The sequence below is a fragment of the Sciurus carolinensis genome, chromosome 16, assembly GCF_902686445.1.
Source record: "Sciurus carolinensis chromosome 16, mSciCar1.2, whole genome shotgun sequence".
Classification (NCBI taxonomy): domain Eukaryota; kingdom Metazoa; phylum Chordata; class Mammalia; order Rodentia; family Sciuridae; genus Sciurus; species Sciurus carolinensis.
The window spans coordinates 39,867,557-40,011,735 of NC_062228.1; the positions used below are offsets into that span (position 1 = coordinate 39,867,557).

A 144,179-nucleotide genomic window follows, 5' to 3' on the forward strand; every position below is an offset into this window, starting at 1 on the left:
CCTGGCAGTCAGGAGGACAGCGCTGAACTCTCCACTCCTATTTTGCAACATTCCCCTGTTGTTCCCTGGGAAGTGTTCAACAGAGCTTGTTTCCCTCGCGTTCATCTGAGCCTGGCTTCTGTCAGTTTATGTATTTTTCAAAAATGCTGTCAATTCTCCACTTCTTGAATCGGTTAATTATCTACTTGACTGTCTGTTTAAGCAGAGGAAAACCCAAATTGCGTAGGATCTCGCCCACCTCCCTGCGAGTCGATTCAGTAAACATTCACCACAGCCCTGCTGGTTGGTCCAACCTGTCGCCAAACACAGGAGAGGCATGGAAGAGGTGGCTGGCTGGGTCTTGCCTTTGGGAGGCAGGTGTGTGTCCACTCTTGGCGGCCAAGCAGAGAGTGGCATGTCATGGTCAGCTCTGTCCTGACATGGTCCAAGGGTGAAGGAAGGGGGTGCTACAGAGGCTCACAGAACTCTGCCTGCAGAACAGCTGTCCAGTGTTCCAGCAAGGAGACCAGATGTCTCTCCCGTCCCCAGTGCAGCTGGGCGCTCCACGTGTGCCCCTTCATGGGTCTGGACACATACGTAAATAGAAGGATTTGTTGGGAGAATCAAGCAATGGCTGGAAACCAAAAGGAACGGGGACTCGAGGTTCAAGTGACAGATTAACAGGCAGCTGCTTCAGAGAAACCCTGCTGGCCTGAGATGAAGGCCAAGAGTTGTCCTTCCCTGTGTCCTTCCCTGTGCCTGTCAAGATTCAAAAGAGAAAGAGGGAACCACAGGGAGTGGGGAGAAGGAGAGACAAAAGGGAAGAAGAAGATGCCCTGCCCTTGGGTAGGGAAGGGCAGGTCCCTTTGGCTGGTCGATCCCTAAGATGGACTGCAGTGCCTGGGAGGACTTCTCCAATCCCAGGGGCTTTCCCCAAGGCCATTCTGGGGCTTTCTCACACAACGGGGATGTCATGTCGGATGGGTAAAGCTACGAGACCTTGTCCCTGGATGTGTCAAGGGTGCTCCTGTCTGAGGGAGAATGTGCGTGAAGGGCCTAAATTTTCCCTGATAGACATGAGGACCAACTGAGTAAGCGCTGGGTTCCTTCCAGGGTCCAAGGCTTCAGAAGCCTTCTCCTCAGACAGTTGGACTGGAGTCCATTCTGAGAAGGCTGCCAGAGCTTCTCTGTTAAGATGAAGAAGGGATTGAAGTTAGTTTATTGCTGTGGAAATATAGAGTCCAAAGAGGGATGAGCGTGGCGAGTCCTCCCCAGGCTACCCGTAGAATCACTGTACCATATAGCGATTTCACAGAACCGAGAGCAGGAACAGGAAATGATATTCTGTTAGGACACCCAGGTTCATGGCGGCACTATTCACCATAGCTAAGAGATGGAAATAAGCCCAAAGACGGATGGATGGATGGACTAGCACAACGTGGTATGTATACACAATGCAATGTTAGTTAGCCTTAGAAAGCAAGGAAATTCTGATATGAGCTATAATATGAATGAACCTTAAGACTTACTCTAAGTGAAATAACCCAGCCATGGGAGAATGAATTTGTGTGTCCTTTAATACGAGTACTGAGAGCAGTCAATGCACACGGACAGGAGAAAGGTGCTGGCCTGGGATTTGGGGAAAGAAAACACGAGATTTTTGGTGGTACTGGGGTTTGAAACCAGGGCCTTACACATGCGAGGCAAGCACTCTACTAACCGAGCTATATCCCCAGCCCAAAGCAGGAGGTTTTTACTTGATATGTATGGAGATTGTTTGGGATTATGAGAAGTTGTGGTTGCACAGCAGCAGTGTGAGTGTATTTAATGCAGCTTAACTGTGCACTTAGAAAAGTTAAGGTGGTGAATTTTATACTGTGCATACTTTACCATAATTAGGAAGGAAGAAAAGAGAAAGGAAGGAAGGAAGAAAGGAAGGGAAGAGGAAAGGAAGAATGGAAGGAAGGAAGGAAGGAAGACAGGTAGGCAGGCAGGCAGAAAAGGAAGGAAGGAAGAAGCCAGGTTTGGTGGCATATGCCTGTAATTCCAGCAACTCAGGAGGCTGAGGCAGGAGGATTAGAAATTCGAGGCCAGCCTCAGGAAACTAGGCACAAAGCAACTTAGTGAGATCCTGACTTGAAATAAAAAATAAAAAGGGATGGGATGTGGCTCAGTGGCTAAGTGTCCCTGCATTTAATTCCTGGTACCAAAAAAGAAAGAAAACAAGGGAAAAAAAAGGAAGAGAGCAGGCAAGGAAGAAGGAAGAAAGGAAAGGGGGGAGTGGGAAGGAAAGGAAAGGAAGAGGGATAGACTTCTTGGACTCTGTCACCTGACACGTTCAAGCAGAAGCCACCTGACTCTGGACCTGGGTGCTGCCATGGGACTCAGGAATCAGACAAAGCCTGTCCCCTTGAAGAGTTCAGGTGGCATAGGGAAAGAGCATGTGGTCAGACAAAAATGGATGAATATCCCAGCCTTGCGGCCTAATCAGCCAAACGATTTGGACAAGCTGCCCAAGCTTCCTAAAGATGTCCTTCATTACCTGTGAAATGGATGTTTCAGTGACCACCGTGCAAGTTACTTGTGAGACAGTGTGCCAGGAAATAAAATCCACGTGAAGTCAAATAAAAAACATACCAGGAGCAATAGATATTCACTGACCACAGAAAAAGAAAAAGAATTACAGATGACCACGAACTCATGAGAAGATGCTCAGATTAACACAAAAGAGAAATGCAAATCACAACTACTATGAAATGTTGATTTTAATCTATCAGATCGGAAACTGTAATGGCTTAGGAACACGTGCTGCTGGAGAGATTATGGTGAAAGAGCTGTGGGTATTGCTGGTTCAAGGCAAAGTAATGCCACCCTATGGAGGGCAATTTGGTAATACTTATAAATATGAGAAACCAACATTTCTCAGTGATTTAGCAATTTTGCTTCTAGAAAATTCTTCTATAGATATATTCTGAACATACGCAAATTGAAAGACATGAAAGTTTTTTGCATTAGAAAAAAATTGAAATAGAAAATATTTAAAACAATTTGATATCCACTAATAAGAAATTGTTTAAGTAAACCATGCCATATTTACACAAAAGGAATAGTATGCAGCTGGGAAAAGGAATGAGGAAGCTGTGCTGACATTGTTAAATGATAAAAAGCTAAAGTATAAGTTACACAGAGTGTATTGGTCAGCATTATGTTACTGTGACCAAAACACTGGACAAGGAGAAAAAATTTATTTGGGGCTATGGTTTCAGAGGCTCAGTCTATGGTCTGCCAACTCCATTGTTCTGGGCCAGAGGTGATTCAGAACATCATGGAGGAAATGCTGCTCAACTGTTGGTGTCAAGGAAGCAGAGAGAAAAGGAGCAGGACCACAGGAATATATGCCCTTCCAGGGCACACTTCCAATGACCCACTTCTTCCAGTTATGCCTCATTCACTGACTATTCATTCAAACTAGAACAGGCCAGTTAGGTTACAGCTCTCATAATATAATCATTTCATACCTGAATATTCCTGCGTTAACACAGGAGCTTTTGGAGGACACCTCATATCCAAACAGTAACATCAAGTTAACAGTTTTTTTGGTAAAAGACACAAGGGGGTAAAAAAAAAAAATCTTTGGTGCTTTTTGCCTAGAGAAACAATTTGTAGATAAACAAAACCAAATAAAAGTAGTTTCCTGAAGGAGTAGGGAAGGGAATAAGGAAACTTTGGTGTCATTTTTCTTCTTCTTCTCCTCCTCTTCCTCTTCCTTCTTCTTCTCCACAATGTGTTAGTTACCTTTTCATTGCTTTGACAACAGACTATCCAATTAGAATAACTCAAGAGAAAGAAAGTTTATTTGGGGCTCGTGGTTTCAGAGGTCTCAATTCAGCTCCAGGTCCAAGGTGAGATAGCACATCATGGAGGAAGGGACCAGAAAAGGAAGGTTACTTAGCTCATGGCAGGGTCAGGAAGCAGGGAAGGCAGAAGGCATTGAAGGAAAAATGCACCCTTCCAGGGAACCCCTCCAATGACATTTAGCCATGCCCCACCTTCTACAGTTACCACCCAGCTAGGATGGACCAATTAGATTACTGATCTGGTGACTTAACCATTTTACCTCTGAATATTCTTGCATTGACAGGAGATTTGGGGGTACAATTCATATACAAACCATAACATTTTGCCCCTGGTGACTAAAAGTTCATGTCCACCTCACAATGCAAAATACATTTAGTCTGTCTCCAAGAATCCCATAGTCTTAACAATTTTAGCATGGTCCAAAAGTCCAAGTCCAAAGTCTCATCTGAGATGCAAGGTAAATCCCTGGTAGTGAGCCCCTGTGGAAGTCAAAAGTAAATTACAGATGTCCAATATACAGTGGCTTGGAGTAAATATTCCATGTCCAAAAAAAGAGAGACAGGTGAGAAAAAAAGGTGCAGAAAGAAGGAATGGGCCAAAATAAGACCAAAACCCAGGAGCAAACAGGTCCCCTCACTTGGCCTACAGAGTCTAGGACACACTGATGTGAGATGTGTTATCCAAAGGGCTTGGGCAGCCCCACCCTTTTGACCTTGCTAACTGTGCACATGGTCTCTCTTTTAGCTGGACTTTCTCTGCAGTCAGCAGTTTTTTTGACAATCCACCTTACTGGCATTTTTTAATTCCTGGGGTATCCATTTCAGCTTCAGCTTTACCTTCACAGCTTCATGCATCACCTCAGAGGCAGCCTGCAGGGACTCTGAACATTTTGATTGGCCTCTCAGGCTTCCTTGGAAATCTCAGTGGTTACCTCTGTGACCCCTCCATGATGCATGACTTCAACATCATGCAGAGCCAGCACCACATGGATGATACCAAGGTCTGCTGCCAGCTCATGCAATACCTGGGTCACCTGAAATCATGGCTGCAGTGGGCTCTGCATGGTGAAACAACTTCCTAGACCCTCCCTGTGTGAGCAGGTACACCATGACCTCTTCTCAAAGGAATTTTCCTTTTAGAGCATTGAACCCACAATGGGTGTGGTCATGAAAATTCCTGGGATGCCTGCAAGCCATCCTTCCTATTGTCTTTGTGCAAAGTACTTAGCATTTCTTTAGGAGCTATAATCTTGTCAATAAGCCAACCTTCCTGGGCTCCAGCTTTCTATGCACTTTTCTGGTCAGATTGCAAGTTTTAAAAATTCTTTGGCTCAATATTCTGCTCTCTCAGTAAGCCTGGATAAAAGCAGCCAACCCAGCCATATCCATGCAACTGACTGAATGGTGTGCTGCCTTGAAAGTTCCTCCATCAGATTAATTCATCATCTTTAAAAAATTCAGCCTCACAAACACTCTCAGGAACTGGGCACAAGGTAGCCAAGTTCTTTGTGAATATATAATACAAGTGACCTCTAGTCCAATTCCCCACAGAATCCTCATTTCCCTCTGAAAGCTCATGAGCATAGTCCACATTCCTATCTTCAGTCTAGTCTTTGAAGCTCCCACCAGAATTACCCATTAAGCTCTATTTACAACATTCTAAAACTTTTCCAGACAGTATTTTCAAACTTTTCAAAATTTCTCCTGCAAAGCAGCTTCAAAGAGTTCTGGACCATATAGTCAGGTTAGTCATAGCAATGATCCAACTTCTTGGTACCAATTTCTATTTTGTGTCTCTATGACCAAAATACCTGGTAAGAACAATTCAGAAGGAAAAGTTTATTTGGGGCTCATAGTTTCAGAGGTCTCCATCTATATATGGCTGACTCCAAGGCTCTGACTCAAGATGATAAAATACATCTTAGGGGGAGGGATCAGCAGAAGAAAGATGCTGAGTTCATTGCAGGGCCAGAAAGCAGAGGCAGGAGAAGGGGACACAGGGAAGGTGTACCTTTCCAGCGCGTGTCCCCAGTGACCCACCACCTCTAGTCAAGTCCCACCTGCCTGGAGATATTACCTAGTTGGCCCATTCAAGTTAGGATGAGCAGATTAGATCATTGCTCTCATAATCATTTTACTCCTGAATATTCCTGTATTAACAGGAGCTTTGGGGAGATACCTCCTATGCAAACCATAACACAAAATTTTAATATTTATAGCATGTTAGCAATTACTTTCTTAATGCTTAATTTACAAAGTGAAATTTGATTTAAAAACTTTAAAAAATTATGAAATTTACTGAAGACATAAATGATGTCTAAATGAATGAATTGGCACCTTATTGTCCTATAGGGAAAGGCTCGATACTATAATTATATCAATTCTTTCTCAATTAATTCATATAATTCAATATATTTGAAACCAACAGCTCAACATATAGAATCTGACAAGTTATTCTAATGCTCATAAGGAAAATAAAATGTTCTGGAATTGTTGGAAAAGTTTTGGAGGAAAAAAAAAGGAGGGGCTTAGGTTACCAAGATATACCATTAAAATCAAGTAATTAAAGTGCATTTAAAATATGTTAATTGTATTTTATTATTACATCAGGAAAGACAGTTGCACCTGGAACAGAATGGAGAATCTGAAAACAGACCCACATGTGTTTAAAAATTTACCGAGTTCTAAAAATAAATAAAAACCCTCATTTTACAAGATCAATGCAACTAAGTACAAGTCGGTTTGAAATCTACACATTTAAAAACAAAATTTTAGGAGTATAAGAATAAAATGCAGAAGTTTTTATGGTATTGGATAATAAATTCTCTGGAAAGTAGGAGAGAAAAACCAAGAAATGACAAAGAAAAAGAATAATCAGATTTTACTACCCTATAATTTTAAAAACACCAGAAATATAGTGATTTCAAGATGCCAATGACAAACATGAGCTAAAAACAGAAGAAAAGGGCTGAGTGTAGCTTAGTGGTAGAGCACTTGCTTAGGATGCATAGGGCTGTGGTTTCCATCCCTAGCCCTGCATAAAAAAATAAAAAGAAAGAAAAATTTTAAAACATAATTACGTTTTTACATCCTAGAAATAAATCCAATAAAAGGTGTATAAAGTTTCTATACCAGAAAAATGTAAAATATTATTATTAATCATCATCATTATATTATATATTATTTTAAGTAAATTAAGATTTAGATAAATTGATTTCTGTGCTATATTCTTGGGTTGGAGATTAGCTATATCAATTCTCCCCAAATGATTTATTTATTTATCCAATGAAAACATCAGGAATTTTTTTTTTTTTGGCAAACATTGACATAATGATTTAAATTTTAATGAAACTCTGAAGGCCTAAGAATAGTTGAGATAATCTGTGAGAAGAAGGTGAAGGACTTATTGTATTGGTTATTCAAACTTTTAAAGCTTCATAAACCTCTTTTTTTAGGTACCAGGGATTGAACCCAGAGGTGCTCAACCACTGAGTCACATCCCAGGTCCCTTTTATATTTTATTTTGAGACAGGGCCTTGCTAAGTTGCTCAGGGCCTTGCTGAGTTGACAATGCTGGCTTTGAACCCGCCATCCTCCTGCCTCAACCTCCCAAGTCACTGGGATTACAGGCCCATAAATTTTTGATCCATGAAAAAAAGTCTCACTGTGCTCGGGAAATCAGAAGTCATGTCCTTTTGATAAATAGACAGCTGCATCAATTGTTGAGCCATAGAAGGAAATCTGTAAGTTGACTCCTTACCTCGCACTATCCTACCCATACACAAAAATTCATCCTAGGCCGTAAATGTGAAAAGAAAACAATAAAGCTTCCAAGGAAAACATCACAGAATATTCTTATAACCTTAGGGTAGAAAAGACTTCTTAAATCAGATATCAAAAGTACTGCCATCAAAGAAGATTGATAAATTGAGCTACATTAAAATGAAAACGTTTGTTCATTAAAAGACATCGTAAAGAGGCAAGGATAAATCAGAGAGAGGGAGAATATATTTATAACACAAATAACCAATAAACAACTTGTTCCCAGAATATATAAAGAACTGCAAATCAATACAAAATGACGCATAACTGTGCCAGTTATTAATTTATTGCCTCTTGGCTCCAAATTTACCCTATTTATTCCTGCTTTGTAATACTGGCGGTGGACTCTGACACCGAATTTCTGCTTTTCCAGACGACTCTATGCCAGGCTCCGTCAACAGGGGGCACTGAAGGAAATTGCAGAGATGGAGAAGGAACAAGCTTTGCTTTCTGTACCTGATTCTTACCATGTGTATTAAGCACCACAGCTCAGGGGGGTTTCCAAAGCACTTCTGGGACAGTCCGAGGTCCTTATAGTTCTGGGACAGCCCCAGTCATTTCAAGACAGAGGCAGGTAGTAGGTTCCTGCAGCATCTTCATTATCTCAAAGTTCAGAATCTCACTGAATCTCAGCCTTGAAGGACTGCTCTTCTAAGCTGCCATGGGTGTTCCTCTTCCCTTTCTCCTCAGCCCTGGGGTTGGTCAGTAGTCACTTTCTGCAGTTGCCACCCACATGTATCTTTCAATCCTGTTTTCCCTCTTTCAGTTGTTAGTCACCTCTTAACTACTTAAGAAATAGCTATAATAATTTTTCTTTGTTCAAATTACTGGGTGTGGGGTCTTTCTCCTAAATGGACCCTGGTCAATACCAGAACCCAATGGAAAAATGACAGAGACTCCACTCATAACAGAAATGTATTTCCAAAGGCAAAGCAATCTATGAAAAAGGACTCAGCTTCATCACTCATCTGAGAAACGTCAAGTTTAACTATATGCAGTACCACCCACACCCACTAGAATGGTTAGACTTAAAAAGACTCACAATACCCAGTGCTGGGGAAGATGGAGAGTAGCCAAAACTGACATGAATAATAGGTCCAAAAATGGATAAACTACTTTCAAAACCTGACATTATCTGCACTCGTTGACCCAGAATTCCATTCTTTGACCCATACTCAACTAAAATGTATTACTTAGCACAGATGCACACACATACACACACACACACACACACTCACACACACACACACAGATATATATAAGCATGTCCATAGCAGTGTTATTTATGAAACTGAAAAAAAAAACCAAAAAACATGTAGAAGTCCATCAAGACCAGAATGGGCAAATCAAGTATGACATACTCAGCGGTGGAAATGAACATACTACAGATCAAGGGCATGACAAAGGATGAATTTCAAAGATGATATTGACCCACAGCAACAGGAAATCAGCCCCAGAAAAACAGAAGGTGTATGATTCTTGTATATAAATTTTTAAAATCCCAAACTCAACGTCTTGATAGTTGTTGTTGCTTTTCAATTACCTGTGGCTGGGGGAAGGGGAGGTGGTTGGGAGGGTGTGAGAGGGGACTGCTCGTCTGTGCACAGTGTTCTGTTTCTTGACCTGGGTTCTAGTTTGATGGACTTGTCATTTTGTGATAACTGATTGAACATTACATATTTTATTTAGTATTTTGGGGGTATGTGTTATTTTTCAACTAAAAAACTAACAAAGGAAAAGAAAAAGTGATAGATTGAGGTAGAATACTTCCTATATTCATATTACTAAAATATTTGAATATCCAAAATATATAAAAGAATGAAAATACAACACTATGTATTTTAAAAAAAAGAATGTCTGTAAAAAAAGAAGAAAGACAAACAACCTTCAAGAAAAATGGATAAAGATTGCAATAGACCATTTATATAGTTCATCATATTGGTCAATACACAGTGATAGGACCTCTTGGTTTCACTAGAATCTGGGAAATAGGTTCCTAAATCCACATGGCTTTTACCAACTGTAATGGTTAATTTGAATTGTCAACTTGATTGCATTAAGAGATGCCGATGATTAAGAGGCCTCTGGGTGTGTCCATGTGGGCGTGTCTAGGAATGACTGGACTGTGGGATAGTGAACTGAAGTGGAGACCCTCCCTAAGCGTGGGCAGCATCGCCCAGTAGGATGGTGGCTTGGTCGAATAAGAGTTGGAAGAACAAGGAAGCAGATGCAGATGCAGCTCGGCTCTTCTTGAACAGGTTCTTGATCACTGCTTCCATTGTCTGAGGATATGGGACTCTCGCTTCTTCACTCTTCCAAAGTGGACTCGGCCAGTGATTCTCGAGGAGTTTCCAGAAGCCTTGGTCTTGGACTAGGGTAGCACTGTGATCCTCTTGTTCTGGGCCTTCCGCTTCTTGGACTGCAGTTATGGGTTCTTACAGCTCTCCCACCTGCAGACTATCCAGCTTCTGGTCATGTAAGCCAAAGTAATAAATCCCCTTTTTATAATCATACTTCCTGTTGATTCTGTTCCTCTAGAGAACCCTGATTAATACACACCACCCACTTGAATAGTAAAAGAGGATAATGGTAGAATGTTGGAGAGAAAGAGGGGAAATGGGTACTTTTCTCAGATATAAATTGATAAAATGTTTTTGTAAGGAAATTTGGTAGTATCTATCAAAATAAAAACATAAACGATTGGACCACCAAATCACTTTAAGGAATACTAAAATCACATTCACACAGTTTTAAAAAGATGCAATATGAAAAGGAAATGGAAAATTAAAAATGTATGAATCAGAAGAAAATCAAGTCTGTCTTCACAATGGAATACTATGTGGTTGATAAAATGGAATTCACTGTGATCTGACTTGATAAAATCTTTTCAAATACTAACTCAAAAAGCAACACTAAGGTCAGAACATTAAAAGTCATAGCATTAAAGTGGAAGAATGAAGGACATAAAGTGTAAAGAATGTAAAGAACGTCTTTCAAATTTTACTCTATAGATTTACATGCTACTTTGGTATGGTTCTAGAATTCTATTGACATGATACAAGTATTAAAAAACAAAAATCTGTACTTAAAAGTCCCCCTCATGAGGTCCAATGGGAATCAGGAACACCTAGATGTCAATTATTATTTCTTGGTGCCCCGAGGGCTGATGCTCTCTGCTGAAGGTGATCAACCCCCTCTACACTTGCATTTGAAATCTACAGGATTGATTTAGGGAGGAGAGGAGGGAAGGAGCAGGAATTCCTGTCCAGGAGAGAAATTCCTTTGAATGTCTTTGAGTTTGTTCTTGCTAAAATCCATAGCCTAAAATACCTGCATCTGCTTAGGGATGGTGGAACGTCCTCTGTAAGACAAAAGCTGACACTGACCAGTAGAAACAAAATACAAACCTTATCTGTGATTTTGAGTGTTCCAATTGTCCCATTAGGAAGAAATGAAAAGAACCTGGTAAAATTTAACAATATACAATATAAATATAAAATTTAACAATAACAATATAAATGTAAAAATATTTATAATATTTTTAATCCAGGATATCAAAACTATCATTATCTCAATATGAAATTAATATAAAAGTATGAATGAGATAAGTCAATGCTATGGTTTGGATGTGGTTTGTATCCCCAAAGGTGGGTGTGCTGCACGTTTGGTCACCGTATGGTGCTGTTGATCAGGGTTGGGTGTTAAAGAGGTAGGACCCAGGAGAAGGTCTGGGGAGCAACCCCCCTGGAAGAGATCAATGCCCTCTTGCAGGAGTGGATCAGGTTTTGTGACATTAGATTAATTCCTTTGCGAATGGGTTGTTTTAAAGTGAGTGTGGCTTTCTTGATGGTCTCTTTCTCTTGCCATGCAATGTATCTCTTCCACACATGCCACTTGCCTCTTGCAGCCATAATGTCATCTGCCATGTTTTTTATGTGCCCCAGTATGGGGCACATATTGGGGTTTGAACCCGGGGTTGCTTTAGTACTGAGCTACATCTCCAGTCCTTTTAATTCTTTATTTTGAGACAGGGTCTCACTAAGTTGCTTAGACCTTCACTAAGTTGCTGAGGCTGGCTGAGAATTTGCAATCCTCCTGCCTCAGCCTCCTGAGTTGCTAGGGTTGCAGGGTTGACGCCATGCTCAGCTTCTATGTTTTTGGTGTTGTTTATGTTTGACACAGTCATACACCCTCACCAGAGGCCAGCAGATGTGTCCTTCAAACTGTGAGCTAAATAAACCTCGTTTATTTAAAGTCATTGCTATGGTTTGGATCTGGAATGTCTCCCTCAAGCTCCTCTGTTGAAACAATGACCTCCAAAGTGACAAGATGGGGCTTTGAGGCAGAGATGAGGGCTCTGATCTCATCAGAGGACTAATCCACTTGCTGGATTAATCCATGGTTAGCCGATTCGACCCCTTGATGGTAACTGAAGGCAAGTGAGGTGTGGCTGGAGGAAATAGGTCACTGGGGAGTGTGTCCTTGAGGACTCTACCTGTCTTTGGCCCCTGCCTGTCTCTTTCTCTCTCTCTGCTTCCTGGTTTCTGTGAGCTGAGCAGTTTTCCTCCATGATGCCTTTTCTCCATGACATTCTGCGCCTTGGAGCCTGCTGACCACAGGCTGAACCTCTGAAACTGTGGGCCGAGATAAACTCTGCCTCCTCCTGGTTGGTCTTGTCAGGTGCTTCATTCACAGCGATTAACGCAATCACCCAGCCTCAGGTATTTTGTTTAAGAAACATGAAACAAATTAGGACAGCTATATTCTATTTTTTGGTAAGTTCTTCAAACTCTGGTATGTACTTCACACCTGTAGCCCATCTCAGTTTGGATGCTAGCGTTTTTCTTGACTTAATCTGTATTTTGATTTTATCAAATTCCCAGTCGAAACCATGGATCTAAGTACCTAAGTTGTTGCAGACATATCTAAACATACTTTAATGCTTTCCAAGGACTGAATGAAGTATCAGATTTATTTGAACACCACTAAACAAAATGAAGCAAAGTTAAAAATCCAGTTTCTCAGCCATACTAGCCATACTGGACATGCTCAGTAGCCACAGGAGACCAGTGTCTTGGTCTGGGATGAAACAGATGGAGGGCAGCCCCTTCCTGTGGTGTGGGAGGTGGGTCTGGACACCCTCAGGACAGGCGTTTCTGGCTGAGCCCCCTTGGTCTCTCTTGGGCACGGGTGGGATCTCAGCTCTTCTCTGCATTGCAAGCACGTGTGAGCCCAGGCACTGGGACAGCCAGCCAGGTGAAGACTGGCGCTCAGCCAGCTGCCAACACAGGCAGCAGGTTTCACTGGCCTCAGACACCTGGCTGCCTGACATTTACCCAGCAGCCTCCTTGCCCCGGAGTGGAGTGGGTAAGGATGAATGAGGGGCCCTGCAGGACATAAAGGGCTTCCTCCGAGGGACTGCATTCCTGAGGGATGAGCCTGACCTTGGGACGAAACCCAATAGGATGAGCTAAGCTGGGATTTCACAACCTGGCATCAGCGGGGAGCAGGTGGTGGCAGCAGCTGGGAGCCCTCCTGCCGTGGACTGGGGTGACCTCAGCCCCTGCTGAGGGCATGGTAGGGGAGACTAAGCAAGCCCACAGCCCTACCCTGTACCAGGAACCCTCAGCTGAGATAATCCCAGGGCCTCCGCATTCACACCCACCCTGCACCCACCTAATCAGTGGTGAAAAGTATTCCTCTCCAACTGGAGGCCTGCTTGGCACATCTTGAGAACTTATTCTTTTTCCTTCTTTCTTAAGTCAGTGTGGAAGCTTCTGTTCCAAATCTATTCTTGAGAACTTTGCAGTAGCCTCTTTCTCTCTGAGCTCTGGGCTACAAAGACCACATGCTCCCACCGATATTCCGAGTTCCCATTTTGGTGAGATTGACACTTCATGGATTCATTCATCATTACTGCCAGGCCAAACACGTGTCACGGGTGCAGCCAAATAAAAGATAAGCTCCCTCCCTCCTGGATCTCGCAGCTTCCCCGGGGAAACTGGGAGCATCTTCATTTTATGACACACAGTGGTTCACAAACTTGACCACACAGTGGCGTCTCCTGGAGAGATTTAAAAAGTCCTGGTGCCTGGGACCCATTCCAGAGGTTCTGATTTAATTGACCTGGGGTGCACTGGGCTTGGCAATGGAATTTTACAAAAAAGTGATCCTCATACCAGGTGATTCTCATGTGCAGCCTGGGTGAGAACCACTGTTTTAAATCAAGTCAACAATCTTAGCGGCTCTTGACTGGGTCTAGGGAATACTAATTGCATCCCAGGACTTCTGTGTTTTCGTATAGCAACCAAAGTGATCCTTTGAAGTGTAAATTAAGTCATAGATTTCCTCTCTCCAAAACTCTCCCCATTTCTCTTTAAGTAACAACCAAAGGCCTGGTTACCTCTCAGACCTGTCTTCTGCTCTGTCTGCACCAGCTGACCCCTGCTCCCCTGTTGTGCCTTGGCCCTCCCAACTCAGGCCTGACCAGCAGCTTCTGTTTGTTTCCTCTTTCTGCTTCGGATCACCATCCCTCAGAGATCCGCGTGGCCGAAGCTCTCATCTCCTTGATTCCACTGCTCTTCAATTTTCTTCTCAGTGAGGTTTTTCTCTGATTCCCTCCTACCCTGTTGCCTTTTATTCTCCTCTCCATTTTCTGTGACCCTGCCTTCAAACACCATACAATTTACTCATTATCGATGTCTACTAGATTACGACTGTCTCCTCTGCTAGTGACATCTGTCAGTTTTGTTCCCCGATGTGTCTGGTGCCTAGGACAGACATGACAGTGCTGCTATGGTTTGAGATCCATCCCAGCAAAGTTCATGTGTTGGAACCTTAATTCCTCCATGTGACAGTGTTGGAAGATGCGGCTTAGTGGGAGGGGTTTAAAGTTCTGGGGATGAAGTCCCTTACAATAGATTAATGCCTTTCTCACGTGAACTTCTGCTCTGTGGGACTGGATTAGTTATGGGAGACTGAATTATAAAGTTATCCCTCATGATCTGTCTCTTTCATGTAGCCCTGCCTGTCCTTGTTTCCACTAGGAGTTGAAGAGAGCAGTGTAAGACCCTCACCAGATATAGCCACTGGATCTTAGACTTCTCAGCCTCTTGAGCTACAAGCCAAAACAAATTTTTTCTTGTAAATTACCCAGTCCCAGGTATTTTGCTATAGCAACAGAAAACAGATTAAGACAGATACCATGTAAGTATTTATTAACTACATAAAAATCGGCAAAGTACTAATTAAGACAGCTTCCTAGGTAAATGAAAGTGATGAGCTTAGATATTTAACATCCATTTGTCCAGACACTTCTGGAATGACAAAGGACCGTGGTATGAATGGTGAGCCGATATTTTTACACTGGAAAGTAGGGGATATGTGTACGACGAATAGGTCAGAAACAACAACAACATATGACTGCTAAACGCGCTAGAAAAACGATAGGTCAAAAATGAAGAAAATGACCCCAAAGAAATGCACATCTACTTTTCTGAAAAAGCAGTAGGTGTCGTGGGAATAGAGGAGATCCAGAGAATCCGTATAAATGTCTGCATTTTAGATCGTGAGAAGGGAGCTGTGGGCTGGTCGTGGGTCTGCTGTCAGCTCCTTGTTCTGGGCTACTGTGAATCAACACTCTGGGAGGGAGTTTCTCTGGGAGGCCTGAGGGTTAGTATGGCAGCAGTAAAGGCAGAAACCCCGGGGACACAGGCACTCCATGGGGACAGCCTTTCCCTAGAAGGGAACTGTTGGGTCAGGAAGCAGGCCCGTGCCACCCTGGAAGCAGAGGCAGATCTAAAGGGAAAACTCCACATGGAAAGCTGATCGTTGGTGTTTGTCTTGAGCAAACACAGAAAAGGAACTGGAGCAAATTGAAATTTCCCTGCTATGATTGTCTCCCAGCGTCTCTGTACCCCGCTCCAGTTGCCTTATGACTAAACAGGTTTGTAAACTCATGCCAAGTCATCTTCCAGTTTCAGAACTGAATGTAGCCAGGTGGATGGGGTGGGGGCGGGGGACCAGGGGAGAGCCAGCCCACACTGTTTGGAGCATTTACCTAGTTTGGTAGACTTCTCCTTGTTTTAGCTTGAATAATGTGGCCAAAAAAAGGTACCTATGAAAAGACTCTGCATTATTTAAGCAGAAGAATATGGCAGTTATAACATACTTAAAATATACTGCATTATTTACCATGTGCTTTCAGTTAAATTCAGAGAAAAATGAACTCTGTAAAATGAGGTGAAGGATGCGAGAGTGAGCAAACAGACCCAAGTGAAACAGGAGGTTCCTGAGTGACTGTTAAGTCAGTAAAGAGACAAACAGAATCAGGGTGCAGGTGACAATGGCATTTCAGACATTAAGTTGCAAAAATAACAACAAAGAAAACCAAACCAGTGATACAGAGGACAAACACAATTCTAACAGGGCAGGATTTCCTGTTCACCCTAGGAAGATAGGTATTCCGAGAGTCAGGATCACAGACGTGAAGGAGATCAAGCAAGTATCCAAATATTCTTTTAAATATCAATTATGTTCACATCTATTCTTCATGATCCTAGAAAAATGATCCGAGATAGAGGAAGAAATGGTGAACAAAGGTAAATATCTATATCTATATGTAGGCATAGATATGTATAGACGTATCTATGTTTATGTGTATATCTATATCTGTATCTATATTGATATCACCAAAGAAGAGACCAGAACCATATAACTGAATCAATTATTAAGGATATAACGGAATAATTCTCTCGTGGGTGAATAAAGGCATTAATCTGAAGATTCATGTGGCTTCACATTCACAAGGTCATTTTCAAGGTCAATGGAAAAGATTGATTCCTGTACATAACTCCGGTGAAGTACTTTTTATTTCAAGGGGAAAGAAAAACACCAGAAAAAAGAGAAACATCAGCTCTATCTTGGGCTCTGCAGATAAGGAGTAAATAAAGAATGAAACCAGACCCACCCTTGATGGTGGTATGTTAGACTTGATATACAGTAAAAACAAACAAACAAACAAACAAACAAACTTTTGCAACAGAAGACTTAACAATGTGGCACACAGTAGAAGCCAGGTAGCAGAGCAGAAGATAAACTCTTGGTATGCTCAAGGTAGCTGGTCAGATTAGAGGCTGCTCTGTGTGGTCAGCAACCCTAGAAAGTGTTGTAGGGAAAAAAACATACCCCATCAAGAAAATGAGAGATGTTCTATTTTGTGTTTTGCTTTAGATAGAGGGAATTTTAAAAAAGAAAGATTCTTCAAGAATTTCTAATTTCAATCATTTCATGAGTTTGGGACTGGAATTTACACTACCAATGTGGCCTGAAAATATCCATGGCATCATTCAGACGTGCCTAACAGAATTAACTAAATCTTTGGAGGGACCACTTGAAATTCATATTTTGAAAACTCCAATAGATAAAATTCCAAAGGACATGTACGCTTCATCAAAAATTATAAGTTACAAGAGGAAACAAGCCACCTTAGTAAGAATTAGCAGAATAAACAAGCTAAAGGATAATTTGACATGCAAAACCTATAGCTAGTACAATGATAAAATTCAAAACATTTAAAATATGCTTATTATGTTTAAATAAAAGAGAGTTGCAAAAGTGTCATGATGGTACTAGAAACTGCAAAAAATGAACAGGAAACTTTGAAAAAAGAATCAATAGAATTTCTAGGAATTAAAAAAAAAAACCCTCAGTGCACAGGTTAAACAGACATAGAAAATACAGTGTGAGAGTCTGTGTGTCTTTTCAGAGTTCCAGAACCAACAAATTGAAAGAATTGGAGGAAAAGCAATTAGTCAAAGAGATAGTGGCTCAAATGTTTTTGAAATCGATTGAAAAAAAAAACACCAATCAACAAATTCAGAAAGTTCAATTACTCCCACACTGAAGAAATATGATCAATCTACCCCAACATAACCCTTAAGACAAAAAGAAAAACTTTCAGGTGGATATGATACATAGTAATAATAACCACTGTGGAACCATAATGATCAACAGGAATGCCAGAAGCAAGAAGATGGAAAAGTATCCTCAAAAGTTTTGAGAAAAGTCATTTTCAACTCAGGGTTACTGGGTATAAATTTTATCTTGGAAGAATGAATATTAAATATATATTTCAATAAAAAAAACTTGTAGCATTAAAGAAGACTCTTAGGAAAAGATCTTCTAAAGAATATTCTTCCTAATCCAGAAAACTGTTCCCAGACTCAGGAAAGGAGAACAAACAAAAAAAGTGACATATACATTGGTAAATATAATTAAACAATCCATATAAAAGATGGTGATTTCTAAAAGGTACAGAACAAATTGAGTAGAAATAAAATATTGGGAAAAGCATAAATCAGTGGCAGATGTTAAATATTCTGGGATGGTTGTATTATTTTGGAAAAAGTAAAATATATTGATTAGAAGATAGAAAAAAAGAAGCCTAATTATTTACATTTAGAAAGACACGGAAGGTTAGAAAAATAGAGAAAAAGTACAAAAAGAATACACGAAATTTGTCCATTGTGGTGGCACACAACTATAATCCCAGGGGTCTAAAGGCTGAGGTAGAAAGATCTTGAGTTCAAAGCTAGCCTAAGCCACTTAGCAAGGCCAAGAAACTCCGTGAGACCCTGTCTCTAGATTAAAAAAAAAAAAAAAAAAAAAAGAAATGGCTAGAGATGTTGCTCAGTGGTTAAATACCCTGGGTTCAATCCCTAGTACCAAAAACAAACCAAAACAAAACAAAAACCCTGAAATTAAATGGTAGAAAATTGTAGAAATAGAGCCAATTATAATAATTTTGCAATAAATATAAATGTATTAAACTTTTGGGGTGAAGAACAAAGATTATGAAACTGTAATTTAAGGAAAAATACATTGTTTATAGAAAGAACACCTAAAACATTCAGACAGAAAATTTGAAAGCACAAGAATGAATACAAGTATATAAGGTAAGCACTAACCAACCAAAAGGAAGCTGGTGGAGCAATAACATTAGAAAAATATAAACTTTAAGTCAAAATGCACTCTTGATTATGCAGTATATCATCCCTTATTAAGTTCCACACTTCTGTGAATTCAATAACATGGCTTTATAATATGCAAATAAAAACAGGCATTACTAAAGGGAGAACCAAGCAACATTATAACAATGGCAGAGGGCTTTAATACATCTTTTCCAACCAATGGTATATCAGGTAGGAAAAAAGTGATCAAAGAAAACATTTAAACCATATGACTGACAAGCCTGAATTAATGGATAAATATTGCTATGGTTTGGACAGGGTTTCTCCCTACCACAACTCTCATTGGAATTCATTGCCAGTATAATAGTACCTCAAGATATGGTGGGTTCTTTAAGGGGAAATTAGGTCATGGGGAATCCACCCTCGTGAATGGATTGATGTGGTCTCGTGAGAGTTCTTGTTCTTGGGGGTCTGGATTGGTTACTGTGAAAGAAGGTTTATATAAGGTGAGCCCAGCACCTTCCCTCACTCCCTCTTCTGGAGGGACTCCCTCTTCTGGATGCACATGCTTGTCTTTCCACTTTTTTTTTTTTCCCATGAGTCTAAACTGCCAAGCAGATCACGGAACCATGTTCTTGGACTTGCCAGTCTCCAGAACCACAAGTCAGAATTAACTTTATTTATCATTAAGTTACCCAGTATCAGGTATTCTGTGATAGCAGCAGAAGATAGACTAAGATAAATATAGAATAGCACTCTTAGGTAGAGAGAAAACCCATTTCATGAATGCATGGAATATCTGTAAAAATGAAATACATGTAGTAAGGCTCAATTTCAAATAATTCATTTCATACTGAACACAACAATTTAGATATTAAAAGATTTTTAAAATCTCAAATATAGAACTTTAAAAATACATCTCTAGATATAAAGCTCATTATGTCTAATAATGAGAAATCAATACTAGTTATGTATTATCTATTATATAATTATTATTTTACCTAATTATTTTTATTATAATATAATTATTTATTATTAATAAATTGTGCTCTCTCTCTTCATATATATAATGTAATTTATATGTATGTACATGCTCTTGAAAAGCCAGGTAAGTTGTATCTAAAGAGACATTTATATCATTTACATTAGAAAGAGGTAAATATTAAAGACAAAATAGAAATTAATAAAGTTAAAACAGAGTAGAGAAATTTAACAAAGTTAGTATTTAGCTGTTTTAAAAGACCAACTGGCAAAGAAAAACCATAAATAGAAAGCACAAATAAAACAATTTTAGAAATGAACAAGAAAATGTAAAACTACAGATTCAGCAGAGATTTTAAAAAATTACTTTTTCATCTTTATGGCAATATATCGAACATTTTATTGAAGCAGATATATGTCAAGAAAACAATCTGGCTTAAGAAGAAATACTAAATTTCAATCATTGTATCATCATTAAATAATTTGTATCAACAGTTAAAAATATCTGCTCACAAAGAAAACAATGGGAACAGATAATTTTAAAGAAAATCTCCACTAAACAATCAAGAGGTAATCCTAAACTTTCACAAAAACAAGGTACAATTATTTTATAGAACTAGTACAACAGACATATCAAAACGAGACAAGGAAATGTATAAAAGAACAGTTAAGGTTGATTTTACTATATGGAGTTAAACGTGGATATGGAGTTAAAATATAAATCTCTCTAAATAATGCCAGGTGAAGAAGAATATGTGAGGACCAGGCTAGTTTCACTGTAAGAAGGCAAAGTGTTGTGTTTGGATCTGGAAAGCCCCCAGATTCTCCTGTGTTGAAGGCTTGGTCCCCAGGGCAGCAATGTCCAGAGGGGGGCCTTTGGGAAAGTGATTACATCATAAGGGCTCTGACCTCATGGGGGATTAATCTGTGGGTAGCTGAATAGACGGAGGACCAGGAGGTGGTGGGAAATGTAGGTAGGGCATGATTGGAGAAGGAAGGTCCCTGGGAACCTCCCCTGGATGGGAATTTCCTGTCCTAGGGGACTTTCTCTCTCTCTCACTCTCTCTCTCTCTCTCTCTTGTGCTGTCTTATGGTTTGGATTTGTGGTGTCCCCAAAAGTTAATGTCTGAGACAATGCAAGAAATTTTAGAGGTGAAACGATCAGGGTTATGAGAGCCTTAACATAATCAGTGAATGAATCCACTTGCATGGATTAACTAGGTGGTGACAGGGCATGTAGGGTGTGGCTAGAGGAGGTAGGTCGCTGGGGGTGTGCCTTTGGGGTATATATTTTGTCTCTAGTGATCAGAGCTCTCTCTCTGCTTCCTGGCGCCACATCCTGAGCTGCTTTCCTTAGCTACACCCTTCTTCCATGTTGTTCTGCCTCACCCTAGGGTCGGAGCAACAGAGTCAGCCATCTGTGGGCTGAGATCTCTGAAACTGTGAGCCCCAAATACATTTTTCCTTCTCTACATTGTTCTGGTCAGGTCTTTTGGTCAAAGTGTCAAAAAAGCTGACTCAAAACACTCCCCCTCTTTCTCCTTCTAGGCCCTCATGAGCTGAGCAGCTTTCCTCTGCTATTCCCTTCCACCATAATATTCTATCTCATTGCAGGCCCAAAACAATGGAGTCAGCCAACTGCATACCGGGACCTCTGTAACCATGGGTCAAATAAATGTTCCCTCTCTTAAATTGTTCATGTCAGGTATTTTAGTCACAGTTTCAAAAAGCTAACTAACACACAAAGTAAGTACAACATTGTAAAATTTATCAAGGTTATTCATCACATTAAGTTCGGTTTACACCCAAAGGACTTAAAAATCAGCATATTATAGTGATGTAGCCAAATCAATGTTTATAGCAGCTCAACTCACAATAGCCAAACTATGGAACCAACCTAGATGTCCTTCAACAGATGAATGGAGAAAGAACTTGTGGTGTATGTACACAATGGAATATTACTCAGCCCTAAAGAAGAATGAAATTATGGCATTTGCTTGTAAATGAATGGAGTTGGAGAATATCATGCTGAGTGAAATAAATCATACTCAAAAAACCAAAGGTCAAATATTTTCTCTGACATATGGATGCTAAGTCACATTAAGAGGGGGACGCTAGGGAAGAAGAGAGTTACTTTAGATTAGGTAGAGGCGAGTGTAGGGAAGGGAAGGGGTATGGGGGTAGGAAGGACAATAGAGTGAAACACACGTTATTAATTTATGTACATGAATGACTGCATGATCTATGTGATCCTATAACATGTATAATCAGAAAAATGAGAAATTAGACCCCATTTATGTGTGATCTATCAAAATGCATAAATGCATTCTACTGTCATGTACAACTAATTAGAACAAATAAAAAAAATTTTTAAAAAGAACATACTAAAGTCTTTCACTCTGATTATTGATGCTGCTTCTGATTTTAATTCTCTTAATGATGTTTGCCTTTTATGAATTCGGAAATTAGGTTTTTGTGTACTTTCACTTTTAGAACTGTGATAACTTGCCCTGGATTGATCTTTTTTTATAATGAAATATATCTTTTTATTTATAATAATGTTTCATGTTTTAAAATCTGCTCTTTCTGGCATTAGTTTGGCTATTCTAGCTTTTCTGGTTAAGGTTTCCGAGATGTTTTGTTCCCATCCGTTGGCTTTTAGCAATTGTGTCTTCTTATGCTTATAAGCAGGATGCAGTTAGGTCTTTGCCTCCATGTCCAATCTGACAGCCTTTGTTATTTGGAGTGTTGACCCATTAATATTTAGTGTAATTCGGTCTTCATTGTGTCTCTTTCTCCATGTGGCTTTTTGTTTTCTCATTGACACGTTTGTTCCACGTTGTTTTGCCCCTCCTTTCTTTACTTCTTTGAAATAATCAAAGACTTTTCACTATTCCATTTCTTCTCTTTATTAACTTATTTATTGTTTATTATTTTATTAGTCTTTTAGTAGTTACCCTGGAGATTACAACATAATTCCTTGATGTATCGAGATCTGGTACAAATAACTGGTATACTTTGGAGCTGTTGCCTGCTTAGTTCCAGTCCACCACAGTGAAATGAACAATGAAGTCACATAAATTCTTTGGTTTTCTAGTGCAGAGAAAAGGTTTCCACTATAACATAGTTAGGTTTCCACTATAACATAGTCTATTAAGTGTACAATAGTCTAAAAAAACATGTACAGACCTGAATTGAGAATGCTTTATTACTAAAATAAATATGCTGTTGATTGATTTGAGCTTTTAGTAAGTTGTGATATTTTTGCTGGAACTTCCATTGATATTAATGGCTACAGACTGATTAGGGTACTGGCTACTGAAGACTGGGGGGAGACCATGACAGTTTCTTAAAATACGACACAATGATGTTCAGTGTATTGATTGACTTTTTCTCTAATGGAAGATTTCTCTATAGCATGAAATGCTGTTTGAGAGCATTTTACCTGCCTTGGAACTTTCAAATTGAGAGTCAATCATCTCCAAACTTACCTCTGCTTCAGCAACTAAGTTATGCACCTGGAGTAGATTTCATCTCAAGAGATCACTTTCTTTGCTCATCTCTAAGAAGCAACTCCCCATCCATAAGATTTTCTAAGATTGCAGCAACTTGGTCACATCTTCAGGCCATGCTTCTAATTTCTAGTCTCCTTGTGATTTCCACCACTTCTGAAATTGCTTCCTCTACTGAAGTCATGAATTTCTCAAAGGGATGTTGGTGAACGATGGAATCGATTTCTTCCAAGTTCCTGTTGATATTTGGATCTCCTTCCATAATGTTCATGGCATCTGAAATGGTGAATCCCTTCCAGAAGGTTTTCAACTTACTTTTCCCAGGTCCATCTGAAGAATCACTACCTATAGCAGCTATAGTTCTATGAAATGTATTTCTTAAAGAAGACTGGAAAGTCAAAATTACTCCAGAAGTTGTAAGTAAACAATAGATGTTTGCTAACAGACATGAAAATGATATTAATCTCAATGAACATCTCCAACAGAGCCCTTGAGTGATAGGTGCTTTGACAATGAGTAGTAACACACACACACACACACACACACACACACATATATATATGTATCGTATATATCATGCCATAGATTATATGATATGTATTATATGTATATATTACATATAAAATATATCACGTGATAAAATATATATGTATACGTATATACACACATACACACACTTTCTGAGCATTAGGTCTCAACAGTTGACTTAAAATATTCAGTGAACTATGTTGTAAATAGTCATTCTGTCATTCAGGACTTGTCATGCACTTACAGAGCATAGGCAGAGTATATATAGTGTCATTTTTAAGTGTCTTAGGATTTTTGGAATGGTTAATGAGCACTGGTTTCAACTCAAAGTCACCAGTTGTATTAGCCACTAACAAGGAAATCAGTCAATCCTTGGAAGCTCTGAAGCCAGTCATTGACTTCTCTCTAGCTATGGAAGTCCCAGATGGTGTCTTTTCCAATAGAAGCCTTCTTCTACACCAAAATTCTGTTGCCTGGTGCATCTGCCTTTATTAGTTATCTTTGCTAGATCTTCTGGATCACTTGCTGCCACTTCTATGTCAACACCTGTGGCTTCACCTGCACTTTTATGTTGTGGAGAGGTCTTCGTTCCCTAAACCTCACATTCCAAGTTCTGCTACCTTCAAAATTCCCTCTGCAGCTTCCTCGCCTCTCTTAGCCTTCATCGAATCAAAGAGGGGTGTTTTAGTCAATTTTTTTTTTCTGCTGTGACTAAATGTCCCCACCAGCACAACTGTAGAGGAGGAACAGTTTATTTGAGGGCTCACAGTTTCAGCGGTCCTACTCCATAGAAGGCTGGCTCCATCCCTCAGGGCTCTGGGTGAGGCTGAACACTGAACATCACAGTGGAAGAGTGTGGCAGAAGGAAGCAGCCCACACCATCAGGAAGCAGAGAGAGAGTCCACTCTCCACATACAAAATATACACCCCATAGCCACGCCCCCAATGAACCACTTCCTCCAGCCACACCCACCTGCCTCCAGTCACCACTCAGTTAATCCCTGTCAGGGGATGAAATCACTGATTGACTCTCATAACCCAATGATTTCTCCTCTGAATCTTCTTGCATTGTTTCACATGTGAGCTTCTGGGGGACACCTCACATCCAAACCATAACAAGGGGGATTGCTCTGGATTAGGCTCTGGCCTAAGGGAAAGTTTTGTCTGGTTTGACGCATTCAGACCACTTGAACTTTCTTCCTATCAGTAATTAAGCTGTCTTGCTTTCTGATCATTCACATGTTCACTGGAGTGGCCCTTTTAATTTTCTTATAGAACTTGCTCTTTGCCTTAACATCTTAGCGCACTCATGCCAAGTGGCCTAGCTCTCAGTCTATGTTGGTTTTGGACATGTCCTCCTCACTCCGTTTAATCACGTCTAGATTTCAACTTGAAGTGAGATGTGACTCTCTCACTTGAACTTAGAGGCCATTGTAGGATTATTAATTGGTCCAATTTCACTACTGTTGGGCCTCAGGGAATGGGAAGTTCAGAGGAGAGGGAGAGAGCTGGGAACAACGGAAGTCAGTGGAGAAGTCAGAATGCACGTGACATTTAACAGGCTCGTCATTTTGTATGGATGTAGTGGCATCCAAAACAGTTACAACAATATCATCAAAGATCACAACGTAGATCATGGATCACGACAGAGAGAGTCGTGATGCGGAAGTTTGAAATATCTTGAGAATTACCAAAATGTGACATAAAGAACCAAAGTGAGCACATTGTCTTGAACAAATGGTGTCAGTAGACTTACTTGATTCAATGTTGCCACACACCTTCCATTTGTAAAACCACCTGTGAAGCGTAATAAATGCAGTAAAATGAGAAATGCATGCATTACCTTTGCATACAAAGTGCACAAAGTGTGGAACAATTTAACACCCTTGACCCTCTGTTGCATGTTGCAATTTTGTTGTTATATATTTTAATTCCCCATGATTAAATTCCCACAAAGTATTACTATTACTGTTTTATACAATTAACATCAATCAATGTGAATTTATATTTATCTCCATATTCACTGTTCGTGTTTTGCTTTCTGTCCCTTCTTTCAGTTCTGTGGTTCCCTATAGGATCTTTTTTTTTTTCTGCTAAAAGAGCTCCTTTTAGTATTTTAGTATTTCTTTTAGTGCACATTTGCTAGAAATTAAATCCTTTTTTAAACCAAAATTATCTTCATTTCACCTTCATCCTTGAAGGGTATTTTGGCTAGGTATAAAATTTTAAGATTGGAAATTATTTTATCTTAGCACATCCGTGATGTCCATGCTCTTATCTTTTCAGCTGTTATTCTGTCCAGAAGACAACTGGCAATCTTATTTTTCTCATTTTAATATAATTTATTTTCTCCCACTTCTGACTCTTTCTAAACTTTTCTCTTATTATTTGATCTTTAGAGGTCATAATATGATGTACCTATGTGTAATTTTCTTTATATTTATTCCTCTTGAGGTCTGCAAAACACTTTGAACCTGTCTTTTATCAGTTCTAGAAACTTCTTGATCATTATTACCTTGTACTTTGGCCCTTTCTCCACTACTCTAATTCTGGGATTCTGATCACTTATATTTTAAGTCCTTTGAGTATGACTCACATATGTATCCAATAATCTTCATTCTTTTAAACATAGTCAGTTTAAATATTGTGCATTAGCCTGTCTTCAATAAAAGTAATCCTGCAGCCTGCAGTTTCTAATATTTATTATGCCCACCTAATAAGTTCTAACAGCGTATTTTACATTTTATAATTTCTGCTGTAGTTCACATCTTGAATGCTCCCCGAAGGGGAGATAGTGGAACCTAAAAGGTGGGATATGGAAGGAATTTAAGTCCTTAAGGGTATGACCTTGATGTTAATATTGGGACCCTGGCCACTTCCTTTCTTTCTGTTTGTTTCCCGGTACCTATAGGTGAACAGCTTTGCTCCATATCATTGTAGACCCAAAGCAACAGAGTCAACTGACCGTGGATTGAAACCTCTAAACTTCAAGTCAAAACAACCCTCTCCTCACTTAAGCTTATTTATCTCAGGTATTTTGTTACTGTGATAGAATGATGAGTAATACATTTTCCATTTAACTATATAGTTATAATAATCACATTGAATTTTTCTTTTTTATTTTTCCTTTTTATTTTATGGATAACTAATTCTCTGGTAATATTCTCCATTCTCCAACTTTTAATCTCTTCACTTGAAATTTCTTCTGTTTTCTTGATCATACTAATCTCACTAGTCTAAACTATATAATATTAATATTTCGTCAGTTTTCATCAACAAAAATGTTGCTTTCCTATGTTTCAAGCTAATACATGTTTGAGTAATATGTGAGATTCCATTCTGTTTTCCTTTTGACTTTTGGTTGTGTGGTCCTGAATTTTGATGTGAGTGATCTTATTTTTAATTGAGGCTTAATTGCATAGAGGAGAGCACACAAATCCTAATGTGTAACTTGGTGCATTTTTATGTATGTCCATGCCCATGTGATTTCCACCTAGATGAAGGTGTACAGCAATTTTAGCAATTCAATAGGTTCCTTCCTAGCTTTTCCCAATCATGATCTCCTCAAGAATAGCTGGGGAGGTTAGGCCTGTTTTGAAATTCTTATAAAATGAAATCCTAGAGTATACACACTTTCATGCTCACGGTTTCTCCTTAACTCTGTTTTCATCCATGTTGTAGACCTCTGGTTCCTTTCCCTTGTTAAGTAGTATTTCATTGAATAAATATATCAAAAATTATTTATCCATTCTATTACTTATGGATACTGTCGCTTTCATAAATAATTCAGGTCTACAGAACACAAATACTACATAAATAGATAGCTATTTACAGTTGCTAGGTCATAAGATACATATGCATTTTGCTTTAGCAGGTATTGCCAAATAGTTTCATAAAATGATTATACCAATTTACATTCTCCTCAGCAATATGAGAGAATTCTAAGGGGGTCTACATTTTACATTCTCTTAAATGCCTGGTAATGCGAGTGCTTTTAATTTTAGCCTTTCTGATAGGTGTGTAGAGTATCTTTTTGAGTTTTAATTTGTATTTTTCTGATGACTGATGACATTTAACACTCTTTAATATATTTATTGGTTATTTTAAAAGCCTCCATTTGCAAAGTACCCTTTCAAGTTTCTGATTTTTCTACTGGATGATCTGAATTTTTAAAATTGTTTAATAGGAACTTTTTTAAATGCCCTGATTTGAGTTTACTGGTGGATATGTGTGTTGGAAATATCTCTTCTGGATCTGTGGCTTTCATTCCCTTATTGGTGTCTTAATGAACAGGGATACTTAATTTTAATATAGGCTAGGACATTAATCTTTTCTTTTATAGTTAGCACTTTTTTGTCTTGTTAAATAAATGGTTCCAGGTGCAAAGAAAGTCTTTTCCTATTTTTTTTTTTTTTAAATTCTAGAAACCTGGCTTCTTTTAATGATCAATTTAGTTCAAGGATCCATCTTGAATTAAGTTTTTTTTGTGTTGTGTGAGTTACAAGTTGTGTGAGTCAGGCTTCTCCAGAGAAGGCCAACAGGATAGCTAGATAGGTACCCATGTACACACCTACATAAATAAATTTATTGTAAGGAATTATCTCATTTGATTATAGAGACTAAGAAGTAACGAGATCTGCATTCAGCAGTCTGCAGACCTAGTGGAGTTGATGGTATAGTTTTGTCTATAGTCCAAAGGTCTGAGGACCAGGAGAGTCATGGTATAAGTACTAGTATGGAAGCCAGCAGCCTTGAGAGTTAAGAAAAGCCAGTACTTCAGTTGGAGTCTATAACAAGAAAGGACTGATGTCCCAGTTTGAGGTAGTCAGTCAGGCAAGAGGAGTTCACTCCTACTCAGAGAAGAGTCAGTCTTTTTGTTCTATCCAGGTCTTCAACTGATTGGATGAGGCTCACCCACATTAAAGAAGGCAACCAGCTTTCCACAGTTCACCAATTCCAATGTTAATCACAGAAACACCCTCACAGCCACAGCTCCCAGAATAAGGTTTGAACAAATACTGGGACACCCTGTGGCCCAGTCAAGTTCACACAAAAAATTAATCAACATAGAGGTCAAGGTTCATTTTGACCCATACACATGCACACATACACACACACAATTTGACCCATCACCGACTTATGAGACAACCATCCTATTCCCGATGAATGTATTAATCATGTATTAATCATGTATCCAAAGAAGGGTGGTTGATAAACACAATTGGTGAAGCTTACTATAAATATAGTTACATATATATATATATGTTCTTAACTATTTTAAATATTTTCTATTTTTACTAAAGTAATAAATACATATAGTTAAAAAAAATGAAATAGTATTAAAGGGCCCTGTTATACTCCTTCTTCCTCCCCTCGTCCTGCTTTCCATAGCAAGAGCTCGTCATGATTTTACTTATGTATAATTAATGCTAATAGTGCCCTTTCTTGATTTATGAATGTTACATATTATCTACTGATTTCTCATTTTTATTAGTTGCTTTGTTGTTTTTTTTTTTTTTTTTTTTTTTTGCTTTCACATATCTACCCTCTGTTTCCCTCCTCCATCTAATCAATACATTTACATCACAATTTCTGGTTAAATCTGTAATTAATGTTTATATTAATATGACCCTATTGTTTTCTGCCTAACCAAGCAGTATACAATACTTATTTTTTACAGGCTGTTGTTGTTTTGGCATTGATGAGCTTTGTTCCTAATTTGCTTAGGTTCTATGCACAGAGAGAGATTTCTCCCTAAATGCTCCAAAAGACCTGTCAAATACCTGTCAGTGATCTTCCAAATGTTCAGACATATTTCTAAGCACGTCATATGCTCCCCACCCCTAGAGACATCTCTCCTACAACCTTTCCTGAGCTTGCTCACCTCGCTTACAGTATCACAGTGGAGAAGCAGCACTTTTATCATCTATTCCTTTGCATGGAGTCAATCTTTCTTTTGTTTGTTTGTTTTGTTTTTCCCCCATCCTTGGAAGCTCTGAGGTCTTTTTTTTTTTTTTTTTTTTTTTTAAATCACCTGTTCTGAAGTTTGGGGATGCTGTGATTAGTATGGAGGGTTTTTTTTGTTTTGTATTGTTTTGTTTACCGTTCTAGTTCATTCTGCTGTATGCTTTAGAAGTGCAGCCAATCTGGCGATTAGTGTGTTAGTCTTCCATCACTGTCAGAAATGATGGAAATAATCAACTTGTAAGGAGAAAAAAACTTTATTTTCGCTTATAGCTTTGGAGGTTCTAGTTCATGATTGATTGTCCCCATTGCTTTAGAACCCATGGTGTCACATCATGATGGGGAGCATATAGGGGAGCAAATCTGCTCTCCTCAAGGCTGGGAGGAGAAAGAGAAAGTGGAAAGGCTGCCAGCCCCGCCCACTGTCCCCGCCCACTATTGAGGGGGCACGCCCCCAATGACCAGTCCACGCCCTACCTCTTAAAAGTTCCACTACCTCCCAATGGCACAACGTTGGGGACCAAATCTTTACCACATGGACCTTTAAGGGACTATTAAGATCCAAATAATAGCACTCAGCTTTGTTTCTGTGATGATCTTATAATTTTCAGTCTCTGCTCAGATACAGGAGCCTGTGGCTGCATCTAGCACATTTCTCAGTTTCTCTCTTCTGTCACTCATCTCTTTCTTTTGTTCTACTCTATTTTTTTCTCTTTCATCTGCTATCTGTTCCTGTAAGATTTTTTTTTTCTAATTGCTTCTTTACTTTTATTTTTGTAACCTCCTCGCCTTGTTCTATGTCTGTCACGTTGAGTCTTTTCTCTCACGTATTTTCCATTCATATTTAAGAGCAAAACTTTTAAATTTCCTGCAAGTTCTGTGTCCACAGCAGCCTCCACTGTGGACCTCCACCACAGAACCGGCAAGCTGCCGGGTTTGCATCTCTCCATTGGACATCTGTCCTCTTAAGGGATTGTGCAAGCCTTTTTATTGGTGGACATTTGGTTTCTCCAGGAAAGAACCTTCCAATCTCAAACGTGGTAGTGGGGTGTTTGCCACACTACTGGCTCCTTAGACTAGGACAGGGCTGGATGAGTGTGACCATTCCTGGTTTGGATTTACTTATTCCTTTTGTTTTCAGTTTAGCACCTTCTCTCCCTACTGCATCTCCTCTTCCCAACATCTGGAGCCTCTCCATTCTAAAGATAATAAAGCCCCCATTCCCCGCAGAGACGGGAATGGGATATTTCCTTGGCCACACATGGAAGACAAAGAGATTGGAAAAGGCATGGGGGGTGGCATCTAACGGCTCAGGACAGATGTGCGACCTCAGCAATGACTGCCTGTGAGTCCCCAAACTTCCTCGAGTCCTGTGGGGAAAATTAATTTGATTTTCACTGTTATCCCCTCTGTGGCACAAAGACATCAGTTTCGTTGCCCCTCCTGACTCATGAACCCCTATTCCATTTTTTGTATTTGAAGTTTCACTTACCTCTATGAACATTGTTAATTCATCTCCTATTCTCTTTATCTTCATGAGTAGTTATTATTTTAGTTTTTTAATTATGGCAACAATAGAGTTTTCAGAAAGAAAAAATGTGCATGAGAAATTTAATCTACATGCATTCATAGATATTTCTGTATATCTAAATTTTTTTCTTTTATATACCCATCCACAAACAAAATTATGCCCAAAATAAGCAGAAAATACTTATTTTAAGACAAATCTTATGCTTTCACAGAGACTGACACCAAGAAAATCTCTACAAATTACAAAATGTAAAAATACAGGTCCATATTCTTTCCCTAAAATGCTACAATAAAGTGCAGGGCAAAATAATAAAAGCTTTGTTTACCTGTTAATAACTGCAACTGTTACTAAACTCTCTATCATTATTAATATCATGAATATTATTTCTAATATTATTATTACCACTAGTATTAAATTAGTCCTGGAAAAGAGAAAGGATAAACTCTTTACAAATGAATGCCGCCAATGAAATACTATCTAAAGACCTATGAAGACTCACATGAGTATGTATAATATAAGATACATATTAAAAAATAAAGAAGATAGAAAAGCAAAATAAGTAAACCTAAAATTCCAGGATCCAGACAACTGATGCAAATAAATCCAAATTCTCTAAGAGTGTTTGATAAAGATAATGGAAACAATTACTAAGAAGTTTAAACAAATGAGCATAAACAGCCAAATTTTGCTTAATAGGACTAATAAATGTCAAAAAATTTTGAAGCCTAATCAAGAAGAAGAAAGAGGGAAAAATAAACAAGATTGGAAAAAATAAAATAGATACACAGAGCCAGAATATTATGGAAATTTAGGAGTAATCGTATATACATCATGATGCTAATAAATGTAAACTTTCAATTCAACTTTTTAATGATAGCATAAGTGGCAAAAATCAGCTCAAGATTGGATAGTCCTTCTAAATGTACTAACAGTCATGGAATAAAATGAAAGGAAGGTACATAGCCTAAAACTGTGACTGTTGAATGGCTTTATGAGTAAGTTCTACCAAATCCTTACTGAGAAGAGAAGATATATCCGATGAACTATTTCAGACAATAAAAATGACAACTTAAAGTTTCAGAATTGATTCTACGATACTAGTTTAACTTCACAATGAAGCCAAATAGTCTTTTTGAAACAATCAACAAACCAACAGAAAGAAAAATGATCAGCCAAGCTTCCTTCTGATCAAAAATACAAAGATCCTCAAAGGGAAAAAATTTTGACCTTCTGGCAAAACTATAAAGGAAATAGTGACCTTTGGCCAACTATGGTTTACTCAGGAGGGTAAAACTGATTTAACATTAAGGAATCGATCTTTTAATTAACAAACTTGAAAGAACAAACAGAAAAACACGACCATCACAAAAGATGGTAGGTTTTAATATACATTCTTATTAAATTTATTGGCAAGCTAGTTATCTGAGGGGACTATACCTGTTAGAGTAACAAGAGCCACAACATTTTTTTTTTAAATAGTAAAATATTGGAAGCATTATTATGTAAGTCAGAGACAAGAATGCTGGCGCTCAGGATTATTCTTCTTATCCTTCCCAAGGTTCTAACCAGACAACAGGAAGTAAGGTATAAAACTGAAAATTAGTAAACTTAACACACGAGTTCAGTATGGATCAAAAGAAAATGTTCATACCAATAGCTGACCTCAGCACCAGTCATCAGGAAACAGGAAAGACAAAGAGAAAAAAATAGATACTACTCTCAAAATAATAATTTGCACAATTCCTAGAGAAAATACCTTTCTTTTAAAAATTTTCTTGACTGGTCTTATCTGAATATCAGGCTAATATAGGAATATTTATTTGCATGTGTCTGTGTGTGTGTCTCCCATTTTTTTCCTTGCACCTCTCATGAAAGTAGGCCCTTTTCTACACTATTTCCAAGAGTGTAGTTAGGTAGCACCAGACCAGAGGAAGCTGTCTTCAGTCCTCAGCCCTTTTCTCCGCTCTCCCATGAACTCACGGAATACATGATGCTGTGTTAGTGGCAAGAGCAAAGTAGAGACAGAGGACCTCTGAAGACAACTGAAAGATAGGATGATGTACCCCTGCCACTGCAAAGAAGGCCAGAGTTAAAAGAGCGAAAATACAGGAGTGCATCCTGTGCTGGGAGTGGTGAGGACTCTGAAGGACGGCTCATGCCACACCTATGAAGACCGGGTCCTGGGTTTCCAGACTCCGCAACAGTGGGCATGGAAGCCGCAGTCTCCTAACTGCAAGGCGGTTACTGCTTTTGGAATGAGCTTTGTCGGAGCAACATGGATGTCCTTTATCTCTTTCCCTGTTAGACACTAAAAGAAGCAGGACTGCCCATGGCTAAGTAAGTAATCTGAATTTGGTCAGGTCTACCTTTAGATCATTGGATAATAAAACACAGAGGAGAGACCACACCCTTGAGGACAATGGAAGTCACCATAACATCAGCTCTGGTGACAAGGGAATAGAGTGAACTTCCCCCTGGTTTTAGCTTTTCTTTTCTTTTCTTTTTTTTCCCCATCCCATGTGGCCTGATCCAACCTCAGCTGATGCCCTCTGGCTCAGTGTCCTCTTCTGTAAACTGCAGGCACTTCATGTAGTGTCACTGTAACCAATGAAAAGATAAGGCATTCAATGTGCTTGGCATTTTTGTTGGCACAGCATCGGCACCGCCTCCTGGTCAGTTATTATTATTGTTGTGGTTGTTGTCATGAATAATATTGAATTACAAATTATACTGAAAAACTGTGAGAAATATAAAGATAAATGGAGAAGCACAATATTCATGGCAAGTTATAATTATATATTTTTTTCTGATTTGGTACCCTGATTTATTCTTAGCTTACTTAATATATCAAAGTCAGAGAAGTCTATTGGTAAAGTTGATTTAATAGTATATATCAAATTGTGCAGAGATAATGCTTGTTTTTTTATTCTTAGTCCCCATGGAATATTTATGACGATAATTACATTAGACCTCTAAAATACCTGAATAAATTCTTTAAAATGTTGTAATGGCTGTATTATCTGATTGCAATGCAAACAAACCATATATAAGTAATACAATTTTAAATGAGAAACTACTTGAAATTTAATAAACACATTTCTATGTAACTCAGTAAAACACAGAATACAACTATAAATATAGACTATTTGAAAACTAATGAGACAACAACACAGGAAAATTTATGGGCTGCGGCCAAAGCTGTACTTATTATTACAATAATAATCTTAGACAATTTTCTTATTAAGCTAGACAAAAATAAAAACAAATTCCCTGACCATTAAACTCAACAAATCAGCAAAAAAATAAAAAAATAAAAAACATGAGGAAAGTAGGAAAAAGGAATTAACAGAAATAACAAGCATAAATATGCAGTCAGCAGAATTGCTAAATAAATCAGATTGGGTTTCCTGAAATGACGAATAAAATATTCAAAATGAAGAAATCTAATCAAGGAAAAATGAGACCAAAATAGGATTTGAGAATAAAGATATAATCACAAATATGAAGGCGATTTATAGACTTCTCAGAGATTTCTATGAACAACTCTGCTAAAAATGGAAACTACATAACATTGATAATGTTCAGGGAAGACACATTTAAACTGATGTAAGAAAATCTAGAAAATACAAATAAACCAAAGACTCTTAAAAATAAAGGTATTATCAAGGAAGTAGTTTATAAAGATGCTGAGAACAGAGGGTTTTCAGGCAGGATTTATCAATCCTATAAGGAAGAGATAATTTCACCATAATTCACTCTAGAGAATAGAAGTGTCTAAGTCTCTCTCTCACACACACACACACACACACACACACACTCACACACATACACACATGCACACACATGAATTTAAAAAGAAGAAAATACATTCTGGAAAATATATTGATTTTTTTTCTATTTTGCTTATACTATAAATATGTACAATTATTATACTATAATTATATACTATATATATACATATACAATATATATATACATATATATAGTATAATTATACAATTATACTATAATTATGTACAATTCTGGAAAATACAACAGAATTCACTAGGAAGCTACCAAAATAGATAAAAGAAATGAGTAAAGTCATGAATTATGTAATAAAATGTAAAAATAATCACTATTTTATCAGAAATACCCAGTTGATAAACGTAATAAAAATGATTCCCACTTATTATCACCTTCCCAAATGCAGAATGTTTGGACAGAAATTTAACAAGACATATGCAGGACCTATGGGGGGGGGAATCTAATGAAACTTTCTGAAGGGCCAGGAAAGCCCACCTGCATAGGTATACACCTGGGGAGGCAGGGTCAAGTCCCAAGCTAAAGGGTAGAGACCGACACCAGAGCAGTGTGCTGTCCTTTGGAGAGTCTCAATTAACAGTATGGAGGTTTCCCCCCAATTTAAAAATAGAACTGCCATATGATTCAGCAATCTCCCAAGGAAATGAAATCACTATGTCAATCTGCTGTCCCATATTTGCTGAAGCACTATTCACAATAACCAAGCTGTGGAACCAACCTAAGCATCGGACGGACAGGTGGATGGATAAGGAAAATGTGGTACACATACACAATGGAATATTTTTACACCATAAAAAAGGATGGATTTCTGTCATTTCTGAAAGCCTTTTTTTTTTTTTTTTTGTGGGGGGAGGTACTGGGGATTGAATCCAGGGGCACTTAACCACCGAGCCACATCCCCAACCCTTTTTTGTATTTTATTTAGAGAAAGGGTTTTGCTGAGTTGCTTAGGGCTTCTCACTAAGTTGCTGAGGTTGGCTTTGAAGGCATAATTCTCCTGCCTCAGCCTCCTAAATTGCTGGGATTATGGGTGTGCTGAAAGATTTTTAATGTAAAGATGTCTTTCTCTACACACTGGACTCCTGGAGACATGCAAATGAAGTGGAAGTAGAGGAGGGTGACCTACTGGGAAAAGCCTGGGTCACCACCAAACCTTTGTTGATAAAGATATAAAAAAATCCCAGGACAGCTGAACAAGCAGGGTGTTTCCTCCTGGTGAAGTTAGAAGAGGAGGCAAGTCCTCTTTCCAAAGGGAGCAATATGCCCATGCATGCCTTCGTTTCCATCAGATCTCTCCCCTAAGAACCCATTCCAGTCCTTCTGCATAGACATCTTCCTCCCTGCAGAGCTCACTGCCATCACCCAGATGCCCAGGGCAGAGCCAGCAAGAGCCTCATTCCAGGTCTGAGACTCTGGAGTTACCTTCCAGGACAAGAGTACTTACGGGTTTCATGTGGGGACACTGCTTTGTGGTGTAGGATGGTACCCTGAGCATCTGTCCTCCTGCCATCAGCTTGTCCCCCAGTCTTGAAGTTAAAGGGACAAGGAGGTATCTCTTCTATTCTGAAATGCAAAAGATATTTCGGAGACAGCGCAGCTGGATCGACTGTAGTTGTCCACACTAAGTGATTCACTGGGTAATTTCTAAGTCCTCACTACGCTTTTCTTACAGGCAAACTTTTCTGTGGTCCTACCATGGTGGACATAGGTAGCTGTAGTCTTCACATCCATCAACTTTTTCTTTTTTCCCCCGTGGTGCTGGGGATCGAACCAGGGCCTTGTGCTTGCAAGGCAAGCACTCTACCGACTGAGCTATCTCCCCAGCCCCATCAACTTCTTTTGACACCACCCCTTAGCCACCCCAAATAAAGGCAAGATTTAAGTAAAAGTGGTTCACCTGATGTGAATGTCCAGCTTCGACAGAAGTCCTCTAGCTCCTCTTCCAGCCAGGCTCTTGTCCTCAGTGTCTCCGACAGAGGAATCCCAGACCTTCCCAGGCTTGTTTCCCGAGCAGACAGAGGCTTCCTCCACTTATGCCCCTCCCCTTTTGCGGAATGGCATTTCCTGCTCCTCGTGACTGGTGGAATTGTACCCCTATCCTCCACGTGCAAACACACCTTCCATTGGTGCACGATTTTAACCCCGTTCCATAGCTGGGAGGGGGACAAAAGCGAACACTCAGATTTTTTTCCCAGCTGTCAATTAACCAGCTAAACTAGTTATTTAATTTTATACCCTAGCTCAAAGTCACCACTGGTGTCTGAAGGGCCCGAGGGGTTTCCTGCGTTTCCTCATTTTGCATGACCAGTTCCTGGCTTTCCTCTGCACCAAGGTGGGCAGTCAAGATGAATGAGTGAGCAGAAATACGACACAGGGAGGCCCTGAATAGACCCAGTGGTCAGGAGACATTAATCTTGACGGGTGCGATCTACTTTCTCCGCGGAGCCATCGTCACTGTTTCTGACCACCACACTTCATTTGTCTGGTTAATCTCCCAGAACTTCCGCCTCATGATTAACCCTGTAAGTAGGCTCTGCTCTGGTAGCTCGTGGCCCCCTCGAGTTGCCAGGATGGCACAGAATACTAAAATCTCTCCTCCAACCTGTGCATGGATACCAGCCTTTCCCTAACCCATCTGACCCTCCCGAACTATCTGGGCCCACCTCTCCTCTTTGTGACCTTGACCTGAAGGTCAAAGCTAGGTCTAAAATGCGTGATCTGGCATGCATTCCCGGAGCACCCATTTGGGCCAGCCTCTGGGTAATGTGCTGTTGCAAACGTGAGGAAGGACTTAACTCTTTAACCTGGCCTTTAACATACTCTTTAATCAGAGTATGTTCTGATATTGTTCTGAGAAAGGGAGGTAGCTTCTAGATCTTGGAGGGGGTTGTGTTTGGGCAGCATCGTACAGTGGATAGACATTTGTCAGGCTGGAGGAAGAAGAGTGGATGGAAAGAAGAGAGAGTGTAAGGGAAGCAGAAGTCCGATGTGGCAAAAGCTTTAGATAGGAGGGGAAGAGAAGCCGAGAGCCTGATTCAGGATGTTAAAATGGGTTTTTCCTCTCTCAGAGTTGGATAAGGCATCAGATTGTTGGTGTTATATTTTCTATCATGCAAACAATTCAGAAGAAGTGTCTGACCACATTGAGGATTTTAAAAGGGTTAGGAGGGTGGACAGAGGGAGAGAATCTCTAAGGTGGATTTCTTTGGAAAAACTGAACTCAGCACCTCTCCTCCAACCTCACCCCAAGATAGGAGAGAAATTCTTCAACCGGGTTGTGAGAAGAGGTTGCTTGTGTATCTTATAGCCAGGTGCACACTGGTGCTGAAGCAGCTTTCACCTGGGAAACCCAAATCAACGTACCTGTCGGATTTGGCCACAGAGCAAGGGAGAGAGGCACTGGGCAGGCCTGCAGCTAGATCAATGGGAGTGCTTTCCCTGGGTCATCCAGGAAAGAACAGCTGCCTGTGGATCACAGTCAACCCTACAGAGAGACTCCATGGAGATGGAGGCCCAGAAACTCCAGGTTGAGGCAGAGTATGGCCAGCTGGGGTAAACAAATGGCTTGCTTTGTGGAAAAGTTCTTCGGTGAGGAGATTTCAGAACAGCCCTCAACAGACACGTTCGGCTTGAACCATCTGCCAGGCAGGTGAGACCTTCCTCGAACCCTCTCCTGTGCTGTCACTGCTCTAGACCAAGAAACATCAACTTGGAAGTGGGAAAGGGGGTGAGTAGGACTGCAGGCTTCCCTGGCGGTCCTCCTGCCCAGGAAGGGTCCCATAGTGACAGGGAGGGGGTTGCTGGTTTGTGGAACCAGTTGGAGACCGATGATAGCTTAGGACTGGCTTATTTCAGTGACTAAGTTAAGACTGTGAGATGAGGCTACTGTAAGATTTTTTTATTTGCAAAGCTGGCTTATAAAACCGTGGGGACAGGACCAAGGCTGGGGAAGGAGTAGCCCAATCACCAGGTGAACAAGAACAGAAAAATGTAGAACTATAGGTAAAGGGTATACCCTGTACTTCCAGAGTACTTAGGTATGCAGTACTTAGGCTTCGATGTCAGCAGAACCTGGGCACCGTTTCCAGGGATCCCCTAAATTTACTGTTTGTGAAACCTAGAGCACACAAAGATGCTAAGGACACATTCCATCCTATTCATAGAAAATGGGATAAGTAAACATCACATCCGAACCTCCTTCTGCACTTTAGTGGAAGCAATGGTAGAAACTCGTGGAAACGGAGAACTCATTTTTCAATGTTGTTATGCAGTTTTCTAAATTCTAATGACTGCATAATAGTCTACTTAACCAATCCCTGGCGGATGGACATTAGGTTATTTCCAATTTTTCACCATTATAAATAATGCCATGATGAATATCCCCGTGCATAAATCTCTGTGGTTTCCTCTGATTACATCCTATGGTAAAACAGTAGACATGAAATTATTGAACTAAAGCAATGAAAAGTTTTACAGCTTTTAATACCTAATTCCAGTTTCCTCAATACCTTGTACCAATTTATTTTCCTATACTTTGGTCTTAACCCTATGTTTCCAAGAAATGGACATGAAACATTTGAAATTCTTTTCTAAACCAATGAAAGATAAGTGGCATGTTGAGGTTTTCATTTGTATTCCTTTAAAATCTGCTGAAAATAAATATATTTTCTGTGTTGATTAAATGATTTTCTTCTCTTACTTCTTCCCATGTACTGCCTTCAGTTTACCTACAGTTTTGTTTATATTTTCCATATGTTTGGATGTACTTCACACAATAAAAATATTACCTACTCTTACTGGATATAAATTTCACCTACAGTTAGTTATTTACTTTTTAGTAGTAATTTTTGATCCTTAAATGTTTTAAATACTATGTGAAAAAAATCTGTTTTTCATAAGATTCATTCTGTAGAGTCTTTATAACAACAGAGAAAAACACCTATTTAATGTTATATGAAAAGACAATGTATAATATTGCGTTTACAGTGTGATTAAAACTATATAATACACACATGCACACACACCAAACTAAAAACAAAATCCTAATAGCAAAAACAAGAAGTTCCTACAAATTAAAACATTATTGGGGTGGACAACTGAGTGTGTGGGTAACTTTTATTTTCATTTCTATATTTCTATATATGTCATCTTTTGTATAATGAGACAGTTAAATACTATATGTAAATCTTATTCTATAAATTCAAGTGTGCAAGAATTGTTATTATTCTCATTATCTGGTCATTAAGACAAAATAAATCCCATTTGAGTTTTCAAGCCTGCAGGACTATTGGGAAATTTTATCCCAACTCTTTTGTCTCTTGAATCCCTTTGGACCTACTAAAGTTCCCCAAAGCTCCTGAAATTGCTACAAAACAGAAGCCTGTTGTCTTCAGCTGAACCCGGTCTCAGCTCTTCTGATCACCACTGGATAGTTCCAAGCTTTCGGGGCCCTGAAGAAGAAGCACTCTTCAAATGCTGATGGGCCAACATATGGAGTCAACCTGGTTGTTCATTAGAAAATTAATGAATGGATAGAGAAAATTTTTTTCTCTTTCTCTCTCTCTCTTTCTTTCTCTCTCGCACACGTACTCTATACCACAACTACTTAATTCCACCACTGTAGCATGAAAGCATTCACCAACAGTATATGAACAAATGAGTGTGACTGTTTACAATAAAACTTTATTTACCAAAATAGGCAACAGGCCATATTTGGCCCACAGACCATCATTTACTGATGTCTGCTTTAGAATAGAATAGAGCTGCCTAGATTAGACTAGACCAGACTAAACTAGACTAGACTAGACTAGACTAGGAGATGTCTACTCTTTCCAATTTAAAGTTTAATCACAGTCTTAAAATTGCATGCCTATATACATATTTACTAACAAAATGATTTGAGGTTCATTTGAAAAACAAAATAAGAATATTTAAATATTTTTAGGAGTTAGAAGGAGAAGAGAGTGATAGAGGAACAATATAGAAATGCATTCTAGAGACATAGCACTAAAACAATATGGTATTGACAAAAACTAAAAGATCAATGGATAAGAAAAAGATCAATGGATAACAGTTGAGAGCCCAGAGAAGTTCCTGAGTGTATACAAACATTTAATTTATGATAGAAGCAGCAGCTCAGCACAAGGAAAAGGTGAATTATTCAATGAGTGATGTTGAGAATTACTGGCTATTTAGAAAAAATTAAAGTCATATCCATACATCTTATACTATAGCAAAACCAATTTTAAATGAATTAGCTAAATTTCAAAAATTCATTAAAAATGTAACAGCTATTAGGCTGGGAAGAAAATTTTTAAACACAAAATTAGCGTAAGATATGAAAAGGGGAAAAATGGTCAAACTAGCTTTGTGAACATCATTGGCATTTCACGTAAGAAACCACCATCATAAGCACAGAAACAAATAGACAAGTGTTTAAAAAAAAGTATAGATAAGAAATTAATTTCCTTCATGTTTTAAAAACTACTCAGAAATCAATGAAAGAAGAAAAAACTAGTTACCTACCAGGAAGCAAAATCAATGCGTGATCCTTTCTGTGTTGTGGAAATGCTAGCAATCTTCATTTTTATGCTTTTCTGTATTTTCTTATATTTTACAGTAGGCACATATTATTTTTTAAAGCAAAACAAAGACCAACAATACATTAAAGCACATGTGTACCCCAACAGGAGTGGGATAGAGGAAAAGAGTTGTAAAATATATGAGATTTTACAAAATATTCAAATAAATAGGTGTTAAAGAATTAAAAATGGTCAGACTCAAGGGATTACATACAACAAGTACAATTTTAATTCATAAAAGTGGCAGAAGTGTTTTCTCTGATATGTGGATGCTCATTCACAACAAGGGGGGGGTATATAGGGAAGAGCAGAGTTACTTAAGGTAGAGAGGAGTGGAGGGAGGGGAAGGGGTCAGGGGGTAGGAAGGACAGTAGAGTGAGACAGACATTATACCTCGTGTACACACATAACTGCATGACCCATGTGATCCCACAATATGTACAATCAGAAAAATGAGAAATTACCCTCCATTTATGTATGAAGTATCAAAATGTATAAATGCATTCTACTGTCATGTACAACTAATTAGAACAAATAAAGAAATTTTTAAAAAGTGGTAGAAGTTTTAAAACAGCACACCTATGTGGTGAATATATGGAGACACTGTAATATCACACATGCATACCTTATATTATCATCACATACAGGATTAAAATCCTTCTGGAAGGAAGTTTGACAAAATATTTAAAGAACCTTAAATACATGCATACCCTTTAATTTAGTCTCATTTCGAAGGTTTAATCCTTAAAAGTGAAGAAGGCAGATAATCATCTGTGTATGAGGCAGGGTAACACGGGACTGTGGGCTGGACTTTGGTGACGTCCCCTCTCCTGCCATCAGTGGGAAGTTGCTCCTTGCTTCTGAATCTGGATGACTCCTTTACCATCTGTGACAACCAGCCTGGACCCTGACACCAAGGATGTTGTCAACCCTCAACCTGTACCTTGATAAGGACCTGAGATTCTGGGAAAGCCACTACTCACTCAACTAGTCACACTTCTGCCTGATTGCTCATGGCAGGTCCTGTTCTCCACACTTCCTTCCTAAATGGGCCAGGTCGAATGCCACAGGGACAATGGTTTGTGTCAGAAGATCTGCAGGAAATCCTTAATGTACATTCTATACTGTGTGATCTGGGGCAGGCCACTTCTTCCTTAACTCAACATGCATGTATTAACCACCTGCAATGTGGTGGGCCTGGTGCCAGGGTCTAGCACATATGGTTCCTTTTTCTTTACACAGTGATGAGAATGTGCTTATCCTGCACCCTCAATGCGCTTAACCCTCCCATCCTCCTTTGTGGTGAAGCATGTCGAAAATTGTAGATGTGAACTCATATACATCCTATAAAGAGTTATAATCCTGCAGAACATTTTCTTTAGGATCTCTCAGTGCTATGAACACTGCAGATATCAAGGCCATGAAATCTCTTTCCTTCTCCCTGTTTGTCTTGACAAAGAACAGCAAAGTATCCGGGAAAGTCTTAGTGACACAGGCCTGGGCTGGGTGTAAGTCATACCCAGGTCCTTAATGAGGGCTCTGCTGTTGAAGCAAGTGCCAAGCGCAATGACAAAGGTCCAAAAGTCATTCTACAAAACTCCTTCTTGACCACTCCTTTCCCCTCACCATATCCAAACTGCTTCTAATCCCAGTTGACTTTTATCTGCTTTCTTCCCCGTACCCTTTCAGAATTACTGTGTAAAATTCTGTCAAGTTCTTCCTTTGCTTTGTAGGATAAAAACTCATAATCTATGAGTAGGAATGAGACCCCCCACCCACCTTAATACTTCATCTCCCAATACTTCTCCAGGTTTTCTAAACTTAAAGGTACCCCTCCCTCCTGCCCCAGGGTCTTTGCACAGCATGCTTCTCTGGTTCCATCCCTTTTCACCTTATTCCTTTTTTTATATAATCCTTTTGTCTTCTACTGTTTTAGTCAACTTTTTCTGCTGCTATGACTAAATGACCTGACCAGCACAATTATAGAGGAGGAAAGGTCTATTTGAGGTCTCGCAGTTTCAGAGGTCTTAGTCCTCTGAAGGCCGGCCCCATTCCTTGGGGCTCCAGGTGAGGCAGAACATCATGGCGGAAGAGTATGGCAGAGGGGAGCAGCTAGCATCATCAGGAAGGGGAGAGAGAAAGAGGCGGGGGAGAGAGGGAGGAGGAAGGGGGATAGAGAGAGAGAAAGTCCCCTCTCCAGATGTGAGATACATACCCCAAAGCCACGCCCCAGTTCCAATCTCCTCCAGCCACACCCTATCGCTTCAATTAATCCCATTAAGGATTGATTCATTGATTGAGTTAAGGCTCTTACAATCCAATCATTTCTCCTCTGAAACTTCTTACACTGTCTCACATGTGAGTTTTTGGGGAACACCTCACATCCAAACCATAACACCTAACAATCTTATATGTGGTCTCTGAAATATCAGTTCCTTAGAGAAATCATCCCTAAGCCCTAAAAGAGTTCCCCACGATGCCCTGTGCACACACTTTCTTATCGTAAGCTAAGTAGGAGATACTGGATTTTAGGCTTTTATGTCTGTTTCTTCTTCAGAAGGTAAGCTCCGTGAGGAAAGATGAATAAATGAATGAATGAATGAATGAATGAATGAATGAATGAAAGAACAAACGAACCAGTAAAGAACTTGACCTTCCTTACTGGAGACCAGCTCTGGAGTTTGGAATATCTGATGAACGACCAAACTGAGATGAGATGGTGGCCTTCCCACGGCCAGTGGAGAGTGCCTGCTCTCACTCCCTCCTCTTGAGTACATGGCCCTAAAGCAGAGGACACTGGGCATCAGGAGGGAGATTTTTTAGGAGGAAATAGAAACTAAAAAGAAGCCCAGTTCCCACACCTATGCAGTGTAAGTGGGACATTGTCCTGTTGCGTCTGGTTTTCGCTTCCCTCCTCTGCCTTCCCTGTGTCCTGCGATTTCCCTTCTCTCCTGAAGCGCTCTGTATTCCAAACGTTATAATGAACCCAGTGGCCTTGTCTGCTCTCATCTTTAACCAGAAACATAATCGCCTCATTAACCTTTGGGGGAAGGTTTGGCTCTCCCCTCCAAGGGTTGGAGGTCGGAATTTCTGGGCGTGCCGGTGGCCTCAGCTCTGTTGGTCAGCCAGAATTAATGGGAGATCAGCGGGTTGGGGCAGACTCTCATTTGCTGGGTGTAGGAGCAGACATTATTGATTCCTATAGCAAAATACTCTGGCTTCATTGCCTTTGGGGCTATTATTGAAGTTTGTGCACGTTCTTCTCTGACTGTTGGGAAATTCCAGGGACCCAGGATATTTTTGATGAGGAAAAGATGATAACGTGTGTTATTTCTTTGGGTAATACCCAATGGCGGAGAACTAAAATAAAAGGAAAAATCAGAGAATCAGTCACCATTTGGGCAATAAAACATGAGAGATTTTTATGCAGAATCCACAGCAAACACAGCTGAACTTATTCCCTCTCTCTCTTTTTTTTTTCCCCTCTGAGGGGCTGGGGATTCGAACCATGGCCCTTGAGCAATGCTAGGCGAGTGCTCTCCAGAATGAGCTATTTCCTCATTTCACTTATCCTCTCTAAGGTCCCTTAAACTTGAGCAGAGAATCCATTGGCCAAACTCATGAGGTAAGCTGGTTCAATGCAAGAAAAAGTTCCTGGGTGATATGACAGTTCTTAGAGGTCTGGGATGGGGGCAGAACCTCCAGTTGGACCTTTGAGATGCCTGAGTCTCTCTGGAATGATCCACGTGTATTATCTCATTTAATCTTCACAACAGATACAATGAATCAATGAGGCTCAGAGAGATAAAAAAATTCACCCAAGGTAGGGCAGCTAGTAAGAGGAAGTCACAGGCATTGAATAACCATGCTTATTTGAAAGATCTGATACTGGCTGTGTTCATTTGCTCTCATCACTGTGGCTAAAAAGACCTGACAAGAACAACTTAGAGGACGGAAGATTTATTTCAGCTCAATTTCAGAGAGTTCAGTTCATGGTCATGATTGGTTGGCTCCATTGCTCTGGGTCTAAGGAAAGACAGAACATCATGGTGGAAGGGCATAGCCAGGAAGGGGAGAAAGACAGAGATAGGGAGAGAGAGGAAGGGCAGGGAAAAGATAAACCCTTCTAGGGCATATCCCCAGTGACACACTTCCTCCAGCTGGGCCCACTTCCCAGTTGTCCATACAGCTCTTAGCAGATTAATCCTCAATGGATTAATGGATCAATCCACTCATAAGGACAGGTTCTTCATGATTCAAACATTGCCTCATGATCATACCTCTGAATCTTGTTGTTCTGGTGACCATGGTTTAACAGTGACATTAAATGGAGGACATTCTAGATTCAAACCATAACACTCACTGTCAAAACATGCCATGACTGAGTCTTCCCAATCACAAAATGGACACACAGAGACCTCCAAGATGGCAGAGTTTCCTGGAGTTCCACCTACTATCTGTTTGATGACTCTTAGAAAAGACTGAGTATAATGAGAAAGTATGTTTGATAGGAGAAGGTCAAATGAAGAAATCTAGATGGCATTAGAGAGATGTATAAGCCCTCCTGACTTCTGTTCTAAGGCCTTCTTCCTGGTGCTCAGACCAACAATCCACCTTGGCCCTGTGGCCTCATTGTTGAGGAGACATTTATTCTATAAGCATTTCCCCAAACACCTCAATGATGGAAACATTGGAGATTCAGCCACCATCTCTGCCCTTAAGTTGCTCTTTGGTTTGTGCCTTAGTCTATTCAGGTTTTATAAATAACAGCATAAACTAGGTGACTTTAAACAGCAGAAATGTACTTCTTACAGTACTGGAGAATGCAAGTCCAAGATTAAGGTCTTGGAATGTTATAGTTTGGATGTGAGGTGTCCCCCAAAAGCTCATGTATGAAACAATGCAAGAAAGTTTAGCGGAGCAATGATTGGGTTGTGAGAGACTTAAATCATTTGTCAAATGAATCCCCGATGGGATTAACCAAGTGGCAACTGAAGGTAGGTAGAGTGTGGCTGGAGGAGGTGGGTCATTGGAGGTGTGCCTTTGGGGTATATATATGGTATCTGGTGAGTGGAGACTCTCTCTGCTTTCTGATATCATGTGAACTTCTTGCCTCTGCCATTTTCTTCCACCATGGTATTCTTCCTCACCTTGAGCCCCGAAGAATGGAGCCAGCCATCTATGGCTTGAGACCTCTAAAACCGTGAGCCCCCAAATAAACTTTTCCTCCACTAAGATTGTTGGTGTTGGGTCTATTAGTTCACAGCAATGAACGAGCTGCCTAAAACATGGAAGGTTCAGGGACATGTGAGTGCCCACTTCTTGGCTCACAGAAGGTGTCTTTTGCTTCATCCTCATATGGTAGGAGAGAACTCTGGTCTTACAGGGACACTAATTCCATTCATGAGGACTCTCCCCCAGGACCTAATTGCTTTTCCAAAGCTCACCTCCTAGTTCATCACGTTGGAGATTAAGTTTCAACATATGAGATTAAGGGGAATGCAGACATTAACCCAGGGCAGCTTGTAAATGTGCCTTTCCAAAACCCTTGCAAGTTGCTTGACGACCTGGTGACCAGAAGCTCTGGGAACCCAGAAAGGGAGGCCCGACCTTTCTCAGTGCCCCTGTCGCTTTCCTGAGAAGACTGTAAATGGGGTTCCCCTGTGTGCACCCTGGGAAATGGAACCTGGTGAACAAGGTTCAAGCCCTGTCTGTAGTGCCGGCCGTGACTCTTGGCATGACCATGGGAATCTTCGTGTCACAGAAGTCCTCTCTAACATCAGGAGACCCATGATTGTCACTGCCAAGTAACTGGTAGGTCCACTCAATACATATGATTTTTAGGTTTTAATTTGTTTTGGACCTTAGAGGAAAGTGCATCATACTCTGATTCGAGACACTGTATCTTGGTTAGCCAGTCTGAGGTTTCTTGTTCTTATTTCCACCTTTCCCCCCAACACTTTACACAGCAACTTTGAAAGACATTTATACCTATGTAGTTTCTTTATAATCATTTATCAATCCCTTGATCCAACCTTCCACCCACTGATGAAACTACTTTGACAGTAATGTCCACCATAGGCCCAGCAGATGACAGAGGAGTGATTCCAAGAAGGAGGAACTCCATCTGCCGCCTTCATTGTCCTGAACACTTCAAAGCAATCTTCAAATAACACTGTCTCACATTTTTGTATGTTGCTTGCAGTTTAAAAAATATGTGCATATATATGAGTTTATTTAATCACAAAGCCAACCCTGGAAGAGAGCTGTTACCACTCTCCCCACTCATTTTTATTGCTTTGTAAACACAGGCTCGGCTAGCTGAAGTGACCTATCCAAGGTCATAAGCTAGTATTAACCATCAGGGAAGATTTAGGCTCCCTTCTGGGAATTCAACAGAAAGACAGAGCTAAAGGCAGAGAAAGGATTTCCATGGAGTTAGGTCATGATTGGCACCCTAGGAGAAGAGGAGGCTTTGAAATGGGTCAAAGTGACTGACTTGGCCTGGATGCTAGGAATTGGGAGGCAAGCCCTTCCTTGATCCCCAGCCCTATGCCTTAGGGAAGTGATTTATCCTGCCTAAGCCTCTATTTTCCTCATCTATGAAATGGTCTTAATCCTAATGATGATGATGACCTCTCCAATGAATCATAAGGTGAAAAGAGATAATATAAACTATGAAATATTTTTATCCTAAATGTCTATTATCCTCAAAGACCCTGGGTAGAGTAGGTATGTCAGGACTTTGGTTCACATTCTAAAAGGTTGTGTGACCTGAGGAAAATCCCTTTACCTCTCTGGACCTCAAGTTACTCATTGGTAAAACAGAGTCTGAAAGATGATGTCTAAGGGCCCATCCAGCCTAGGGACTCAAGACAAACCAGGGATAGGACCAGAAGATATTCCCAGCACAAGGGGAGGTATGTGTATATCTGTTAACATGTTTAGGTACATGTGAGCATAGATACATCTGTGTATGAGTGCTTCCATGTGCAAGTCTGTGAACACATTTACATGCAGGTGAGTGTGTGCACTGAGTGAAAATGTGCCTCCAAACATGCATAAATGTGTGTTTGTGTCTGTGAATATGCATATTTATGGACATATGTGTGAATATGTATGGAGACGGTGTTACTTGTGTGGAGAAATATTAATTCTGAGAATTAGCAGGGTGAATCCTTCTCCCAAATTTCTCTGCTATGACCCCAGGGCTCTTTCCTCCTAGCCCAGACAATTGGAAACTTGTAGTTTGCTCTATGGGCCCCGTGGTGCTGGTATCAGAGGGCAGCTGGCAGGGTCATTGTAACAGAAGAGGCCACATTGGTCTATGTTCTCACATCCCTCTGGTTTCACACCCTCAGTACTATATGAAAACTCCCAGCTAGGCCCTGTGGAGGGGAAGGAAGCAGGAGGACAGGAGCAAGCAGGGCCGAGAACGGGAACGTCCCAGGGCAGGGAGCCAATCTGGAGGACGTGGCCTTCCTGGCCTGTGGCCCTCCGGTGAGGACCATCCCCCATGGCATCCTGGGGAGCACAGGGGCTGTGAGTGGGGGTGCTGGGGTTCCTGCTGACTGGCACGTGGGATGACAGGCCTGCTTCCCATGTACCGGAAAGGAGCACTGTGAGGGGCAGGCCCAGCTGGGTCTAGCTCTGCGGACATGGCGGCCACTGCTCCCTCTCCCCCAGCCCCCAGGGCTCTGCCCTTGGCCTGTTCCTGCTGCAACACAACTTCCAGAGCCACCTGGGCCTGGCAGTTTGTCACCACTAAAAGCCTCATATCCTGGCTCCCCCTGCACTATTAATCTCAGAAAAACGCGTTGTCAAGCCTAATGAAAAAGGGGAAGCCACCAAGGAGAAGGTGTCCACACCTCGGGCTGACAGTTGTCAGGCAGGCAGGCAGCAGCGTCCTGCTGGGGACAGCGCGGCAAGAGCAGAAACAGTGGGAAGCGCCTGGGGAGATGGGCAGGGGGACTCCGGGCCTGGGGTGCGGGGTGAGCCCAGTGCCTGCCAAGAGCAGGTGGCCCCGTTGTGGGGCAGGACAAAGGACCAAGGGCAGGGGCCCAGAGGGGACACTTCAAGGGACGTGGGGCAGCACTCCCAGAGAGAAGGGCCCCTGCCCAGGGCTTCTCCCTGTTGTTGAAACATTGCTGAGAAGGAAGTCTGTGACAGCTGGCAGCTGAGTCTCCAGTCCTGCCTCCTCCCTCTGACACCCAGCCAGAGGGAAAGACGGCTCCACTCAGAGACCTCAGGCCTACCTTGGCCCATTAAAAGGTTTCAATTAGTCTCTAGAAGGTTTTTCTTGAGTTGGATATAAACTAAAATTGGGATCTCTTACATGAGTTATATTTGCCATTTCTTTTGAAAAATTAAAAAAAAAATCAGACCATTTGAGGCAGATTCTCACCTGGTGGCAATCAGCGACAGATGCAGGGTGGTGACGGGTGGATATGAGGTTGCCAAGTCACCCCTAATGGCTGGCCACATCCTTGTTCCTTACTGGCATTTCTGGCAGCCCAAGGAGGTCTTGATTACTCGTAGGCCCTGAGAAACCTCCGCTGATCTGCAGGCTCTTGTTTCCGCGTTTATTCTCACTGTTGCGTTGATATTGGGGACAAACTGGGGTTTTGCTAACATGAAAATCTAATGGAATATCGTTCAACCTTCCTATCTGTGGATTTTACATCGCTGTGACCAATAGGCTCAGCAAGAACAACTCAGAGGAGGAAAAATTTGTTTTGGCTCGTGGTTTCAGAGGTTCAGTCCACTGCTCTGGGCCTGAGGTGAGGAAGACCAACATGGAGGAAGGATGTGGCAGAGGCAAGGGCCAGGATGTGGCAACAAGGAAGCAGAGAGAGATGCCAAGGACAAATATAAGCCTCAACGTCATGCCCTCTACATGCCTACAGTAACCACCCAGTTAATCCATCAGTGGATTAATCCACTGATTAGGTTACAACCCTCATAATCTAATCTTTTCACCTTTGAACATTCTTGTGCTGTCTCGCACCTGAGTTTTTGGGGGTCACCTTGTATCCAAACCATAATACTATCACAGATTCTTCTGCGTCCTTCTCTTCTCGGGCTGGTTCTCTCTCTTCAGTCAACACGGCTGTTTGCAGATCTCTCTCCAAGGCCTCTATGAACTCAAGTTAATCTTTCACTATAACCCTTGTAAAACTGTCCAGGCAGGAGACTAAGGACTTGGAGCACTTCCAACAGTCAATCTATTGGGTTAGCCAGTGAGTCCTGAGCATCCCCTGCCCTAAGTGACCGGGTGTGGCCATGCGAAAAAGGGAGAGTTGAGCCTCATCAGCCAGGCAGACCCAAGGTTGCCAGAGAGGGATGGAGCCCAGGAAGATAATGTGTGCAACTGCGAAGTACAGAGCAACCTGGAGTCTGTCGGGAGGGCTTCCTGCAGCAGGAAGAGCTGGCCTGGTACCATGGTTAGGAGAAGAGGTGTTGGAGGGGGATGGCCTGCCTTGGTGGACTTCATCTTTCATTGTAGCTGTGTGACTTTGGACATGTCCTTTAGAATCCCTAGACCTCAGCTTCCACATCCAAAATTAGGATGATTTTGGTGTCCACACTTTTTCTAACAATTAACCAGCCCCACCTATGGCTCACAGCCTCTCTGTCTTTCCTGATTTGTCATGATTTTCTGGAACAAATACTTCCTGGTCTTCCCTTAGAGCTGGTGCCTCCTGCTCTGTGGGTCAAGAGTTTTCAGCCTTCAGGACTCAGTGCAAGCCACACGGGAGATGGCAGAAGATGGGGGAGGCATTATAGGTACTAGTGGGAAGCTAAGGTCCCCTACAAGTAAATGAGGTGGAGGAATGAATCAACATAGCATTAGCTCCATATCAAAATGTGAATATCCCTCCGACCTCTCTATTTTCTCAAACCGCTACTCTTACATTTGGGAAGAAGGACTGTAGTGATTGGGAAACAAAAACTAGAGAAATCTATGAGCTATCAGGCAGTGGAAAGTGAACTAAGGGTCATAGTGGTCCTCAAGTTGAACAAGAAACAGCAAAGTTGCATTATAATTTAAAAAGGACATATAAGGTATGAAAATGAATGTTGGTCTCACCTCACTGTTGGCCTCTAGGAAGAATGGTGTCCTCCATTCTGTCCCTGTTTCCCCTTCTTTACCTGGAGGAAGATGTATATTGAGCAGTGGGAATGATATTCCCTAGAGGCTGTGGGGCCATGGGAGGGGGCCTTGTTGAATCTTCCAGGAAGGGGCCCTTAGTCCTAGCAGGAGTGAGGGCGAGGGCAAGAAAGAGACACCATGTTGACTGGATTCTCGGGCAGCATCCACAGTACAGGGTCCTCTGAGGTCCGGGCAGCCCTCCGGCACAGGCACACACATTTGGCCATCAGAGGTGACCTCACTGGTGTCATTTTCACAGCTTCTCCAAGTGCCCTTTCCACCAGCACAGAGGAATTTTCCATTCCAGTGACCTTCTCTACCTGTACTTCAGGACTCGTGAGAAGTCCTCTCCTAGGAGTTTTGGGCTGTGGCCACATCACCACTCCCACGTCCCACAGTGCCTCTACTCTGAACTCTTTCCACTTGTCAGGTGAGACCAGAATGGTCGAGAGAAGAGGCTGTGACATGATGAATCACTTTCTCCAGATCCTCCCCTGAGGATGCCCCAGGAAGACCCTGACCCAGAGTCCTGCGCTGTGAGAGTTTCTCTACAAGGTCAATTTTCCCCAAGGGCCAGGGAGCGCCAACACTTCCTTTCCACCCTGGAAGGTGGTATTCCTTAGGAGAAGCCTGGTGGCTTCATTCTTGGTGCTGATCCTGGTGGAGGCACAGGTCAGGTCTTATCCATGAATACGCCACCTGCCCAGAGTTCCAGGTCCCAGATGGCACAGAGGAAGAACTCAAGGGTTGCTTACAAAGGGAATGTGTGATTTGCAGAGATACCCCAGACCCATGCTGTTCCCATGTCTGGAAAATGGGTCTTTGTGGAGAGGTGGTGTCGGGTGGAGAGCGGGGGTGACACAGAGACTCATCAGTACCTTAGCATCCTTGGGGCACCACATTAGGCCCAGGGGGGCTGTCATTTACCTGTTCAGGTATCTCATCAGTCTACCAGGACTGGGAGGCAGGAAGAGGAAAAATAGGAGGAGAAGACGGAAGGAAGAAAAAGAAGGAAGAAAGCAGGGGAGGAGAAATAAAAATTTTTATACACATATATGTATATACACAACCACACACACACATATTTAAAAACACAAAAAGGAAAAACTAATAGTACTGAAGCAGATTTTCTGCCCCATCCAAGCCCTGTCCCTAACGTCCTTGACTGACCCTGAAGTGGAACTGGGAGTGGCCTTCAGGAACCCATCCTGTGCTGGTTTCTCATGGCCTCAGCAAAGTGCACGGCCAAAGCCATCCTTGCAAGTCCTGCTTTCAGCAGCAGAGAAATTTGAACATCCCTGGCCAACCCTGGGATGCCAATCATGTGGTCCACGTCTCGTCTTTTCTCTCTGTCTCTCCTCCTCATCCATGTTGCCTCCTGGAATTAAACATCTCTCCCAGACAGCGTCACCAAGGTGGGACATGAACATTTGTCATTTGTACAGGTTTCCCACGTTGTTGTCCTCAGCTACCCTGGCACCAGATGAGGCCCACTACTTGTGACCTGAGTAGACAAAGATGCTTGGTAGTTTTCTTAGTAACCTGAGCTTCAAGAGGGAGGCCACACACCTTTGGTCTCCATCAGTGCAGAGGAAGACAACCCATTGATCTGGTTACTTGTCATTATTTAAAAAGCTCAACTCCAGTCCCTTCCTCCCTCACTATCACAGAGCAAGGCTACATTTACAGGATGGCATTTGAGGGCAGTGGTTCTCACATCTTGGAGCATCCAAAGTTCAGGGATCTCCTAAACTTTGGATCTAGGAGGTCCCTGGTGAACAGTCTGGGACCTGAGGATCTGTCTGCATTTCTAACAAAGTTCAGGAAGATATTGATGCTGTTGGTCTGGTATTTCAGTCACCATCATTTGGGGTAAGTCCAGGGGAAGTCTCAAATTCTGGGTCAGACCAGGATTCTCCATGTCTTTGCTTCTCTACATGTTTCTTTTTCTCTTCCAGAGTCAGACAAGGAGACATGAGGACAGATAGGATGGGAGTCTTTTGTGAGAAAAAGTATTGCCTGTGCTTTCCTTGAATCTGTTCTTCCATGGTTGCATAGCTGCCCTTTTGCCACTGGTATTTCTTGCTCATTCTTTGGAAGCGTGTCTATTTGGGTTGTGGCATAGACATTCCACAGACTTCTGGTGACCACCTTGATGTGAGAGATCCTAAGGGGAATGACTGTAGGAGGTTTGAATGATTTCAAATAAGGAGATCTGGAGAATCATTCCAGTTGTTTGAAGGACAGCAACAAGGTAGGGTGGGGAGGAGAGGTTTGAGTGGCAGGTGAGAGCCTCAGGTCCAGCCATGGCAAGGTGGCCATGAAAGAAGGATGGAGAGAGTTGAGTTCAAAGCTATGCATCAGGGGAAAATCACCAAGGACATCATCAATCTCTTAGGACCTACCAAGTTGAGCTTTGTGGAAGCCTCAGAGTGACAACCCCTGTCTTAGGTCCACTTCAAGACATAGATTCTTGCAGCCAATTTGAGAGCTAGCAGAATTCTCCACTGTACTTACTTGCAATGGTGAGTGTTTGCTTTTTATCTTATTTATTTTTTGAGGGGGGGTACCAGGGATTGAACTGGGGCACTCGGCCACTGAGTCATCTCCCCAGCCCTATTTTCTATTTTATTTAGAGACAGGGTCTCACTGAGTTGCTTAGTGCTTCCCTTTTTGCTGAGACTGGCTTTGAACTCCTGATCCTCCTTCCTCAACCTCCTGAACCACTGGAATGACAGGCATGTACCACAGTGCCTGGCTGCTTTTTATTTTTAAAGCATTTTCTTTTATGTAAATTGGGCAAGTAGTTGAAGTCTCTGAATTTCTTCTTGCATAAGCTACAGTTTCACTAAATTCACCTGGGGGGAGGTGATCTGCAAATCACACACTTTGAGAGCAAAAGGGAGTGGAGTTATTATGGGACAACAGGAGAAATTGGATCTATTCTAGGTAAAGCAAGATTTTGGTTATTCCACCACTAGGAGATAGTAGTGGAAAAAAGCAGAGGAAAATACCATTCCAGCCTCCTGTGATGCAGAGGGCAGGAACAGAGAAGCTCAGCACTGCTGAGGAACCTTCATGGGCAGATCACATGATACAAAGTGAGACCCTGAGATCTTTAACCACCAGATGGAGAGAAGACTGGGGCTCATCCCGTGAAGCTGATTCAGCAGCTCAGCCAACAAGCACTGCCAGAAAGGCAGAGTGCTGCTGGTTTTCTTGCCATCTCTGCTAGAAGCCTGCACTATGACTTTGGAAACTCACTTCTGCACATTACAACAACATCGAGTAGCTGTAACAGAGACCCGAAAGCTCAGAAAGCCTAAAATATTTATTCTCTGATCTTTTGCATGAAATATTCACCACTCTTAATTTAAAAGGCATATAGACAATGATAAATCAGAGAGTAAAGGATTTAAGAAGGTCCGTGTTGGAATATGATGCAGACCCAGTCCTGATTCCCAATAATGCTATTGGAAATTTCTAGAAAGTTTTCTTTTGATAATTAGGAAAATAAAAGTGTCAATAGTTTACCACCTGAAGACTTCCAGTAGCAACAATTTGATACACTTTCTTCCCGTCTTCATGCTATGCATTTTCAAAATAAAGTCAAGTTCACAAAATTTTGTAGTTCACTTTTTACATGTTCTATACTATAGCTGTTTCTTTGGATTGAAGTATTAATCAGGAAGATCGATGCTTATATACTATTCCTTTTTGTGGATGTCTCATGATTCATTTAATCATTCCCATGTTCTTGAATATCTAATCTTCTGCCTCTTGTTATTGCTGGTTCCATATATGGAGAACGCCTTTGTGGTCACTACGGGTCATTTCCTTCGTAGAGATTCCTGAAAAGATATCACAAAGTAAATGAAATGAGCCGCTTTTAACTCCAAATAGGTTCATGTTACCTCAGTCTTGAACTCACTGAAGAGGAAAAGCCAAGCATCCTTTAAGACTAGGACCTGCTGACTTCTCATTCTGGGGGCCTCTAGCAAGAACACAGTAATGCCCCAAGGAAGAGGCAGAAGGTCCTACTTCACCTTCACCCTGACAGTCTTCTCCATGGGAACTACAAAATAAAATACCATTGTCACTGGCACTCAGGCCTCCAAAACAAAACCAAAAGATTGACCAGAAAAAAACTAGATCGCATTTCCAAAGACATAGGCAGCCACTAAGCCTAGGTGCTGGGAGGTGAGAAAATTAGAAGCCCAGGATTCCCCCATGCTGATACTCATGCCCAGCCTTGGGGAATGAGGGTCTCTCGCCTGCCTCCTCCCTCTCTGCTGGCCCTTGAGTTGGAAGGTTGCACGTCCTTAAACCTAATGGGGTAAATGCTTATTATACTACAGGCTCATTTGTAGCATAAGGCACCTACTACAATCCCACTCCTCATGCAAAATTGCCAATTTATGGCAATATTCCTTGTTTAGAAAACAAGGCTATCCAAACACTATAATTACAACGTGCACCAGCAGCTGAGAGTTCCCTACATTAATGCACAGACTCCAGATATATTCGTCAAATAGAGTTTTTTTTTTTTTTTTTTTTTTTTTCTCTCTTTGCCTTCTTCTCTGGGTACTTTTAAGTTCAGGGACAGAGAACATGTCTTCATTAGAAACATTAACATTCACAGGCTGTAGTAAATTTTGACAGTGAAAAGGTCTCTGTAACCTTTAGTTGTGCAGAAATTTACTTCCCAAGAAAATTACATCTGGCACTGTCTTAATTAATGCTAGCTTTCTTTTCTGAAAATTGTGGGCTTGTCAGTAAAAAAGGCAGAAAAACCTGAATTTAAAAGGCTGGACACAAAAGACGCCGAGAAATAAAGCTCTGCGAGATTTCATAATATTGCTCTGTTTTTGTTCTACAGTAAGGAGATGAAAAGATCTCATTTGATTTTGCCAAATGCAGCAACATACATGTAATGTAGAATTGATTTGCATTTTCTCTCTTTTGTCTCTGAATTTTATCATGTAAAGTGTGCCCGGGTAGGTATTCTATTTTAAAAGCAATAGGTCAAATAAAATCTATACCTGCAAGGAAAAAAAAAAATAATGTATGACTTCATTTTTTTAGCCTCTCTCTAACTGCTCGTATTAATCGCAGCCAGCAGTGAGGATGGGGGTTGTGTTTCCTCACGTGCATTTTGACTCTCTGACATTCCCTCATCCTGGCTTGGAAGGGGTTCTAGGTAGGATGGAAGAACTTGGCTTATGTTTGGATATTCCTGTTTTATGGGGCTTGGACTTCTATTTTGACGATGTTTTTGCTTTCTGTGGGGGTTACAGATTCCTTTAGGTTCTTTTCTTTTCTTTCTTTCTTTCTTTCTTTTTTTTTTTTTTTCCTTACTTGGCTTTGCTTTTTGATTATCCAGCATTACCTTTCCATAGTTTGAAGAAGGAATCTCACACATGCAGTTTTGGTTAGCTTTTTCCAGCACGTAGTCTGTGTCACGTGACATGAAACATACTTTTAAAATGTCTTAGTTTTGCTGCATGCATAGGGGGTTAAACAAGTGGGAGAAGGGTCTTAGAGCTCTGGATTCTGATGATGAAAGAGAGAAGGTGACCTGCCCGAAGTCCCACAGTAGTACTGGTACTGGACAATACTCTCTGCGACAACAGCTCCCCCCTGTATTGTGATGCCTACGAGCAGAGTGATGTCATCATTGCTCTTGATTTGGGGCCAGCACCTCCCAAAATGTCCAGAATCATTGTGGACACTTGAGGTGATGTTAATGGCTTCTAGCCAGGATTGGAACACAAGAATCTCGCACTCAGGCAGGGACTCTCTGGGCGTGCGTTTTTCTGAGGTTAGGGAGGAAGGCTCTTTGGGTCTGCAACACACTTGGAAGCCTTTGTGGCACTGGCTGGCCGCCCCTTTTAACAGAGAGAGAGGGTTCAGGCTTCACCAAGCCTTCATATTCAGCTGGAATTTAATTACATGGTTTTGTTTCCATTATAAGTTTTTTTTAATGGTTATTTCATATTTATGGTAAGTGCTATTAGTTTTTTTTTTTTATTCATGGTAATGATATAAAGCTTCTTTTTAAAATTAAATCTATTTAAGTAAAAAAGGATGACTATAAATTAAATAAAAGTATTAAGTAAAACAGAGTAGCAGTGGTCCCTGGGTGTGGCTGACATTGGTGAGGGTGGTGGCTGAGAGCCTCAAGTTCAAGTTGGGCAGAAGTGGATCTAAGAGACAGAGAGGCACCAGAGAGCAAGGTTTGGAGAAGTTCTGTTCTAAGGCCTTGGATTGGACATGTTTTCCTCAGCTTTCCAGGAGTGCTTTACATGAAGGTGCCCGTTATACATAATTCACATGTGCTTATCCATCAATGAGTTGGTGCTGCTGCTTCATTTAATAATTTACCACCACATCCATTGGATAGATGCCTCTCCTTACATCACTCAACAGGTGCTTCTGCAGCTCCATGCCAGTCTGGTAGAAAGCTCTAAGAGGAAAGAATGATGAAAGTAGTGCCCGAGCTGGGGTAACACTCCTGGGTCCCCATCTATCTGGGTTATTGTTGAGGGTAATATCCCTTAATAAATTGTGATGTATTTATAAATAACACACCAGATTCATGTCCTCACACATTATCCACGACTTAGCATTCCACACTGAATGAGTGGGCAAGTCTGGGGAGAAGGGATTGGAGGTGCAAACAGAAAATGGGAGGGTTCACTAGAACTGGGAGAAAGGGAGGGTTCCCTCAAAAAGACTGCAGCTTGTTCAAAGCTATCCATGTACAGTGAAGGGTAGAGGGGCTTAGAGGGTTCCCTGGCGGGGGGCATGGGAGCTGTAGAAACTGTAGGCTATGGGGCTTTGGAAGGGGGAGTGAGAAGAGATTCATCGTGATTAATGAGGATCCATGTGGAGCCCTAGAGGTCCTGGCACCTGGGGAGCAGTTGGAAGTTGTCAGGGGCTACAGAGATGGGAGGGAGTAGTGGGGCTCCATGCAGATCCAGGGGGGTCCATGGCTTTAGGAAGAGAGAGACTGAAGGGCCTTGGGAGGACAGTGTCCAGTCTGCTGGCAAGTGATCATCTACCTCTTCATATTCCACCTGCCTGCTTGTAACTGCTTAGAAAATTAAACACTGTCAATGTGAAAAATTAGAGATAAAAGCAGAAGAGAGAAAATCCAAAGATCTGAGATGAGCTAATTACTAATAAGAGACTTGCCTCTAAGCATCCTGAAAATGAAGCGTAAAGGGGAATTTGAGACTAGGGCTCCCAAACTTCAGTGGTCAACTGGGGTTCTTGGAGAAATGCAGATTGTGCTTCTAGAGGAGTGGTCGGGGGCCAGAGGTTCTGCATTTGCAGAAATCTTCCCGGTACCATACTTTGAGAAATGAAATTAGACAAAGTGGTGTTTATAGCTTGCAAAAGGGAACCCAGGAAATCCAGAGGCAGAGACCAGCTTTGTGCTGAGAATAAAACAGCCCAGGCTCAGGTCATGGACCATCAGACAAAAGTACTGATTCTCACACAAGGTTGGGACCAGCAGGTGCAAGATCAAATAGATGCTGCACAGGAGAGATCAGAGCCAAGTTCTAGACTCTGCCCTCTCACCCTGGGGCCTCAGTTTCCCCAAAACAGGATGAAGAAAGACATTCTTAGAGCTGTTCTAGAGTTCTAGTTTCTTAGACAGAAACTTTAGCAGTGGATTTAATATGTTTAAGTGCCTCTGACTTGGTTTGAATTGAGGGAACTTCTGTCTCCAAACACCTTTCTCACTTGCAGTCAAGTTACCTGAAATGCCACCATTCCTATGGCATTCCTTTGGGGATAAAGAGGCTCACGAAGTATAACCATGTGGAGAGAGGCGGCAGGCCGAGAGCTTCTCTGGTCAGCCAGTCCTCCCTGTCAGTGGGGCAGGGCCACAGTAGGGTTCCCCAGGGAGAGAGGACAGGCCCCTGAGGCATTGCCTTCTCTCCCAGGCCATCTCCAAGAGCAAGCCCTGCTGTGCAAAGATAAAGGTCTCTAAGGCCTCCTCCCCACCAGGTCCAGACATATTGCTGCTGCTTGAGGCAAAGAAAGCCCTGTGTAGCCTTGAACTCTGTGGCCTTTGCTTTTGGAGCCAGAGAGGAAGATGCCAAGCCTGAGCAGGGTGGTCACAACTGCAACAACCAGGAGGCCCAGGGACTGAAAGCAGATTTTCCCTAGCAGTACTTTCTGCCCTCTCTTTGTGGTAGCACTGTCCTTGGATGCAGAGAGGGCCCTGAGAATTGTGGGGGCCACGGGTCCTTGGGTCATGAGATCTCTCTCTGTTTCCCTAAGGGCTGTTGAGCAGAGACTTCTGTGGGTGCTCCTGGGAATGAGAGAGTCCTGAAAAACAGAAGCTGCCAAGTCCCCTTTGGATCTCAGGGAGAAAGTTTTTGATTCTGGGTTCTGTGGGTCTTGAGGGGTCTGGAGAATGGATTTGAAGGGGCATAGTGCCCCCATGACACTGACATGAAATACTGTGTGCATCTGTCTATTTCCACTTTTGTGACATTCTTGAAAGGGTTTTTGATGATAAAACAAAATAAAATAAAACAGAACCAAAAGCCTTTACTTTGCAGAGACATAAATTCCAACTGAAGAGACGGAGAGACTTGGCTCACATGGATAGTCTCCTCTGAACATTATTCTCTGCACCAAATTCACCCCAAGCTTCTTTTCTGATAACACTATCGTTAAACAGGGAGAGCCAAGCCATCTCTTCTTTGGAAACTGTGACTTCTGAGTGATACCCACCATCCTGACACACAGACCCTGTGTAGTCCCTAAGAAAGAGGGGACCTAGGACCCTTCCCTGCATCCAGGCCTGGTCTGGTTTTCCAAGAGCCAGCCTGACCTCCGACTGCCTTCCTCCATTGCTGCTTCATCTATTCCAGCTGTCCCTTTGTGTCACCAGTCCTGGGGTGGCCTTCTGCCCCCCACAGGCTGCACCAGTGCATTCCGGCTGATCGCACACACTGTGAACATCATTTCTGCCCTGCGTGGAGCTGTGCAGAAGGCCGGAGGGGAGCAATATATTACCACGTTCTTTGCCTAACAATTGGTAACACATGACACTTGTATTTGCCCCAAGATAATGTACAAATATGTTTTACAGGGTTTCCTAATGATAATCATGTATCGCATTCTTCTTGCCCTTCTAATAACGATAACAGTCTAGCATTATTATTTTTTTTTAACTGTTCTCGGCAAGTGTGACATTCAGTTCGGAGAATCGAATGTCAGCAAGAAATCCATATGCACTCCCTGAAGCTGGGAGAAGTCCCTTCCATTTATTTTGAGGCTGCAGGGAGAATGAAGTGATCTCACCTCATTATTTTTCCCCCCTCAGAAAGGTGCGTGGCATGCAGCACACCTCAGATGGTTTATGTAATCTGTCCCAAGGTTTGGTCCATCGGGTCCTCTTTGCAAGCTGTCCTAATCAGAGGGTACAGGCTTGATAGATGCTGGCTGCTTTCATCTCTGGGTGGGACTCTGGAGGGATTCCTCCCCCAATCAAGGACTCCTTTGTTTATAAAGATTATTTTTAGTTGTAGGTGGACATAATACCTTTATTTTCGTGTGGTGCTGAGGAGCAAACCCAGGGCCTTGCGCATGTTAGACAAGCCCACTACCACTGAGCCACAACCCCAGCCCCATGGAGTCCTTTTAAAGCAGGCTTTAAGTGCTGAGTGATGGCTGGCCTGGGCACCTCAGCCAAACACCCAACTACTTAGTAGTACAGCATTAAGTTTCCTCTAGGACCCTAGGAAGAAACGCCTGTTCTGTTTTGTTCTTTCTGGCCCCTCCACTATCTGGAGGGATATGTCTGACTTGCCAATGTGTGTGTTCATCCCTGTCCTTAGGGAGGCTTGTCTTAAGGGATAACTACTCAACAAGCAGTGTGTATGTGTGTGTGTTGCATGTACTGATATTAGAAAATAGTCATTCTGGGAAAGCTTAGTACTGCACACGTGTGAGCGGTTCACCAGAACCACGCACAAGAAATGAGGAGTAACTGAAAACCCAGAAAGGACTGGGAGCAGAGCTCAGTGGCAGGGTGCTTGCCTAGCATGCACAAGGCCCTGGGTTTATTTCCCAGCACTGCAAAAACACAAACGAAACAAAAAACAGAACAGGAAAAGAGACACCTCTAAGATAAAATTAGATATAAGGGCAGCATTTTTCATCTCCTTAAATTTCTTAAAATGATACAAAATTGTTCAAGTGATCTAAATTTTTTCTTTTTCTTTCTTTCTTCTTCTTCTTCTTCTTTTTTTTTTTTTTTTTTTTTTTTTTTTTTTTTTTTGTAGCAGGGATTAGAGGAATCTTAATGCTTTACAGCTAAGTAATTGGGTGTTTTACTGAGGGTCCCAAGCCATTCATCACTCGGCACACAAAGCCTGCTTTGGAAGGAGTACTCAGTCACAACCCCAGCCCTTTTTTAATTTTTATTTTGAGACAGGATCTTGCTAAGTTGCTTAGGTCTCGCTAAGTTGCTGAGGCTGACTTTGAACTTGAAATCCTCCTGCCTCAGCCTCTCGAGGAGCTGAGATTACAGGTAGGCACCACCTGGCCTGGTTTCTTTTCTTTTCTTTTTTTTTTTTTTTTGCTTTTGTTTTTGTTTTGAGTGAGAAAGCTTGAGGAAAAGTGTCCTCCTTTGGGTCAACAAATGACAAGATTCCAGCACGTGCTGGGGCTCCCTGCGGCAGTCTGGGTGCAGTGGGTGCAGCTATAATGGCACCTCACTGAACTGGGATCTGATCATTTAGGGAACCAAGTATTTTTGTTGATGAGCCAAATGAAATCCTCTGAGAGCAAAATCAATCTTTTGCAGAGACCCCAGAGCATTGATTCTGGTGCACATTGACGGGCTCAGGCTGTTTAGCTATTTGGAATGACCGCACAAAATGAGCAAGTTGTTACAGTTTGAGAGTTTTGGTATTTATTGGCAATCCCTACACTCATATGATTAATCACACATTCGAAATGTGCGCGCTGTGGAAATTGACTGCAACGCAGCAGAAACAAAGTTTTCAGTTATCCTCGTATAATAAATTGAAGCTATATCCCTAAGCAGAATTGTCTTCAAGATTCCAATTTGCCTTGTTAAAAGTGTTGTTTATACAGTAGTTAGCAAAAACGCAAGTAATTACGTACAGAATTCATTCTAAGCAATTCTTTATCCCCCCGCCCCAATTCTTCATTGGTTTTCCATCTTCATTACCCAATATTTTGGTCGATCTCAGCAGAAACCTGATTGGTAAGATGTGGCCAGGACAGGAGCCTGGGTGACTTTTGAGATTTGGAGGGCACATCTGGTCAAGGCCACGAGGACTGGTGTGCGGGACTGAATAGGTCAGCTGGAGGCCTCCCCGCAGCTGCAGGGTGCGGTTGACACTGGAAATACTTCTGCGTTATATTTCATTTCCTAAAACAATATTTACCTCTAGAGAAGACTCCTATTTATTTATTAATTTTCAAGTAGGAGCAGTTTTGTATACACGTAGTACAGTCGTGAGTCACATCTGCTTTGGTTCCTGCAACCAGCAGGACTTTATTTCATAAATCTGAGTGCAGGATACAGCTTTCAGAATGCAAATTATGTTTAAGGGAGTAAACATTTTAGTGGCCTGAGCATGGGAGGGGAGAAGGGCATCAGGCAGTGGCTGCAGCCCCCTCTGCAGAGACACTAGTCTGGGTCCTGGTGGAGGGTGGACTGTTCCAGAAGGTTCTTACTGGAGAGGGCACAGGATGAGAGCAGTGCCCACCGCCAAGGGGAAGCCCTCCTGCAAACTCAGGCTTCCCAGAGACTCCTGCTCACTCTGCCCGGAACAGAGACCTCATCCATATCTATCAGGAGAGGCCTAATTATAGAGCTCGGAGATTTTAATGGCACAGGGAAATTTAAATGCGGTGGAAAATATGAATATTCCTAAGCCAGCAGTCAAAATATGAAATGATTGGCTTCCAAATCAATGAATTATAATTTCCAAGCGCATCTCCCTTCCCAGGATGAGTTTTGTGCAGGCGGCATATTTTAATGAACCCCACTTCTGGATTTTTGTTGGGCAGAGCCTGGCTGCCCCCCGATGCTGCCACCTGAGTTGGAGCCCAGTCCCTCCAAGCAGATTGTAGAGCATAATAGAAACAGTTGGAGAATCCTGGGAGCCGAGCGAGGCCGGTACCCAGCAGGAGCACTTGGGTTGTAGCCCTGATTTTTGTTACCTGATGGGGGTGGAGCAAGGTTTCAAAAGTGGGGGAACAGGCTATGGGGTTGCACCCCCCTTCAAAAGGCAGCCTCTGCTTCGTGCCCCTGAATCTCCCATCTTATAGTTGATAGTTCCGACTCCAGGCTTTCCCAGCAGGCGCCTCCACCCCGTCTTATGGGGGATTTGCCCTTCCCAGCCTTAGACACCCATTTTGGACCCCTTTCCACTAAGCTTCCTTCGCTCCCAAAGGGCATCCCTATATCTTTACCTGTGGAGGAGATAAGGATGCGCCCCAGCTGCTGTCCATGCAGCCCTCAAACTGGAGAGTCATACCATAAATCCTGTTTTATTTTATGGACAAATAAATGCTGAGGTAAAATATTCCAGGATCGTCGCTTGAATACTTGCCATAGCAGCGGTACTGTAATAACCACTGTGACATTAATTTACTGCATTGTGCCGTGGGAAGAAGGAAGAGGAGGGAGAGGGACATTAAAAGAGAAAAATGACTTTCCTTCGAATTTATTGGGATTGGCCTCCCTCATTTTCAGCCATCATTAGTTGATTAGGCCCTGGTGACAGTGTGGACGATTGTGCTGGAAGAGTTGGCGGAGAAACGCCCTGAAGGTACCCTGTTAATTGAGATGATGTTCATCTTGTAGTTACTGAACATAACTGCAGACACTGAAATCGGTGGTTAGTGTGGTGGAACAGAGTGGGGGCTGGTCTGTGGCCAGAGGCTGTGGGATGTGGGAGTGTCTGGTTTCCACCTCTTAGTGTGACACCACAGCATCCAGAGTCCCAGTCACTCCATCCCTATTCTGCACATGCCAAGGAGTCTGTCCAGAGAGGATAAAGCAAGGTTCTCTCTTATCCCAGGAGTGCTCCCCAGATGCCACAGAGCAGCCACTACTAAGAAGGTCCCTCCCTAATCTTGGGCATTCGCAATTGCATGAAATTTGAAGGGTGTTATTCTGGAAGACTCCAGAGTGCATCCCAAACCAGAGTTGAGAGTAGGATCTCCAGGTTTCCCAAGCAGCTAGATCTTATTATCCTTGATGCAATAAAAGTTACTCCTTATGTGGATGCAGAAAAAGATTGATCAGCACCAGTGACTATGGCTTGTTGTCTTAAGAACTTTCTGTGGCTATAACAGAATACTTGAGAGTTAGTGATTAATAAAGAAAAGAGGTTTATTTAACTCAGAATTCTGGAGGCCCAAGAGCATGACATTGGCATCTTCATACTTTCTGGGGATGGCCAAGTGCTGCTATATGCATGGTGGAAAAGTAGAAGAAATAAGCACATGCAGAAGAGATGGCCCCACGTGCAGTGGTGCATGCCTGTAATCCTAGTGACTGGGGAGGCTGAGATAGGAGGATCACAAGTTCAAGATCAGCCTCAGCAATTTAGCAAGACCCTAAGAAACTTAATGAGACCCTATATCAAAATAAAATGCAAAGGGCTGGGGATGTAGCTCAGTGGTAAAACATCCCTGAGTTCAACCCCCCTACCATAAATAAATAAGCAGTAAATAAATAAATAAGATGAAGAAACTGATCCCACTTTCTCCCTGAGAACTAATAAATTCCTGGGAGAACTGCTTTCATCCATTTACAAGACTGAATCCATCATATCCATCATGCCTCTTAAGTTTTCCATTGGGTACCAAGCCTCAACATGTGTTTTGGTGGGGACAAACCATATTCAACCATTACCATTTGTCCACATAGAGATCCCAGCCTAGACAGAGAGAGGACCTTAGTCCCCTGGTGGCGGCTTAGTTTCATGTTTGCAAGCTCTACTTACAATGGTCTTAGTCATGTCTACCCAGCAAGAAGAATATTTCCAGCTATGTGACCTCCAGTTCAGCATGTTCAGAGACTCACACCCCTGGTCTGTCCCCAGAGCTAGAGCCTGCCAAAGGTGTTTAGGTAAAGGAGAGGAACCTGACCTTTTTTAATTTTTTAAGTGATTAAGTAAGGGTCACAAACTTTCTTAGGTGCTTGGTATTCATTATCACACAATCTCTTTTCCCCCTATTTATGTTCAATTAGGTTAAAGAAAATGAATTCCAGAGAAATGAACCTGCAGGGGGCCCCACACCCTGTAGGATACTGGAAGAGAGACCAGAAAAGGGGTATTCTTCCTATGCTTGTGGTTGGGGGTTGCAGAAACTCCAGGGTCAGACTCCCTGGGTTGGAATCTGGCTATGCCTCTTATTTGCCCAAGATCTTGCCTGGAAACTTAGCCTTGAATAATCTTTCTTTCTTTCTTTTTTTTTTTTTTTTCTTGTACCAGAGATTGAACCAGGGGTCCTTTGCTACTGAGTCACATACCCAGTCCTTTTTAGATTTTATTTTGAGATAGAGTTTTGCTAAGTTGCTTAGGCCCTCACTAAGTTGCTGAGGTTGGCCTCAAACTTGCAATCCTCCTGTCTTAGCCTCCCCAGTCGCTGGGATTACAGGCATAGCAGAGACCATGATGTGGGTTCAGTATTTGATTGGCAGTTATTGCTGTAGTATTTGGGTGGTTAAAGGGCCATCGGCAGCTATCTTTCCGAAGGTTCAAGTCAAGCAGAAGGAGAGCAAGCCTTCCCTGTTTGCAGTCATGCTGAAAGGAAGTGCTTCCTCACCACCCCACCCCCAGCCATCATCCCTGTCATGTCTGGACAACCAGAGAGATGCTCAGGTCTGTAGGGTGACAAATCCACTCACAAGATACAGCTTGTTAAGTGGCAGTGGCCTTTTATTCCCCGATGTCTTTCCAGACCCTTGAAGGGATTAGAACTGGATTAGTTTGAGATGAGCCTGGCTCTGCCCTTATCACCTGTTTATAGGATAATGACATTATCTAGTTTGGCCCATAAGGGCCTCCATACATTGGAGCTTTGTTCTCTTTCATCTGGAGGGTTGCAGACAACATATCTTTAAATCTAAACAAACCCTCCAAAGCCTCAAGATAAGTGGTCAAAATATCCAGTGGGAAGAAGAGAGGCTGTTTTTTTTTTCCCTCCCTGCTCAACGTGAACAAGTTTTAAATCGTGTACATTCACTTAGAACCTAAAAATTCCTCTTGCCATTTTCGACACTGGCCTCCTCGCTGCTTCCCTTTTCACATGTGGGCAGCGCTTTGAAGTTTGCAGAGTCTTTTTTTTTTTTTTTTTTTTCCTTCTCAACTCGTGATTGGCACGACAGTCTGTGATTTGGGCAGGGTAGATTCAACACCCATTATACAGGCAAGGATACAAAACTCAAGGCCCAGGAAAGCCAAAGAGCTTGCCAACACTTGCGTTATTTTTAAGAGAAGAGCCAAGATCAAACCCAGTTCATCTGGAAAATACCAACTTTCACTGCGCTGGGTGAAACCAACTACAACCCGCACTCCGCCCAAGTGGCTTTCCTTAAGTCGGTCCTGGTACTCCGCACCAAGCATATCTGTTCAGACAGATGTTCCAGGAGGTCCTTGGCTGAAGTCCCCTGATTCCAAGGCTCCTCCAGCACTCATCATACTGGAAAAAAAATGAGATGTAACTTGCATACAGCATAAGTAACCTGTTTTAAGTGTACCAACCATTTGCTGAGTTTTGACAAATATACACAGTTTGTAACCACCAGGATTTAGAACATTTCATCACCTCAAAAGTCCCTTCATGCCCATCTTATTTGCAGTCTCTTACAACCCCTGACAATCACCGATCTTTCTGTCACCAGAGTTTTGGCCTTTTCCAGAAATTAAAATTAGGAGAATTATACAGTGTGTCCTCTTGTGTGTCTGACTGCCTTTGCTTAGCACAATGTTTTTGAGATGTAGGCATTTGGTTGGGTGTTTGGTTAGTTTTTTAATTACAGAGTAGTATTCTACTATATGGATATACCATAAAATAGTGTATCTATCTCCCCGTTGTAGATATTGAAGCAGTTTCTAGTTTGGGGCCATTCTAAATGAAGCTGCTATGATCATTTAGGTACAGGTGTTTGCATTAAAGTGTGTTTCATTTGTCTTGGATAAATACTTAGGAGTGTGATTATCGGCTCACATGGTAAATGTAATTAACCTTATTAGAAAGTGCCTGTTGTCCAAACTGGTCGTATTCCCACAGTAATATACAAGAGTTGTTCTATGACCTTGCCAACATTTGGTATTGTCAGTCTTTCTAATTTCACCCTTCTTGTGTGCAGGTAAGCAGTGTCTCCTTTTGGTTGGATTTGCATTTCTTTGAAGGCTAATGCTGTTGAACATCTGTTCATGTCCTTACTTAACATTCATATCTATCTTCTTTGAAGAAGGACCTGTTCAAATCTTTTTTAAAAAATTTTTTATTACTTTTTTTATTTTTACAGATTGAATTTTGATTCATTGTACACAAATGGGGTACAAATTTTCATTTCTATGTGTACAATGTAGATTCATACCATTCATGTAACTAGACATGTACATAGGATAATGATGTCTGTCTCACTTTTTTGTCTATTTAGATGGCTTGTCTCCTTATATTCAAGTTTCACCAGCTCTTTGTGTATTATGTCTACATGTCCCTTTTCAAATAGACTTAACAAATATTTCCCCCTAGTATTATGGTTTAGAGGTGAGGTGTCCCCCAAAAGTTCCTATGTGAGACAATGAAAGAATCTTCAGAGGTGGAAATGATTGAATTATGAAAACTACTCAGTGGATTAATCCACTGATATGGGTTTAACTGGGTGTTAGCTCTAGGAAAGTAGGGTGTGACTGGAGGAAGTAGGTCACAGGAGGTGTGCCTTTGTGGTTGATATTTTGTCCTAATGAGCAGAGCTCTCTTTGCTTCCTGGTTGTCCAGTCCTGAACTGCTTTCCCCTGCCATGCCCCTTTGCCATGATATTCTTGGGCCCAGAGCAACGGAGTCAGCCATTTATGGTGACCTCTGAAACCATTAGCCAAAAGAAAATTTTCATTCTCTTTATTATACTTATCGAGTCTTTTTGTCACAGCAGTGGAAAAGCTGACTAAAACACCTGGTCTGTGTCTTGTCTTTTCATTTTCTTAACCACATCTTTCAAGGAATGAAAGTCTTTAATTTTGGTAAGAGCAATTTGTCAGGGTTTTCATTTTTTAAATCGTTTGTACTGTTTGTGTTCTAAGAAATGTTTACCTAGTCCACACTCATAAGATTTTCTTTTCTTTTTTCCTCCAGAAGAACTAATTTTTGTGTGTAGTGTAAGGTAAGAGGTGAGGTTTTATATTGTCCATATGGACATATAATTATTTCGGCAAGAGTTGTTGTAAAAAATTCTTTTCCTCTTGAAAAACGTTGGCATCTTTGTCAAAACTAAATCCTCTGTGTGTGGGTGGTACCATTTCTGGACTCTGTACTCTGTTCAATTGATCTGAACATTTACATGAATACTACATTATCTTGATTACTGTGGCTTTACAGTCATTCTTAACATGAAGTACCGTAAGTTCTTCAAATTTTGTCATTATTACTTTTACTTTTGTAGCACTTTGGCACTTCCATATCAATTTTTGACTCAGCTTGTCAATGTTTACATTAACCCTGAGATATTTTGATTGAAATTTCATTGAATTGGGAGATTCATTTCAGGGGAAATTAGATATTAAGATTGTTGAGTTTTTGTCCTTACTTACAGTATAGATCTCAACGTATATAGTTTTTTTCTATAGCAATAATTTTTAGTTTGGGGTGTATAAGTCTTACATATTGTTCATTTTATCCTTGACTATCTCATATTTTCCATTATACAATTTGTGATACTGTTTTTAAAACTTTGTGTGCGTTGCCTATTTTTACATTTAGACCTTATATCCTGCTACATTGCTAAGTCCACTTCCTGAGTCCATCTTATTTTGTAGATTCTTTGTTTTTTCTTCATAAATTGCCATATTACCTGTAGGTCTTTTATTTATTTTTCTTGACTTATTGTGCTGGACCTCCATAAAAATTTTTAATTAAGATTGTGGAAGCTGATGTCCTCGTATTTTTCTCAATCATAAGAAAAGCAATTCATCCCCCATTACTCAATATGATGTTAACCCTAGGTTTTTCATAGATGTCTTCAATCATATACAGAGGTTCCTTGATTTATAATGGAGTTATCTAAATGCATTTAATCCAACTAACCTACTCAATATCCAAGTCTGACTTTGCAGGACACTATAAAGTACTATTTGTTTCCCCCTGTGATGACCTGACTATCTAGGAGTGAAGACTTACTGCCATTGCCTAGCATCATCAAAGAGTATTATATAGCATGTCTCTAACCTGGGAAAAGATCAAAATTCTAAATTTGAAGTATAGTTTCTACTGGTTGCATATTGCTTTCACAGAATTGTGAAGGTGAAAAATTTTAAGTTGAGCCGTAGTGAGTCTGCATTCCTCATTTGCTAAGAGTTCCTTTTTTTTTTTTTAATCATGAATTGGTGCTGAATTTTGTCCAAGGCTTTTTCTGTATCTATTAAGATGATTGCAATTAGTTCTGCTGTAACACGATGCTTGTTCCTAAAAAGCACCATGCTATTTAAAATCTTACAGAAGAAAAGCCACAGTGAAAAAAATTGCAGAGAGACAGCACGACACTCAAAAACTTTATTAGTGACACACACAAACATGAGAATGGCAGCACTGTTTTACATGTATTATAAGGTGAGGAAATGCACAGATACTACAATAAATATGGACATGTATTATAATGCACAGATACTACAATAAATGGTACTTCATATATTTTCTTTGTATATTTTCTTCTTTGGGTGGATGAGGATGGGTGTTGTTCATAACACAGGTGGTTAACTGAAGTAGTTGGTAGGTGTTTGAGATGTGTGGCTGTGTGCTTTTTGTGTATGACTACATGACTCATTTCAGCTGGGTGCAGCTTTCTGCATTCACCTAGTGGTTTGCACAGACAAAATTGTGCACAAGAAAACACAAAATTCAAATTGTCACCTCATGTATCAATTGTGATGCAACAAATTCACATTTCCAAATGAGTGTTGCAGCAGAACCGGTTTGTGGCTATTTCCTCTTCCTTTAGTTTAATAAGGTGAATTGCATTAATTGATCTTTGAATGTTAAAATAGTCTACCACGACTTGAATAAGCCCATTTAGTTATGATATATCTGTATTTTGCTAGACTGAATTGACTAAAATTTTGTTAAGGATTTTAACATGCATATTTATGATGTACATTAATGTGTAGTTTTCTTTTATTGTAATATGTTTGTCTGGTTTGATAGCAGGTTAATACTGGCCACATAAAATAAATGGGGATGTTTTTCTTCTGAATTTTTTGGAGTGTTTGTATAGAATCAATATGGTTTATATGTAGATGAATGGTAGAATTAATCAATCAATTGTTTTTTTTTTGTCAAAAACTTTTAAATTATGAATTCAATTTCTTCAATAAAGGGCTATTTGTTATCTATTTCTTTTTGAGTATGCATTAGTGGTTTGTATCTTTCAATAAATTTATCAAGTTCACATAGGATGTTGAATATATGGATACAAAGTGTTTCCTAATACTACCCTGTTCTTTTATTATCTGTAGGATATGTAGTGATGACTCTTCTTTAAGTCCTTCTATTGATTATTTTTATGTCCTTCCTTCCTTTTTTTTTAAAAAACTGATTAGTCTGAATAGAGTTCTCTCAATTTTATCGATCCTTTTAAAGAACCAAATTTTGATTACTTGGATTTCTTCAATTGTTTATCTGCTTTTTCTTTCATTAATGTCTGGTTAATTTTATTTCCTTTATTTCTGCTCATTTTGGATTTCAGTTACTTTTTTTTATAATTTCTTCAAGTAAAAGTAAATTAAATGATTTTAGTCTTTTCTTTTTCTTTATTTTCCCTTGCAGGATTGGGGAGTGGACCCAGAGTCTCACAGTACACAAGGCAACAGCTCTGCCACTGAGCTACATCCTCAGTCCAAGTCTTTTTTTCCCCTGATACAAACAGCAATATCATAAATTTTCCCTGGTCCTTTTGAGTTATAACCCACACATTCTGATGTTTTCCCTTTTTTAATTCATAATGTTTCCATGCCATAATGCTTTATTTTTCCTCCTGTGAGTTCTTCTTTGATACATGAGTTATTTGAAAGTGTGTCATTTGATTTCCAGATGTTTGTGGATTTTTTTAGATATCTTATAGTTTATTTCCACATTAGTTCCATGGTGGTCAAATAATATATTTCCCTTGATTTCAATTATTTGTAGCTTATTAAAACTCATTTTATGTCAAAGAATATAGGTTATTTTGGTGAATGACCCATACAGAGCTACTGTTTTAGGGTACTCTAATTGTTACTAAATAGCATACCATTTAGTATTGATTGAAAAATACTACTGTATTTTTGTAAATATTTAACTGGATGTCAGGAGAGAAAAAGCATTTGTAGCATTTAATGATTTTGGTAGTAGAAATATTCTTGTCATACTGATTTTAAGCTACCAGTGTGATGTCACTGAGTGTGGAGTTGAGAAGAGAGGAATACAACTTGCTATCACAGATCACTGCAAGTTGGTTTTAGCACACTACTGTGAATCCAATCCCCAATCCTGCAAGGGAAAATAAGGAAAAAGAAAAGACTAAAATCAATTAATTTACTTTTACTTGAATAAATTAGAAAAAAAAAGAGTAACTGAAATCCAAAATGAGCAGAGATAAAGGAAGTAAAATTGACCAGACAAATCTATATCTTTACTGAATTTTTTATTCATGTTATTACAATTACTGAGAGAATTGTTGATTTCTCATTTGTTGATTTTTCATTTCTCTTTTCTTGTTCTTTAATTTTTGTTTCACTGTACTTTAAGATGTTACCATTATTATTTGTGTTTTGGTAATCAAACCCAGAGCCTCGCACTTGATTAACAAGCACTGTATCACTAAGCCATACCTCCAGTCCAAAACTTTATTATAAGACATATATGCTTATGACTTTAGGAATGCCTTGTGGCCTTGGCAAATTGATTCCTTTATCGCTATGAAATGTACATCTTTATCACTAGTGATGTTCCTTACTAGAGATAATTTTTAAACCCTAAAGGCATACCCCCAGAGACCCATCTCCTCCAGCTATATCCTACCTGCCTACAGTTACTCCCCAGTTAATCCACATCATTGGATAAATCCACTGATTAGGTTAAGGTTCTCATACCCCAATCATCTCACCTCTAAACCTTCTTGCATTGTCCCATGCATGAGTTTTTGAGGAATACCTCACATCTAAGTCATAACATTACCGAATGTTAAAATTTTATACAACTATTGCACATTTGTTAAAATTAAGAAGTTAACAATGGCACATTATTAGTAACTACACTATAGATGTATTTGGATTTTCCCAGTTTCCACTAATGCTATTTTCTGTTCTAAGAGTTGATATTTGTATTAGTTGTCATGTCTCCTTAGTCTCCTTTGATCAGTGATACTGTTTCAGTATTTTTTATTTGTTTGTCATCACCTTTGTACTTTTAAAGAGTACTAACTAGGGTATTTTGTGGACTGCTCCTCACTATGGATTTGTCTGACATATTCTCATAATTATATTGAGATTATAGAAAGTGTAGTGCACATCATCAAAGGGGACAAATGATAAAAAGTGACATTCCTAGTCATGTTAACTTTGATTACGAGTTTAGTTTTCCCTGGTTCCTCCACTGTAAAGTTATTGTCTTCCTCCTTTCCAAATTCTGTTCATTAGAAGCAGCTCACTAAATTCTTACTTCAAGGGAGGAAATTAATTTCCACTTCATGGATGACTGAGGAAGTATTTATCTACTATAATTATTATGTAAAACTATATATAAAATTACTGTAACATTTGACTCTTCTTCCCACCCTCTTGCCTTTTTGTAACTTCTTTCTCTAACAGAAATTTGACTTTCAATATCTGCAAATTACTGCTTAATTTGTTCAACTATTATATATGTGAAATACTTTTAGGCTATTAACCTGTTCTATGAGAAAGAGTTTATCACCTAGGATAATGTATTTATGTACAATTGTTTCTGTTTTTACTTAGGTCAGCCCTTTCTCTTTACCAATGGTGACATGCCATACATTTGTAATAGGGTTAGAATAATTTGTCATCGCTTGCATTACAGCTTGAGTACTTTCAATATCCAGTTGACTTTAAAAATGCAAACTGTAAGTGTGTTATTTGTAGAATAAAGTTTTCTGGATTTCCAAAAAAAATCTAAATCATGTATTCACCACCCTAGTACCATACTGAACAATTTCATCTTTCACTTTGGGGTTGAATCTCCCCCACTTTCTAATTCCTAGCAATTGCTGATCTGTTCAGCAGAGTTTTAACTGTCATCTAATATCATATAAACAGAATCATATAATATGCAGCCATTGGTTCTAGTTTCTTTCACTTTGTAAAATGCATTTAAGATCTTTCCATGTTGTGTATATAAATAGGTCACTCCTTTTTATTGCTAGCAGGATTATTTCATTTTATAGCCATACCATAGTTTGTTTATCTACTCATTTCTGAAGAACACTTTGATATCTCATTTTTATTCTCTTTATTCTCAATTTTTAAAGTACACATTTTTCAGACAATCTATAGATGGATTTTGTTTTTATATCCAATGTGACATTCTTTTTCTTTTAGTAAGAATGTTTAGACCATTTACATTTAGTGCAATTTTCAATATGATTAAGCTTATTATCTTGTTACTTTAAAAGTTTGTCTCACCTGATTTTTGTTCTTTTCTCCTATCTTCTTTTGGAATGACTTTATTTTTTATACTTCCATTTTACCTCCACTTCCTTTTTTCTTTTTTAACTGGTTATTCTATGGTTTTCAATATACATCTTTAACTCCACCTTTGAATAATATTATGCCACTTCCCATATTTTATAAGAATCTTATAGCAGTACATTTACATTTATTCCCTTCCTTTTGACTATTGTTCCCATATATTTTATTCCTTCCATTATTAAATTTTGATGTGACTGTTCTGAATCAAGAGATCTACTCAGATAGCCCAGAATCAAATCCTGGCTCTATTACTTTTTTACTGTGTCGCCTTAGTAGGTCTCTTTACATATCTGTTCTTCATTGTGATTGTCTGTGAAAGTATCTGTAACAAGTCATTGTCTACAAAAAAACAGGTGTAATAGAAGCAATAAGTGAAATAAAACATGATGTACATGACCCACCAGAACCAGCACACATCGTGTCGGGGTAAAGAGTCTCCCTTGTATGCCAAACACCAAAAAGGGTTCTCAGGAATGTTAAGCTGAAAGTGAACAGTTTCTGAGTATGCCCTGATGCTTGCTCCTCGTGATCTGACCCTCGTGATAGTAGGCAACAACCCTGAAGGCCAAAGTGAACCATGGTGCCAAGCAGAGGGAGCTGATCTGTGCCAACTTCAACAGGACCGACCGATTATCTTCCAAGAAGGAAACTAAATTGAAAATGCTTCTACTTTATGTGAACTCTCTAAATCACAAGGACTAGATTACTAAGAAAACTTGCTTCTGTAAGCCCCAAGGGTTGAGTTTTTGTCTGCAGACCTGACCTAGGATGCCTGCTGGAAAATAGCAGCTTTGGTGCTACCTGACTTTCCTACCACCTGGCCCTGCTAGCTGTCCCTTCCTTTCAGTTGTTAACCTTCTTCATGAGGAATGGATGGGGCTAGTGCAAGTGTGGGAAGGTGAGGCATGGGGTCAGACATCCCTGGGTGTGACTCATGACTGTGATTCTGAGGAGCTCACTGACCCCATTTGCCCTCCTTTTCCTAATCCATAAAATGGGAGCAAAAATGAAACTACCTTAAGGTATTGCTTTGAACAACTAGATTACAGGTAGTCATCTCTTGGAATCCAGGGGGACTTGGACCCCCAGTAGATATAAAAATCTGCAGATGCTCAAATTACTTCCATAAGACAGGGTAGTGTTTGCATATTACCATCATCCTCCCCTATACTTTAAATCACCTCTGGGTTACTCATCTCATACAATGTCAATGCTATGTAAATAGGTGTTACACTCTATTGTTGAAGGCATAATGACAAGAAAAAAATATCTATATGTGTTCAGTACAGACAGCTTTTCAAAAAATATCAATTTGGTTAAATCTGTGGCTGCAGAAGTTATAGATATGGAGTTTGATTCTAATATCGAAGGGAGTCATGAGAAAATACTGTAAAATATTAACCAATGTCTTTTCCCCTCTCCCTCTCCCGCATTTATCCCTCCACCCACCCCACTTTCATTGTTCAGGCCCAGAGAGTCTTCTCCTGACTTTAGACTCCCAGAAGCCTAGGCTCCAGGGGAGGGTGAGATTCAAAAGTACAGATTTGTGAGAGATCAGGGTAAAGAAGAGCAAGAGCGTGGGTGGCCCCGGTGGAAAACACTCTGGGGCAGGAGGGAAAGGGAGTCAGAAGTGAGGGCCCATAGGGTTCTTAAGACAGGGCCCTGTTTCCAGCCTAAGACCCAGAGAGGCTGCACAGCCCTCAGATAATTTCCTGGGATCCACCAATGAATGAGGATGGAGAGGAAGGAGACACACGGCCTGCGGCCAGCCTCAGGCTTACCCTGGATGGATGGCGTCTCCAAGAAGTAGGCCCAGCTGCCTCTGAGAGGTGCCCATGATGAGGCAGGACCAACAGAAGAAGAGTGGACTCTGCTTCCTGACTGTTCAGAGTGCCAAAGCTGGTGGGACTTGGGACAGGAAAAGAGCTGCCCTGGTGGTGACCTGCAGGGAGAGTCCTCTGGGGACTAGACGGGGGTTTCCAGCAAGAGCAGGAGGGTGGGATCTAAAGTGGCTCTCTGCCTTCTCCCTCTGCAGCCGCCTTTTGCCGAATGTGTGCGGGTTAAACAAGCTGTTAATTTCACAACACGCCCCACTGTAATAAGAACACAGTGACACGTTCCTGAGGCCCAGGTTTGTGCAGTGAGTCAAACTGTCCAGAGCGCTGTTGTGCTCAGGGCTGCATTTAATCCTCCCACCAACCCTCCAGATGCATGGGACTGCCTGTCAGAAAGGGAATATGTGGAAATCAGAGCCCCTTTCCTCTGCCCAGCATCCTCAGAAGACCGAGTGGAAAGAAGAAATTGATAAAAGAGCAGCATCCAGGCACCAGCATTTACAGAGCCCATTCTGTGTAGCAGGGCTTGGCGAATGAGTCAGAGCGGGGTCCTGCCCTCATGCAGCCCGCACCACGTGAGCTGTACATGAGTAGCTGGAGGCAGGAGCATCTGCAGAATCACAGATTCTAGAAGGTGAGTAGAGACATAGGCTCTGGACTTACGTGCCGAAGGCTGGCTTCTCCCAGCTCTGGTGACTGTTTAGGATCAGTCAATTCAGAGCTGTTCACTGAGCACAGTGCAGTTACTCTGGCCAAAGTGCTCCCTGTGGGAGACACAGATGCATGGGCCCCATCGGGTGCCGTAATGGGTATGAGGGCAGGTGGCAGAAGAGAGGCTGCCATCAGGCATGGTGACTTCTGCTATTATGACTGCTGCTATTGCAGAGCATCATTAATTCAGGCAACCCCTGCCTCCGAGGAGGCTGCAGCCTGATTGGAAAACAGGACCTGCAGGGATTTTGGGTGTCTGTACCCAGCAGCAGCTCCTGCCTGCACAGACTTCCAGAATCTCCTTGGCATCATTTACTGTTACGGTTTGGATTTGAGGTGTCCCCAAAAAGCTCGCATGTGAAACAATACAGGAAGGTTCAGAGGAGAAACAATTGAGTTGAAAGAGTCTTCACCCTATCAGTGAATTAATCCCTGATGGGATTAATTGAAGTGGTAGTGGGCGGCTGGGGGAGGTGGGAATGAGACGTGGCTATGGGGTGGTATATATTTGTATCTGGAGAGTGGAAACTCGCTGTCTGCTTTCTTGATGATGTGAGCTGCTTCCCTCTGTCACACTCTTCCGCCATGATGTTCTGCCTTACCTCAAGCCCTAAGGAATGGAGCCAGCCTTCTATGGACTAAGACCTCTGATACTGTGAACCCTCAAAAAAACCTTTCCTCCTCTATAATTGTGCTGGGTCAGATCATTTAGTCACAGCAACGAAAAAGCTGACTAAATCATTCACCAAGACTCTCCTGGGCCATCTCCTGCACCATTCCTTAACATTTTCATTGGGTCCACTCACCTCTTCTACATGAACGAGTCTAGCTCTAAGGGAAACATTCTACAATATCATAAACAGGAAACCCTGTCGTTGAACAAGTAGAGGAGACCACAGTCAAATAATACAAGGACAAAATGGTATTTGGAAAAAAACATAGCTAGGTTCAGCTGTCTGCCCAAGCTCTGAGCCTGAGGGCTGTCTCACCTGACACGGAGCCTGAGGACTGAACGGGGAATGTAAAGGAAGCATGCTTTATGAGGGAAGCTTGAAGTTTCTGGACTTTCTCGCACCTACACCTCGTGTCTCTGGCCTGCCTTTTGCTCTTGTGCACAGACTGGTCCACCAACCCCACTAGACTGCATCCCATCCCCTGCTTCCTGCCCCTGTGTTCCTCTGCTGAGTTCTTAGGTCAGCTCTCCCCCATTCCCATCCCCCTTCCCAGCCCCTGGGTGGCCTCCTTGGGAGATCACCTGCACCCAAGCCCTTCCTTAGGCTCTGCTGTCAGCAAAAGCTCATCATGATGCCTCTGCAGCACCTTCAGCCGCCGGTGCGCCCCCAAAGGCATGTGTCCCATCACTCTGGCCTCATTATCTATTAACTGTGCAACCTCGAGCCGGCCAAGGAGCCTCTCTGAGACTGTTTCCGCATGTGAAGTGGCAAAACTGGGCCTACCTTATGGGGTTGGTAGGAAGACTAAATGAGCCATTGGTACGCAGTCACCAGGTTCAGGGGGATTTGCTCCCACCGAGCCAACTGGGCAGCCTGGAGACCAGTCTTTGGCCTGCAGGCTGTGGTGGGGCAGTGCAGGGGCGATGGTGGTTGACAGGCGGGAGCCCACTGCATTTGCCAAGGAATACAGGCCGCTGTCGGCCCTCGGCCAGGGCTCACCTGACTATCTCAGGACGCTGGCCCAGGTGTGTGTTCTGTTAGATGTTCCAGCTTCCGAGTGGAAGGCCTAGGCCCAGGAAGTCTCCAGCCAGCTGTCTCTATCTGGCTGCTCCCTGGGGCTCCCTGCCTGGCCATTCCTGCAACCACTGGCATTGGTAGCTACTTCCTCCTGGCCACTCTCAGGCCTCCATGTGCCTCCAGCTGATGACCTAGCCACACCCACAGCTTTTCTGGCTCCCCAACCTTTCAAGACTGTACAGGGACATGCAGTTCCCACCCTCCTGTTCCTCTGCAAATGCTTCCTTTTCCTTCAAGAGCTTGTTAAGAAACTTCTGTAACTGAGGGTTTCCCTAATGCCTTGTAGGGCGTGTTTTTCCTGTAGAGACCTCACACCACATGCTGATAGCCCATGTGTTCACCTCCTTCTTGAAGGCCGTAGATTCCTATAGGACTGAACCCAGTCTTTGCCAACTCCAGGTCCAGGGGTGTGTGTTGGCTATGTGTGTGATTACCTCTCTTGCTCCCCTGCTACCCGCTACAACACTCTGTTCTAGGGTGGCTTGAGGGGCATGAAGTTTGGCCTCATGTGAGTAAAGTTTGTGTACCTCTGAATACACTTCTATTCCAAAGTCATGTTGGACTCATGCTGCCTCAGGACCTTTGCACTTGCTGCTCACTCTGCTGGGAATGCCCTTCTCTTGGGTCTTCAGTTAGCAATCAGTTCATGACTCATTTCTTTACAGATGACCACCCCAAACACCCACTCCAATGTCCCGTCCTTCCATCTGCAATTGCCTAAGATATTTTTTTTTCCCCTTAATAGTGCATCCCTTACCTCCATTCCAAATGTGAGCTTCGTGGGGACAAAGACCATGCCCACCCTGCTTCCCCTTACCCTCAGGTGCTGGCACAGAGGCCTGAACCATCAGCGGTATCTATATGAATGTGCTGAATGAGTAAGTGAAAGCATGAATGAATGGGCTTTCAGTGAGGAGCCCAAGCAACTGTCTCCCATATCCTGCAGCAGCTTCAAGACAGGGTGGGCATGTTGACCTCTAGTATCAGATGAAGCCCGCAGAGGGAGTGACAGCCTCAGAGCTGAGGACACTGGCTTCCCCACCGTGGGCTGCTTTCCCGGCACTTCATACCCAACCCTGGCCTGCCAAAGCATATCTCCACTGGGCGTCTGGAAGGGGCATCTCCTCCCCGTCCCTGCCATCACTCCTGCAGGGACTGTGCTGGCCTCCTTCTTTGGTTCATAATTCAGCATCCGTTGATCTCTTATCCAGTCGCCCCCACAGACCTCCTTTCCGTTGGAGGTACCAGCTCTCCTACTGCACAGGCCTAGAGCGCAGCACAAGCCAGGCACAAGGGTGAGCGAGCCACGGTCTCCAACATGCACGGTCCAGACTGCCACGTGTTTGAGCATTCCGTCAGAGTGCTGGAATTTACCAGGAAGAAAACAGGCCATTCTTTCTTTCTTTCTTTTTTTTTTTTTTCATATTTCTCCTTTTTCCAAGATGTGGCAGTGAGGTGCTTCTGGGAAAATGACAAGGTGTGGGGGGTAGACTTTACTGCAAACTAAATCCGGTATGAAAATGCCAAATGAACTAAGATGAATCTTCAGAGAGATTATTTTTATGAAGGAATTTATTCAAGGATTGATCAAACTTTCTAGTTTATGATTATAAGAGTTTTATTTATTTTTTTGGGGGAAGAGTTATTGTAAATTGCTTTTTATTTATTTGAAAATAGTACTGAAGATCATCTTGTAATTAAAGAGCAATTTGAAGTTTTATTCAAGTATAGTCTATGTACTAGGAAGTGTACATATTTATTACGTTCAATTTGATGAGCTCAGACATATACAAACACCTTGTGATACCATCACCACAATTCAGGTAATAGACTGTGTTCGTCAGTTTTCCATCACTGTAACAAAATACCTGAGATAATCAACTTACAAAGAGGAAAGATTGATTTCAGTACTTGGTTTCAGAGGTTTCAGTCCATGGTTGCTTGGCACTGTCATGGCAAGTTGGATCCTGCTGGGAATGTGTGGTAGAAGTCACCTTATAGCAGTCAGGAGACAAAAAGAGAGAGAGGAAGGGGAGGGCACCAATATCTCCTTCAAGGGCACCCTCTTCCCATCACCTAACTTCCTTTTACTAGGCCCCAATATCCTGAAGGCTCTAGCACCTTCCAATACGCCAAGTAACCAAGTCTTCAGTAACCAAGTCTTAGCACATGAGCCTTTGGGGACATTCAAGGTCCCACCCATAATGCAGATATTTCCAACACCTTGCAGAGGGTCTTTGGTTCTCCACTCTCCTGCACTTTTTAAAAGTAAGGACATTTGACATAAGATCCATCCCCTTAACAAATTCCACGTATGTGGAACCTCACTGTTAACTCTAGAAACTATGTTATAGAGAAGACCTCTAGAACTATTCATCTAGCACAACTGATTTTTTTTTTTTAATTCAATGAGTAGACAACTATTTCCCCTTATTCTCTACCCAGAGCTTCTAATTTGGAATTCTTAGCTTTGACCTTGAACCTGATCTACCATCCGTGCTGGGATGCACCAAAGATTTCTTTCTATTGTTGCCAAAGGTAAGAAAATCACTTCCAAGATGTTCCAGGTTTTCTCAGCAAGCTCCTTTCCTGAAGGTGGCATGAGGATTACCTCTTGAGGGAGGGAGACCAGGTTTGGCCAGACAACACAGGCAGGTTGCACCAGTCAGCAACTGGAACTCTAGCTCTGGCATTCAGTTAGAGATAAACTGTGTTCTTTCCATTATTTGGACCCTGAAAAATATATATGACTTAGATAAATCGATTTTGTACCTATCTTGAAAAATTAGGAAGCAGGGCCACGCTGGGTCCATCATTCTCCAACTGGACCTGAGTATTTCTCCCTGGCAGATGGGCTCCTGGTTCTGCTTTCTTTGATCCCCACTTGCCCTCTTCACCCCATAGGAATCTGCATCTGTGACTCTGGTCAAAAAAAAAATCCATGCTTCCCACATTTTCTTCTTGGAGTTCATCTGACCAGAGGTCTTACCTCCATAATCAAGCAACTTTGGGACACTGTTCCCGCAGAAGCAGGCTTATATTTTATCTTTAAAAACGTGTTTTTCATTTTACTATATAACCTAGTCCTATGGTTTCAGTGTTTCCAACAAAACTCATGCTGAAATTGAGTCCGCACTGTGAGATGTTAAGAGGTGGTCCTTCAAGGTGCGCCCTTTAAGGTGATTAGGTGGTGAGTGCGCTGCCCTCGTGAATGGATTCATCCCTTCGTGGGTTAATGATTACCTTGACAGTGAGTCTGTTATAAAAGTCAACATGGCTCTGTCTTTTGGATGTGTCCTTGTCTCCCTGTGGTGTCCTGCATCACCCCAGGACTCTGTAAAGTCTCCACCAGACTTTATGATGAGAGAAGGACCTCATCAGATGCAACCATCTGATCTCGTACTTCCCAGTCTTTAGAGCCATGGGCCAAAATGAACCTCTTTTCTTCTTAATATTTATCCATCTCAGATATTTGATCTAGCAACTATAAATGGACTAAAACACACGCTCATGTGTGTCTTGAGTGAAAAACTATTTTTCTCCCTACAGCCTGAACTTCATATGCCCGTCTAGGAAGAGATGCTTAACTGTCCCAAGGCCTTGACTATCCTGGTGGTATCATCCCAGGGTGCTGTCTCTTCAGTTTGGGAAACACAGGGCTCTCTAGTGTTGTTATTCTTCACATCTGTAGTTCCTTTTCTGAATCTTCCAGATAATTAACTTATAGCCATTTCTTGTAATCAGAAATTAAATGCTCTACTTCAAATACTCTTAACTTCGGGGGAGGGGATTGGTCTGGCCCTCGCCGCTACAAGCCCCTTTGGGTTTACCCATAGCATTTGTGTGGGGAAGGGGCCATGCCCTACGCCCGCATGCGGCCTGGATGGCCCAAACCAGGAGCTCCTGGGCATCCATACTTGGCTTCTGCAGCGCTGCCCTCGGAAACTTTCGTGGGTTATGGCTTATGAAGGGTTCCGGAGAGTTCAGACGCAAATCGATACCATGCATTACAAGGAGAGCGTGAGCTAACAAAGGTGCTGGGGGGTCATGCATCTTAAAACAGCTTCTTGGGGACTTTAATTGTCGGGATGTTCAGGAGAAGAATATGACCTTACGGGGCATTTTCCAGAATAGAATAGTCTATATATTAAAAGGCAGCAAATGATTCATAACTGGTTAGCGGCTGGGCCTTTGGGTCCGTGTTTCCCATGTGGATTTTTTTTCTGCATTGCAAACTCTTACATTAAATTGTGATAAATGAAGAGTGGGGGCCACTCATACAAATCAATGACTCCAGTGTGTGTGTCATTAGCCTGAGAGATGCAGGCAGCGGTCAGTCCCATAAATCATGTGATGATCTGCTGTCTGCAACGCGATGCAAGCAAGCAGGCGCATTAGGGAGGTTAAGGAATGAAATTAATCTGTGCATTTTCCTCTCCCCCTTCCTCCTTCCCCATCACCTGGTCATACGGAAAGAATTAAAATCACATGATCCGAACTAAACCGGCTCCAGAACAGTAAATTGGTTAAGTTTGACTTCACCTTTCAACTTCGAGTTAATTATGTATTAGGGGATTAATTTATTCACAGGCACTGGGAAGGGAAATGGAGAAGAGGAGGAACCTGCCAAGGCCTCTCATCCAGGTGCCAAGGTTATTAATTGCTCTGGCTGTGCCACAGGCTACCTGGGCAGAACTTGGGTTGGGGACTGTGGTGTTGTCCACATGTGCATTTGGTTCTGTTCTGCTCTGAGGATGAGCTGGTCCGAGGAAGGCACAGCGGCAGAGGCGGCCCCAGGCCATGGTGCACAGGGATGCCCAGGAAGCTAGTTTGCTGGAGCCTCTTGAAGCCTAGTTTACAAGGGGCCTTTGCATAAGGCATGTGGACAGGTCCCACTTCAGATGACTGATGCTCTGTCAGAGCCACTGGCCTTGGCTCCAGCACCTGCGAAGCTCTCCACGTGCAAGCTTGCCCATCTCACTGGCACAGCCCTGATTTGCATAATGAATGGGTCCTAGGCTCACCCCCTGCCACCTACACCCTTCAGACACCCAAGAGCAGGGATCCTTTTCTTTGCCAGAGTGACTCCTCAGCAGCTTCATTTGCAAGTCTCTCAGTGCAGCAGTTGCCTACTTCAGGGCCTCGGTCCCTTTTCTGTGGTGTGGTCCCAGCCAAGTGAGGTCGGCTGTAGGTGAAGCAGGTTCCAATGGAGCTACTGGGGCTGAGAACGGAGGTGGAGAGGTGAGCTCCTTTCTCAGTGCAGCGGCCCCATGATGGATAAGCACCAGAACCTGCAGAAGATGGCCTCTCCTCTACATGCAGGACCCTTAGACCTCACACACAGAAAGAGCTTCTCAGAGGAGTCCCAACCCGGGCAGAGCCTGCCTTGAGCCCAATAAGAGGAATTCTCAGCAGCATTTGTCTGTCTGGTGTTAAAACATGAGGATGCTGAATGGATTCGACATCGACTCTTTGCTTATAAAAATTCAGTGCCCAACATGAGCAACAGCATTAATGCTTTATATATGGGCGGCACATCAGTTTTCTGAATGCCATCTCATGCTTATGTGACACTGTTGACTCTGCCTCGATGGCCCATGAGTTGGGCCCAAGGATTTCCCTTTGACTCAAAAGGAAAGGGAGCTTGGAGAGTTTAAAGGACTTGACTGATCTCAGGAGCTGGGGAAGTGGCCTGCTGCCATAAGAACCAGTGGCTTTTGCAGGAAGGAGGAGGTTACCTACATGCTCCCTTGGGGCTCTTTTCCATTGTTCCCAGTGCCCTCCACCATCTCTGGAGTTCCCAGTGCAGTCGCAGATCTGCATACAAGGCTCCAACAGAGGTACAAAGTTAAGTCGAGCACATATCTGAAAATACAGGGCTGTCGTATAGAAAGGGGATTTCAGTTTCTCTTGAAAACTCGGACTCTGGTCCCTGGGCTAACATTTCACTGTGGTGATGTTGGAGCAGTGACGAGCAAAGGCTCCCACTCTGAGGGGCCTGAGATTTCCCCTGGCGGGGGGCTGAAGGAATATCTCACTCTCGCTGCCCAAGGACCCTCCTCAGACCCCCTAACCCAGCTTCCTGCTATTCCCGCTTCCTGGGAGGTCCACACCCCCCAGCATGCCCTCACTATCTTCCTCCCTTTCCATGTCCTTCTAGGCCTTCACTTCAAGTTCAGGGGCCTTCACTTCAAGGTCAGGGGGTTCCCCAGACCCTCTGCTGGCTTATTTTGGCCTCCTCCTTTCTACGCTCAAACCGGATTCCTCAGCTGGATGTCACACAGCAGGCTGGCACAGGTAAGAATGCCAGAGCCAGACGATCCCTGGCGATTTCTGAACCTGACTTACATTAAGTGTCATTAAGGCCAAAAGGTCCCTGACCGTCTATGTCACCAACCCCATGTCCAGGCCTCCTCCTGGGTCCAGGAGTCCTCCCTAGTTACGTTGTTATCTGAATGCTCTTTCTCACTTGCTCTGGGTTTTTTTATTCTTTGGGGAAAAAATAATACAAAAAGTACAGAGAAGAGCCAATATTTACTTCTCCGGTATTCAGAATTAAGAAATATTAACACTTGTCATATTTGCCTCAGATATTTTAAATATAATCGAGTTCCATGCCTCCTCCAGGGGCAGGCTCAGTTATATATCTACGGTCTCCACACCACTCCCTGGTCTCCTTCCATCCTCTCTTTCCAGGGGTGGCCATTATTGTGACTTTATTGCATAGCTTTCCAATCCATGCTGGCACCTGTGTGCCCCCTTACAGTGTATGTTTTAGGCTTCCATGCACGTGTTTAAATTCCTTTTCCATCAGTACTGCATTTTTGAGGTCTATCCATACTTAAACCTGTAACTCCAGAGTGGTCAAATGGCTTTCTTTGAGGGTTATGCCACTGTGTTTCCCTGCTGCCCTTGGGATGGGCACTTCTGATTTCCACCATCACCAACCATGAAGCTCAATCAACCTTGTGCATCTCTTCGGGGGCACATGAATGAGGTCTGTCCTGGTGTTTTATGGTTCTCCAGATGTGTCATGAGACCTTCCGGGGGCTTGTAGGGATCATGTGTGAAGGGTTCTCCACGGGCTTCAGCCAGTTCCTCCATATTTTTTCCTGGAATGTGCAGTTGTATCTTTCCATCATCTCCCCATGGAGACCGTCATGGGGTGGGCACACGAACCCCCTCCAGCTGGCTATGTCCCCACGTGGAAGCCCCAGGGAGCCCCAGTCCACGGCCTGCTTATCTCAGGCCCATTAAACCTCTCACTTTGTATTTCCTAATTCCTTTAAGAAATCCCAAACCTGTCTCCTTAGATAGAAATAAAATAAATGTAATATCTATTGCTATCGCTTAAACACAAATTATAGTATTTTTTATTAAATACTCTGTTGTCAAATGCTTGACATTCCTCATAATAGATAAAAAAGCAACTAAAACTAGTTATTTTCTGTTACCTTAGAGGCTTGCAAGGTAGTTTGTATTGTATTTACTTGTTATGTTCTGCTTGTCGCATTTCATTATAAGCATGTGAATTATTCTCCCTATTAAATTAAAAGGCAATCTCCCCTCCCCCAGCTACCCTTGAGCTTTTATAAAAGGTGAAGGTCTAGAGAGGGGGCGCCTGGAGAAGCCATCTGGTGACCAGAGTTACAGACCCTCCTTCAGGCCATCAGCCCCGCCCTGGCTCAGACCAGCCCAGCTCCCCAGCTTGGAGATGGGGTCAGAGGAACCTCTCCCAGAGAATTGTGGATCTAGAGAAAGACTCTTTGCATCATAGATCACAGAGTTTTCTCTCGGCATTTTTTCCTATCATCTTCACAGTCACACTGTAAGGTAGCAGGTTGGGTCTATTGTACCCATTTTTCAGATGAGGAATTGGTTCCCAGAGAAAGCATTTCTGAGTAGTGGTCAGGATGGGGTGAGAGTCCTGCATCCCCCCACCTCGTCCACCACCACCACATTCCTGTTGATGACAGGCTGCTGTGTCCCGGGAGGTCACGTGATCATTTCATGCATGATGCCTTTTTTGATCCTAATGGTAGTTCTTTGAGAGAGCAGGATTGTGGCCCTTCATTGGCAGTTTGTATGAAGTCGAATTTCTTTTTCATGGATAAAGAACTTGCCCTTGGTCGTGTAGCCAGAAGGTGGAAGAGCAGGGATTTGGCCCAAGTCTGTCTCACTTTCAAGTCCTATTTAGAAGCAGTGAGAGGTATTAGTCAGCTGACCAAAATACCTGACCATAAACAACTTACTGGAGGAACCCTCTTCCCCTTCCTCTTCCCCTCTTCCTCCTCCTTCTTCTGCTTCTTCCTTTTTTTGTACCAGGGATTGAACCCAGGGGCACTTAACCACTGAGTCACATCCCAAGTCCTTTTCTAAGTTTTTATTTTGAGACAGGGTCTTACTAAGTTGCTGAAACTGGCCTCGAACTTGCAATCCTCCTTCCTCAGCCTCTGAAGTTGCTGGGATTACAGGCATGCACCACTGTACCCCCAACAAGGAGGGCTATGGTTTCAAAGGTTTCAGTTCATGATCTGCAGGCAGCAAGGCAGAAACATGGTGGAAGGGTGTGGTGGAGGAAAGCTACTCAGTCCATGTCAGCTGGAAGCAGAGAGAGACAGAGAGAGGAAGGGCCAGACACAAAATATATCCTTCCAGGGAACCTCAGGGACCTGTTTTAGCTTTTTCGCTGCTGTGACTAAATGATCTGACCAGCCCAATTATGGAGGAGGAAGGGTTTATTTGAGGGCTCTTGGTTTCAGAGATCTTAGTCCATAGAAGGTCAGCTCCATTCCTCGGGGCTCGTGGTGAGGCAGACCATCATGGCAGGGGAGGGAAGCAGCTCACATGGCCGTGATCAGAAAGGAGGGAGAGAGAGGGAGGGAGAGGGGGAGAGAGAGAGAGACACACACACACACTCCACTCTTCAAATACAAAATATATACCCCAAAGCCACGCCCCAATTTCCACCTCCTCCAGCCACACCCTAACACTTCAATTAACCCCATCAAGGATTAATTCACTGATTGGGTTAAGACTCTTACAACCCAATCATTTCTCCTCTGAACCTTCCTGCATTGTCTCACATGTGAGCTTTTTGGGGACACCTCACATTCAAACCATAACAGAGCTATTTCCTCCAAATAGGCCTTAATTCCCAAAATTTCTACCACCTCCTATAATTCCATTAAATCATTAATACATCAGTGAATTAATTCACTGATGAGGTCAGAGTCCTTACGAACCAATTGCTTCCCAAAAGCCCCACCTCTAAACATTTCTACACTGGGGACAAAGTCTTCAACACACAAGTCTTTGGGGCACACTTCATATCTAAACCATAATAAGGAGCTTCTGAGTCTTTGGCATCACAGTCTCCTTCAAGACGAAATCCCTGAAATCCATGGCTCCCATCCTAAGGAACACACATTTCCCATGTGAACAATTTGTCTATCACTTTATGGGCTTCCCAGGCTGTTGGAAGCCTATCTATGGACCCTCACAGATCCCTGTGTTCCAGGTCAGAGACCTCCCACTTGGGACTTTGGAATGAGCTCCTTTTGTTGTTTATCCAGTCTAAATTGAAACCTGACCAAATGCTGTGTCTCCTGCCTCTGTCTTTCTTTCTCAAACTCTTTCAGGCAGCTGACACTTACCAGACAGAATTTGAAATGGGTCCAAGTGGAACTGAAGAGAGTGGCTTCTTTCAGTGCTGAGTCAAGACCTGGTTTTCTCTGAGTTCTTCAGGGCTTGGAGGGTAATAGGGCTTTTCTCCCCTTGGATACTCCAGCACTCTCAGCTACTCCTTTCCCTCCTATCATAGCATTTCTTTGAAAGAAGACCTTCAAGGTCACCTTCAAGGCTCTTGTCCTGTCGAGAACCCAGACGGGTTTGGTGTCTAGCAGAAAGACAGGAAGGCTCAGTTTGCTCATCCATAGAATGCAAAGAACTCTTTCTCTGTACTGCTGTGTAAATGAAAGGGCTGTGATTCCTTTACATGGAAGGATCTCATACGTTTCTATTTCTCTTCTCCCTCCACATTTTGCCTGTGGGTCCCTGGTGTGACCTGAGCTTGCTGTTTAATCTTACAGAGAACATTCTCAGGAGTCCTGCTATCTTGATGTGTCTTTCAGCACCAGCCACTCCATCATCTGAAAGCTTTGTAGTAGCCCAGCACCTCTCATCTGGGCCTGGCTTCCCTAACACGAGTGCTTCGCAGAGCTGTGCTGATAACACGCGGCAGTGTAGGGGGAAAGGGAGCTGATAAGGCCACATGCACATCAGAAAATGATGCTTCCTAAACATAGCAGCCATCTTACTCTGGAGCCAAAGCAAAGCACTAGAAAAAGTCTAACAGGTACCGATGAAGGAAGAGGATAAAAGAAAAGCTAAATTGAAAATTTTGGGGATGGAAAAGAGAAGGACAAATAAGAACAATATGGTCCTCAGGATGGACTTTGTCAGGGTCCCCAGATTGCCACCAAGGCTGCTCTGAGGGAAGCATTTTTTCCCCTGGCCAATAGCTCTAAGGGCAAGGGAAGCTGTGAATGGGAAAGAGGAGGCCCCTGCTCCCTCCTGACATGGAAAGTCATAGTTGGCTGGCAAGGTTCCTCCAGTGGGGAGAGGGCTTTTCAGAACCCCAGGAATGGAAGACGCAGAAGCCATGAAGGAGGCCTCTTCTCCCCAAGGCCAGCACAGTAGCACAGTGCTCCCCTGGGATGTGGCGCTCTCTTGGAGAACATCTTGATGCAGATGAAGGGCGCTATATGAATCAATAAATCATAAGTCTGTCGGACAGCACTTAGATAGGTAAATGCATGTATGTTATTCACTCAGCGAACCTTCCTAAAAAAGATAATACACTCAATATCTCACCGTGCTGACATATTTCAATTCAATTGATAATGGGTCAGGATTGAGCAATGCTTAGAGAGTGAATTACCTTTTAGCCATCCCTTCAAGTTTAGGGTTGCAGTCACCAACAAAATCAATGTCGAAGGATTCTTGTCTCAGGCAATACCTACAGTGACTCCTAATGAAATAAACCATTCAAGCCTTTTAATCAGACCACCTGCCTAAAAGGAGGAAGCCATCCAGGAGGAGGCTGGGACTCTAGGGATCTATTTTCCTCTCACCGGTCAACGCATGAGTGATTCTTTAATTGTAGTAATGATGCGCTTACCCTGGACCCAGACACTTGGGCAGCAGGAGGCAGCAATCCTCTGGGGCAGAGGGTTGATGTGACCTCAGCTGGGCTACACAGTCTCTGAGCAGGACTGCATCATCAGGAGCTGTGAGTGCCTCCAGGTTAGGGGCCTGTTTCACTCCCAGGCGTGTGATAAATCTCTATTGAAAGAAAGCCCTGCAATAAATGAGGCCCTGTTCTATATCAGAATTCCAGGGTCAGCATTGCACACATAGGAGCTGGCTGCACATGCGACCACTAATGGGCTCTCCTCCTCTACTTCTTGCTCTTCCCTCCTCCCCTCCTGCATCCCTCTAAAAAACAAGTTACTATCACTTTGAATATATTCAGATATTGGGAAGCTCCAAGAAGTCTGGAAATATCAAGATTAGCCTAGAAGCTCTCTGCCAAGTCTCCCTTTTGTGTCCACTTATCTCCTCTGGGACATTTATGTGGTTTATATTGCCTCTGAGGACCATCCTCTGATTTTCTTCAGAAAATCTTCCTCTCACCCTTGAGCCTAAGTGTGCTCTTCCCTCGGATCTATGGTGGACACAGGATCCAGTTCATCCCCTGGCCAAATTCATTCTGTCAACTAGATTTGACACCCAGGACTCTTGGGGTGACTAACAGAGAAAGGTCCACTTCTCTCTTTTCAATCAGACATGTGACCTTGCAGAATGAGCCCATCTGAAGATGACCTAGGAAGCTGAGCCCAGAGGCTGAGGCAGTGACCTCAAACCCCAATACCTCCAGTGGGGGTCCTGTGTCCACCACGCTCAAGCAGACCTCTTGAATTCTTCTGTTTGTGAGCCCCAAATGTCCCTATTCACTTTGGTCACTTAGATTGGGTTTTCCCTCCCTTCTCTCCCTCCTTCCTCTTTTCCTCCCTCCCTCCTTCCCTCCTTCCTTGTCTCCTTCTCTCCCTTTCTTCTTTCCTTCCATCTTTTCTTCTTTCCTCTTCCTTATCACTGGAAATCACAGCATCCTAGTGGATTTTGCTTACCTGGAAGGAAAAAGCCATGAACATCAGGAAGTAAGGCTTCCCAGGAATCCACTACAGAAGGGCCCTGAGTAGCCGCAGCACCAATCAGAGGTTCTGATTTCTGAGTATTTTTTTTTTTATAAAAGCCTTTAAATAATTACCAGGCAAGAGCAAAAGGGACAGATGGGAAAGGAACTGCTGTTCTTAGAAAGCAAAATAAAAAAGGAGCCGCCTGTGTAAGCTGGTCATACAGTGTGGCTCTTGACCCCTGGAGTCTCACTTTTCTCGTGGATCATAATGATGGGAGAACCAGTAGGAGTTTCTGCTATGGATAACTTTGATGAAGTGCCAAGGTGCCTAGAATGGCCAAGGATGAGCTTCTCAGTTGCCTATTCTCCCTACCTCTGCCCTCAAGGGACCTATCAGGTCCCTGGAGTAGATCCGTTCCTATTCTGGATAATTGGATCCACAGAGATGACATGGAAGGAACCAGACTAGACAGAGTGTTAGAAATAAACAAGGTCAAGCCAGTAATGTCCACATTCTCCTCTCCTTTGGATCTACGTGAGGCTGCCTCGATGTCTAAACACTCAGACTCTAGGAACTGTCCTGCCCAGCACCCGGCCCTCCATTTGGGGGCCAATGCCAAACAGGACCGTTTGGGGCAGTGGAGACACAGTCACAGACCCCATGCTTTTGGCGGGATTTCCAAGTAGAAGGCTGGTGGGGTGCCCACCGCCCTTTGTCTACCACCGTGATGAATGGTTGTTGACATGACTAAACAAAGGTATTATTAGTAGATTACATGGGAGAGGCTGGACGCGTGTAGAAAGAGGGCAACAAGAGCCGTGGGCCTCGCTGGCCTCCCAATTACTCCACAAAAGCCTAAACCACCAGGTCAGGGATAAAAGTGAATAAATGTTTCTAAATTCTTATCTTAAACACACTTAAGCTTAAAGCTATTTAACTGGGGCTTTAAAAGCATGTGAGCTTCGTGGAGCCCAGCTACCTGCCTCATTCTCTTGCTCTTATTTTTGCTTTTATCCTTTTAGTCTTGAAGAAGCCTAATTAGAAGCTTGAACAGGGCTCTCTCTCCCTGCCCTTAAATCAGTAATTGGCTTCAGTGCAGAGACTGTCAGGAAATTAACACATCACAACATGACAGCTGTTAATTTTTTCTCCTTATTTGTCATATGAATCACCGCTGATTTGCCGGAGTGCATAACAAATTAGTGGGCTGTAATCAGCGGCCTCTCTTCTGTGAGCTGCACCTTCTCCCATTTTTTTTTTTCCTTTTCCCCCCTCTCTCTTTTTTCTCTCTCTCCCCCTAAAGTCCATTACTCCACTGCTTCAGCAGAGATGACTGTTCCTAGGTGTGTCATTGTCAATAAATCAAAATAAGCAAATGCTAAAAGCGCAAGAAGCTCTTTAAACTTTGATGAAGGCTTTTAGTTACATTTTTAAACTTACACTCATAACTGGAATCCTTTTTTTTTTTTTTTTTTTTTCTTTTTAAATTGTCACTCCCTGGTAGTGATAGACTGTCAGGTTTCCAGTCATTTCCTCATCCGACGTGCCAGGGAAGGTGGAACTCGGAGTGTCATTTGCACAAGTTCTGGCTGAGAGGAGGTGGAGGAGGTGTGAAGGAAGGCAAGGGGGGGTGGTCAGACTAAAGGTCTTTCTTCTCTGAGTGAGAGAGGCAAAGGTTGCAATAGGAAGGAAACAGACAGGACAGGAGGACGTGTCGTGGAATCGGGGACTTCATCATCCCCAACCCTTCTAACTTGACCCTCCTCCATTGCATTCGGATCATCTGGGGAAAAAAAGGTGTGAGCCTTTGTTCCAATGTCTTCATAATGGTAGCTGAGGCCACTGGGAACAGTCGTGGATTCCGGGACTTTTTTCCTAACTCAACCAAGCAGACCCGCCATTGGTGGTTCTTGCACCTGACACCCTGGCCTCCGGGAGGGAGGGGGATGCAGAAGGGTGGGAGCCGAGGGGTGGCTCTGCAATGTGCATTTCAGTGACAGACTCTGAGATTTGACAAACGAGTCTACGTTCTTTGCATTTTTACTGTGAATGTGGGAGGGAGAAGGAACTTTTTTCCTTCTCAGTCTGGATCTTTCCAGACTGAGAAGTTGTTATCTTTCCAATCTGGGTCCAGCAGGGAGTCAGTGGCAGCTTTGCATGGAGGGGTCCACAGCCTGTCAGGGTTTTGTTGCCTTGTTCCCTTGGATATTATAGACTGATGTCAAAGATGGAGAGGAGAAGATTTCAGGGACAAATGTCTCCTTTCCTTTCTTCTCTGATCCACCTTCCCACCTGTCTATCCACCCATTCACCCTTCCATTCACCCATCTACCCATCTGCTCATCCATCCACCCATCCACCCATTCACCTATCCACCCCCTTTCACCTTTCCATCCACCCTTTCACCCATCTTTCTATCCATTCATCTACCCATCCATTCACATATCCACTCACCCATCCTTCATCCACCCATCCACCCATTCATTCATCCATTTGTCCGTCCATCCATCTATCCATCCCTTGGAAAAATATAGAGGAAGAATGCAAAGGTTTTGCTTCCTTGGGCATAAACATCAACAGATGGGTTCTATTGTCCACTGTACTGGCCTTAAAGCCCCTTTACCGTAAGAATGACTCTAATGACTTTCTTGTGCTGAATTTTAATTTGGTCACTTGAAAATTGAGTTTAGTTCAGATTACCCAGGATATTGCCATGGGTATTACGTGTTAGACACTTGTTTTGAATTCAAGAATTCAATAAATTAGGGCCCATGCCCTTGAAAAGTATGTACTTCTTAGATAAACTGTGGTAATTTTTTAAGAAAAATTTTCAACACTCGGTATCAGGAATACAGTCCCTGCCAGCTATTCTTTCCCTTCCTGAGAACTTAGATGCTCCATCCTAAGAGTCACAAAGATACCATTCTCATATCAGTCATTTGAACAGATAGGGCCATCAGGTCTTGTCCATGTGAAGGCCACCAAAATCTTTTGGAAATAAAATTATTGTACTTTTTTCTTCTTTTCATTTATAATTTACACATGAACAATATGCTTATAGTTTAATATGCTATGTTTTATATAAATACTGAGAAAGTTTCTCTTTTATATCATTTTTATAAGTTTGAAAAGGACTTTTGAGCAAAATAACAATTTTAGACTTACTCTGTCAAATTCTAATTTAAGAAAAATATCATTTACCCATTATATCATGTGGAACAAGTTTCCTGGTAGAGGTTTAGCTTGACAGTGGCGTAGCATGACTTCATGGGAGCAAAGGTTGTGGAAGTTTTGAAATTCCACAAATTCTGCAGAAGTCTTAAAACTCCACAATCAATAAGGACCACCTTGGTATGGAACCCCTGGTTGGTCTAGGTGGGCCCCTGTGGGAGTGGTCACTTCCTGACCGTGCCACCGGCTGAGCAGCTTTCCTGTGCCACACCCTTCTGCCATGATGTCCTGCCTCACCTTGGGCCCAGAGCCATGGAGTTGGCTGTCTAAGGAGCTCTGAAACCATGAGCCCCAAAGAAACTTCCTCTTCTAAGTTGTTCTGGTCAGATAGTTTGATCGCAAGCTGACTAACACAGTGAGAACCCAGGGGACAAATGAATCCTCCAGCCCACTGGCTGGCTTTCCAGGACAAGCCTTCTCTCCCCACTGGCACTTCTAGGGCATCTGCTGACCTCACTGTTCCCCGATCCCTGCTGTCCTTGACCTCTAGTCACCTAACCTCCAGCTTCTCCCATTCCTATGTGCTGTTCCCACCTTTCCAGGACCACTTACTTCCCTTTTGTTCCTCCCTGCTCCAAATTGCTCTATAGAAACCCTGTTCCTGATAAACAGGCCTCCTCAAATCTCCCTTATACATTCAATGTCCTTGTTCTACTGTAATTGCGGTCACGGCCTTGGTGGTCCACTTCAGGAACAAACTTCCCCTGTCATGCTCTAGGATGGCATATCAGGATCAGGAGGTTGTGTCTTCTTTGCTTCCCAAAGCCTTTTTGAAGTCTACTCCTGCAACACCGGGCTAGGCTAACCTTCTTTCTCTTGTGACTTCTGGCATTTAGCAATTCCCCAGACACTTTCCTCCCTCATCAGATGCCATAAGAACTGGGTCAGTATCCCCCCACGTGCCACCATACACATTGTCATCAGTGGGGGTTTCTTCGCACCTAACGTAGGTTGTCTATCGTTTATTGCTGAGGTCACACAGATGACCTGTCCACCTGCCCATCTCAGAAACCTGTACCTCACCCTGGTTTGGCCAGCCAATTCCTGGCACCCCCAATTGAACTACATTTTCCCCAGCAACTACTCACAAATGCTGAATATGAGAAGCATCACATTCTCTGACCCTGTCCTAGTTCTCGTCAAAGATTTCTTCATTTAAACTGCTCCTTCCATTTTTCTGAGAGTTCTGGGTCCTGGGTGTCAATACCATCTTTCTTCCTGGCAATGCCTCTATCTTTGTTTCTCCTCCTGGTCTCCATGGACTTTCGTTTCAACCCTTCTAAATGGCACTCGTTCTTTCATTGTTCATTTCCTCCTCTGGCCCAAGATCCCAGTCCTGAGTAAATCCATTCTTCCGCTGCCTTTCCTTCCACTTGGAGTCAGTGAGGAACAATGGAGACACATCACATTCTTTTGCAAATTGGAGTCCCTACAAACACAAGGCATCAGGCTGAAGGGAGCCCTCAGTACTGTTTATTGCTCTTCTGCATTTTCTTTTTTTTTTTAATTTATTTTTATTGTAAACAAATGGGATACATGTTGTTTCTCTGTTTGTACATGGAGTAGAGGCATACCATTTGTGTAATTACACATTTACATAGGGTAATGGTGTTTGATTCATTCTGTTATTTTCCCCTTCCCCCAACACCTCCCACCCCTCCTTTCCCTCTATACAGTCCCTCCTTCCTCCATTCTTGCCTCCTCCCACCCCCATTATGTGTCATCATCCACTTATCAGCGAGATCATTCGTCCTTTGGTTTTTTGAGATTGGCTTATCTCACTTAGCATGATATTCTCCAATTTTATCTTCTGCATTTTCCTACGCAAATTATTTTGAGTGATTATTTCAAAGTTTCTCTATGGTTTTCCAATCTTCTACCTCCTACCTTTTCCCTCATTCTCTTCTTTCTCCCTCTATCACAGTGAAAAAACCCTTCTCCTTTCTCTTAGAAGTAGGTCCTCTCACCTTTACTCAGCTTTAGCTTCCTTCCACTTCTGCTCCCTGAGGGTTATAGCTGGATGGATTCTCTTTCTCTCCTATATCATTAACATCATTTACTATCTTTTTTCTCTGCTCCTTCCTTTAAACAATTAGACATACTTACATATCTTCCAAGTAAATAAATAAATATCCTTTTGCCCTATAACCAGTCAAGTTTCTGACTTAGTTGCCTCTTCTTGCTGTCCCCACCTCCTCCCTCTCCATTCATTCTTTAACTCAACTCTGCTGGACTTCTGAGTCCTTTATTCTTGGGAAAATCCTCCCTCCAACATGGTCATATGCTTGCACCCAAAGATGCTGTCCAATTCTTAGATAACCTGATTTTCTGCATAAGCATGAGGGTGTAACGACTGGAAAGTTTGACTTAGAAGACACCATATCCCCCTAGGTTTGGGTATGTGTGTGTGTGTTCCCCTTCTGACTATCCACTTTTGGCCTTCTTCCTAGACTTCCTATAATCTTTCTCTCCACTAAATAAGATTTGCTAAGGATTTCATTGCTTCCTATCTACTCTCTGTAGGTGAACCTGACCTGAGCGTTTGCTTCAAATGTGACATCAAATTAAAACTTTCTGGGCATCTAATCTTAGCTATCTCAGGAGCATCTCCAAGGTTAACCCTATATCTCTCCACATCCTCATCTACATTGTGTTGTTCATCAGTGATAGTCCAGAGTTCTCCCTGGGATCAAAATTCTTTTTAGCCCCACATCTGTCCACTCTTGCCATTACTACTGCCATGAGCCAGAATCTCCGCTACCACTTTCTCTCACTTAACCAATACAACAGCTTTCTTCTTGCTAACCTCCGATATATTTCCCACAATGGAGCCAGAATCTTCTTTCTCTAAGCAAATTTGACCTCATGGTTCACATGCATAGATACTGCTACAGAGTTCCTTCATCCTTGACATGGCTTTCAAGGACTTTCATTATGGGACTCACTTGCCTCACTAGGGTGGGCCATGATTTTCCACCTCATAACACACGTTATACTGCAGAAACACTGAACTCATTCAGTTTCCTGAAAGTGCTAATTTTTCTCTTCTATTTGGGACTTTGTTCCCTCTGCCTAAGATAACTTTGTCTGCACACTGACCCCTCAGCTTTAAGCTTCAATGTTGCTTTCTCTGTGTGACCCTCCATAATATATACCCCCAGCCTTCCAAACTCACAACCCAGAGACTGGGGCCTGAGTTCCTTTCCTATGTTAACACAGCAACCAGAAATGGCAGCTTAGACCACGTGACCCTGCTTACGTAGTCTGGGGCTACACCAGGCCCCACCCCGGGTGGACAGCACTTTGTGTCATTGCAGAGGCTATATATATCCTACTCATGCTTGAAGTTCCGGTGTCAAGCACCATGCCTCGTCAAGTTCCCTGGATGCGTTGGGTAAGGTTGGCCAAATGCCTCAGTAATCAGCTTCCACAGTAACAGACCTGGGCAGTATGTTCCATTTTCTTGCCTGAAAATCAGTCTTGATCTTGGGCTCTATTGTTTGGATTTAAATGTATAATCTGAACCTCTTTCAGTTTTTATCAATTTTTCTTGGACAGCTGGGTAAGTGAAAGTACCTCTATATCCCCCAATAGAAGCTTCTAAGTACCTAGGGTTTTAATTCTCTCTGCATGAAGCTAACTAGCTGGTAATTTCAATCTCTAAACAGATGTTTGGCCCTGCAATAGACCCAGCTGGGCTGTGCCGCAGGGCTACCAACCCTCACACATTTCTGAACCCACCCCTGGTATTCTGGAGAAGGCCTCTCAGTTAGGATTCTTTTCAGTTCATCTGTTCCTGAAACCCTGGAGCCTACAGAGGGAAAATCTGAGAAATGATTTCCAGACTGGAGCAGAGTGAACTGAGGTTGGATGGAAGGAGGGAGAAAGTCAGTTATTGGGCAACACCAAAAGTCAGTCCGTGCTGTCAGCAAAAATAAACAAAGACACACAAAAGTCAAACAAGCAAACATGCTCTGGGCAGACCCAGACCACCCACTTTGATGAATTCAAGATTCACTCCACCGGGTCCCCACCCCTCTCTGCTCTCCCCAGAGGCACGTGAGGCAAGAGGCTCAACCCCCTCCCCTAAGCTGCTCAGAGCCAATCCAGCAAGGAGTTGGGAGTTGGGGAGGTCCCTGCCTAGTTGCCTCAGTCTCCCCTTAGATAAAACACAGCATTTTCCCTTCACTTATTTACCCAGCTAAGTCTCAAACAGTGGTCATAGGGGTTCTGTATCTGTGGGAAGGGCAACGTTCTTAGAAAAGGTATATTATCTCTTTAGAATCAAAAACAATTGATTATTTTTCTATTCAACTTGAGACATCGTTAAGTCCCATTAAGGCAGCTGGCCTCCTGAGGGAGCATCAAGATGGAGTCCACATTAGCTCCTGAAGCCACTCTTGGAGGAAGGAAAGAAGGGGTGGGTCACTTCACTTTATTTATTTGTTCTGATTTTTCTGTCTCACTCCCTCAGAATGTGGAGGCAGGAACTCACACATTTTGTTGATCCCTGTGTCTCCAAAGCCTAGGACAAGACCTGGCACATGCAGCATAGCTGTCGGGTGAACTGATGGATGAAAAAGAAGATGGATGATGAATGAATGAATGAGCAGAAGCCCCACAGGGTTGGGAACTGTGATTAGAGCATCCTGGCCTCCCCAGTGTCTGAGACATCGTAGAGGGACACTAAATATTTGTTATGCAGTGTTTATCAAAACAGAACATAAATCAAAAGAAAAAAGTTTTTCGAGGAAGCTTTTGTAGATCAGGGGTCATGTTTCTCAATTGAGACCCAAGGCCCAGTGCAGGAGGGAGATTTGCTTGCAGTTTCTGAGCTAGTGAGCTGCAAGAATATGGCCAAGGTAAGATCCCTGGGCCCCAGGTAAAGGCTCTACCAATGCCTCTCACTATTATCTGTCTCAGGAGGGTGACAGCCTGTGTCACTGGAGTGGCCTGTCTGGAGATGGGTCCTTCAGAGCCTCCCAGCAGGAGGGAAGAGACATTTCCTCTTAATATTCTAAGCCCTCATTGCTCCCCTTTATTCTGAGCACCTGGCCTAAGAGCTCACCTTCTGGCATATGTCTGGATTGTAGACAAAATGAAGGCTGGACAGGTGTCACATGAAGGCCAAGGTCAAGCATAGAATGTGTTGCTGCCTTGCCCAAAGAGCCTAGATGGGCAGACTTTGGCTTTCAGCACTTAGAGGAGTCAGGGAGGCTTTTGACAACTCAGAATGATGGGTGAACTCCTAGAAAGGTCACCTCTCCCTCCAGACCAGCCCAAAGGCTCTCCCAGAAGGCTTTGCTGCTCTTAGCATGTGGGAGACTCACCCCTACCTTGTGAGGTACAGCCCTTCTCTGGGTCTCTGGACACTGCCATCGCCACTGCTTTTGCAATGCCTCCATCTGTCTCTGTGTGCTTCAGCACAAGAGCAATGCTTCTGCGGTCCTTCGAAACTTACTGGGTCCAATAGAGTACCTAGCTCCGAGGAGCACTCAAGAAATATTTGGGGCAAGCGAACAGGCCCTCTGCATCTTTAGGATAAGGGAATCAGAAAGAAGAGAAAGATATGCTTTATGAGAGGCTCAGGGGACACAGGGTGAAAGGCCATGAAGGAAAAGGCAAGGCCCTGGGTGACAAGTAGGAGATCCAGGTGTCCCCTTGCTTGGCCTCAGGGCCATGAGGCCACTGGACACAGCAGAGCTGACTCCTCATGTCTTCCCTGTTGTTCAATCTCCCTTTTTAGGTCAGATCACTTTCCATATTAGATAAAAAGAAGCTAAAGAAGAGATTTAAATATTTGCCTAAAGTTCTGCACACGTGATCATAGTCATTCAGTCAACCACTTGTCACACCCACTAGCCTGGCTCATCTGAACCCAGACTGAGACCCTGAACCAGCCCTCAGGAGACCAGCCTAGAGGGGTACAGACATAGAAAGAGGCTGTTCCATCTGTCCTCAGAGTGAGCTTTCCTTCACCTCTTTCCTTCCCCAGTCTCTCTCCTCCTTGTAGGCCATGTGCAGAGTGTGCATGTTGGGTTTCTTGAGAAGTGGACTCGTGAGAAGGAAATTAGCATGTAGGCATTTGCCAGTGAGTGCTCATGGGAGCCTCATCTATGGCCGAAAGAGGAAGGAAAGAAGGAGGACTGGGCAAAGGTGGAAGTCAGGCTGCCAGGAAGACTCAGTGGAATGTCACAGCTAACCCTGCCCAGAGTCCTGAAGATGGGATGACCTTTTAAAACTGGTCAGCTCTGGGAGAGGGTGCTGGCAGACCTTTACACACTAGATGCTGTTGCCAGGGACAGCAGTGGACCTTGGGCAAGTCTGTGGTCTTCAATCAAGTCACTACTAAAAAGAGCTGAGGGCTGTCTTCTGGGGACTCTCCCAGCAGCTGGGTGTGTAAGTCCCTTTCTCCCCAAGAAGGAGCATATGCACAGCTTGTCCCAGCATCTACCACGTGGGGGCTGAGTGGGGTGATCAGAGCAGGCATCAGCTGAGGAACCAGGAGATGCTGGATTTAATAGGAAGAAATAATAAGGAATAAAAATGGCAAACCAAAGTTAATTCTTTCCCTATTTGATCCTTTTCTTGACCCTAACACACTCATCATTCCTGCCTTAGTGAGGGGAAGAAATCAAGTGTCAAATTTAAGACTATTCTATTTGAATGTCCACATCTTGCGCACTCAGACTTCCAGCCCTTCCTCCTCATTGTTCAGAATGGAATCGAGGCCTGGTGAAGGGAAGGGATGGCCCAGGGCCACATGGTAAGTCAGTGTGGAGCAGGAGCAGAGCCAGCGGTTCTGACCCCCAGACCAGGGTTGAGTGAAACCATCCTCTTGGCCTAAGCCTTGTAGATAGACCTCCTTCGACACCCAGCACTGTACACCCAATCCTTTGATCTTCTTGCACTTTCACAAGACACAGTTCAATTCAATGAGCCTTTCATGAGCTCTGAGTGAATGCTCAGGATTGTTCTCAGGCGACAGGGAAGTAAGAGAAGGAAAAGTCAAGGTTATTGCCTTTGGCCTAGGAGATAAGAGACATAGCCAGCAAGCAGTGGGAGAGAATCACCAGCAGGCCAAGGAGATACCCTGAGAATATATTCACACACCCAGGGTCAAGTCCAGGCTATTTGATGTGGGTCAGAAGGGAGGCTATGGATGAGACTTAGGAATGGGCTCTTGTCCTGTCAGTAGCGTAAGGGTCTCAAGATAGAAGACAAAGACATCAGCTGAGGAAGGTGACCCAGACCCTTCAGTTCCTCACCTCTTAGCAGAGCTCAAGTAGACAGGGAAGTCACATTGAGGAAGACAGAATTTGACCTAATATTGCTTAACAGAGCCTCTGCTTAGCCTGGGGAAAAGGCTTTTCTCTTGGAGTCCAATTAATGAGCGATGACCCTGGAGGACAGAATCCTTAATGCTCCCCTAACCCCCAGAGGTCTTCAGAGAACATGCAGAGGGAGACAGGTGTGTAGTTCATGAGGACACCACACACTCTGGGCAGGTCAAGGCTGTAGAAAGAGACATCAGGGAAAGAGAAGAAAGATCAACCAGGAGGAATGTCCACACAGTAAACATCATAGAGGTTGCAGGGAATCAAAGCCACCAGGGATTAGAGTCAGTGATAGCGTTTGTTCTCTGGAACTTTTGGGTCATCCCAGGATTCTCCAGGGAGCTATTAACATCTGGTGTTTACATTGTCAGGGCCACCGATCCTTTTCCAGGCTCCTGTGAACGTGGAAAGCATGGCCAGCACCAGGCCAGGAGTAGCCCAGGAGTCAGGCCCAAATAGACCTTGTTCTTCTTCGTGAGATCACCAATTGTTGCAATCTCAGAGCTCCCGCCTAGTTTCTGTGGAATAGGACAAAGCAAAACATATGGTTTCTACTCTCACAGCAGCAACCAAACTCAATGGCGAGATGGACCTTGTTGGGAGATGGAGAAGGGCAACATTTCTCACTAGGCGAACAATGGAACGTCGGATCCATGACTGCTAGAAAACCAGCGGCTACTGCTGGGTGCCTGGGTTCTCTCTTCCCAGCCTATGCCCTTTGTGGTGTCATTGGTGCTAGCAACAAATATTTCTGAAACTGGGCAAGAATATGTGACTGGCTATGTGAATGAAATGTGACTAAATTTCCCTGTGTCACTTCCAGGTCAAAGTTGTTTTTTTTTTTTCTATTTTTTTTTTATTTTTACAGACTGCATTTTGATTCATTGTACACAAATGGGGTACAACTCTTCATTTCTATGGTTGTGCATGATGTAGATTCATACCCTTCACGTAATCATACATGTACATAGGGTCATGATGTCTGTCTCATTCCACCATTTTTAAAAGACTGTTTGCACCTGTTCTTCTTCATGCCGTGGGACCCAGCACCTCTCCTTGTTATGAACTGCCTTATCAACTTGAGACTGCTGTAAGCATGATGAGGAACACACCACAATCCCCAGCATTGACTTCAGATGTGTCTGTAGCCTGAGGGAGAGAGAGTTTTAAGTTCCTAATTTTCAGAACTGTTTGTTATGGCAGCAGTTTTTCTCTTATCCTCACCAATTGCCACATCTCTGCTTAAAGATCTTTAGCAGTTTCTATCACAACCATAATACAATCTCAAATCCTTGCCATGATCTACAAGATTTGACCTGCCTTTCAAACCCATCTTCACTGGTCCTGCCTTGTTCACTTTGTTCCAATCACCTGGTCTTTCTGTTCCTCAAATATGACAAGCTCATTCCTGGCACTTATTATCTCTTTCTGAAATAATTTCCTCTTTGACACTCAATCCCAAGTGAATCTAGATGCACACAGATGCCACTTTCTTTAGAGGGACCTTCGCTAACTATTCAACCTAAAGTGGTCCAGCGACTTTCTATTCTATAATCTCTTTTGTTTTTTTCCTTCTGACCCTTTATGACTTTCTGAGATTTCTTAGCCTCTGGTTTATGTCTCTTTTCTTCTCTAGAATCTAAGACAGGAATGTTATCTGATTCCAGAACCTAGAACAGGGCCTACCTATCGCAAGAATTCAGTAGATATTTAATAAGTGAGTGAATGCATATGCAAATGAGTGGAATTTGGATCATGGACAAGATCCAAAGAAGAAGCTAAAAGAATGGCATTCATTTTTCCAAACAGAGAACTTGTCCCCAAATCCAGCAATACTAGTCTTACCTAGTTCCTGGCAGAGGGACTCGGCTCTGATTTGGAGCATTGACCATTTCCTCCCAGATTTAGGCAGTAGACTCACTGTGATAAATGGCCCCAGCTCCTTGCTGCATTTAATGGCAAACCCTGATCCAAGTAGAAATGCAGCCAGGTGGCTCTTGGGAGCCCTGGAATATGACTTCCAGGGAGACCACAAAACCTGGACAAGCTAACGCCATTCCAGATACATTAACTCGTAATCCCCAGGAAGCACACACTGCCCATGAAGGAAGAGGAGGCTCCCCTCTCCACAAGCACTAATAACCGTGGTTAATCCTCATCCCCCTAAAAGGCTCTCGCTCATGCGTCTGGAGAAGCTTCATCAATGTCAGCACGAGGGCCCAATGCAGACACAGACAATTGCAGCCAGCCTTGGTGGTTTAGGCGGAACTTTTGTTGGGGGCCAGAGCCTCCCCACACAGCCATCCAACCCAGCTCACCTGCCTGTTCTCCACGTCCAAAGAAAGACAACTGTCACTGCAGCCAGGATTTCAGCAGCGTGCCTTTATTCTCAGTAGGGAGGCTGGAGGCTGCGTCTCTGCCTCTAAAGTAACGAGGACAGGGCTCCAGTGATTTTGAATCATGTCGACAGCCCAAGATCCCATAGAGCCAACTGGGTTGACTTAACCTTCCAAACCCCTCTTGGCTTGAGCTCCACCTGCTGCCCACCCTCCTTTGTCTCTGGTTCTCTCCTCTCCTCAGGCTTCTGACTGAGAGTCAGCCAGGTCTCAGAACTCAGCCTTCTGTTTGCCCCTCTCCTTCAGTCCTGCTGGTGTTGGGGTAGGGGCCTCCTCCATGCTTCCAAATTTACCATCTCTCTTCTTGTGACGACTTCTCCTCTCATATACATCAGGAGGCTTAAAACAGTGGTTTTCAAACAGCAATCCATAGACCAACATCCATTCATGGTATAAAAAAATTTGTAAGTTTTTTTTTAAATAAAGTTAAATATGTTCACTTTAAAAGATGATCTATTATGAGATATGACCTTATTTGGTAAGGTTTTACTCCCCCTCCCCCAGAGCCAAAATAAAAATAGTACCTGTTTCTTTTTTCCCAGGTACTTTCCCCTGGCCAAATAAAATTGGCCCAAATTTGTAACAAAGTTGGTCCCGATTTTCACTATGTTCTTCCTCTAAGATATCCAGAAACCTGAGAATGCTCAGACTGTAGAACCTTCCCACCTGCCTGTCCTGTTTCTGCCTGATGCACATCATACTAAACCCCCATTGTCACCCCTCCTGGGTGCCACATCCCACAGGCAAGCTCTCTCCACTCCTCCGTCCTCACCAAATGCACCACTATCCTCCCAACCGCAGGATCTTCAGCTGGAACCATCCGGAGGCCACCCTCCTTCAAGGGATTACATTCATTAGTTCTTTTTCCTCCATGTCTTTGGGCTCCTTGTCTTTCCCTCCATGTCACTGCCACTCTCATGAGCCAAGGGCCTGTCACCTTACCCTAAAATTGGAGCAAAGTCTCCAACTGTTCCCATGGGCTGGTGTGTTTCCTTGCCCACTCTGATCCACCCATGAGCCAATGTACGAGTCTTGTTCACACAACTTTCATTTAGAAGTTACAAACCAGAGAGGCCTTAGGGCGGTGTCCAACAAGGAAACACATCATGGTCACAGGGTCTGAGAGCTTTTCCTTCTTTTTGTTTTTCAGTCAACATTTACATATGTAAATATAAGAAAAGCAGGTGCTATGATTTGGATCAGTGTCAACCAATGACCCATCTATTAAAAGCTTGGTCACTAGGTCATTCTGCTGTTGGGAGATGGTGGAACCTGATATTAGGAGGTGGGCCCAGTGGGAAGAAGTCAGATTACTGGGGACAGGCTCTTAAAGGAGTTATTTGGACCCCAGCCTCTTCTTCTCCTCTCATTCTTTGCTTCCTGGCCACCTTAAAATGAGCAGTTTCCTCTGCCACAAGCTCCCAATGATGTGTTGCTTCACCACAGGGCCAAAGCAACCAGGCCATGGACTGAAACTTCCAAAACTGTAAACCAAAATAAACCTTCCCACTTTTAACTTGATTATCTCCAATAATTTTCACAGCAATGGAAAGCTGACTAAAGGCACAGCTGGGTTTGCATTCTTACACACCCACCTGGAGCTAGGATGCCCCTTGTAGGTGGTTGGCCCTCCCAGTTTGCTCAGATCCTCCTTCTCCCTGTGGTACATTTGACCTGATCCATTCAGTACACTGTGTTGGCTACCCCTACGCTGGGATCCATCATTGTGGCCTTAAGGAAAGGAAACCCTGGGCAGACTTGAAGATCCCAGTTAAGCACCCTCTGGAGGTTTGCGAGTCACCAATGGATCTCTGCCTCAATTTCCCTTTCTGTGCAATGGGGCTATGTGATTTTTGTTTCTAGAAGGGAAAGACATGAAATAAGAAGCACATTTTTTAATGCTTTGAGCTCCTTAGAGAGCAGGTAACGTAAGAATTCAAGGTGTTATTATTAGAGAGTAAGAAATTTTGTTCTATGCTAATTAAACTCACACCTTACCTCTTACACACAGGCAAGAGGCAGCATGACAGGCTGACGTTACAGAGCAGGAAGAGTTCTGCATGCGAGCACAAGACAGGCCGCCTCTGCCGCTGCTCCAGGGCCGTGATGTGTGTGTAAATCTGCCTTCCTGCCCGCTCCCACCTCTCATCCAGCCGGGACTCCGACATTTGCAAGAGAGGCGGATGGAGCCCTCAGCTCTGCACAGAACACTGACTGTTCTCTGCGCATGTTAAGAAGTTGTCAGGCTGAGGTCAGGCAGGTGAAGATTTAGTAAGGCAGCCAACAAAGTTTCCCCACCACCAGGTTGCCACCACTTACGGAAACGCCTGCAGGACGCACGCGAAAAAACAGATATTTCTTTTGCCATGGCTTTAGCACTCCTGTGGGACCACGAGCATTAAGTCTTCCTCCATCTCCAGGAGGCTGCTGACAGGGCAGGCTCCCAAAGACTTGGTAGGGGGCCCGAGGAGGCAGAGTGGGCGCCAGCTCTATTGATCCGGTGGCCCTGTGGTAAGGGACTATTGTGGAAGGAAACGCCATTTTTTAAATTCTCCTTTTTATTCTAGGGCCAAAGAAGAGACTATCCATGGAAGGTAATGGAGCTGTCACTGAGGAGAGAGAAGTGGAAATTCACGGTTCTCTTGTGAGGCAAAGACATCTGTGTTATTGCACCCTAAGCCAATAGTTTTTAAAACAAAGTCATAAAACAAGCTACTGTATATAAGAGAGGTAGAAGTTAAGCAGGGCTCCCCTCTATTTTGTGGGAGTTTCTGAAAAAGAAATTAACCTTAAAAAAGAGAAAAAGAGTAGCAGAATGAAGAGGCCTGACTACAGGCCACAGATCTCTGGGGAAGGTGGTGGGAGCAGAGAGGGCACAGAACACGTGCGCATGGCTTCTGCTTTCCAGAAAGAAAGACCCCCATTCGCTTGGTGCTATAGGATAGAAGGCTTGCAGGGATGTGGACAGTGAGGAACAGGACTGAGGAAAGGCCCTGGTCCTCCTTCAGCACGAGTCCAGGAGAGGGTCAGTCTAGGTGCTCTTTCAAATCTGTGATCAACGTGCAAATGTGCACACGTGCACACACACACACATGCCTGCGCACACACATGCCTGCGCACACACACCTTGCTGAGCGTCTGGGACCATACTCAACTTTCACAAACATCCACTGATTCCATTTCCAGAACCACCTAGGAGGCAGGCCAAATGGAATCACTGCCCACATTTTCCAGATAAGGAATGGCAGTGTGAAGGGACCCTGTCTGTCACAGGCCAATGTCATAGAGCAAATCTTCTGACCTCAAATTCAGTGACCCCCCCCTCTTTTATAGCACCTTCTTTCTCCTTCTTTTCTCTTAATATAGATATATCTGCCCATCTCCAAAGCTCACCCCACTCCAGGGCATGGCTGTTGGTACCAATCCATAGAAAACCATGTGACAGGTGCCAGGGGACACTATACACCATCAGGACCTCCTGAGAGCAGATATACAGCATTTGGGTGACCGTCACAGAAGTCTGGACTGGAAATACTTCAGGATACTGGAACACTGTCCAGAGGGTGAGCTCTTATCCTCTTTGTTTACTTTCTAGAGGTATAATTTGGGTCTCAAAATCATGGAATTTAGAGTGAGAGGGAGCCTTACTCCAATCTCCATCAACCATCAACGTGAGGATCTGTTCCTAGACTCTCTGAGAAGTGACTATAGGAATCTGTGCACCAGAGGGTATTCACAGACAGTATGGAAAGAAAATGACCACCATTTGGTATTATTCAGTGTCCCCACCATACATCATGAGTCAGAACGTCATCCAGGTACAGCAAGTCAGATTCTGAGTGACCTCTGACCTAACATTGAAAAATGAGTTGAGCTAGAATCCTTTCAGGAGCAGAAACTAAGAAAAACGTTGGAGGGCAGATTCGCATTTTAGGGCAGGCCAATTTTAGGTAGATAGGTCTGATAACCAGAGCCATAATGATAAGCCAAAACCCAATGCAAGCTGAAGTTTTAAGGAGCAGATACTTTGAGGAAAAAGAGGAATGAATTGAATGCAGGACAGAATGCAGGAGACCAGTGGACTGTGGCTGACACAGTGAATATCTAAGGTTGCTGAGTGATATGATCCCAGCTCAAGTCAGCACAAGAAGGAACAGGGCCACTACATATTGCTGCAAAGACCGTGAGCTGCCTAACTATGATGTGGGCATAACGGTGTGGGTGGAGGAGTTGTGGGAGCTTCTGCCTCCAGGACGCTGGGCCTCTCAGTGGAGGGTTATGTCTGAGCCCAGCTGTAGTTCTGGCTTTGGGTGGCTAGTAGCCTCTTTTAGAGTTCAGTACTCACCCTCTATAAAATAGGAAAGCAATACCAGTCCCCATCTCCCCTCAGTGTGGTCAGGAAGAAAAGAGGAGATGGTGGTGACAGGAGACTTTGAAAATAAGTCCTATACGTTATTATTCTTTATCTAAAAAATGTGTCTGCTATTTGACCACCAAAGGTGAAGTCAGCAATTCAGGCAATTCAGGAACTGGATGGCGAAGTGGAAGGGGCCAGGATGGGCACAGTTCCTAAGAGGGGAGATTTATCTCTGGCATCAGAACAAGTAATGTGGTAGACACTGTGACCCGCCACCTCGATGTCACCGGATGCCATACCTCCATTCCCCAGGTGCAGAGAGTGAGGGTGTCCCTTCTGAGCAGCAGGACCCCTGACAGCAGGAGCTGCTACCCCTGGGAAGTTATTCCCCTGTACGCCCGTGTAGGGTAGCATGCAGTCAGTGACCAACCGACACAAAGGGCTGGCATTTACTATTGTTAGCATTGTGTTGCTGTGACCAAAAGATCCAACAGGAACACCTTAAAGGAGGAAAAGCTTATTCTGACCCATGGTTTCAGAGGTCTCAGCCCATAGATGGCCAACTCCATTGCTCTGGGCCCAAGATGAGGCAGAGCATCATGGCGGAAGAAAGTGGCGGAGGAAAGCAGCTCAAGACATGGCTGCCAGGAAGCAGAGAGACCTCTGGTTACCAGGGACAAAATATAAACCACAAATCACACCTGTGGTGACCCACCTCCTTCAACCACAGCCTACCTGCTTACTGTTATTGCCCAGTTCACTGATATCAGCCAATCATTGAGTTTACACCTCTCACCATCCAATCATTTCACCTCATATCCAAACCATAACACTTGCCCTCAGTTGCAGTCTGTGCTCCAGAATCTCCTCCCCAAGGATCCCAAGGTGGATTGTACCTGAGAGTGTCCTGCTGGACTCTTCTCTAGCCCTAATCCGCACTCCATCTTAGTCCCAGAACATACCTTCAGGAGTCACTTCACCGACTCCCTTGGGCAGGCTCTGCTTCTGGAAATCCCAACTTATGGCAGTAGGGGCAAAGGACTGCATATGTGAATCGTCACATGGCAATGCCCTCCTTATAACTCAGCCACTTCTCCAGGGCATGGGGTAGAGGAACTTGGAAATAGACTGCCCTAGATTTGCAAGCCCATATCTTATTAAGGAGCTAAGGAGTGCCCTTGGAATTAGCATAATGAAGGGAGGAAAGCCGGATGAGCAGAGAGGGAGGTTGAATTGGGATGTAGTTAAACAGATCCTGGGTCAATCTCAAGGGGAGTTCTAGAGGTGTACTGTAGATTGAATGTGCCCCCTCCAACATGGGGGTATTCAGAGCTTGAGTTGTTGAGATATAAATACATATAGAGGGTGGAACCCTCATAATGGTATTGTGTCCTTATGAAAGAAGCCCCAGAATTCCTTTCAACCAAGTAGGGACACAATGAGAAGACAGTCATCTATAAATCAGGAAAACAGTTCTCAACAGACATGGAACCTGCCAGAGTCTTGGACTTCCCAATATCCAGAACTGTGAAAAATAAATTTCTGTTGCTTATAAGTCCAACCCGAGACTAAGGTATCTGTGTTATAGTCGTCCACCTGATTAAGACAAACTGGGAGGGACCTAGGGAATTGCCCTGTCTTGGTACCTCCATTTTAGCAGGAGATGGAGATGGGTTTCCTCTGGGGCAAGGTCTGAGTTTGGAGAGGCAGCTCTTGTAAGCAGAGGGTGATTCCCAAGAGTAATTCAGCTGACAACCGTGTGCTGCCGACCTTCTCTGAAGTTGGGTGAATGTGTCTTTTGATCCCAGAGGGGTCACCTGCATGCCATATCCTTCCATCCTGGGCAGAACAGAGCTTTCCTTCAGAGTCAAGTCCCTTCAAGTATAAAGGACTCAGAGTTTTTGTTTTTTAACAGTGTTTGCAGGGCATTGCTTGGCACCCAGAGTCATGCACATGAGTCAGTCAGGCTGGGCATTTGCCTGTGAAGAGATCTTCACGTGGATAGGGTGGGCTAATCCCTGGCCACGCTGACTAAGTCTGCAGGGCTATCCAGACCATTTCTGCTCCACCTGCTTCTCAGTCATGGGCATCTACCTGCCTTAAATTCACTGGAGGGTTTCCAGGAAACAAGTAACCAGTGGTGGCCAGCTTTGATGCAATGGATGCTTTTCTAATTTTCTACACGTAGGAGCTTCTCCTATACCTTTTTATGCAAGGGGATATTCTGAATAGTGTGAGGGAAAAAAAAAGAAATCTTTTCAATGTATATTAGTAACATTTAATTGGCCTTGGATTACTTATTAAGTGACGATTATCCCTATTATGTCTGTCACAGATGAGCGACTACATACTGTCTATGGTTTATGGGCCTAAAGTTCTCCGCCGAGTGTCACAAATTCCCATTATGTCCCCAGCACTGGGTTTTGCATTTGGAGTTTGAATGGAGGCAAGTCGTCCCCTCTGCATGGCCAGATGTTTCCCCACTGATGTGGCAATGAGGCAGTGTTGGGTCAGCCTTCCTTCTGGTAAGTGCAGAGAACTCATTAGCAGACACGCTCTGGATGGGTGTTCAGATTGGTGGGAGAGAATCAAGCCATCAAAAGTGGGCAGCTCCCCTTCTGGGATGTCATTCTTGGAAAGGAGCACGGTCAACCTGAGTTTTGTGGACGTGGCACTGAGAGACCCTTGGGGGTCAGTCTTCATACCCTTCATTTTATCATTGGGAAAAGAGAGCTCCAGAGAGGGAAAGTGGCATGCCCACAGAGCACAGCTGCAGCCCTGAACTTTGCTGCTGTGCCTGAGGCTGCCCAAGGTACAGAAGCCTGGACACCCACGCTAAGAAGAAATACTCTCAGTCAAATGCCTCAGAGGTCTCTTTCCCTGTCCATGGTCCCTCCCCAGTGACCCCCTTTGCATATACGCTGGAGATCTCAGGAATACACTGCCTGACCACTGTGGTCCCCCTCATCCCCACCCTAAGGTCAATGTGATACATGGGTAAATGGATGCTCAAGTTCTAGGGTGCCAACAACCTCATCTTTAGATGTTTTTTTATGTGCAATTCATCGGTCTCTTTTAAATATGCTATCTCCAAAACAAGCCACTGACTAGCATAAGTTTTTCAATGGCCAGTGTTTTAAAATGTATTTTTAAAACATGGGACTATATGTAGGGAGAGGAGTGGGAGACCCAAAGGGAAACCAGAGAAGTCCCAGCCCCAGAGGAATAACTGACCAAGGAAGGAGGTTTGTAGGCTCCACTAGGGGAAGAGGGTGGGCAAGGAGAGGATGGAGAATGAGCATCCAGGGCACTCCTGCCACTGGGGGCAAGAGGAGAGGTAAATGGAGGCCCCAGAAACATCCCAGGCCCCTTCTACCCACCTAGCGACTTGTATAACTGAAACTCAGAGCTTTTGACAATAGCAACCAAAACAGATTTGCAAATTAAATGTAAACAAAACCACAAGACAATTCAATTTAAATAACAAATATTAAAAACCAACACAGTTTAAATAACACTATTGATTCAGCAGGATTGATTTGTCCTGTTCTAAAGTAAAAGGCCATTCTTGGTGTTGGAGTGGCAGGAAGTGCCACTGAGCAGGTTGTATCATGGGTCCTGGGACCATCTGCCCTCCCCTAACACAGAGAGGCATTCTCAAGCAGCGCCCACTGTGCGCCAGGCAGCCCACCCTTGGAGCCAACGCCTACCTACCCAGGCTCCCAGCTCTTCCGATTAGCTGGCAACAACTGCGACTGAACTATTTTGCCAAATGAACCAAATCATAAAATGAAACATGGACTCTGACATCACATAGTGGCACTCAGATGGGTTCATCTAGCTTTTGTGAACAAGACTGATTATACAATTCACCAAGAGTAAACACTTATGATCTCAGAGTTAAAAACTGGGACATAAAGATCAACCTAGAGTTTCCTTTGATCGCTGTCATTAACTTCATCCCATCCAAGTACCACATCTTCAGAACAGGAGTAGATGGTACAGGGTTATTAGGCAGGACCCATGGCTTGGGACTGAGTCTTCTTTCTGCCTTTTTGTGCTGGGTGATCTTGGGCGAGTGACTTGATCTCTCTATGCTTTAATTCCCTCCTCTGTAAAACAGAGATCAGATGGTAACTGCCCCATAGGATTATGGTGAGCATCCAGATATATTAATATATACAAAGTGTTTAGAACAGTGCCTAGCACCATATGAGCACTGTATAATATTAACAAGCATTATTCTCAGGTTGACGTGGTTCTTCCTAGATCATTTGTGTGCATTTACTAGTAGATAAATATATTTAGTAGTTGTTTTGTTGGTTTAAAAAATATTAAGGTGAAACTACACTCCAGGATTCATTCTGCATCTAGCCTTTACTCTAAATAACCCATGATCTTCAGCAATTCCTCCCAGTATATTCCTAAACACAGGTCAACAGGATCTCAGCAGCATTTATAGAATCACAGAATGGACAGAAAAGGTGGTACTGGCTTGTTCCACTAATCAGTTGGTCCACTGTAGTCCAGCCCTTCAGAGCACAATGTTGCCAAAGTCCCATATGCCGTCTCTGTCCTTCTAAAGACACCGGTGCCTAGACATCACAAAATAGCTCCACTACTACAGGCATTGGAATTTCCTAAACTGAAGCTCATTTTAGATGCACAAAGGCACGGAAAACTTAGGAGCAAACAGCCCAGCACTCTGTGTGTGTGTGTTCACTTGCGCAGAGTCACATTGGCATTGCTCTAACTTATACATTAGGACACCTGTACATTGCATTGTGGGAGCTGAGCCCTCTACAGTGGTGGCTGCTCCTTGTTTTGATGTTTAAAAATGTCTGGGTTATTGGCAAATAGCCACTGTATCTGCCATTGGAAGCCTGCTGCCCTTAGTGCCCCACTTACCTGACAGCATGACATACCCAAGGACACATTTTGGAGAATGGCAGGGACTGAAGAGAGCACAGATACAGCAGCCGAACAGCTCAGCTTTCCTCCAGAGAAGATGGAGCAGGAAGGAACAGTACAGGCATTTAACTCTGCACTTAGCTGCTTCTCATTAACGAGCTTCTCTAGTGTAAGTCTTCACAGCAACTCTCTGGCTCCCAAGGCTGTGTCATCCCACCCCCAGCAACCTCTGTTAGTCAATAATAACAGCTTATTTAAAAATAGCAGCCTCAACTTGTTTGCTCTGTTATTATCGGTGCCTGGCTTCTATTCCCGGAAGACTTGGGAAAGGTGTGCGACCCTCTTCTTCTGGAGCTTCTCTTACTGAACCTGTTTCCAGATCCGGGGGAAAAGACAGGCACGTCTTTAGCAAACACTCACAATGTAATTGCCAAGCAGTTATGGTCTGCGACAGTAAAATACAGCAGTTGGCGGCACGGTAGGTTCATTAGTCAATAAAGCATTGCCACGCGTTTTATTGAATTGTAACCCTATTTTGCCCTGATGTGGACCTTGTGGAGCCTCCACCTCCATATAAATCTGAGTGATTCATTTAGCATTCAAAGTCGGGTAAAAAGAGGATTTGGTCCAATTCCAATGCAACCCTGCTCCATTAGCTATCTCTGATTATCTGCCTTTGCCCCCCTCTTGTCAGTGGGGACATTTTGATAAAAGCTCACATCAGAAATAAATCAGGGAATGAATGGCAGGATGTGCAAGAAACAGCTTTCCTATAAGCCTCTGGGCCCATTTATGTATAAACTGACTCTCTTTCCCAGAATGCCTGGGGAGGGCCCAGGCCTGGTGAGGAGACCAAGTGGCAAACTCCAGGCTGCCCCATGACGGGCCAGCCAGCCATTCAAGGTGCCACTGGCAAATGTAGAAAGTTTCTCATGTTTCTAACCTTCGACTTGAAATAAACTTGACGTGATCTAATTAATGTTAGAACACTGAAACATGTTTCATCATTGAAGTCATTCCTTTGAGGGCTACCATGTCACCCTAATACTAAATTTGCCCCTCAAAAGTCAGCAGAATAGTAAAAGTAAAAATAATAGTAGGGTATCAGTCAATGTTATCCATTCCCTATCTACTGAAGTATCACAAATAATTTATTACTTAAAACGTCATATTCTGTTTGTAAACAACATTCTTGTAGGATTGTGTCTTAGATAATCTAAGCAAGAGAAGATGGGTTAAAAAATGCTAAGGAATGAAAAGTAGAAAAAAAATCCATAAAATATTATGAAAATATGGATATTGATGAAAAACATCCCTTTGGCTTTTGGGAAATATTAACATCTAGGAAATATAAAATTTATTAGTAGGAATTTGCATCCATGACCTAATAATTTTTTAATAAGCCGGCAGAAAATATGAGGAAAGTACTACAAATTAAGGTGAATTCAAAGAGAAGATAGGAAGAATGATGAATGTCAAAGACTTAGCATCAAGTGTACACTCTGATCTGCCTGGTCAGGTAGAAGTAAATCGAGCATACCTTTTTACCCATCGCTTTTCTGGGAAACCCGGAGTGTTCAGTTATTTCCAGGATTTGGACATGGTGCCCCATAATCCCATTTTGGGGTGCTGCTTGGCCTTTTAATTATACTAATTGCACGTTTGCTCCTTGAGAGCAGCCTCTGAGGCCAGCATTCCCATTTAGCTCCGCACCCTCCGCGGAGGCAGCAGGCAGTGAAGCATCAGCTACGGAAACCACAGATGTACGGCTTGTTTCAGATGGTACTCCTGGTCTCCAGATAGCTGACAGTTCTGCAAAGTGAATTAGCAGCACACGTGAGCAAAGAGCAGAAGAACCTTCCCCCGCCACTTTCCCTGTCCTGTGTACACCATAAGAAAATCTGTTTCAGTAGCAGCTGAGAGCATTGTGTGGACCAGGTGACAGGGACTCTCCCTCCCAGACCAGGCCCTCAAAGAGAAGCCTGCCAGGGTGGGACTGTGGGTTTTAAGAGGGACAAACAAAGTTAGCATGACAGGACAGACTCAAAGCACAGAAACTTGGGGAGCTATGTGGTCTTCACCAGGTTTCAGGGTGTCAATGTTCCCAAAAGGGACCTCCATTGCCCTGTCTGCTGGACTCTGAGAAGCAATCCCTGTTTGTAGGTAGCTGGGCCCAGAGTAGCTCCTTTCCCTCTTTCTTCCTCTCTTCTTCTGCCACATGCAGCCCTGATGCTCATAACTAAAAATCAAGTTCATAATTTATTGGGGGGGGGGGAATCAGTTGGCAAATACTCATTAAACAATTGGGTCTTTGGAAACGCTATCTTTAGATTTTTTTTAATTGACCTATTATTTTGCTTGCTCTGGCTGCCAGAACCCCCACCGCAAACAAGGAGATGCTCGCTACCTGGACTTTCTTTGATGAATAGTTTTAATTAAAAAATTCTGTACCATAAGTATTTTAATGTTACCAACATACCAAAGGTATGTGGTCATAAATTTAAAAACACATTTAAATTAATCTATAAATATGCTGCAAAATTGACAGGGTATATTTAAGCAGGGGGATGTGGCATAGATAGCTAATGATGACAATTAAGAATCGTGTAAAATAAATGAAAATCAATACTCAGAACAGTTTGGCAAAAGGGAAAAAAAGAGAGGAATTGAAACAACATGTAGTTTGTCTATTAGGGGAAAAATTAGTAGCTGCTCTTAGTCCTGAAATATCTGCTACTGTGAAGTAAGGGCTGCTTGGTAGCATTATTTTCTCATTTTCATGGCTCATAAAAAGTCCCCTGGAACCCTGCTGGAGTGACAAGGCAGACCTACTTGGGTTAGGTGGTTCGCAAGGACTGTTTTAATTCACTAAATAAAATGCATACTTTGCCTATTACAAATCAGAAAGGAAAACTTCAAAGGGAAAAATGTGTGGATGCAGACCCATCTATATCTATCTATCTATCCATCGATCTCTATATGCATATTATATTTGACCCTGAATGATCTGTTTCCTGCATTCTGAGCACTATGACACACTGAAGGTGTGATCATGCTCCAAGAGGCGGAGTTTTGGGGGGCCGAGACAGGTTCTACCAGTACTACAGACACTACGTACTCTCCACTCAAAAGGGGCGGAGGATGCTCAGGGTGCTTCTCTGCATCCCCTTGCAAAAAGCTCCATATGGGAAGAGATGTGTGTGTCGCTCCCACTAATTCACAGAGCACTTTGCTAAGCCGAACCAGGAGATCTGCGCTAACCTTCATTACTACATTCATATTAAAAGACAACTTTGCGTCTTTCAATCATGTATTTCCCTCTAATTAAGGCATATTCACTTTTTTCCCCTAATTAGGTATTCTTTGTTGCATAATGTTTGCTCTAATCTTTCGGAATCTTTCTCAATATCCAGTCATTACAGGCTCCCCTCGAATTCAACCAAAGCATGTTATTTTTTCTGCTAATTATATCCTCATTTACAGATTGGCGCCTCTTCTGATTGGCTGTGTGCACCAGTTGCTATGACTTCATTAGTTGTGTCTCCTGACCCTGTTATTTCTCGTGACAGGACTTGCTCCTTGTGTCCTGTGGCTCCGGATCCCTGGGTCACTTCTCACCAAGGTTGAAATAGTGTCAAACACATGGGGGTTTAGGGTGCAGGCATCACGGCTACAGTGGCTAATTACTACACACAGCAATGTTACAAATTACCCCTGCTGCCTGGGCCTTTCTTCCCTCTTCTTTTTTTTTTTTTTAAATGAATGTTTTAAAGGTGTCATTAACAGGTTAGTTTCATTTAAAAAAAAAATGTGTCTGATTAAAAAAAAAAAAGCTAAATGTGTCTCTATGCTACATCTCTCCCAAAGAAAGCATCTTTCAAGTCCAAAACCTCAAAACCTTTAGTTTTGAATTGGGGCTGCCTCTGTGTGAGCAGAGAATTCCAGCTTCAGCTTAGTTATTGCCAATATCAAAAGAAAAAAAAGATTGGATTTTAAAATCTCGAAACTGGTGCACATATCATTTTCTAGTTCAAGACATATACAAATAAAATAAAGACACGTTTAAAAAACGTATAAGATGAACACACATCAACAGAAATTGTGATTGTTAAAAAGTGACAAGATGAAGCTGTCCGGGCAACCAAATTAAAAAAAAAAAAGAGAGAATTTAGCCAATTAGATAAGATATGTATATTAAAAGATAATTAAAATGAATGAATTACATTTGAGCACCGGTGCCATTTTTTTTTAATAAGCAAAAGGAGGTAACCAGACATGAAAATTGGGGGTACCCAGGGCAGAGAGTGTGTTGTGATGCCTACCTTTGGATTCTAGGCCACGGGAATAACCCAGTTTCCTGAAATAAGAGACCGGGAAGAATCAAGCCTGCAGAGTTTAAATGCAAGTTAGTTAATATGAAAAATGCTGTATCTAGTTGTTTGCAAAATTACTTTTGTTGATTAAAAGGCTCTTCAGAACTTCCGGCTGGTGAAAGGGTTTTAAATTGTCTAATGCTGATTGTGATTGCTATGCAGAAAAAAGGCAGCGCAAAGCAAACCATTATATCACTGAATCTTTGTTAAGCAGGCCTTGAAAGTGTCTGACAGCATAATTAATCTTGTGATATGAACAAAGAAACCAACTCAATAGTATTGAAGATGCTTATTAAAAATACTAAATACCTTTTTCCACTTAAAAACCTTTTGAAACAGTGTGGGAAGTGGCATTACCTTTTTGTTTTTGCAGCGTTTTCAACTAAAATTGATACTAGGGTCTACAGCAATGCCGTAAAACTGTGGACAACAATAAAAATTCGTTAGGAAAAAAAAAAAAAAAAACGTGATCCCAACCAAGAACACCGGCTGGGCTTGCCGACCTGGCAGCTGCGGGCTCTGTCAATACCCTTTGTGGCAATCCTAGTTGCCAAAATTTAGGCAGAATGAATGGTTGGTAGCAAAAACCTACACAATCTGGGGCCTTCCTGGAAATTGCTCTATCTGGAGATTGCAAGTGAGAGCTGTGTCTATAACCATTTATGATTCCCAAGAGCTTCTTTGAATGATCTGGGGTTCAGTTTTGTTAGGGTAGGGCTTAAAGTCCAGCTCTCCAAGCTTTCCTGGCTCCCCTGGGGAAATTCAGCCATACCCAAATCCTGGGACAATAACTGAGGCCCCCAGTGAGCTTCAGCACTATTTCTAACCTGTGCTGGCTGTGGCGAGTGGGACAATGGTGAGTTTACCATCCTGCAGACTGTCACTGGGGGAAGGAGGAGGAGACATGAGGACGGAAGCAATGGGGGCCTTTCCCTTTGTTGGTTAGAACTTTTATCTGGGATGGTGACAAAAGAGAGCATTAGTTTGTGACACATTTGCTGCTGGCAATTGTTGAGTAACTAAAAGTCAGCCAGGTGTATCCAGCAGTAGTGTTTCTTTAGTTCACATACATGTGGGCTGATGTGGGGGTTGGTTGATCTTGGCTGGGTTGGTCCCTGCATCTGCAAATCAGCTGAACCCCCTCAGTCTGGGCTGGACTGGACTGGGGTAGCTCAGCTCTGACCCTCACTTACATAGGTATGTTCTTCTCACCATGATGACAGAAACACAAGAAAGCAAATGGAAACACAGGACAGCTCCTAAGGCCTTGGCTCACACTGGGGGTGAGTGTCACAGGAGTAAGGAAAAACAGTCACTGAAACAAATATTTGTGAAGCAGATCACAATAGGTATGTGTATGTCACCCATCCTGCACTTGTTGGCCAAGGAAAGTTCTAACTGTTACAATTCACACTCTTTGGTAAACTGAGAATAACAGGTAATTTTTGTTTTTACTTTGATATTGAGGAGAGAAAATTAGAATACAGCATGTGCTGTCTATAAGACTAGCAACTGAAAGAGAATTAAGTAGGAAGGTGAAGTGGCAGGTGGTCATGAGCAGGTGAAATGATAATGTGCCACATATACTAGCAGAAAATCCCAAATCTTCAGAAACATTGTTTTAATCAATAAGAAAGAATTTCATTGGTCAATTATATCTCAATAAGGATGGGGTGGGGGGAGAGGCTCAGCAAGATGGCTGGATGGAAGCATGGCGTGGTGGCACACACCTGTAATCCCAGGGGCTGGGGAGGCTGAGACAGGAGGATTGAAAGTTCAAAGCCAGCCTCAGCAACTTAGAGAGACCCTGAGCAACTGAGCAAGACCTGTCTCTAAATAAAATACAAAAAAGGTTAAGGGATGTGGCTCAGTGGTTAAGCCTTTCTGTGTTCAATTCCTAGTACCAAAAAAAAAAAGATGGCTGAAAGGAACATGAAACAAAAATCAATAATGTTTCCTTTTACCAACTAGGAAAAATAACTTAAAAATATGACACCATTTGCAACAGCAATAATATATAAAGCATAAAGAAATAATACTTTAAAAACTCTGATGGCATAACTTAGCATGGTAAGCATGGCAGTTCTCCTGTGCTTACTCCATAAATTCCATCCAAATGAAAAGTCCAGCTGGAATTTTTAGAAAATTGAAAAATTTACTCTAAAATTTAAATTTCCTTTAAAATTGTTCTAAAATTAGGTGAAGTCAATATATATAAAAATCACCAGTTTGATACTAAAAAAGGAGATTAAACAGGGAAGAATTGCTGTACCAAATATAAAGTCATATTACAAACTCACAGTGATATAAATGGTGTGGTACTGGCAAAGGAAAGATAAATCAGTAGACCTACAGAAATGCAAGTCTAAGGAGAAAGGCCAAATGTGTTTGGGGAGCAAACTAGATCGCTCATCACTCTTTGGAGAAATATAAAACAAAATTTCCACTTATTGGCACATTCAAGTGGATGCTTATGGGGTTAAAATATGAAAAATCTGAATGGTTAAAATGTGCAATTTTTAGAAAAAAATAGAATATCTTTGTGACTTTGGGAGCAGGGAGTACTTTCTACATAGAACTTCAAATCTCAAATGGCAGGAAAAACAAACCTGACAGATTTGATCGCCTGAAAATTAAGTCTTTTGGTTCAATGAAGGACACCTTGGATAAAGATAATGAGCCAAAACTGAAGAGGGCTAATACCCAGACAGTCACCCCAAAAGGAAAATGACCAAACTACATGTTTATAGGCAATTTAGAAGCGAAAATGCCAAAAGGTAATATATGTAAAGAAAGAGACTGAAAAAATAATTAGCCATCAGAGAAATGCAAATTAAAACAGGAAAGATAACATTTTATACCCAATTCATTTTCAAAAAAAAAAAAAAAGGAGGGGGGAACTTCTAGAAAATTCTAGTGTTATCAGGGATGAGGGATTAGTAGACAGCTTTGCTGTGCTTGGGGGCAGTGCTGCTGGTGCATCCACTCTGGAAAGTCATCACCACTACTGAATCAAATTAGGGAATACCCTGTCTACAACTCAGGTTGGTTCCTTAGAAAACAGATATTCAGAGTAAGCAGTACATCAAAAAGTTGACTGGAAAGCCTGCTCAAAATCAACATTCAGAAGAGCGAAATCTACAGACATTGGACTGGAATTTAATTTTCATGAGGACCTAAGGTATTACACCCTCCTATAGGGAACCCTGGAGCTTGGATGACCAACCCTTCAGAGCTGTCCACTTGGCCCACCAGACACAGGGGTAAGGGACTTGGGCAAAGCAGCTCTCTTCATCCCCCTGCAGAATTCCGAGTAAATGGGGCTCCCTTGGTTTGGAAGAGGATAACTGAGTGTCCCATCATCTTACCCATCACACCCTGTGATCCAGGAGTTTTTGCACTAAATCCATCTCTTGAATAAATTCTTAAAGAGAACCATAAGGGACACATGGATACTGGTCCAGTATTAATTGTGGGGGAAAGAATTTGGGGTCAACTTGCCCATCCCTGGGAAGATAAATAAAATGTCAAACTGGGCCTAGTGGTGCACCCAGAAACTCAGGAGGCTGAGGCAGGAGGATGGCAAGTTCCAAGCCAGCCTCAGTATCTTAGTGAGACCCTAAGCAACTTAGCATGACCCTGTCTCAAAATAAAATATGAAAAGGGCTGGGAGTGTGACTCAGTGCTTAAGCACCCCTGGGTTCAATCTCTGGTATAAAAAATAAGGTGGAAACATACATTACACAAAGCAATGGATTATACATATATGTGTGTATAGGACATTTGTATAAACTAAAATGCATGCACACTAAGAGTATGTACTTGTCAGAAACACAGACTAATGTAGAGATAACAATAAACCATGGAACTGGTTTTCTATGGGGGAAAGAGAACCAGATTAAAAGAGAATAAATAAAGAGACAAATCAAAAGAAGGGTCTTGCAGAGATTGGTGACTGTAAGAGGCAATAAACTCAGATTACAATTAACTTGACCCTCTGCATTTGAGACTCAGAAAAAAAGCACAAGTCACAGCAGTGTCAGAAATTGCTAGCCATTATTTAGGTCAGCCCGGGATCATCCCACATACCATGTTTCTTTTTCTTTTTTCACATCTAAAACCCACATGGAGCTGCAGTCCAGCTGGTATATCTATCTTCCAGGGAAGCAGGACCAGGGTTTCTTTTCCAGATGTTTCGGACGTATGTTTTCATATTTGAATCTAATTAAGGGTTTGTAAAGGCCACGGGGAACACGTTTCAGTTCTTTCTTCACACTCTGTATTTGGTTTAAAGAGAATAAATCCAAGCACAGAGTTTGAAGAGATGTTGCCAATGGAAAGTAGGCAGGGAGAAAATCAGGAATTAAGAGAGGGAGGAAGAGAGGGGTGGACACTTCGGCAGGGTGGAAGCATTCCTGGAAGAAGCACAAGGGAAAAGTGAAGTTTTACAATGAGGAGGAGAAACAAAGTTAAAGAGATACTCAAGTATTTTTAAAAACTGTGAAACTGCCAAAGAGAATTTGAGGCAGAAAGTACACAGTCCACATGGGGAAAGGTTTTTTATAGAAAAATCCAGTTTCTAGGATATTCTTATCACAGGGCTGGGAAGCAGAGAACAGATTCAGAACAATGGCTTTGTAGGATTCTTAATGCCAAGAGATTCCAGCTCCCTCTCTCAAAGTCTGGACTTTAGAAATTAAGAGAATATGTGCAAGAAGACGCATTAATAGACAGTCTGGTTCTAGTCCTGACAGCCACAGCCATGTTCTTGAGGTCTCAGATGAGCCCTGCCTTTCCTTCAGACTAAGCTTACCCATCAATAAAACAAAAAGGTCAACATTTTGGTTTTTGTTTTTCCTTTGAAATTCTAGAAGTTGATGTAAGAGAGTGATGTAAGAAAGTGTTGATAAAATCTCTGCCCCAGCTGCCAGGGAGCCACAGGAATACAGCTGAGTCACATCAGGCAAGCATAATACTGATGGGATTCTCAGCTTCATAGTGGGAGGAGGGAATAAGAGAAAGATTGGGAGGTTGTGGAGGAGGAGAGAGAAAAATAATAGTTTCAATAGTGTGGCTGGTAGTTTTTACCATTCTCTAAGTTGGCTGTAGCATAAGCATCTACCACCCTTGTGTAAACCTAGGGTTTAAAAAACATACGTATCTTTAAACACACACAGATATAGTATATGGCCTCTTAACATAAGCCAGCTGTATCATCTGCTACCCAACTGAAGGATCAACGATTTATTCCAACCTTAGAGAAAAAAAAGAAAAACTGGCCCTGATGGACTATTGAAAATTGACTGCTCTATACATGGACATATAACTGGATTTGTGTTTTAGTTAGTTTTTGTGTTGCTGTGACCAAAGGAAAAGAACAACCTAAAGGAAGGGAAGTTTATGTTGGTTTATGGTTTCAGAGGTTCAGTCCATGGTCGGCCAACTCCATAGCTCTGGACCTGAGGTGAGGCAGAACATCACAGCAGAAGGGCAAGGCAGAGGAAGGCAGCTCAGGACATGGCAACCAGAAGGCAGAGAGAGCTCTGCTCGCCAGGGACAAAATACAAACCTCAAAGACACAAGCCCAGTGATGAATTTCTTCTGTACCTGTCTTCAGTTACCATGCAGTTAATCCACATTAGTGAATTAATCCACTGATTAGGCTAACCCAGTCATTTCACCACTGAACATTCTCACATTGTCTTACACATGAGCTTTTGGAGGACACCTCATATCTAAACCAGAACAATTATTTAAGGGATTTTTTTAATCAGACTGATTAAAAAATTTTGATAATTCTTTATCAGATATGATTTTTTCACCTATATGTATTACTAGGCACATGTCATTATAATTGTCCACGCATCTGGTCCCCCTTCCTACATATGAGCTCTTCTCCAATTCATAAGGCAAAACCCACTTGACACCACAGAAGTCAAAATTGTCAGGTATTTTCCACCTCCCCTTGTAAATAGGGCACAGGGGCATGCATCTTTGAATTAAACCTTAATGAAGCCATAAAGGGGAGGTGGCATGGGCTCCATTCTGCAGAACACAGTAGCAGCAATACTGTCCACATCTTATTTCCTGTGGCACCAATAGCATAATGACAACATGGGTGATGGAGTGTAGGGTCTATGATGTTGGCAGTATAGACTATGATGTCTGGGATTAGCAATTGTGGTCATATGTCTTGATGACTCGATTGGGGCATGCTTTCCAATCACACCACTTCCAAATCTGGTTGTATACTCTTTTTGATTATAAAGGTTATTCAAAATCCTTTTAGTAATTTTTCTTGGTCTTAAATTTTTCTTGGTCTGATTTGGTTTCTGATGCTTGAAGCTAGAAATCCAAGCAGACTTTAGAACTTAACTTCTTATGCAAGATGCAATCTACTTCTTTGATGTTTGGTTTAATTCACCTTTTAAATGTAATCAGTGAAGCCATCTGGCTTTGCAGTTTTCATTGTGAAATGTTGTTTAATTATTTGTTGTTGTTGTTGTTCATATCTAGGACTATTAAAATTTCTATTTCACTTACATCTTGGTCATGTCTTTCATCTCTTCTAAGTTGTTAAAATTATTTACATTAAGTTGCTCATATTATTCCCTTATCTTTTAAATGTCCGTAAGATCTGTATAAGATTCTCCCTTTCATTCCTGTTCTTGTTCATTTGTGTTTTCTTTTTTATCTTGATCAGTGTAAGGGCTAATTGATTTTATTCAAGTTAAACAACTTTTGGTTTCATTTCAGATTTGTTTCAATAGTTTGTACATTTCTATTTCTATTGATTTCTGCTCATTCTTATTTTTTTTCTTCCAATTTGGGTTTAATTTGATCTTCTAGTTTCTGAAGGTGTAAGTTTATATCTTTTTTTAGACTCTTTTTTCAAAAATAAACACGTAGGGTCATATGCTTTCCTCTAAAGAATTTTTTTAGCTGCATTTGATGAATGTGTTATGTGTTGATGTATGCCTACAAATTGAACTTTTTTGAATTTTTTCTTGTGATATCCTTTTGATCTATGAGATAGATTCCCATAAATATATTCTCCAAATATTTGGGTAGTTTTAAAATCTCTTTTTAATCATTGATTTCTAGGATATTAGATATATATCCTATATCATTTCAATTCTTTTAAATCCAATCACTTTTTTTAATGGTTCAGCATATTGTCTACCATGGCACATGTTCTATATGTATTGTAAAGAAAATATATTTTGTTGATTGTTATGTTCGTATCTGTAGTGTCCCGCAAAGTCTCATGTGCTCAGAGATAGGGCTTTTGGGAAGTGATTAAATCATGAGGGTCCTGACCCTATCCATTAATAGCTGGGTAGACATTGGGAGGCAAGACCTAGTTGGAGGCAGCAGGTCATGGGGGAGGACCCTGGAAGGGTTTACTTTTCTCTGACCTTTTCTCGCTTGCTCTCTGCTTCTAGGGTGGCATGAGCTGAGCAACTTTCCTCCCTCATGCCCTTCCACCATAATGTTCTATCTCACCTCAGGCCCAGATCAATGCAGTTGGGCAATCGTGAATTGAGAAGGACCTCTGAAATCACAAGGCAAATTACATTTTTTCTCCTCTAAGTTGTTCTTGTTGGTATTTTGGTCACAGAAATGCAAAACGAGCTAACATACTGATTTGGGGTGTAATGCTCCCATCGATTGGATCAGGATTTATGGATCCTTGCAGATTTTATATTTCTTCTATCAATTTCTTAGAGGAAAGCGTTGAAATCTTTAATTACACTTTTAATTTTATCAGATTTTCTTTACATACTTTGAAGATTTATTTTTGGTGCATACATGTTCAAATTTTTGATTTTTGATTATTTTTGGAATTTGATCATTGTATATCCTTATGAAACATCTCTTTTTACCTCTGGTAATAGCCCTTGTGCTGATGTCTACTTTCTATAGTCACAGCAGTCTCCTCATTATTAGCTTTTACACCCAAAATTTTTTCTATGCTTTTCTTTTAAGTTACTTGTGTATTTATTTTTAAAGTAGTTTTTCTACAGATGAGTGCTCATCTTTAGTATTCTGGACCAAAAAGTAGAATTCCAAGAGAATCTTGGAATTTCTTAACATTCTGTACTTTACATAATATTCTTTCTAAAGTACATAATGATACACATATATTTTTCCATAGCATTTAGAAATTATCTCTGCCTGACATAGATGTTTGACACAGATGTTTTAGAAAAGGAATACTAACCTGAAATAAATCTCACATAAAACCATACCACAAAATTTAATATTCATATGTATCATTTGAAAAAATTAAAATGTGCCAAGTACTAATTGTCCTATATGCTAGTCTTGATTTTTTTAGAACAAACTTTACAAATACAGAAAAATTTCTTTCATTTTTTTTTTGCATTGACATTGTTAAATAACTAAAAGTACATTCAAAACACCAGCAAATTGAACTTTAAGGGGACATGTTCCTTCATATGAGATTATTTTCTTTTCCTAATAAAATTTTTCTGCATGCTAATCTTGATTTTGATTTTGCTATGTGCCTTTCTCTAGTTCGGATTTTAGATCAGTTTTTAACCTCAGAGTATTCCACAAACACATATTTACAACATGACACCGGTTAGGATTAAGGCTAAGTGATTAGATTTATGGCTGCTTCTCCCCAATCTGTTCCTTCCTTGGTTCTTGTAAATGTTTATCTCAACCTTAGACTCTGTATTTCCATATTTCCTGCTCTTACTTTTCAGTTGACATCAGTAGATTCCTTAAAAGGGGTAATGTCCTTATATCTACTGTTAAGCTTTTGTTTGTACCCAGGATTTATACTTTTCCTATTTCCCTATATATTTTTTCCAAAATATAGGAAAGTAATTTCCACATGAAAATATTAACTAAGTATTTGGGTCTTGCTTCTTCATCAAGTCTGATAGTCACTGCCTTTAAATTGGTATGTTATACTATTTACATTTAATATAATTATTAATATGGTCTTGTTATTTATCTTATATTTCTCACATCAGTTCCTTTCTTCTTTACCCTCTTTTCTGTTTTATTTTGAACCAAATAAGTATTTTTTAGTATCCTATTTTATTATACTTTATTTCTACCTTGAGCTTATTGGGTATATTGTTTTGTTTCTCTTTTAGTGATTGCTTATGGTTTGCCATGTGTTTTTACCTTCTTATAGGATAATATCATGCACCGTTATGCCACTTCATATGTATTATGAGAACCTTAGAATAATATCTTCCATTTTTCCATTTCCAATCTCCATCCTCTGTGCTATTTGCCTAGACATTTAAATTCTATAGATACTTTGAACTACATAACTATCTACACCTAAGTCTATATCTACATCAACATCTATATCTCTATCCCTTAAAAGTTCTCATATGCACAAAATTTTTAAAAATGTACTTTATGATTACTCACTTATTTACTATTTCTGGTTCTATATCACTTATTATATCTGAACTTCAATTTGGCTTACCTAAAACACTTTGCACATACTGTTGCTTCTCCTGAAGGTTCGTCCCTCAATTACCTGTAGGGCCAGTTTCCTCTCTTCTTTGTATCTTTTGCTCAGATGTCAGTGTGTGAGGTCCTTTAACCATATATTTAATATTGCAATATTCTGTTCCTTTGACACTCTCTGTAGCTCCTCCTTGTTTTAATTTTCTCATAGCACTTTATACAATCTTACCCGCCTGGTAGATTATTGTCTCTCTCCCTGCAGATAGAAATGTCAGTACCATGACAGCAGGCAATTTTGTTCTCTGAAGTGTATACATACTTGTGCCTAGTAATATTAGTCCTAGTAGTAAGTGCATCACTGGTGCCTATGGCAGGCCCTGTGCTTGGTAGATGACCAATGGTGGTCTATTTGAATGAATGGATGAGGCTTCTCTCATATCACTACGAAGAACAGAAAAGTTCTTCTCGCCTCTTAGTCTAAGTCAATTATGTAATAAATGCACACTAATCAACACATTCTGACCAAGTAGTTAACTGGGTTAATCCAATTCAATGATCTGATCTAATAATTAACCAGGGTTGAATGTGATCCTTCAGCTCAACCTCATATTTTCTGAAAACCATCTCAGAACCAATCAGACACTGAAAATACAGAAAGAAGAGGATGCACCTCCTGCTGAGGATGCTCAGTGTTCATTAGTCAGAAGTCCAATAATTTTACCCAAAATCACAAGCTTGGGTGATGCCACAGAGGCGTGCCCAGGTCATGGAAGTGGGATTCATGTGGAAATGAATTGTAGGGGTGTTTTACCAAAAAAGGTGACAGGGGATTGACAGAAAAAATACATTAGGAACTTATCTGCATGAATATGTATCTAAAGTGGAATTATTTGACAGTTCAAAGAAAACTGTGTGGCTCAGGTTAATTCTCACTGGCTGGAACCCAGTTCCAAGTCTTCCCAGTGACTGTGAACAATACATGACCACTCTAGACCATCCCATGCTCTGCTTACAAAAGAGTGCTGAACAGATGAGTTTCTGCAACTTCAGTATGGGTTCTGGCTCTACAGGTGGCATGGGAAAACCCAGAGAGGAAAGCACTGCTTCATTGGTGAAAGAACTTCTCCTGGCTCCTGCTGAGGGTGAGCAGGTCCAAGCACGTACAATAAACTCCCTTAGACAACATCTGGTTTCCAACAACTCTCTAACTTCTCAGACTTTGCTCTCTCCACCCAGCCATCGCCAACCTTTGGGTTGAAGGTTAGGTACTGGAGATGTTACTGCCAGAAACTCTTGATGTAATCAAGACTGCCATGAACTTGCACAACTTTAGGATGTGGGATAAAAAAAACTTCCTTACCCAGTTCCATTTGCGGGCTATCCTTCATATGGTGAAATAGCCCTAAACTTGAATTTGAAGCCAGATTCTTGGGTCAGTTCCCACCTTTGTGGGTACCAAACAACTCCCTGGAAATATTCCCTCCTTCCCTCTTCCCTACAGACATGTATCCTAATGTCCTTAACTTGTCCCTAATCCAGTAAACAAGACTTCAGTAACACATAAACATGATTTATGAAAACAAATCTTCCCCCAAATCTGCTTAGAGAAGCAGTGTCACATGGGCTGTAAGCAAAGATGAAAGACCATGATTAACAGGACCCACATCTGCATGAGGGAGGATGCAACTTGAGTCTCTGCCAGTCTCTACCTCAAAGAGTGCACGCACTAGATTGATGATGAAACTATGTCAAATCTTGACTTCATCCTTCCTGTGTTCCAAGCACTGTGCTAAGTGCTTCTTGTCCACTCGAATCATGCAACCTTCTGAAGAGATGGACCCTGTTTTCACCTGCATGTTACAGGTGAAAGAAAGGATGAGTAGCTTATCTATGGCCACAGAGCTGGTGCATGAAAGAGCTGGGATGTTATCAGGGGGAATGGTCAAAAAAACAATGAGAGATTACTAGGATTCACACAGGTGAACATGTCACATAGGTGAAGATTTAAAAAAAAACAAAAAACAAAAAAATCCTGAGTTTGATGTAACTGATTGGGGTGTCTCCACTGATCCAGTTACTTGGGTTATTGCTAATTCTCTACTATGTTTTCTCTGCACAGGCACCACCTGTCTACCACTCAGTGAGGTGGAATCTGAGTTCCAACCACACTAGATCCACAGGAACAATGATCAGGAAGCATGTGAGATGGGATGGGGAAAGGAGGGTGATGCAGTCTTCCAGTCAATTCCAATAGGAGAGAATATTCTGTGTGCTCTGAGGTCTTCAAAGGCAGAATCTTATGTCATTTGGGGAAGTTCTGAGATACTAATCAGAACCCTTCCCTTCTGAGTCCTTAAACAAATGAGAAGTAGACCCAAGAGTCGGGGAAGGATTAAAATATCAGCCAGCATGGTTGTTTACAAAGCTGCACCAGATTTAGAGCCAACATAAGCTCCCTCTCTTCCTCTGTCTAGTCATAGGCCACTTACCCAGCTTCAAGCAGAGACAGCTTTGTACCCATGATTCCTAAAGGCAGAGACAGAGGTAGACTCCAGAGTTGCTGTGGGAGGCATAACTGCTACATGGAACCAAGAACCAAGAGCAACCTTGCCCCACAACCACCAAAGAGAAAACTAGAGAAGACCGTAGGGAACAGCAAAACTTCCATAATGTCACCCACACATGGACATCAGACCATTGTCACCCTTCCTAGCAGTTAGGTCTTCCCTTAGCACAGAGGGATTGAAGAAAAAAGTAGAAAACTTTCCCCCAATACTTTCAAAATTGAAGTCACCCTTGATATGGTCTAAATATTTGCATTCCCTCAAAATCCACATGTTGAAATCCTTGCCCCCAAAGTGATGATATTAGGAGGAAGGATCTTTGCAGGTCGGTTAGTTTGCGGCCTTCACAAATGGGACTAGAGACTTTATAAAAGTGGTCCCAGGAAGACCATTCACCCCTTCAACCATGCAAGGACACAGCAAGAAACTACCTTCTATGAACCCGAAGGTAGGTCTACCACCAGAAAACACCTTGATCTTGTACTCTCAGTCTCCTGAATTGTGAGAAATGGATTTCTGTTGATTACATGCTGCTCAGTTTACAGTATTTTGTTATAGCAACCAGAATGAACTAACTCACCATTCCTATTACCATTGTCTATCAATGACATGAGGAACATGAAAAGCTGTTTTTCCATGGTAGGCTCAACCACTGGTCTACATCATTCCTTCCTTCATGGGTGGCATAAGTTTTCCTGACTCTTGGCACTGAAATTGGCCATGAATTTACTTTTAGCCAATGATATGTGGATGGAAATAACAATGTGCCATGTTTGAGATGAGGTCTTCAGTGGCACACACATTTCAACTGATCTTCTTGAGCCTCTGATGTCACCACAAGGAGAATATGGCCAGTTATCTCTCTGGTCCAAAATAAATGGGAGACAGATCATGCTAGTCACCCTCGAAACCCCAGCTTGAAGCAGAGCTGCCTTGCAAGCCTGTTCTGGTTGAACTCAACCCCAATCAACTTGCAGACACACAGGGGATATTATGTGAATGTTGTTTAAGTCTCTGAGGTTTGGAGTTATCTTTTATTCAGCAACAGCTAACTAGTACCTGTATCTTCCATATTCATTTTTAGACCCCAGGGACTAATAAATACCCTGGAATAGTGCAGGTACCCCTTAAATATTTGTTGTTTGAATTAATGAATGAATAACTTTAGTTTTTAACCAACCCATCATTTTAACCAACTCATCGTAACAGTTCATCGATAGTTGTCAAACACTGCACTACTCATCCATGCCATTTTGGAGGAACAAAAATAAAAAATGAAGCAAGACAAGACCCTCCCTTGATGTGGTCATTAAGCATCTAAAGTCCGGGGAGTCAGAGCCTGGGATCACATGACTACTTTGGAACCCCCCGGGGGCAGCTGACACATCACACGGCACCAGCCTCCGCACCTCCCACTGGATTCTCGATGGAATGAAATGCACCAACGTGGCCAGGCACTTACTTGGACTCCATGCTGATTCCAAATGCATGGCCACCTCTACCAAGATATAAGGGTCCAGCAGAGGCTGCCAGTGGAAGGCAGATCTATCCTTTCTTCCTGTTTATCAGAAGAAAATTTTCCAACACATCTGAAGGAACACATGCCTTCCCGGACTGACTTGATGCTGTTTCCCAAGAGCAGCATTCGGGAAGGTGGACCATCAGGTGGAAGAAGCATTCTCCAGAGAGCTGCCTTCCCAAGGGAATGGTGACAGCTTGAGCTTGACGGGGAGTCCTGTCGTACTCCGAGGTGTGAAGGGAAGGCATGAACTGTGCATATGCTGTACCATACAGTTTTGCCTACAAATGCTTGTAGCTTCATTGTAGCTGTGAATGCTCTGTTCCTCTCCTCTTCACCCTTGAAGATTTGCGAACATGCAGGATTGAGCTGTGTGAGGCATAGCATTCCCCACATGGGAGGAACAGGGGGATGCAGGTCTGCTGGCTCGACTCACTAGGTCGGATGGGCAGGTGTTAGGGAATCTCAGAGCTTGTGGCTAAACAGTCCATCTTCCTATGGACATCCTTTGCACCATGGCACTGTCAGAATTTGGGGTTTCAAGAAGGTTATTGGTATAGACTGCAAGACCGAAATTCATTTAAAGAAAGAGGGCATAAATGATGTGTATCTAGTCACATGCTACATAAACTGTGGGACCATCAGTTGAACAAAAGGAAACACAAGATTCATGGACCATCTATATACTATAATTTTTTATTTATATTAGTGCATTATAGTTATACATAATATTGGGGTTCATAGTTTTAAGGTTGCACTTAGGCAGGCTTAAAGATACCAACCTAAAAACACGAATGTGCTTCTGTCTTTGCCAGCTAGGACACGAGAGCCTCAGAGACTGACTGCAGACTGTGAAGAGAGGAAAACAGGAGGAGGGAGAGAGAGAGAGAGAAGGGGAGAGGGAAAGGGGGAGGGGAGGAAAGGAGGGAGAGTGGAGAGAGGAAGAGAAAGTCTTGTCAAAATCTTTTTAGTGCCTAAAACTAATTCTGTTCATCTTGGATTTGGTGAGCTGGATAATATTCTACGCACGGCTCCTAAATGAATTATTAAATGTCAACTCAAGATGGCTTAACTAAAATATCCAATTTAATAACCAAAAGTATCTAAGGTAACAATAACAATTTTACAGGTGCATGTAGAGTTGTCAAGTCAAACCATTATAGACAAGCTTTGGGGGTTTTCACATAATCTCCCTCCACATCTCATCTTCTGTCACTAAATACCCGCTCTGGAGAGCATGTTCCATTTCAATAAAGATCATGCCTTTCGTTCAAGCTTCACGATTCAGATCAAGCTAGCAACCCCCCCCTTTTTTTTCTAAAATATAAAGCTAAACAAGATCTCAGTCACAACCACCAAATCTTTATTAATGCATTCCTTGTGCTACTTCTGAATATTAATAAAAATTAATAATTAATTTTGCCTTTGGCATTGCAAGATATACTAGTTTTAATTAGTGTACTGTACTCCTATACAATTAAAAAATAATTGATGTCCACGCTTATTGGCGGTGTCTGTGATCTTCTTTTCTGTTGTTGTCAACAAATGCCTTAAAAAACAAGTTCAAGAATGTTGTGCTGTCCACTTGATTTACACACCCAAAGTAACAGGCAAATCTTTTATGATGAAACAGAACAGTTTTCTGTTTAAATTATACACAAGTATATTAACTAGAAAGAGAAAATTAAAAGCTGATGGCTACAAGGAATAATGGAAAGTCTATAAAAATGTTTTATCTATCAACAAATTTGCCTGGAAAATATCAATGGCTGGCACCATCTCTCAGCAGAAACACGGAGAGGCCATCTTGGATTTGTTATGTCAATTCCATCAAGCATTTAATTCTGATGTCCTCCTTAATCAGCTTTAGTTATTTAAATTCAGCATATCATGTTACTGTTCTACTACATCATTTTAATTGTGCCATGAACTACTTTATTATAGAATGCTAAAGTATCTCCCTGTGTCTCCCTCTTTCTCTTTCTCTCTTAACAATGCAGACGGTAGAACTCAAGAGAAAACGCCTGTAGTTACAGGGGAGAAACTAGCTTTCTTTGAAAATATTTGTATCCAGAATCTTGAGAGGGTGGTGGTTGTTTTAGAAGGAAATAATCCAAATCCCACAGCATATGTGTTTCTTGGTTTTTTGTTTTAGAATCGAGATTCTTATTTTTAATAAATCTCCATCAACCGACCACAAATACATCTGCAATACCAAGAGGCGACATACTAAGAGGAAATAGATTTGGTACAACAAAGGGCAAAGAAGAAAGGATCCAGACATGAACTGGATTTTGTGATTTACCCCTGTCTCGTTGGTTAGTAAACATTTTTTAAGGCATAAAGTCAATCTGATGCAAATGACTCTTTTTCAGATAAATAATTTAATAGTAATTTTAATTAAAAATAGACTATACCAAAGTATCTATCCCAATAATGTAATCTTTGGGGCTGTGCATGTAGCTGAGTGGCAGAGTATTTGCCTAGCATGCGTGAAGTCCTGGATTCAATTTCCTGCACTGCAAACAATTTTTTAAAAGTATAGTCTTTGGTTTATTTTCCATAAGAGTACTGCTTTCATGAACTTATCAGTCTAAAATTATCTTGGTCATGTGTCTGCTGACTTGTTCATAGGACACATCTCCTACAATTGCAATGAGACCAGGTCTCTTGTGGTTTTACTCACAATGGCCTTTTCAATGCACAGCATAATGTATAGCATAAAACCAACATTCAGTTGATGGCATGGAATGAATTTGTCAATTGTGGCTCAAAATACATTTTTTCTTTTTTGAGTCTTTTAAATTTTCTTTTTTCATGCCCATCAAAATGTGAATGGATAAACAAGCTGTGGTAGAACCATATAATAGTCTACTAATCAGTGATAAAAAATTAATTAAAAATACCATGAATGAATCTTGAAAGGATAGGTTGAGCCACATAAACTAATTTCAAAAGAGTATGCACCGCGTGATTTATTGTGTATAGGTTCCAGAGCAGGGACTGCTAAGCCATCGTGAAAGAAAGCAGAACTTCTGTTCTGATTACTGAGACTCTGGAGCGCATTCCCTGGAAAGAGGTATGCGAGAATGCTCTGGAGCACGGAAATGTCCTAGATTTTAATTGGGCTGGTGGTTAGATGAATGTACATATTTGTCAAAATTCATCAAATTGTATACTTAAGAGCTGTGCATCGATGGTATGTAAATTATGCCTTAACTTAAAAAAAATCTTAGTAATACACATTTTCTTTTTCTAGTCCATTGGCAAATGAAGGAGGAAACTCAGAAAATGTATACCGTTGAGAGGCTCTGGAATTCCTCTTCCCACGTCACCACCTCACTCACCAGGTCCCTGTACAGTGCTAATAGGCAGTAGAGGTGACAGATGTTACAAGCTGACCCTGGTGTGTTATCCTACCTGGCTTCCCCCTGACCCAGGGGTCATGCTGTGTCTCTCTGGCCTCAGGTAATGAAGGCAGGGGTTTCGTGATCACAAGCATGCCATTTTGGATGCAGAGAAGTGCCTAGCTCCTCCGCCAGAAGCTGTGAATAACACTCTTAACAGTCCATGCAAATGCTGTGGTCCGTGTCTGCATGCCCAGCTGGTCTGCTGATCAATTTTTACTTCTCAAATTGGGTCAGTGAAAAAGGATAGAGCTTTCTGTTCTTGCGATCTACATTCTCAATGCGATCTCAATTCTATTAACAGTGGGAGACCTGGAAATTCCATCCAAGGCAAGCCTTTGGCTTCACTGGGACCACCTTTCAGAAAGGTCCATTGACCTATTTTCTTTTCAGACTTTCTTTCTTTTAATTAAAGGCCCAAATTTCCTGGGTGTTAATCGAGGATTAGCTTGAGAATTAAAATGCTGTACATCCCTCAGAGAACAACCAGGTCTAGGAGTGAAACACTCCTAATCAGTACTTAATCACCTCCGAAGGGTCTCCTCACCCAAGTAATCACTCTGCAGCTCCCTCATCTCTGCAAGAAGAACCAAGATGAACAAGAGGGCTTCCTGAGAGTGTGCCCTGGTAGGAGCCAGGCTGTGGATCTGAGCAGCCTTTGGGAATTTGCTGCTGGCTTTGTTTAAGTATTGGATCTTTCCTTTCTATTGTACCTCAGAGGTGTCCATTTTCTCACCTTGATTTTGCTTTCCTAATTCCTTTCCTCATGAGTGACAAGTGTCTATTTAACCAATGGGGCTACAAGTCACAGCTTACTTTGAGCTTCCTAGTCTACTGTTGTTGGTTTGCCCTTAGGGTGCCTGGGACCTTATGGGTGTCTCAAGTGCACCCAGTGATCCTCCCTCTCCAAAGTGAATTCGACACTTGACCTGAAAGTTCTAGCTTGCCCAGAACCATCCCTTCAATAGATTCTTGTTTGGTGCTCCTCATTAAGGACAGTCTCAGGTATGTCCAAATATGTCGAAGGACCAACAACACAATCCCCTGGGTGGTGGTGTGACTTACCATGCAGCACGCAGCATCCAGGAAGTACCAAAGGTGGAAGCAAGATGCTGGGTGGGGTCAGAGGGAAAAAGGTGCGATGGAGGCCTGGGATGGCCACAGAGGGCATCTTGCAGGGATGAACCTCAGGGTGTATCTTCATGGAGAGGGCAATGGCAGGGGGAGGAGGTTCCAGGTTCAATAAGCAAAGGAAGGTTGATTGGGGAGAGAATGAGAAATGTTTGGTCAAAACCAAGTGTTTTTCCCCCTGAACTTCAGGCACTTCTATCCTGGCTTCACACGTTTTGCTACCTCATATACCCCTGCACACAGACCATCCAAAATCAGACATGAGGGACAGGTCCAATGCTATGGGCAGCAATGACCATTGCATGCATCAGGGAAATGTATGCAGAGGTTCTGGTTTGAATCCCAGGTCTCTGCCAGTTGCCTCCCCTCTTTGGGCCCGGGCTGTAAATGAGGTTCATGTCAACTCAGGGGATGGTCACTCAGATGAATGGGGCACTTTACACTGAATCCCTGACATGTTGTATGGGCTCAATACATGGCAGTTGTTATTATTTTTCCATGTTAGAGACAAAAGTAAAAGATATTTACCTGAAATGAAGGACCATAAAAAGATAACTTTAGAAGCATACGATACAACGAAAAATCACAAAATAATGCAACCTGGCTACCCAAGTCCTTACCTTATCTCTTCACCACCCAACTCTGCCTCCAGCAGGCCATGGATCCCAGGAAAAGCCTTATTCTGATCCCTCAGCTTCCTTTGTCCTTCAGCTTCCTTTGTCATTTCTCAAGGTTCCATGGGCTCTGCTGAGCTCATTTCAGCAGAAGCCATCTTTAAAGAAGTTAATCTTTCAAAATCAGCATTAAGACCATTTTCAGTGCAATGGCTCTCCCAAAGGCAGTGCTGAGAGGGGACCAGCACATGGGGAGGAAGGAGCTGTGGCATTCCCATTTCCACATCCAAAACATCCACGCCCTTCTGGGCTCTCTGTCTCTCTCTGCTCTGTGGACTCCCATATCTTCTGGGGCCTTGGAGGGCTGGTCAGTGCCTACACAAAGAAGAGGCTTATCCAGTGATGGCACTGAGAACCCTAAGGAGCTCAGGCCCAGTGGTGGCTGAAATGCAATCCTTCCACACTACCCTTGTCTGCTTTGGCAGACATTATCACATTAAGCCCTTGTGACTTCCCTGTGAGGTGGACCCAGTTATTCATGTGGCAGTTTTCTTAATTGCACCTACCTCCATTAGACTATAAGTTCCAATGGGAAGTCTGGGGCTAGGCTGGCCTCAGTCCTTACTACATTTCTAACCACAGCACAGTGCCTAATGTGCAGCTAGTGTCCAATAAATAGTAAATAGAAAAATAAATAGTCAAATTCAGTAGGTAAATGTTCAATCCTCCCCTGGATCAAAACACCAAAGTACCACTTTCACACCCCAGGTTGCTAGAATCCTTTCCCATTCATGCCCTCAAGGTCTTCCAGCAAGGTTAAGATTCTTCCTTTTGCACCTTGACATCCTCTTGTGCTGTCATATTGCCTAGCTGGAACTGTAGTTGCTTATGTGCAGATCTGCCCCCATGATAAATTTGGGGTTTGCCATTGTCTTTGAACCCTTCATTGGGTGACACTAACAATTATCAGTGAATTTTTGTGTCAAGATGGGTTTTACATTTTCCACCCTGACCTCCTCCCAGAGGTGACCTGCAAGTGGGCTTTTAATCATGATTTGCTACCATGATCACAAGGGACCTGAATTATATTTGCCCACCTGTTTCCTAATGATGCCCTTTCAAAAGACCCCTGGAAGTCCATCATTCCCAAAGGCTTCATTCTGTCAACACTACAGAGAATATCCTCAGGCATGGGGAATGGAGGCTTCTTGGAGCCCTGTAATTGCTCCATTCTCCAAGGGAGCCCATTTTACGTCTTGCCCATCCTGAACCTCTCTTTGGCCTACAAAGATAGATGTCCAGTTGAGAGCAGGCAGCACTGGCCCTGAATGGGGTGGAGGATTGTGTGTGCTTGACTTTTTTTGTGTAACTGGCTAACGTGACATGTCTAACTGTACAAATGGAAGTTTTATGATGATAAGATCAGTAGTTACTGAGATATTTATGTGACAAGCTGACAGATATAAAACTACAAAGCTTGCTTTTATGCCTCCCATCCTTTCAGAGAGAAAAAAATAAATACTGAGATGATGGGTCACTTTGAAGAGAATTTATGATCTAAATTACCTAATACCTGGTGAACTTCTAATATGCAAGATGAAGTCTCACTGTGCTATTAAAAAGATAAACTTCATTTCCAAGATTGTGGCAAATGGATTCATCCTGAAGAGGAATTCAAAGCTCTTATCTTCTCCTGCCTCAGATGGAAATCTCAAGGCCCTGTCCAAGAGGAAGGGGCAGCCATCTGCTTGCACTGCACAAATACCACCCTAACTGGGATTGGGATGGCCCCGCCCTATCATGAAAGGTTGGTCTGTCCTGTGGAGAAAAACCTAAACCCTGGAGAGAGTACTAAGAACCCCATTTGTAAAACACAGCATTTCCCTGTCTCTGAAAAACACATGTCTACCTGGAAACACAGAGCAGAGGATACTTCAGGACAAGTCCTGGGTAATTGAACTATGGCCACAACCAGAATCTTTCCTTCAGTTCAGGTGACAAATGAGAATATTTCACCTTACCTGGGAATCTGGGGTCAGCCTTTCTCACCATGCTGGGCTGGTGCCGCTTTTCCTGCTCAGATGGTTTTGGAAGTTGGTCCCACACTGAGGTTAGTGCTGCCTGGGATTAGACTGTAGGGGGCCTGACAATTTGACCTTCCTTGTTGGTTCTGATGCCCCTTGTCACATACATCCAGGAAGCAGTTAATCCACAAGCATATCTCTTATGTGCCAAGCTGTGGTCAGACACCTGACAGGCCTGATTTCCTTTCTCATTCCCCACTATTGTCCAGGTGGAGGTAGTCCACCTGGTAGATGGGGATCGCTGTCCCCATCTCCAGAATAAAAGCTCAGGAGGAGGTGAATGGGCTCAGCAGCTTGCCCTACCTGTGGGTGGCAGACTAAATGAAACCTTGCCATTACAGTTATTAACTAGGGTTTTATGCTCCTTGCTCAAAGTTACATGGTTACGTGTGTGGGGTGGGGGAATGGGGAGTCTGGTGTCTAAACCCAGCTTCTCTGTGCCCAGAACCTCGAACCCTCATTGTCTGGGGAAGAAGAATAGATTAGGGATAGACAAGAAGCAAGAGTTTATTTCTCTCTTTGTGGCTGTTCCCTATGTGTTAGTCTGCTTGGTGTCATTGTGACCTCAATGGATGACAAGAACAACTTAGTGCAGGAAAAGTTTATTTTGTCTCACGTTTTCAGAGGTTGAGTCCATGGTCCACTGCTTCCATGCAATGGGCCTGAGGTGAAGCAGAACATCATGGCGGAAGGGCATGGTGGAGGGAAGCTGTTCAGCTCAAGGCAACAAGGAAGCAGAGAAAGGGAGAGGCACTAGGGACAAAATATAAACCCTGAAGGCAATCTCCAGGGACCTGCCTTCTCCAGTTATACCTTAGTTGCCTACAGTTATCACCCAGTACACTAGTGCTCCCAAATTATGAATCCATCAGATGGATTAATCCACAGATGAGGTCAGATCTCTCCTGCTCCCATTGTTTCATCTGTGAACGTTGCAGCATTGCCTAATGCATGAGCTTTGGGAGGACATTCCAGAACTAAACCATAACACCTTCTGATGGCATTTGGGTCACCATGGAGTAAGAGTTGGTGAACTTATTTCTATATAGGAAAATGGAATGCCATAGAAGAGAAGACCGTCTCCAGGGCCCTGAGGCAAGGCAATCACAGAGGAGGGACTACAACCCAGAACAACTTTCCACCATGCTTCCTCAGCCTTCTCTCCGGTTTGTATTGAACTTCTCTGGCATCCTGCCTTCTCTCAGCACATTGTCACAGCTTGGCTATTTTAGGGATGCTTGCAGGACACTGACCTTTCTCTGCAATGTGTCTGCATCTCAGGGGAAAGCAGTGAGGCTGGGTTTAAATGCATGTGTTAAGTGTGTGTGTGTGTGTGTGTGTGTGTGTGTGTGTGTGTTGCGTATCAAACCCAAATTAAACTCTTTTACTGTATTTTATCAGATCGATCTTCTGTGTACTCCTCAGCATTGTCTCATTTAAATAAAACTTCCATTTGTAACAATCCTATAAATAGAAAGTCGTATTGATCAGGGCCCCACCGGCAAGCTGCACTTTGGTTATCACTGAAGCCTGACCAGTTAATGCAAGGGCTACAATTTATTATGTGGCAAGATACGATGCAAGGCCATGCCATTTGGATCTCTACATAGAAGTGTGCTCAGGTCCAGCAAGCAAGTTCAGCAAGGTTGTCCTCAGGATCACAGTTCATTCTTGATTTGCCATTTTACCACCTGAGAAGCTCAGTGAACTTGGCCTTGATGGAGACACCCTTGGGGAGGACAAGTCATTCCTTCCCAGAGCAATGAAGACAGAGGCCCAGGAGGGTTACAAGAGTGGTGATCCTATACCCATGGGTCATACTGGGGAAATGTGAGACCCATGGTTATGTCTTATCTACTAGGGATATTGAATTAACCACATGCATGAGCATGACCCGCCTTTATGACCTGCCTAGTGTGTCCAGGGCATGACTGTCTGTAAGAGAAATAGTTCTCCATCAGAATCTGAAGGTTTAGCACCTGTACCCCTGCTATGTTTATTTTTAAGCCACTAACCATTATTTTCATTGTTCTGCTGATTGCAAGCTGCCAATAATGTGAAACTCTCTTCTCCAGGAGTTTATGAACACAATGCATGGAAAATAGCAAGTGGGATGTTGGTCTGAGTTCACATTTGTACTTATGTACAGAAAAATTTGGCTCTGGGTTCTCTTTGCTTCACTGGCAGAAATCCTTCTTGCTTCCAGGAGCTCCATTTCCCAGATATGATGGAACTTCCTGCCAAGCCTGGCCTGTAACTGACAACCCATCCCTGGTTCTCAGATAGATGTGACTGTGGGCACCGGACTCCATACCCGAAAACCACAGAGCTGGATGTGAGGGAGATTTGTGTTTACCACAATGTCACAGGGTCCTATCTGATGTGCTTGGTAGAGCTTGTCTCTCACTCTTGACCCCAGTGTCTCCAGAACTCTGCTGAGAGACTCTTTCTGTCAACATGGAGACACCTTCCACATCCACATGGCACTGTGGGTCAAGGTGATGACTCTCCTTGGCTCTTGTCCTCAGTACTGCTGGTCTCCTCTTGCGACCTTGGCTGTCTATTCCCAATTTCAGCAGATAGCAGGATGATCATAGTAAGGAGCCATTCCAGGTCTCCCCTGCCACTGGGCACCTGTGTTTACTGTTAGTTCTCTCTAAATGGAACCCCTGATGGGTGTCTCTGGACACAATGAAGCCAGGGCTTGTCAACCCCCAGATCACTCTGAAGTAAGTGGCAGAAAACTCACCACCAGACCTGGGAGCCTAAACTGCCAGACTAAGACTAGGAAGACTTAGTCCGGGCTTTCCCTGGGGAGTTAAGCAGCATCCTCACTGTGGTGTGCCTGGGTAAGTGCCAGGCCCAGTTGCCAACCTGTGGAGAAGGAAGCCGCATGGAGGCCCTCGTGCCTGCTGGGCTGCCTCCCCCAGGTGCTCCTGCCACAGCTTTGAGTTGTATCTTCCTCAGGTCATTTGCACCCATCACCTGCTCCCTTCCCTCTGTCCAGCTCCCATGAATCCTAAAACCCTCATCTTCCGAGGCATCCCCCTCCTCTTTGTTCTGAGTTTCACACCTTCCTGAAAGTGCTTCCCACATGCCTCAGAAACTTGGGAGGCAGCAGAGACAAAGGTCAGCTCCCTGTCTGACATGTAGAATCACAAGCGCCAGGATGCAACATTGGGAAGGCTCAGGGTTTCCTGCATGCTAAAGGGAAATCAGGAGGACATCACAGCCACCAGCAAGGGAGTCTTGTCTGTGCCTTCTCCCAGACTGCATCTGCCACCCACACCATGTGGACAGCAGCCCTGCCGTCACTGGCTTCTGTGGACGGACGTACCCACCCCGGGGAGGGCCAGAGAGCTCGTAGATTTCCTGGGAGGCCACAGGGAGGTGAGCCCAGGACTCAGGAGAAAGATTTCCCCTTACCTCTTGTCCCAGTCCTCACTGCCTGTCCTTCTGGTATAATTTAGTAAGTGACTCCCCTCTGAGCAAACCCCATTCCCTGCCTTGCCCCCCACAACCAACATCAAACCATTTCTCGTTTAGTCCAGTCGCTCCAGCCCAAGATCCAATGTACGTTTCCATGTCTTTCCTGCAGGCCTGGCTCCTAGTGCTCTTGCACACACACGACCATAAACATCAGTTTACAGATGTGCATGTACACACCTCCCCCAAGACATAAATCACACGAACAGGAGAATTTGTTACACATGTACACCTATAAATGCACAAATGGCACAAGTATCAGTTTATACATATGCACATACAGAGCTAGGAAGAGCAGGAGCATTTGCTCTCTCTCTCTCTCTCTCTCTCTCTCTCTCTCTCTCTCACACACACACACACACACACACACACACACACACAAATGGCCATACATAGCAGCATCTCTTCATGTGCTTAGTGCTGTCTAATGCTGAATCAGAAAGCAGAAGTTCCACCACACTTCTCCCAAAGCATCAACAAGACCTGCAGAAACGAGGCTGATCAGCCTAAAACATCTGGTTCCTGAGCTTCTCAGAGAACAAAGGATGAAACTCAGGTGAGCATTTGTTCTCTATCCAGGTAATTAACAGGTTTACTCAGGTAGGCGGTTGTCCCAGGAAAAAGAAATTATGTACCACAGAAGTAATTACAATCTCCTCTGTAACTATTTATAGCCAGAAATAGTGGTTTTTTCAGTTTCTACCATTTTCATGGAAGTCAAAAACCTCGTCGGGTTCCTGTTTCTGCCAGGGTACTCGCATGGAAAGAGCCGTACCAAAGCAGCCTCTAAACTCTCATTTACGGTCCATGATGTTCTCTCTGTCGTTAAGCACGATGCTGACTTGCTTATCTGTTACACTGTAATACAGGTCTTCATAAAGTCTTTTTTTAACTGTTAAATTTTAATAACTTGGGTTATAGGTAGGATAGAAACAATATCTAAGTGGCATTTAAAAGCAAATCTATTAAATTTTAGGGTAACTGCGTTACATGGTTGGGAACATTATCATTTAGATCCTGCAGGGGAAAATGGCCACCGTATGAGAGAAGGAAAATTGTATACTTTGGAAAACACAATCCACGTCTAATATCATCGGTGAGAAGGAAATTCTCTGCTCATTACCAGGAAGATTGTTTTTATCTTACCTATAACTAAAGTTATTAAAGTTTGAGAACTGTAAAATGCTTAATGAGAAATTGCAGAATAAATGATAACAGCTAAGATCTGCACTGGTGTTTGCTGATGATTAACTTCAAATCTCTTTATAAGATAGTACCCTGATTTACATGGTGCCTGCTTTGTGAGTATGTAAAGCTAGTAAAATATCAAGCGGACAATCATGGAGATGACCATCCCAGACAGTGGGGGAGATACCTAGTTGAATTCAATGGTGGGGTCGATATTTCAAAATTCACAGCAGTTCGATCCACCCTTTACCCACTCATTCCAAATTTCTTTCCCCCTATATCCTCCCACAGCAAGACTAAGATATCCTGGCAGGGTTGGCAGCCACTTGCACATGAGAGAAGCCATGGGAAGCAGAAATGACTATGGGCATGTCACCAGCTACAGAGAGTGGACTGCCCCCACTACACAGCTGATGTCCATTCAACGGGAGCTCAGATCTGGTCATTGCAAACTGAGACCAAAAGGCCAACGTGATTTGGCAAGGGTGGGTTGGCTTTGCTTCTAGCAGTAGAGTGGTAGAGTTAACTGAGCCCTCTGCATGGGGCCAAGGGTGCGTTGTAGCAGGCTTCTGTTTCTTGGGACCATGAAATTTGTGGTCTACATACCTACATGGGATAAAACACATTATGCTAGAACATTCATTGTTCTATCATAGATCAGTGTTTAGATTCATTTCAGAAGCTCGAACTACTGATGTCCAAGGACCACACTTAGAGACCCTAATCTTATTAGTTTAGAGTGAGGCTGGATGTCCATATGTCTTCAAGATTTTTAAGACTGAACCAAAGACTCTGGCTGAGAAACATGAACTTAGAGCATGATTCTCAGTCTTGGCTGCACATGGAGCTGACCTGGAGAGCTTTAAAACTCTCAATGCCTGTGCTCCAACCCCAGCAATTCTGGTATGATTGTTCTAGAGTGTGGTCCTGCCATGGGGATCATGAGGGCTCCCCA

The 144,179-nt window shown here is 42.5% G+C and overlaps 1 pseudogene; it reads right to left on the reverse strand.

The window, feature by feature from the left end:
- Positions 1–22,980: 22,980 nt before the first annotated feature.
- On the reverse strand, positions 22,981–77,345 carry LOC124966066 (tigger transposable element-derived protein 1-like; annotated as a pseudogene).
- Positions 77,346–144,179: the final 66,834 nt, after the last annotated feature.